Genomic DNA, 144,179 nt, shown 5'->3' on the forward strand with positions numbered 1-144,179 from the left:
ACTCAAACATGCAATGAAGAACCAAGAGGGGCATGAGAACATATTTTGTGCATTTCGTCTTTAAATATTGTGTATTTGTTTTTCATCTGACCCCTGAAAACATTTATTCATTTAGCATATGCTTTTATCCAAAGCGAGGTGCAAATGGAAAGGCACAAAAAAAATCAGATTAGCAACAGTATTAGTTATTAGTTACCAGAATAGTACACAGAAAGAGGTAAGAAAAGAAAAGAGAAAAATGCACAAATTGGATCAATTAGTCAAAAGAGTGCAAAGAAAATTGCATGAAAACCTATGGCAGCTTTTATGGCATTTATGACATGCTTATCCTCATGTCCACAACATGAAGGATTAACTGTTATTAATTCAGGGGGATTTAAACATGTTCAGATGTAGCTCAGTGATTCAGGGCTTTAGTCGCTCTCGCTGCCCTAAATCAGGGCAACTGTGCAAATGTCAGCATCTCTGACCATAGACTACTGCACTGATGAGTCATTAAACAGCCTATTCATGAATTCATTTTGAAAAATTAGGAAATGTATCCTGATTGGCACAAAAATATTAAGTTCTCATCATTGATGATAATCAGAAATATTTCTTGAAATTGCGAGAAACAAAGTCATAGGTTTGGAATGACATGAAAGCAAATAAAAAAGATGACGGACTTATAATTTCTGTGGGATCCATTCCTTTAAATGGGAAGGTTGTAGCTTACATAGACAGTTCATACGACGACAAGATTGTATTCTTTTGTATCCAGCAGACTTCAATAATGGATCTCAATAATGGAAGTCTGCGGTGACCCACATCAGCAGTTCCTGCTTTTTCCTCCTGCGTTTCTCATCGTATTCATCCAATCCCAAGTGAATTAGATCTTGTAAGTCCAGTTCTTGGATCATTCTTTTCCATCCCCTAAAAAGACTCACACAACCATGTTTTTCTTGTTCTGAAACCATCACCTCCACTTCAGTAGAATCCTTCATGTCTTCAGCCCATTTCCTTGGTCACTAGAGCATTGGATTTTGTATATTCAGTACATAGTTCAGATTTGGAGCATGTCTCCGCAGCGTTCACCGGGCTAGTCTTCCAAATAGGGGCCGTCTGTGGTTTTCTGGGGCGGCAAGTAGGAGTTTGAGGTGGGTTTTATTCAGCCAACTCTGACAGGATGATGATTACACAACCCTGCTGGCCACGGGTTGTGAGGAAGGAGGCTCTTTCAGACGGGGGGCCATTTGAAAATGAAACCATTGTTGTTATTCGTGGGACACCTCAGTTTGTAACAGCCATGATTAGATCCATATGTGACCAGTGAAGCTTAGTTTCAGCCCTGGGAACAAGGAAAATCCAGTGACACTCAGTCTGTTGTTACTGTATTTACTGTAAAAGAGAGTTGGTCACTTAAAAAAAAAAATCAAAAGTCATCATGGAAACCACAGACAAAACATTATTAAAATATGACTGCTTTTCTGAGGTGACAAATCGGAAACATGCGTAAGCCTTCAGTTCAACTTTCTCTCTCTTTCCCTTGAAACCATATTATATTGGTTGCATCAGTTCAGGATCTGGAAAAGATCAAGCACAAGCAGGCTATCATCTTTTAAGCTACTTGTTCCAAAGATTGACAGATTGATCTTTCAGGCAAAGCAGCCTGTCTTTCCATAACTCACAGCAGATTCGATAATGCTAGCCTGCTAAAAAGACCAGATTTATGATGGTTGATGCTGGTTTGGTGCTGCTCAAAATGCCGGTCAACAAGCATGGTCTTTTTTTTTGTGGTTAGAACAACATTTTTCGGTGGTAATGTTTTTAATATAATTTTGAGTCATTTTTGACAATTTGTAAATAAAACAATTATAATTGTAATTGTTCATTAAATAAAATCAGTTTACAATTGCATGAACAATCGAACAAGCATTCAAAACTAACTGGTTAAAATGTAAATTTCTAGTACAAACACTGCGACGGTAACAACCCATATATGTTCTCATGAATATGCAAATGTAAATTAAATAGCCAGCATTGATGTTCAGTGAACTTCTTTGGAAACCATGTTGCTGAACTATACCGGTAATCTAAATTGTCCTCAAAACACAACGGCTAATTTGTTTAGAATCAAGCAATCTTTTGTCAGCACCCGGGGATAAAAGCAGCAGGTTCTATAGTTGTTTGGAGGGATATACTGTATTCAGAAGAGGTGTAGAAATTTATAGGAAGTCTACTGAAGTCTCTGCTCTTTGCTGTAGGTATATGACTTGCAGGCAAACACGACTATCTCTTTCTCATTTAAATGCTAATGAACAGTAGGCTGGACTCCTGAGAGTGGTGGCGGAGGCTGTGCATTTTTAATGTCTTATCTCAAAGGTAAAAGGTAGCAGCTCCTGTGCCGTGACTGAGGGGTGAGTACATGATCAGTCATTACATGCACCAGAGCTGATCTGACCTGTGTGTGTGTGTGAGCAAACATGCTTATTCCTGCAGGCATATCTTGAAAGAAATTAGGCAAAACAAAGCACAGGTATTTATGAACATGATTAAGTGTGCGTGCGTGCGTGCGTATGTGTGTGTGTGTGTCTTTTTGTGAACATGCATGAATCAACTCTGTTAGCTTTTAAAAGGTGTGTGTGTGTGTGTGTGTATTTTTGTTTTTTAATAAAATATTTTAATTTAAAGATTTTTTTTATTTTTAAAGCACAAAGTCCACTCTAAAGGGAGTTATTCTCTATATCGGTAAGCTATGTTTCTGAACACCCTGAAACGCCTCTCTGGTAGTCTTGTAGACTTTTTCCATGGAACGTACATGTCACAGTATTCCTCATTTAAATAATTCCTGCCCAATATGCAAACAAAGGGGTTATTATGGTGAGGGGCATGACATGTCTGAAACACGCTTAAAACGGTTGACCAATCACAACACACTGGTGCAGTAGACCAATCAGCGCACATTTGATTTTTCGGAAGGAGGGGCTTCAAAGAGACCGAAACTAAGCATTGTTAGCCAACTATGGTCGCAAGTTCCATAGAATTGTGTTGGTAACAATAACCATAGTTGGCTTTGGGAAACGCACCCCAGGTCGTTACTGACAGATTGGGTAGAGAAGTGCTGCAACAATGTAAAATATGTGGAAAATAATGTATTTTTAAATATAAAAATACCTTTAAATATAAATGTGTTTTTTTTCATCAGTCACTAGCTGCGTTCGAAATGGCATACTGTATAGTAGGTACTACATTTGGTTTTAAACTTGCAAAAAAAAAATGTTCTATATACTATGAATGTGTGTAGTATGAATGAAGTTGGCACCACCATGTGATCTAAACAGTCTATTCACTGCAGCTTCACTTCTATTCACAAATCCTCTCCCTTAGCCTCATGGGAAAGTAAGGTGTGGATGCGCACTTCAGAATCTCGCCGTAAATAGTAGGTCATACTGTTTTATGAATACTGTGAATTCTGACATACTACTTAGCTCACATACTATTTTTCACCTACTATAGGCCTTATGTAGCCCCGCCCCTTTTCCGCGCTGTGCTCGTTGTGTTGTGTCTTCCGGATTGAATTTCCACAGCATGAAAGTAAGATCTTACGGATTTATGAATGAGCCGCTCATTTTAATATCTTCCCGGTCTACTGATACTTTATGACATTTGCAAACATTACAATGCTCATGATAACTTTTGTTAACTCTACAATAAGTAAATCCACTTCAGCTAATTACTCTTCGATAACGATGCCATAGAAATACACAGAACTACCGCAAAAACGGAAGTTCAAACACAGTATCCTAAAGATGGCCGCGCGCTTGTTTCTCTGGCGCATAAGGTCTGCATAGTATGGAAGTAGGCATATTTGGATCCAGGGATTATCTTTGTCATAGGGGAAATACATCCCCAACTCTGTAGACTACTTTCCCCTGACCTCCATCTTTGAAGTCACTACAAAGGAATTATGCCATTTCCTCCAATTCCTCTTCTCCTTGATTTTAAGTGATAAGTGTTTTTCCATTCTACGATAATGCACTTCACAGGATCCATCCATTTCCCCAGAAGTTTTTAACTATTACCAAAGATAATGTTGGAGGAGGCAATGTATCCCACTAATAATATTCCACACGGTCAAATCTGGATACTCCGTACAAATCCCAAGACATCTGCCTCGTTTTGAATGTCATTTTGATTTGATCTAAATTACCCAGCATCTGGTCGTACAATCATGTTAGTTGACGATAATAATAAATGAGATTATGAGGCGTAAAAAGAACTGCAAAAATCATTCAGATAATTAAAAGGTAGGGATAACCATACAGTATGTTAAGGTTACAGGCCTGCAGCTATAAATTACATGGAAATATTTGCATATAGATAATGGAAAATGATATATGAACTTGAGTGGCCAGTTTTGAATACTAAGCAAATATTTTGGGTTTGAGTTTATTAAAGCTTTACAGAACAGACCACACATAAATCACACTTAATCCAGTCATCCAGTGTGTACCGCCATGTCCTTGCTAACTTATGAAATTGATTGGAATATACCCGCACACATGAGCCTGTGCTTTGACTGACTGCTGATGCAGAGATAATGAGATGCTTTACTGAGCTATAGTGGTAATTGCCTTGGCTTGGTGCGTGAAAATCAAGGCCATTCCGTGTCTCTGTGTCATTGTCGTCCTGGATCACACCTGTTATCTGTCTGCTTGAGCCGACTGCAACCAGATACTTACAGTTCACACACTCTCACTTGCAGTACTCTGCTTAATCATTTCTGTTTAAATCTGTCATATTCAATGATATTGGCTTTTAAAATCCAGTCATTTTGGCTATCGAGACTTCAGACTTTCTGTCTGTTTCCTTTAGTGCACAAACACACACTTGCACAGAATGACATGCTTCACTTGAAGACAGTCAGGTGTTGAAAGGATGAAATATGTCAATATCTGTCTATCTTCATCTGTGCTTCTTCGCTGGCCTCATCAGACAGACAAGAAAGATAGCTTGCACACACATTCCAGTTTCAAAGAGAAATCTTGCAGAGATTCATCAGTTATCACAAAAAGAAAAGTATGTGAGTGATCTGAAATCCAGGCCATATATTTCATTGTTTTAAAGAGCAGTTTATTTTTAATATCATATCACTCAAAACACCAATAAAGACAGACTGCATATAAATTGCTATATTGGGTCAGATCATTTCAACACTGACTGCCCTTCCACTATAAATTGCTCTCATTCTCACTTTCTGGTACACACACACACACAGTGATTTTAATGATTTTCACATTTCGCAAGTCATTTTCCCTGCTCTTAAACACAACCCTCAAGAAAGAAACTTTCTGCATTTCTAAATTTACAAAAAAAAACCCATAATTTGGTATGATTTATAAGCTGTTTTCCTCATGGGGACAAAAAAAGGTCCCCACAAAAATGTATGGCATTTCTATGCTAACTATCTTTACTATCCTAAGGTAGGGAATACCTGAACCACACACACACACACACACACACACTCACACACACACACACCACACACACAAAAGCACTAAAACCATAAAAGAAAATAAATAAATGTAATTCACAAATCCGTCATTGAGCATTCTTAATTAAAGGTTTGTGTTGTGGTTTGGATGTTTATTTTGCAATTCAGCCATTTATCTGATGAATAGCCCTTACTGGCATTTCTGTGGTCAGGCAATGGCTGTTTTGCGCAAACTTGGTGCAACATCAGGTTGCGCTTTTTTTGCACGAATACTGAGACACAAGCATGCAAGTCCACACTGCACTATGACCCCATGGTTATACTGTGCCTGTGTGAAACTGCACAGATGAACAAATTTACAACAATCATCATTCTGCAATGCCATTTTTACATAAAAGTCTCAACAAATCTAATAATCCGTGTTCTGCACTAACATGTCATTCTCACTCTACTTCTGTCTCCTTAGGGCAGATTTCATACTTTGTGTAATTTATTCTATGAAATCAAATTGTGAAAAATTGCATTCACTGATTCTCTGCAAAACAGAGAAAGCTATCGTGGATTGAGCCCTCGACTCTTTCACAGCACTGAATAGCAAAATGTAAAAAATGTTGATCCATGAGGTTATCAACGAAATGCTTAAAATGTTGCAGATTTATGTTGCTAATGAGAATCTCTGAACCTATATATATTATGCAACAGAAGACTTATGACTTATATTTTTGTAAAAGGTATTAACATCAATGTTTCTTTCAAATAACGTTTAACGTACATTAACATGGCAGCATACTGCATCCACCGACTGACATTGCTCTTTGACCTGGATGTTTTTTGACGTACCAACAACCGTGAAAATCATTTATTTAACTGAACAACTTTCTCTGTAGCACTTAACATTTTAAAATACTTTTCTGGCTCAGAGTTTTCTTGGCTCCTCGGCTTGTGTGGCCTGATGGGACAGCAATGTTTCCACTGGTTGCACACTTCAGGATCAGGTAGGCTGCTGTTTCATGAATACTCATTTGACTATTGCTTTTTGCATGCTTTATAGTACAGGCACATATAGGGCCCATATGCTCCATGCTGGAGGTGAAACAATCTTTTGTAATTTAGTTTTTCTCCATCAGGATTCACTAAAAATATATTTTTTTATCATCATACACTTTTGCAGAAAATTAATTCTCCATAAGAGTTGCGTTGTATCCTAAGTTTTTAATAAATATAGATATTATTAGCCTAATCGTACACATTGCTTCCTTTCTTTTCAGAACAATGCAATGAAATTGTTGTCTTTTATCTCCAAATAACAGCTACTGTTTTGAACGCGTGTAGCGCGTGGGCGTCGCCCAGGGTGATAGAGAGAGCGCGAGGCGAGCGCACGCGAGAGTCGTTCGCATGTTTACGTGTGATTTAGTGAAGATAAGCGTAGCACCCCCCATTACTAACATGTCTCATGATTTTGTTTGGGTTTCGCCACATGTATTTGCATTGCCTAATTGCGTTCAAAACATAAATGGGTGTTACTTTTAAGGTAAGTCTCCGCCCAGGGGGAGTAGCAGCGCTCCATCCACCTGCCAGACTACTTCAGCAGCAGACAGTCAGTGGACCTGAAGCGCGCGCTGCTGCTGCTGGTGGTGCTGCTGCGTGGACAAAAATACACGAGACGGGTTTAAAAACTCCGGTCGAGAGGGGATACTTGCACTTCATTTGAACTGACACGGAATCAGTATAATAAATTAGTTTAAAGGAGCAACTACTTTGTGGACACGTGTATGCAGTTACTTTTGACTGGACGCATTGCTTTTTGTTTCTGTACGTTTTCTTTGCGCTGGATTGTAAATGGTTTGTACAGTTGGACACACAGGGTCGTTTTTGACGGACGTTTTGTAGGTGAGTTCTGCGTTCATTTCAGTTAATTTTAAGATAAACATGTATTTTATGCTTCACGTCACATACATCAAGTACTTGTTTGTACAGAAGATCAGCAGCACAGTTATCCAAATGTTTTTTATAGGCTACATTATTTTTAAGAGGATCAGTCCATTACACGCTACTGAAATCTGATGGAAACTATCTATTTTGAAAGGTTTATTGAGACATGTTTTTCTGAAAATGGAAATGACAATGCTATTGATCGTTGAAGTTCATTTGCAAGTCATATTATTAGCTCCATAATGGATCTGTTTGGAATGAAAAAAGCTTTAGTTGTGACAGATCAGCTGCTGTAAAACCGATACTTCACTGATTATTTATTTAAAGTAATTAAAAATATATAGCCTATTTATTATTATTATTATTAATCTTTTACTGCTTTTTGGCACAGGTTACTAAATGGTCATTATACCGTTACTACAACAAAAACCATAACGTGCATTATGAATATTTTAATAAGTCATTTATTACAAAGTGAAAGGTTTCCACAAAGAATTTGAAATAATATCTTACCATTTATCAGTAGACTCAATGTTAAGGAACCGATAACCAATTGAGTAGAAATGTGTAAATATCTGGGAATAAAAATCACTCAAACTTATCTCTATTAACAATTTTCATTTGCTACCATTGAATAAGAAAAAATGTCAAATTGAAACCATGAATATATGAGGAACTCTTTCAGCTCATTTATATCTGTCTAATGTTGATCCTCACCCCCTTCCTCCCTCCCCTCTCATGCAGGACCGAATAAATCTCTTGTGGGTCTTTGGATAAAGTGATCATGCAGGGAGTCGGGACTTTGGTGCTGGGGACCCTTCTGGTCTCTGTGTTCTCAGCTGTCTCGGTCCACAGCAGCCCTTTGTCTTCCCTGCCACCCGCCTCTGTTCCACGAGTCTTCCTGTCCTTCAAAGGTAAGATGCATTTCTGTTGTCTTTGCTCTGACTGTCTCACACTGTTGCTCTGTGGATGCTTACAGCCCCTGCTGGAGATGGCATCCACTGCTTTCCTGTTCAAATTAATATAGAAATAAATAAATAAACAAACAACTGCAATTGATATGATATAGATTGCATGGGAAATATGCGTTATTATTTTTGTCCTCAGTGTTTCCAGGAAACCCGAGTCTCATAATGTTAACTTTCAGTGCATTTTTAATGTGCTTCTATTCTATTGTCGTATTAGGCAGTACGTTTTTTTATTTGTGCTTTGTGGGAATCTCTTCAGTTTTGTGCTGAGCAAGCTATTTCCCTTCTTATGTTACATGTCTATTTCACCTTTCTAATTCAAGGAGTTTTCACAGTCTGCTGCCTGAACTAATTTTACTTTCTGTTGCCCGTTATTGTGTTTCTTTAATTGGTTTTTCGAACACTCTTTGGGATTGAGCATGTCTACCAGAAAGGACCTAAATTCAGAATTTGCACAACTGTGAGTTTAACCCTTGCTGGGGGAATTAGATTTCATGTTGGGTTTGTGCACGGCTCTTGGTTGGCTAAGCAATGCAATTAGTTTTTAGTTCTGAAACAGTATTTCCCATGGGATTCTCTGAACTGTTTTTTTTTTCCTGAATATCCATGTTCTTGGTAGCAGCCCATTTTCCAGGACTACGCATCAATGATTTCTTATAATAGTTCAGTTTTATTGTTATTTTATGCTCAGGAATCGCAATTTAAAGGTAATATTTGCTTGTAAGCTTAAACTATATGTTTACAGTCTTTCCTCCAAAATGGAATAATGATACTGTATATGATATTGGTGTGGTTGCTTTCCCAGGACCTTTTGCCTAATCTTAGTGTACTTCTGTCAGTCAACATTGACACTGACCACTCTTGACTGCCAAAATATACACTGGAGACATACTACATGCATGCACAGGATAGGATATTCCAACTTACAATATAAAAAAAAAAAGAAAAAAGGATCTATGAGTGTTCTGGAGATTATCAAAACTCAGTGCAACTAAAGATGAAATTAAAGATCTAGTCTGCTTTATGTAAGACGTAGTGGAGGACCTTTGGATGGATTATAGTTTTTAGTTCTGGCTACTTCTGCTCCCCTTTCCAAAAGCTTTGACCAAACACTTGGATCATGTTCCTCCCCTGAACGTCTTGTGAAGACGGCTACATTTGTTTAGGACTTATACTCACTAAACATTCTGTTCTCTCCCACAAACAGCTTCAAGCTTAGTGGGATCTTGTTTTGGTTTCGTACTTGGGATGTGTCATTAGAAAATCATTATGATGGCTAACCAAAATCCAGGCTTTCTTTGTAATTGCCTGCCTCTGTGCCTGCACTCTTTGAGACACACAAAACATCCTGTTTTATATCCCTCTCAGTTGCTTAAATGTGACTATTTGAGCAATGAGGTCATCATCTGTTCGCTGTTGTAACAGGGTTCTGCGCCATTCATGATTGCATTGAAAATGGCTTAAATTCCATTTCATTCTTGAAACAAACTAAACAGGGTGCAACTGCAGTTTGAATTAAGGAAGTATAAATAAAATGGATTAAAATTCAAGGAAATTAATAGAACTAATTTTATCAAAGTTTTAAAGACAAATTTGAATATTGGCTTTGAAAATGGTTGGTTTGAATGTTAAGAAAAAGCCTTGAAGTTTGAAGGGTTGTAGGTCTTAAGGTGAGATGGATGGATGGAAAGATAGATATATTCTACTGTATACAATGGTTAGATTGAAATATTAATTGAATGGTTGATTTTTCTGAATTAAAAGAATAAATTCTTCAGTTCTGAATTTTGCACAACCCTGTGTTGTAATATGTTGAATGAACACTAAAGTGTTTGATATACAGTAGTATTGGTTTAGAGAATATTTCATTTCATGCATGGAGCATGATGATTCAATTTATCTAGAAGCCTGGTTTAAGGAATTAGTAAAGAAAGAAATTAATACCTTTTATGCAATCCTCCCTTGGGGGATTCAGGTATAATTCACAAGTCCGTCCCTCATACATAAGCGCAAGCTTGAGCACACACATTTACTGCGGTTCACCGAGATCCCCTTCTTTCTTATTCTTATTCTCCAGTATGAGCATGTAGGGAGGGAGGGCAGGGAACTCTGCCAGACAGAGTCAGTTTTCGGCTCTGAGGGAGGACTTGGCTGCCGTTAGCAATGTCGGTGAGTTCAGAGAGCAGATACTGGTGTCTTCTTGTGCCCTTACGCATTACAGACAGTCCGGACCACAGAAACGTCCCTGGAAGCCCAATCATCTGTGAAGTTCGAGGTCTCGGGCTCTGCAGACATGACTTATTACAAGTTCAGACTCTTTTCTATGGCTCTTCTCATATTTTCCCTGTTTTATGGGAGTAACTATGATATATTACGTTTGCCCTTCTCTTTCACATGCACACACTTCTTTTTAAATCCCCTCTTTCCCATGTATCTCTGCAAGCTTGGGATTTACATGCTAAAAGGTATCCCAGAGGACTTACGAAGAGTCACATGACAGCCTAAGTTCATTTCTTTGCATATGTGCCCTCACATAACTCCTAGTTTTTGGACATGACAGTGGATTTATGGCCATGTTTATGCATCTTATATCACTTTACAGTGGTTATGAGAGCCCAGGGATGATTCAAGAAGGAATGCTGTGTGTGAATTGGTATTTTGTGAGTGTGTATGTGTGTTTGAAAATGGTGCCACGGGTGTTGTTTGTGCACATTGTTTTAATTTAAATTCCATTAGTAGATTCTCTGAGGGGCAGAGTGCTTATTGCTCAATTTAGACAAATGTTCTCAGACAGAAAACATTTTAAAGTAAGTATCTCAAGGTGCATCAACTACAATGTGAGGCTGATGGCAGTGCATAAATTATCACAATTATGCAAGGCATTTAAAGTAGTGTGCTTCATTTTCCTTTGCTGTTCAAGTTAACACCTGGGTAGCGTTCTTTATAAACGCTAAAACAGTCCATCTGCTGTAGATGATAGTCTGTGTGGTTTTCTAATGGGAGACTGGAAAAGCTCTTTGTTTGAGAGCTTTAGGAGTTATCATTTAATGCAAAGTGCTAATAAACCCTATCCACCGCACATAGATTCATGACCCAGAAATGTGCTTTTTTATGATGTGGAAATTATGTCACACTTCTGGTCTAGTAAGAAAGCAGTAATATAAAAAAATAAGTTTGTTTTTTTATTTTTATTTTAGTTAAAATATATAGCGGTATTAGCGCAAACTGTGAGTTTCGTCCATGTTAGAGACTCATCAGAGAGGTCAATCTGTGTTGTTTAGATTTTTGATCTATATAAATGACTGAATTGCTCATGACGGCATCAAAAGTGAAGCCACCTGTGCTGCCATATTGGTATTCCCTAGTATTCCCTTCTATTGAATTAATAGGAAATCATCTGATTTTAATAAGAAAACATTACCTAATGAGTTCGCGTTTTTATATCTGAGGTCTCCCTGTACATTCTTACAATGCAAACATTTGAATGGTTATTTGTATAAAGTCGGGAATTTTTTAAAGTTTTATTTGTATTTATAGGTAATTATTAAAGCCATTCATGTTTGGATGTGTGTATGTGTGTGTGAGTATCAGCTATGTCACTGAATGTACTGGCAGAATGACATCAAAGATATATTTATCTCTGACGTACCTTCCTGTGAGCTTGCTTAGTTGCTTTATGTTTGTCATAAAATATCATGGTTCTGTCATGCAGTTGGTAATGAACTGTAGTAAATCAAACATGGCCAATCTGCATTTCTTCATATACTATATTTGCTGATAGACTTACCAGTTCTTGCAAATACCCCAAAAGTTATATGCTCAAGCTCCTGCACCTGCTTCCAGCAGCTTGTTGAGCATGTTGAAAATTATCTAGAGGTTTAAATATATACTTTGACCTGGGCACAATATATGTGTGTGTGCGTTTGTCTGTTCTGGAGGCTTTTTTTTATCTTCAAACAAGCCCTAATAACAGCCTATTTGAGGGTGCCAGAGGCTGAGGTTGTGACCCCAAAAAAACAGAAGCAGGTCATTGTCAGGGTGATCCGTCCTCGCTGTGTGGGAAAAGTGAACAAATTCTTGCTTTAAATGCTTGTAATGCTAATCTGCAGCTCTATTTAAAATCATTTAACTCTGTTCTTGCTGTTTCATTATATCTGAGAAACACCTGGATGCATAATTGGCCGTGCCTGAAAAAAATGAAAAAAATGCAACTAAATGCACCCAATTAGACCATTACAATAATGCAGTGAGAACATTATCTCAAATACGGCTACTGGAACAATTGTCCGTTACAGCTTCCAAGATTATTTAGCTTTTTTGGAACGTGTTTCAATTAACATCTCATCACATTTTTGAATTCGCTGGCTTTCTCTTCTCTAGTTCAGAACATATTGTATTGTGCGGCTGATGGTGATGTTTAGTGGCATATCTTTAAATGTTGTAGAACGTTCTCAATTCCCTTTTAACAATTCTCATTTAGTATTTTTTTATGTAAATGAGTATGGCCTTAAGTGTTACCAAATTATATCCAAGAAAAAAAGGGCAATGAAGACAATCAGAGAAAAGGACAAAGAATGATCTGTCTTCAGTTGCAGCATAGGGAACAAGAAAGAAAAGTAAAAATTGGGGCCGGTGCACAGATTTTTTTCATGTTATGGCTGATTCGATAATTATGAAAGCTTGAAATTGCGACTTTATCTCAAGATTCTGACTTTTTTTCTTTATATGCAATTTTTTTTCTCAGAATTGTGACATATTAATATCTTTCGAGTTTATAATCTCACAATTCAAGTCAGAATTGTGAGATAAAAAGTCGCAATAATTTTTTTATTCTTTGGCTGAAACAAGCTTCCAAATATATTGGATAAACCTAGTAAAATCTACTTAATTATGACTAAATAAAAAAATAACACTAAACATTAAAATCAGTCTTTTTAAATGCAGGATTTTGAATGCAGAAACTCAGAAAGTGAATTTGGGCATCACAACATTTATAATGTACAGAGTGAAAACTGAATATTAATTTTCGGATTTATTTAAAGGGGTAGTATAACGCCCTTTTCACAAGATGTAAAATAAGTATTTGATGTCCCCAGAGTGTGTATGTGAAGTTTTAGCTCAAAATACCCCACATATATTTGTATATAGCATGTTAAAGTTGTCCCTTTTTGAGGGTGAGCAAAAACGCAGCTTTTTTGTGTCTGTCTCTTTAAATGCAAATAAGCTGCTGCTCCAGGCACAGAGGGCGGAGCTACAACAGCTTGTGTCCTTTTTACCTCACACAGACATGCGCTTAAAATTTCAAAAACTTTAAGCCTTTTATGTTCAAACCGAAGTCAGAAAGATGGAGAGACTCAAGAAGAATGTAGACAACATTTCTGAATGGTTAGTTGGTGAATTTATGTAGCTTATATGTAGTTATCTTCTAGTCATTGATTAGCATATTCTGTCTTGATAATATATAAATCGCGTTTCCGGGGGCGGGCTTATGTAAATTTTAGGGTTGATGATGTCACTAACCCGGGAGGAATGTCATTTAGTCCTTACCAGCCGTAAAAAAAAAAAAATCCTTACCAGCCGTTTGTTGTAGTCCTTAAAAAGCAATTTCTTTAAAATAAATTATCTCCCTTTGCTTTGAACTTTGAGCGTTGTAACTTTGCAGATGTTGTTTATGCTCAAAAAGCACCATCACACACTAACTAGAGTTAGAAAAGTGAAATCATATTCAATCACCCCTTTAATATTACATTTAAAAGATTGTTTTTTAAGATGAACTTTGACTGAGCATTAGTAAGAAAGGCCCTGTTTGCACCTGGTATTAAGATGTGTTTTGGTCGATCGGATCACAAGTGGACAACGCTTAATACAGTTGTTAACTGGGTCCAAAGCTTTCTGAGCTTGTCCACTTTTGACCACTTCTAGAGGCAGTCGAAAACGCATTTGACCGGATTGCTTTCGTTGTGTAAATGCTCATGTTGTCATGTGAACTCTCCGCCTACTGACCTAATGCGTTAACATTATGAAGCACGGTAGCCAGACGGGATTTAAACTTTGTTGGCTGGAGACCCAAGTTTGGTTTGAAGACGAAAAACGTACCAAGCACAATGTTCTCTCACCATTCCTGATTTCTAACACACACTCACTGCATTCGGCTTGGTCTTAAGGCTATCAGAGCAGAAACGAAAGCTGATGGTATGTTTTTCCGTCATCTCTGATCGTGTTACTGTTCACATGTAAATTGCGTGAGCCTATTTTGTCCATTAGATCGAAAGATAAACATACATTTATCTGCCCATAGACCCTCTCCTCTAAGAAATCAGGAGGACAGAAGTGGTTGAAAGTGGACAAAAGAGACGGATTAAAACACCAGGTAAAGAAAAAAAGAAAGATCTTTCTAACATTTATTCTACATTCAGTACTTTCCTCTCATGACATGATTAGGTTTATCCATCATGTTGTCTTTACCTGGGTTCTAACTAGGTCAATTGCGACACTAGAGACTTCAGCAAGTGCTTCCCTCTGACAATGCACACGGATACAGAGAGAATGAGAAAGCATATATATATGTGTGCGTGCGTGTGAGAGAGAGAGCCCCGGAGCAATCACTGTCTCTCTGAAAGATGAACCTCCTTCAACCTGCCAAGATATGCCTAGGAGAACTGCTCAGACAGAAGGTGAGACACTGTCTCTCTCAAACCCGCACTAGAGAGACACTAACTAACAGCTGCATTGAGACTGTAGTGCCATTCAGTTACTATCATTACTTCTGCATCCCGCTCACCTGTGGCGTTGATGGGAAAGTATTTGGAAAGGATTGTGTGAGCTGTGTTCATCCATCTTTACTTTTGGCGCGACCCTCAGTCTTTCTCATCTGTGTTTTGTATCAGTTTTCTCGCGATCAACCTAAAAAATGTGTTTGTCTTCAGGTAACACTGAGGTTTTCCATTTTTAGCTGAAACGTGCAGGCTCAGTCAAGCTCTCACTTTATAAGCGAAACCCAAGCGATGTATCAGAACGGTATTAAAAACCAAAAGCGATGGGATTCATCAAAAATGCATTATTCTGAGCTGTTCCCATGAGGCTTTCTCTAATGGAGCTCTTGGCAGAGTAATAAACTTAACCTCTTGACCCTACATTGAGTTTCAGTTTCATAAGAATCACTTAGAAAAGGGTGCATGGGACTCAGACAGGCATGGGCTCAGAAGGGGAGGCCTGTTCTTTGTTCTCTGTTCTTTGTTGTTTTTGTTATTGCCGGGGGTGTGCTGTATTAACTGAATTATGGTGTCTAAGTCTTGCGGATCATTTTTTTCTTCTGAATATCCTGATTATGCTACATTTTGTTGTCTTATTTTAGACCAAACACATTTGTTTGTGATGCCAGGGTGCAGCAGACGCTGTCTCAGTGTGGTTTTTGTCAAGGTGGCGGTGCATCCCTGCATCTTGTGCTGCGGCGCTGGATCTAAACTGTCACAGTGAGAGAAGAGTGGAGGTGACAGCAGCAGGGCTAAATATAGAGACCCTGCACTCCTACACCCCCTCTCCTCTCTTACTTTCTCTTCTCTGTCTTCCTCTTTTTGTCACTAACAAAAATACTACAAAGTACCTTGTTACTATCATGGATTTTTGTACATGTACCGTGGTATTATTTGAAGTACCATGGTAATCATTCAGAACCATGTTAAGTACCACTTATGTATCTGTCACATTAACTTTATGTCTTTTGGACATGTACTAAACCAATACTGTGGATTTTTGGACATGGTATCATGTACCATTCTTTGAAGTACCCATGTAAATACAATAGTACATGAACAGTGTTAATTTCACATTATTTATGCTGTTAGATATTTTTTTAATTGTTAAAATTTTAATTAGCCTTTATTTTTATATTTTCATTTTCATTTTAGTTTTAGTAATTGTCATTTTATTAATATTTGTTTTTTAAAAACAGTTTTATTCAGTTAGTTGGCAAGGCCGTGTAAGTTTTTCATCTTATAGTGTATACGATGTATGTGTGTGTGTGTGTGTGTATATATATATATATATATATATATATATATATATATATAAAATTCTTTTGAGCCTAATTCCTAGTCAAATTAAAATGATATAGGCCTAGTTGTATATATCACTTGTGATGGTATTTTGTATAGATATGGCCAGACGTGCAGTCTACCAATAACATTAGAGCGACAGCACTACGAACGCCCACAAGCGACTCGCAGTATAGAGACTAACGACATACAGCGACAAAGTCGCTGGCGGTGTGAACAGGGCTTAACATGGAAAAGATACCTTTTATCTTTTGTGTCGTCGCGTCGCATGTAGTTAGGACACGGTGTACATCTCTCTGCTTGTCTATCTGTCCATCCTTTTAGTTATTTATTTTTAGTTATACTTCTTGTATTTTGTGCTGTTCTGCATCAATTCCCATATCTCTATTTCATCATCTCTTGGTTCTCTTCCTTTAGCTTCTTTTTTCTGTGCTATATTTTCATTCTCTTCAATCCCAGGGGAGGTGTCTAACATGTCACCCCCTGAAGGAGTGTGGAAACGCTCCCATGAGACGAGAAAGAGAGCAGACATTCATTTTGAGTGAGGTCTGGGTCACGGCTCCTCAGCTGAGTCACACATTGGGTTAGTTGTGGGTGTGTATGTGGCATAAAGAATTTCTCATTTTGAGAAAACCATCCTCTATGCAAGGAGACACTGGGTCATACTTCTCATTTTTAAAATATGTCACGTGTTGGATGTCAGGACCAATCGCGAGAGAAAGATGGCTGCTACGGATGCAATGTTTGGCCTTTTTGTGGTTTAATGAAAAATCAGTTGTATGGCTTAATTACCAAATGATCTTGAGTATTTCAATGATCATCTTAATCTGCATGTTAAGGCCTATCAGAGCGCTGCTCGTATGTGTTTGTGCTTTACAAGTGATTCATTTTGTGATGCACTTTAGAACCAGCTGCTGGTTGCTTTCCTAAAAAAAAAAAAAAAAAAAAAAAAAAAATTATTCTTGTAGACAGCAATGAGATTAAATGAAAGTGACTTTTACTTGGATGTTTCTTGAAACAGACGTTATCTCACATCATGTAGGGTTTCAGAAGATGTCTTAAAATGTTTCAAACTGCTCAGATTTGCTATGATATCAAAGTCTGCAGTCAAAAGAGAAAAAATTAAATTTCTCAGTTATCAAATGTCTTGACTAAGTTATCTGAATTATGCTTTTCCACATATTTTAGAGCTCTACTGTTACTGCATTTCAATAATTCTTTAATTTGCGTCTATTTTAATTTCTCCTATGAAATGGAAGTTGTGATTTAAAAAAACAAAACAAATTATATTGTGACATATATCCAATGACTTCTCGATCAAGAAAAATGTAGACTTCATATATATTATTTCCTTGAGAAATTGATTGGATGGTTGGATTGTTGTGGTTTGCTATTGCTGTGATCTCATATGAGTGTCAGGTTGTCCCGCCCTCCCATTAGTAAACTCTTCATCATAATAAATACTGCAATATTCCATTAAAAAAATAAGAATTGTCTGTTTGATTTCAAGGTGACTTTTAGGAATTTTGGGATGTGGTTGATTATGTAAAGGGAACATCAACAACAATACATTTTTCATCTCAGTTTTCTTTCCATGTGGCTACAAAATACATAATGTTTTATGTTTTTGTCTGTAAAAGACCTAATTTCTCTGGAGGCACAGAGATTTTTGTCTGTCATCATTTTTTTTCTTATCTCTTCTTGTAAAACAGCCATTTTCACAGCACTCAAACACTCATGCTTGTCTTGTAACACTCATCTTCAGCCTGTGTTTTATCATAACCTTTCTCATCGCTAATCGGCTTTCGCATTCACTCGTTTCTGACACTATCACTCCCCTCATGTTCTATTTTCTATCTGTCTGCAGCTCCTCATCTGTAATACACTGTTTCTTTTCAAAGGCATTTAAAAGCGTCAGGAGTGTAGATGGCTGCCTTGTTATAAAACCACCTCAAAACCAAAGGTTATTCGGTCTGGATAAATGGTTGCACTGTCAGCCAGTTTGATGTGTTTCTTTCTGGAGTGTAACACAGGGGTTTCTGTAACCTAATGCAAAAACTCACGCAGAGTATCAAAACATTTTTCTATTGCTGTTGGAGAGCAGCTTTGGGGAAAAAGAGGCAAATCTTCTCACTTGTCACTTTGAGAAACAGGCAGGGTTGGTGTTCTGCACTGATGCAAGACAAGGATGCTCTGTTTCTAAGTTTCTGTGTGTGTGATAGTGTCTCTTATAGCCCTCCCATGCTGATTGTGTTTTGTGAGGACAGATGGAAATGTGTCAGACAGAATGAAAATAACCTGATTTATGTTTCCTGACTTCGCTCCTTTAAAATGTCCCATCACTCTTTAGACTGAAAATAGGAAAGATCAACAGTTTAAATAAGTTTACATTTACATTTTTTGGTTGTAAGATTTTTTTTAATGCTTTGAAAGAAGTCTCACCAAGGCTGCATTTATTTAGTCAAAGATGAAGGAAAAATAGTAACATTGATGTGAAATGAGGCATAACTGGTGCCCGCTACGTTGCCAAATGCACACTAAACTCTGACACTGTGAACTGAGACGCGGAGCTGATCGCGTGAACGAAGCACGCACTTATCTTTGCGCAGCGTAAACAGGCAGTCTTTCGCGATTTGATAAAGACACAAAGCCTTATCAAGCTTTTGATTTTAGTTTGTTTGACAGCAATGGTGCAAAACACGACATTAAAGACATTCATTTTATGTTATTATGAGAAGTTTAACTATATTTTCGGGCCACCACAGTCTAGTTAATAAATGGGAAACACTGAAATGTATTTGTGGCGTGGCGGTCAGTGTTGATATTGTGGCGGGCCGCCACAAATAAATCAATGTATGGGAAACACTGAACAGAAAGTTTAAAAGATCAGTATAAATTTGAAATAGAGGTTTTTTGTAACATTTTAAATGTCTTTATTGTCATTTCTGAATGCTGAATAAAAGTGTTAATTCCTTTAAAAAAATCGTACTGACCCAGACATTTGGACATTAGTGCAAGGAGTAATGTGTGTGGTTTATTTTATTTTAAAGAAATGCATCTTGCATTTTTTCCTAGAGGACACACAAACAGGCATTCTCTGTGCACAATGCAAATACCCAACTAATTTTTAACATTTACTACTTATTTTGAGTGGATTTTACTGAATATAATATTGAGTAGCTGTTGCAGCCCTAAACTAAACTTTAGTTACAGTAAAATGTAGTGACAACCGTTCTGGTGAGAGCGGGTCTCTGTCTTCTCCCAGACCTCAATTGCTCAGAGAGGATCCATGTTGTCTCGTCCTATTGTGGTCTTTCGCCGAAAATGAAGAAAGAGAAAGACTGTGTGGTCCACTGTGAGTTGATTCAGTAAGACAGACCATCATTCAGGTCTGTTTATAATGAGAGGTTACAATAGGTTTTGTCAGCAGGCAGCTTTGCTGAACCCCAGACTTGGACCCCCATGACACCTTCTGTGCAGTTAGGGCAGCTGTTTAACAATGTGAGAAATGTAGACATTGGAGACACATGCAAAGACAGCAACAGATAATGTAATGAAATATTATAGTTTATAGTTTTCAGCAGTCATTACTCTAGTCTTCAGTGTCACATGATCCTTCAGAAAGCATTCTAATATACTGATTTGCTGCTCAAAAAACATTTCTTGTTAAAGGGAAACTTGGCAACTATTTCAACTTAATAAATCAGTTTAGAAATCATTTGGATGGTTAAATAACCTGTTCTGGTGAGAATGGTGACTTTCCCCGTCACCCCCCAGCGTTCCCCGGCGGAAAACCAACCTTGCAACTTGCAACCGGTAAATTGGAAATAGGAAGTCTCGTGAGAAGCGAGAACGAGCGGGAAACACAAACTGCTTTACGGCAATTCAACATAAACACACACGCCATATGATACTGTGTATTATGTATTACCCACCTCGGTAGGCATAGCTCCACACCATAAAGTTGGCTGGCTCCCATAATAACAGATGCACATGAGCAGCGGTAGAAAGGGGGAGGAGGGTGCCGTAAGTGAGATTTTTTTACTACAGTGTTGTGAAATATACGGCCCACAGCTGTAGGGGGAGCTCGTTGAGAAAACACGCAACAACAAAAGGGAAAATCAGCGAAGAAATGGCTAGAGTTGCCATGTTCCCCTTTAATATCAATGTTGAAAACAAGTTGTGCTGCCTAATTTCAATGGTAACATTATACATGTCTTTAATTTAATGGATCCTTGGTGAATATGATTGTTTTTCTTAAAAAAAAAAAAAAAAAAAACCGTACTGACCCCAAACATTAGTGTATACGATAAAATGATAAAAACATTAATTATCATTTACTCACTGTTGTGTGGTTGCAAACCTGTATATTTGTATTTTTTCAGTGGAGCATGAAATGAAAAATGTTGAAGAATTTAGTGTGTGTGACTTTTAAGCTTTAAAAAGGACAAAAAAAAAAACAGTCATAAGGACCACTTTTATGACGATTTTTTATGTGTGTGTTGCATGGAAAAAATATGAACATACAGGCTACATTCACATTGTCAGTTTTTGGGACTGACAACTGCATTTACTTAGAGGTGTGGGTCTCGAAATGTCCCGTTCACACAGCAACTTACGAACAGCGTCTCAAACTGTCTGTATGAACGTGTGCAACAGGAGTCAAGCCTGTATTCTCTTACACTTAACCAGTGACAGTGACCAAAGTGATATCAACGATTGCGAAGGTCCATAAAACTGAAAAGTCGTATCACTTTTGACAAAACAAGAGTCCAATAGAGCCACTAGTTTATCCCTCAAATCTTCATTAACCGACAGCAGCTTTTATATCTGCGCGGAGCATTTGAGTCGTGCGTTGAACAAAAAACTGATGGAAGCAGCTTTGGTGGAGAACAGTGACCTGATCTAAAACCTTCAGATGACACACAGCTCATGTCTCTGTAAGTTACCGAAAACACACATGAAAACCTGCAACACACATGGTAGATAAGTGTTTGTGCTGGGCAGAACGGCTGAACGTGGCCACAGATTCATAATGACATGAAGGTGAATAAATGATTTTTTTCCCATTTTTGGTCAATTATCCATTTAAGGTCAGATTGTTCCCCTTAAGAGCCACAGTGGGCACAAAGAGGAGAGCAGAAAGGCAGGTTTTACTAATAATTTCCCCCCACAAAAAAAGTGTGTGTGCTTTATTACGATGAATGCGTGTGTGTCTGTGTGCACTGCATACACCCTTTCCATCAGCAAAGACAATGCCTTTCCCTTGTGTGTCTACTGGTTTGGTTGCCATGGCAGCATTTATTCTGTTACCTGTCACTGCGTTATGGTACATTTCATCTGTTATTTGATAGCTATGTTTTTGTACATCAAGTTCTTGGAAATTGCTACATTCACCCTTTGATCTCACCGAATAGGGGAGGTCTTATTTTTAAGTATTGCCATGGGAGTGACAACAGATATAAACGTTAATTCTTGGTAGACAACAGTGAGAAGATGAGTTGTTACATTCCCCAACACACACACAAACCAACAGAGAAAGAGATTCTCCCTCCAGATGTGGTCCGGGTGTGGGAGTTACATCTATGAGGTTACCAGACATGCTCGACCTTAGAGGGGTGTGAGGTCAAGGGCGCCTCTCCCTTCATGTTGTTTTAGACTGCCATCATTTATTACCATCTGTCAGTCAGGCACAGACTTTAATACCATGGCAGTACTTAGACTCAGACAATGACCTGTGCTGACACACCAAAGCATCATGACAGAGGAAACAGAGGGAAAGTTAGCCTATCACAGAGTAGGGACGCCACTGGATGGAGGGAACATAATGTGAATTCACAACAGGGGTTATGGGGTGCTAAAAGGAAAAATGTGTCAATCATTGACTGGCTGGCATTTCTCCATCATGTTAGAGGACAGAGAAGGACAGAAAAGAGAATGAGACAACAAAAAAAGCAGCATTTGTTTTTCCTTAACCTGTTAACAGAAATGTATTAATAAAATTTATTTTTATTTTTTTATATAATATACATGCCAGACCAACACAGACCAAGTAAAAAAAGTCTATGGTCACCAAGGCTGCATTTATTTGATTAAAAACAAGTCAGTAATATTGTGAAATTGTATTACAATTTAGATTATCATTGTTATCAATGTTGAAATAAGTTTTTGCTGCTTAATATGTGGACACCGTAATACATTACCATTTAAAAATTTGGGGTAAGAAAAAAAGTTAAGAAGCATTAAATTGATCAAAAGTGACTGTAAATGCAGAGTTCAGACGATTTCTACTTCAAATAAATGCTGTGTTTTTGAACTTTTTTTTAATCAAAGAATCCTGAAAAATGGCTTCACAGTTTCCACATACTACGGGTTGCACAGACTAGTCGACTGTAATGATCTGCCATGGTGCTTTAAGCTTGACGTCGACTAGTTGCTGATCATGCCCTATAGAGGGCGCAACAGGTTGAAATCTTTGAAGTCCACTTTTATGCTCCATTTCCAACCATTAAAATGACAAGTAAATGCATAATCTGTGAGCTCTCCACAATATATGTTTGATTATTCCATCCGGATGCTCAAAACATAACGGGTGAATGCACTTTTTAAACAGCTTATTGTACACATAAGTTAATCACTGTTCTAAACGAATGCACTGCTTCATTGTACACACATTGCTCGCACACCACACACAGATCGCTACACACAGAATCATTCAGTAGCGCAGAAATGTATTGTCAACACTGTTCTGTGATTTATCAATAAAATAGCTAAGTTCTAGCATATATTTCTTAGTAAATAAAACCCACAGCTTCACTATTAATAGAGAGACGCTGCTTATTGAATTTGATTAAATGCAATATCACAAGTAGAAACGCTGTTCTGAACAGTTTGAGATACAAGAAGTTAATATTGAGTAACTTAACATTGCTGTTATCATCACAAAAAGCTTTAAACAAAACAGAACTGCTCTGTGTCTCCAAGCAACACAGTGGTGGTGTTTGAATCAGTGTTTTTGAATGAATTGGTTGAATAAATGATTCAATGACTCGCTCATAAAAGCGATATGTATGATTTCCCCATCAGATTCTCTAAAGAACAAATAATCTGTGCAAATTAATTGACTAGTACTCTGTCACCAGTTGTCTCATTCGCTTATAATTTTTATTTCAGTGGAAGGGATTTTAGAAGAAACATCAGTACCATTAAATACTTTGGAAATTCTTTGATTATACCTTGAAGCACCATGTAAATATCAATGTGTCAGATGAATATGTTAATCAGTATATCAAAGTACCATGGTATTGTCATCTGATACCAGCACTGTTACCTCCACGATACTTGTTTTGTACGGGATATTAGGGGGGAAAAGGCTGCTGGAACCATATTGCTGTTTACTGGCCTTTTGACCGTTTACATAATGAGAGCGAATAGGAAACCTGATTTCACTGTGCTTGCTAAATATTGATGTAGTGCTTTCTAAAGCATTTACAAGTTAGAATGAATTACATACCTGACAATTTAATGATAGTGTGGATAAGAGGTAACAATCATAATCATTGGAAGCACACTGGCAATCTACTCTTATGTTTAATTCAGTGAGAGTATGCATCTGTGCGTGTCTCGGCATCTCTCAGGTAAGTTTTTCCTCCAGATGTTCCTCGTCACTTCAGAGGAATGGCACATGTGGGCTGGAGAGTTAGACGGGTGGGAAAGATGTGCTTGTGGTTCTGAGCCAAATTCAGCTGGAGTCTCAAATGCCTTTACATGGTGAGTAGATTGTGGATGTGTGTTTGTGAGTGTCTGAGATGAGACTGGAATTGTTGGTGTCGTCTGTGGTGGCAGTGAGCTGTCTGCTCATGTTGTTGTGTGATGAACTGATCTCATGCTCGTTAAAGGCAAAGTTTGTTTAGGAGGTAAAAGAGATGATGCCGTTTTCTATTCTTCCTCTATTTTTGTACTTTAAAGTAAAGGGCTGTGAATGTAGACGGCCCTAAGGCTGCGCTGGTTCTTCTAGACTTGGCCGCTGTCTCTGTCTGTTTTTTGGTCTCTTCTCTCTTCTACTTGTCCCGGCTGTCTCTCTCATTCCTCTTTTTTTTCTGTTGCCCATATGGAAATCAATTAATTGTAATTTATTTATTTACATATTATATATTTATATAAATCTAACTGATATATTTTTTATAATGTTTCATAATTTGATGCAATTATGTATTCCATCCAATTAATTAATAGTGAGGTCTAGGTCAGTTCCTGTTCATGGACAGGTGCACGTTTGCAAAATAAATGCAGATGAAACTTTGACTGACATGCTGATATTGCTATATTGAAATATTGCTGGCTACAATTACTCTGGGAATTCATTTTTAATTAAAAAAAAAGATTGTCCCTTTTCTTCTTACACAAGAAGGGAATACTCTTGACTATCTTTCAGTCCCAGACATGAGTTCTTATCTTATGTGGATATAAATTGATGTTGATAAGTGGGGTTTGTATTTGTTAAAAAGAGATTAATAGATTGATAAGGAGCTATAGGATTTAAAACAACACAATGTGTGAGAACAATCAAATAATTCTATTCTGATACTTGTCATTTAACTATTTAAAGCAAGTGTCTCAAACTCAGCAAATAAATATGTTTTATGATCATGAATTTTATCTGTATACAGTTATTTGGTAGACATATACGATGTACAACTTGACGGACGTGTAAATTCAACTTTATGTGTGTGAAAAAATATATATTATGCTACTGTTTAACAGTCCTTTTAAGAAAACTTTGAACTAATATTAAAGGCCAACGCAGACATTGATAATTGGTTTTGAATTATAAGCTATTAACACTTGAGGGGTTGTGCTGTACAAACCTGGCTCACAGTTTGAGACCCCTGATTTAAAATGTTCTTCTCAGATTAGTTTAACATTGCCATATACATATTAGGCATCAAATGAAAGTACTATTTTCTCAGAAGCATGTCAAATATGTCTGCAAGAGGAAGTCTTTTGGGATGGAGCCTGACATGAGATTTCATTAATTGCGCTCTGATTCAGTTCAGTACTTGGACAGGATATTGGATCATATTTTCACCTCTGAAGACTTTTAGAGCCTCACATCATAGTAACGGTAAAGCTATAAAGTCAAAATCATCACTCTTACAGACACATTTAGGTTAAAACCACAAGCCTGAGTATTATCATCCCTCAATAGTTTGAAAAATAGCACAGGGTTTTTTTTTTTTTTTCATTTTATAGCGGTGATTTACAGCTTGAATCTTGAGTCTATCAAACTGGTCCCATTGGAGACTTTGCAAAATAGATAGACTAAATTATACCTTTTGCTGAAAAAAAAAAGACACAAACAGATGTGATATAGGAGAGCAAGATAGATTTTGTGTGTGTGTCCAAATGTTCAAACCATCCCACAATTCATAGTCTTTTTGTGAGTCTCCTGTAAGTTGAGAACGCATTGACTCGATAACAAGATGGAAATGTAGATGGGATGTATTGGGAAAAAGAGCGTAATAGGATAAGAGAGGTGCATGCTGGAGAGACGCCAGGAGGAATGTGTTAGGTGTCTGTCTAGAGTCGGCTAACATCTGTTTCTGCGATTTTTGAACGTGATGTCTGCTCTGCCTGCTGATTTTGTTACAGAGAGAATCAAGTGAAAACATATTTACTGCTCTCAAAGCTGCTTCTCTGACGTGTGTGTGTTGGGAAGTTGCCTTGTGTAGTCATTTATATATAAACTTAAAGTAACTTAAATGATAATTCCGGTATTTAGCACTTCGAGTCTATTTTCTAGTTTGTTTTGGATGAACTAGAGTGGTGGACACAGAAATTTTGACAATGGGTCCTGTCTCGACTTTTTGACTCTTTTAGAATCGCCTTTGACCGCTTCAGAGTGGCTGGCTATGGGCATGCACAAACATGTCCTTAAATCAACCCTTAACGTTCGTTTTCAAAACTGTGCAACTCACCGAGTGGTCAGTGGTGTTCGTTGATGTTCCAAAACAAGTAGCGTAGTGAAATACAGTTTCTGTCGTGTTTTATTTGCCATTTTGTAAAATCCCATTGATTTCTGTTGGAGGACTCATTGCTCGTTGATATTACTGCGCTTCAGACTCAAATATCGAGCGGAAGTTTATACGCGGTTGTGAGGTATCTGAAAAAATTGTTCCACTATAGCAAATAACACGGATTGAAATCATACATTGCGCCGATATATTTGTTTTTAATCATCAACGAACACCACTGACCACTCGGTGAGTTGCACAGTTTTGAAAACGAACGTTAAGGGTTGTTTTAAGGACATGTTCGTGCATGCCCATAGCCAGCCACTCTGAAGCGGTCAAAGGCGATTCTAAACGAGTCAAAAAGTCGAGACAGGACCCATCGTCAAAAATGTCTGTGTCCACCACTCTAGTTCATCCAAAACAAACTAGAAAATAGACTCAAAGTGCTAAATACCGGAATTATCCTTTAATGGTTGACAACAAATGCCGTTGTTGTCCAAGGCACTTAAAGGGATAATTCACCCGTAAATGACCAGTCATCATTTACTCACCCTTATGTTATTCCAAACCAGCATGACTTTCTTTCTTCTACGGAACATGCAAAAAAAAAAAAAAAAAAAAAAAACTTCCAAATCCATACATTGAAAGTCAATGGGGTCCAAAGTAACATTCCACTTTCTTTGTACATTTATTTATCATGTGGAACACAGAATAAAGTTAAGTCATAAAAGTGTAGAGATTGAGTAAATAACAATTTTCATATTCTGCACTCAGTGCATGGTGTGTATTTACATTTTTTGTTGTTTGTTAGCATTTAATCTGCACATTGTTTGAAGTAGAGTGTTGGACAAATTCAAGCCCACACAGAATCTGCACAGACACAGAAAACTCTGCAGATTGCTTCAGATTTGGAACATCCGTTGTTAGTTATACACATTCCCTACCAATAGCGTGTTTGTTTATTAAAATTCTTTGGATAAATTTGTGTATTGTAGTACTCTTAGCTCTGTTTAACACATTTGACCGCACATTTAAACCCATTTCTACAGATTTCCTATCCAAAATAGCTGAGAAAATGTGAAAAAGTCAGCATGCTGTACAAGATTTATTTTCCATCTTTATCTGTTTAGTCAATTGATTAAACCAGTGATCGACAGTTTAACACAATAGCCTATAGTTAAATGATTATCAGATTAGCTGTTAGCTGCAGCAGTTAACGCATACCGACAATACTCGAAAGAAGCATTTTGACTTTTTTCAACAGTCCTGAGAAACCAAACGCAGGAAGAAAGACCTGTGTATTTGAACTTCCTTATCAAAATGTCAATTAAGTCCTCATGTTGAGACTTTGCCTTACAATTTCCCACGTCATAACGTCTGAAGACTGATCATGTTGACTTTGCCAACGAAAGCATACCTTATTTATCCCTATCATTTCATTTTTTTCCTTGTTTTCCTTCACAGGTCGTTTATCACTACACTGTTAGACTTTTCAAGGGTTTTTTACAGTAACTTACTGGCAACACTGTTGCCAGTAAGTTACTGTAATTAAGAGTTACAGTACCAAACCGTATTTCAGTTTTGTGTAATACAGTGCATTACTGTAAAAACGAAGCTAATCAGTACAGTGCATTACTGTAAAAACGAAGCTAATCAGTACACTACTGTAATTATTTTTATTTGTACTAAATATAAATTAGATTTGATAATTTTGATATATGATTAATTTTATTTTTATCCTACATAAGTACTACTTCCATACAAACCAATTAGACAAAGTTATCACAAAATACCATTTTTTTATTTAAAACATTTCATATATATCACAAAATAAACATGCCAATGCTGGAAATGATGTGTGAAATTTTTACACATTAATGGGTGAGTTTAGAGACAACATTTTTTTGTGTTAATTTTAACTCATTCATTGTGTTAATGATTTTAACAAAGTAAATAGGCCTATGTCAGAGAGGTTAGCACAAAGATGTGTAAACGTGTTAAATTAACACATTATGTGCTGTCCTTCACTGCAAACATTTTTGAAAACATACATAAAACCATAAACAAAACATTAGCATTTGACTAAATGAATGTAGAGTCATTGGTTGTTTAGCTTATACAAGTATTATAATGAAATATCAACCATTACATTCATAAAACTGCAGAATATAAATACATTTTTAAGCATTCAAAAAGGAAATGTCCAAAACAGGACAAAACACAGTTCTTTTCACAATACAAGACACATAACCCCACCTTAAAAATAATTTCACTTATTTCCAAAAATGTGTTGGATTCATGTACACTGGTGGCCAAAATAACTATTTAAGTGTCGTAATGTTTTTGAAAGAAGTCTCTTTGATGCTCAAGAAACATTTCTTATTATTATCAATGTCTGACTGTCTACTCCATCTTTTCTACAGCATAGGAGTAAAAGTCATCATCAAAATAATCTTTAAAAAGCCAACACAATGTTTTTGTCCACCTTTGTGAATAAATGAACTTCTCCAAAGATTGGTTCCTGTTCAGAACTTGATTGACAACATCAGAGTGTTCCCTGGTCTGCATGCGTGCCCACAAACACAAATGTACACAGTCCTTCAGAGGAGATCCCGCTTCCAAAACTATATGAGAGAGAGAGAGAGAGAGAGAGAGAGAGAGAGAGAGAGAATATTAGTGTCACATTATTTTTAACCTCCTTTTTTGTTAATTTTTATTATTATTTTCACAAAAACTTAAGAATATATATTTGTAAACAGCTTTTGTCAATAAATAGCATACAAAAGAACTCAATTAAATTATGCCAGATTAAATTTTAATACTTACAAATCCTAAATTCTGTCCAAAAATGCTGAGATCCATAGAAAGAACGACTGAAATAGATGATTTTAGCCCATTTCAGCTTGTCTGCAGTGAAGGAGTACCTGTTTGAGACAAATACACAGTAAGATACATGCAAGAAATCACTGTGTGATGATTGTTCTCCTTCCTACAGTAGTTAACCCACCTGTGCGCTGATATTAGGACCTTCCTAGTCAGGTGGAACTGCAATGGTAGAGTCTTCTGGCTAATAAAATATAAAAATAATGCAAAAATATAAACTTAAGTTGTTTAGAATGCTAGATTTGGTCTGAATGAATTAGCCTAGTGAGAGTTTTACTGCAGTGCTTACCTGGATACATTTAATCTGGTGAGACTGAACAAAGACAATGGTCCATCTTCTGATTGGTTCATTTGCTGTGTAATAAAGTTAGACATAATGCAAAGGTCACTTATTTGATATAAAGTTAGCCAATTTTATAGAGATTTTATAAGATATTGTAAGCTACCTAGTCTGCACCAGTGGTTTAAAAGCCATTTTCACATAGCGTATGCTAATCATTTCAGCAAACTTATCTCAAAATATATCACAAATGGGCTGGCCTACCTCTGGAATCTTGCTAAGTCACTGGCGCGAATTGGCGCTTTGTTGCAGTTGCCTTTAAACACAAAAATGGAAGTAAATATTAAATTCCATAAAAAAAAATAAAAAACTATAATATGGTATAGTTTGCAAACTAATGCTAAAACTATAAAGGTTCTCATCAGTAGGCCAACATTAGGCTGTAAACAGAATTTCACATTAGTTTATTCACATTTATTGTTAATGTAAACGCGTTGCTCGTTGGCATATTTTAACTCGACAATTCAATAATCTAACAAGGTGTGTAAAATGAAACGTTAGCTCAGTTTACCATGGTAAAGTTCGTTACCGCCATGTTAGGCTAACGTAAACGTTATAACATACCTTAAACTGGGCACAATCCTGTCAACAGCCAGTCTATGGTCAACATACACAGAATGTTTTTTTTTACCTTGCTTGCTGATCTCTCTCTCGGTGAAGTGAATTCCGTCTCTTCCCCGGGCCAGACACGAACGTCGCGATCCAACAAAAGACAGACCCCATTACCTTCACTGGATGTCTGTCTGACGCGACACGACAAATCCCAGACAGTGTAGTGATGCGCCGCGGCCGTTATATTTCAGACGTAGTCCGATACGAGTCCAAGCGCTCGCGCTAGTTCTTACAAGGGATAAACAGGTTTGCATTTAAAGGTCCGGTCGCTTCAATGTGTCCAATATAGACAGCCTCTGGCTATTATAGCGTTGTAGACACGTGGTGTAAGGCAAAAATTAGGAAATAAAAAGCACGGTGGAATGGTGCCTGCCAGAGAGGCAGTTATTACGTCAAATACAGTAGTATACAGCAAATTAAAAAAATACAGTAAGTCTCTGTATGTGGTGTTAGACGTCACAGAAAATTCCCATGATGCAATTGGAATCACAGTTATTTACTGTAAAGAGAAATAGCAGTATAATACTGGGGGATTTAAAGTAAATAACTGTAGAAATTACAGAAAAGTCTAACAGTGTAGCTTGTTTCATTTGGCTTGTGATTTCAATTAGTTATCCGAACAAGAGACAATCGCATTAGATAATTTCATGGCTGGTTTGGAGTTAATTGCCTGTAACATGGATTAAATGATTGGTCTTATTAAAACATGTAAGGTGATCCATTTTTATGGGGGCACATCTAACCTCTGGGACTATCTGTTGCAGATGTCAAACCAGCAAATGAAAGAAGATAAATAGGATGTTTTTTCTCCTGCACTGAAGCTTGTTAACTTTTTCTATTCACTGGCTGTGATTTTTAAATGCACTTTATTCTCTCCCTTTTCATGTTAATCTCCATCATGCTAATAATAGGAATTTAGCCACTTTGAGACACTCGCTATTCTGTTTCTTTCATCTGCTCCTTCTGTTTCTGCTGGATATTGTCAGCTAAAGTGCCTCTAGAAGAGCTGGTGTTGGACGGGGGCGCTTAATGCAACAAAGGAAGAGCAGAACTAAAGAGAAGTTCAATGCCACCTCTCTGTGCAAATCACATGATCTTTGTTGTCAGGGCTCAGAGATCATAGGGTCACTGGAAAGAGCTGCCCACTTGTCTGTCAAATGAAAAAGAGGGCTTTAGCCCTAAAGCTCATGGTTGCCTTTAGTGGGCGGGGTTAGCTTGTCTGTCACCATGAACTGCATAGAGGCAGTAATCCATTGGCTTGTCAAGCTGTCAATCAGCTTAGCATAGCATGGGGTATTATGTATTTATGCAGAAGATAAAAGCGAAATAGAGACTGCTCTCTTAATCAGGGAATGTTTTTCAATATGCAATGACTTTTTTTTTAAATTCTTTTTTTATTGAAATTGAGTTGTTGTGGGTTAGTTTTCTCCATAAACTTCTTGTCAGTGTCTAGAGGTGCTGGCCATTTGCATTGCAATTAAGTTTAGCATGTTCAACCTGCCAAAGACCACTTTCATTGCTTATCACAAATTGAACTGGATTTGTGTCATTCAGAGGAGTGAAAATATAGCTGTCTGTTGACTGATAGCTTCTCTATGGAAAATGTGGACAAATGGGATTTGAACTACTTGGATTTTAAAATCCACTTTAAGATTCAAACATTTTTTTAAATTATATTTCTGCTGAAAGCACAATTTAACTATTTTTGTTTAAAAAACTGGTAATTGACTGGTATTGCAGCTTTGCTAATATTACTTTGTTTTTCCACATTTGTTAGTCGTTTTGGTTAAAAAGCTAAATTAATAATTTAAATGAAATACAGTTCATTTTAGGAACTATGAAGTTGGCGTCAACATGTTTGACTTATATATGAAGAGCTCAGATGCAAAAGCCTCTAAGTGCCATCTGAAATTTTCACATTTTTATAAAGCTCGTTTATTTAAGTTCAGTGATTTCACTGAAATGACAATCAATAGGTAATTTGCATTGCCATTTAAGTGAAATTATTGAACTTAAATATACGAGCTTGATAAAAATGATCATTCTAGAAGAAAATTTCAGATGGCACTTAGAGGCTTTTGCATCTGAACTCTTCATATGTTATTTACCAAGTTAAGGAAATAGAGATAAATATGATGTTTAGATGCAGTAGAATTTAACAGATGCACACACATGCACATCTATAAAACACAAAAACACAATAAAATTTTCAGTATGTGTCTAAACCTTTTATATATTCTTCATTTCCACTTGTGAATTTATTCTAATACATTGCCTTTAAGATGATTTGCTGCCGTCGGCATCAGGCCTTATTAAATAGAGTCATTCCTCACAGGTTTTTTTCTCACAGGCATTTGAGTGCCTTAAGTGGTTAATATGCATTTTGACTGACAGCTCCTATATGGGGGGTGGGGCTACGCTTTCCAATTCTTATGGTCTCTCTCCCATGAGACTGAGCTACATATGTTAATGTGTTTCAATTTGCACACGTGGTTGTGTGTGTGTGTGTGTGTGTGTGTGTGTTTGTGCATGCGAGAGCATGAGAAACGGTGAAACGATGAGAGACATTGATGCATATTGGTTGTTTTATTACACTGTATGCTGGGACTGTGATTCATCTCATGCTGTGTCTTTGAAAGCCTCTGTTTTTGAAAACGTATGGCAGGGTGCACCGGAGAATCAGTGCCTTTATACTAAATTAGTTTTGAGAATGTTGTTCTTTAAATTATACTGCACTGACAATTAATAAGGGTGTAAATTTACTCAACCCACATCTTAACACCCACCTACACTGCTGTTCAAAGTTTGGGTTCAGAAAGGTTTTTTGTTTGTTTGTTTGTTTTGTTTTTTTCTTGAAAGAATTTAATAACCTATTCTATTCGGCAAGGGTGCAGTAAATTGATCAAAAGTGACAGTAAAGACATTTATAATGTTATAAATGATTCCTTACTTAATTATCAAAATAATTTTTAACTTTCTGTTCATCCTGAAATAATGTATATTTCACAAAAAATTTATGCAATTAAGCAGCACAACTGTTCCTAACATTTGATAATAATAATAAAAAATGTTTCTTGAGCATTAAGTCAGCATATTACAATGATTTCTGAAGGATCATGTAACACAGAATGCTGAAAATTCAGCTTTGTCATCACAGGAATAAATGACATTAACAAATATTAAAATAGAAAACAGTTATTTTAAATTGTAATAATATTTCACAATATTACTGTTTTACTGTATTTTTGATCAAAAAAATTTAGCATAAGAGACTTTTTTCAAAAACGTAAAAAAATCTTACCAACCTCAAACTTTTGAACGGTAGTGCATTAAGAGTTCTTAAAATGCATATTTTGAAAATTTTAAGCTAAAGATAGTACTTCATTACACTAAAAATATGCAAAAATGTAACCTTTCAAGCTTTCAATGAGGCAGCTTTGTAAAAGCTTTCTTTTTCACACTAAGTGAATAATGGACATTTTTTTTAAAGGAATAGTTTACTTTACACAAAAAAGAAAATGAATAATCCACTTATACTCATTGATATTCCAAACCTGTTTGATTTTCTTCCATGGAACACAAAAGGAGATATTTAGCAGAATAGCCAGGCTTCTTTTATTCTATAGAATGAAAGTGATAGTTTTCTTTGTGAATGTTGCCTTGTAATCATTTAAATCATGATAAAGATAGGAACAGGAAGCAAAGCACGCTTGACACCATTTAAGGAGGACAAGAAATTACTCTCCAACTTCTCATGAACTCACACTTTGTTTGAATATGCGAAAGGGTAAATGAGTTTAGAGCGACATTAAGATATGCAGACCAAGACTTTTTCATTCGTGCATGAACTATCCCTTTAAGACTGTTGTCTGTCACATGTTTTTACAGCTTTCACAATCAAGGCAAAGACAGAAACGAAAGGCACTCAATGAATGAGTGGACCGCAACGGCCAAATCAAAGCTTACAGGCTCTCTCACACACTCTTAATCAGCAGGCGAGCTGCGGCTGCTGCTTTCAGATGCTTGTTTCTCGCCTGTCACATGCCGTTAAGGTCTTCTGCTTGGTTACGGGTCGCTGTGACTATTCACTCCTGGGATGACCTCTTCCTTGTTTCCAAGCAACAGAGGTCAAGTGGATGTGTGTTGAGTATCCAGTAGGCAACCCACTGACCCCACCTTTAATGACCCAGAGGCCTCTGGCTGGAGTGCCCAGTGTGTATGATAACCTTTGTGACCCCTTGACCCTGATCTAACTAACCAGCGTAGTCATTGTGTGTTGAATGGTTTTGTGGTGTCGGAGAGATGGCCACCAAACTAAAGCACAATGGAGTTGTGAAAAGACTGATTTTCACACCCCAGCAGGTTAATTTAAAATGAGAGGATATTGAACAAACAAAAAAAATGCTTTCTTTCTTCCAGTTTTATTGAACATGCTTCTCGAGATTCCTGAGATTAGGACTACACCCTGCTATAAGGAGCAAATCTTCTGTGAATTTGTGATTTGGTAATCAGTATTTCACTTATCCAGATGACGATCTCTTCTTCAGTGAGGTCTCATGTCTTGTGACAGAAATATGCAACATTGCGTGAGTGTGTTGAAATCAGGATAGAAGATTGAATGTCACAGCCTTTTACATGTTATGCAAACTCAAGTGTTGCTAATTCAAAAACACGTCAAGAGAAGACCAAGACAAAAGTAAGGTCCTTCTGTACGGCTGTCTAAAAGATTATACTTTCTGAATGGGTCATTCTCTTCAGAGAGGGATGTTTGTTGCAGTAAATGTAATGGGCATACAGTATGTGAGGCTTATTTCAAATTTGTTCATGCAAAATATTCCTGCATTTAATATAGTTTTTTTTTTTACATATAAAACAATAACAGTAAATCTTTTTGAAAGAAATTAATACTTATGTTCCCTTATGTTCAGTTGCCTGGCTGAATAGGAATGCTGTATTTCTGTCATTGTTCTTTATTTAACACTCTCATCTGACCCAGGAAAAGAAGCAAAAGATAGAAAAATGTAAGTGAGAGTGTGAAAAAAAGCGATTGAGTGAGAAGAATCAGAATTATCTGTCATCTCTCCCCTGGTATGTAGACAGACTCACTGAAGAAAGAGAAAGAAACTAAAGACCAAACTGATGAAATCTGTTTAATACCCCACCATTTTTTTTTTTTTTTTTTTATATCAAAACATCTTTGAAAAGCAAAATTTGCAAGATAATATGTCACGGTTAATTGAATTTGTCTTTAATTCAATTTAATAATAATTTTAAATGTTTTTCACAGACATTACTAAATTCCAGATTATGCTCAAAACAAGTGCAAAATTTTGTTAGTGATGTAACAAATAAAATTCAATAAAATTCAAACTCAAGGTCTTAATATTGTATATCTATTTGTTTTTTTGTTTTTTTTTTCAAATAAATTATTCTTGTTTCAAAGATATTTTTGACATTTTTATGACTTTCGCATTGTCGCTATGATGGTGTGAAACATAGGAGGGAGGACCGATCTGGTGTTGAAACATGTTAAAAAGATTGCAGGAGAGAAGGAAACAACAGATCTCTGATGGCATTTCTTGTTGGAATGCTTATTTGAAAAGATTTGCCGCAACCATCAGATTGACCAATATGATAACGTTAAACAGGAAGAGGAGCTGCGCTTATCAGTGTCTGTTTGTTGACAACCTCGTTTAAGAAGAACCATCCCTGTGACATCAGAAGATGTTGAGATAAACACCTCAAGGTCTTCTGTAGAGTGAAAGCTAATCAGGTTCATCAGGCAGAGCAATGTTGGATGCATGCAGAAGGAAAGTTTTTTTTTTTGGTCACGAGAACTCAGAAAAGTTCTTTATGAATGGACTTGCCTCACATATATTTGACATGCCGTGTAGCATGTGAAATTAATTCGATCGCACGCATCATGCTATGGATTGTTTTTTGCTCACCGTTTCCTACATTTCTTTGGGTTTAACACCTAAGAAGGATTGCTAAAGTTTGTTTAACTGTTCACCAAGGCTAAACCTGATTCTTCAAGCACATTAATCGTTACGAATCAAGAATCTGAGGTGTTGTTTTTGGCTGTGTTCTATACACAAGGCGAAATGAGAAAGGTCAGGGCTTACCAGACATACCATACATGTCACATCAAATTCTGATGTAAAATAAATAGGCCTAACTATAGTGTACTATGAGCTGTGATCTTGTGAAAACACATTTTGACATCTTTAATAAGCTCTTTAAACTAGAGCAAGGACTTTGGGTCATCGCACCAAATGGAGCCGTGGCCTGTTAATTATTACCATGTTTCTGCTGTTAGGCTGCTGTTTGTGAGAAGGGAGGAATGAAGTTTTTCATCCCATTTTCAGAAACAATTCACTGTAGGATCACATGGGTCAGGGTAACACGCGGTGCTCGATTTGTCGTTAAGTGTGTGCCTGTGTCTGTGAGCGTGATCTATGACCCTCACTCTCACTGAAACTGTGGGCCAAAGCAAACAGTGGCTCCCATCACTCCCTGAGGCGAGACTCCCAACCAAAGAGATTCACACACCCCCCTCGCCTCTCTTTCTTCATCTGTGATATTTTGGTTCTCTTATTCCTATTCTGTTCTTTTAATTCATCACTGTTCTCCCCAATTCACTCTTTCTTTTTCTTATTTTTCATATGCTTTATATGTTCTCCTCAGATGATGATTTTTTCCCCATAGGTCCATGGTACTCAACAGACTGCATGGTTATGAGTACAGTGGCTCCAAAAACTTTTTAGACACTTAAGCCACAATTAAACTTAGGCCTATATATATATATACATGTTTTTGAATTATGTATAAGTATATTTTATTTTATTTTAAAGAAATATAGGACTTTTCTATTAAAACATTTCACAAATTGAAGGCTGTTTAAATTATGAAACTAAAAATGTGTTCTTCAAAAAAAAATCTTGGACACTTTTTTTAGTTGTCGAATGTTTATATAATGAACTACACCTGTGAACTTGAGGGGAACTAACTTCATCCTATACAAGGAACTTCATAGACAAGCTAGTTAAATATAATTTTAAAAAGTGGCTCAGGTAAGTGAAGTTGCTTCCAATAAAAACTCTATAATTATTTCTTAGCAGATGCCACTTAGTTTGATATGTGACTTAAATGTCCGAAAGTGTCCAAATACTTTTTAGGGAGACTATATATTTGCGCTGTGCAAATAGCGATATCTATTTACACTAAGTGAACATAGTAGTTAGATACTATTTGCACTCCAGTATTTGAAAAGTATGCAGTAATTACATAGTGTAAAGATTATATTTAATAAATTAATCCCGCCTTATTGGGGACAATAAAGCCCCAAACCCTTTATTATTAAATAACCGTTAAGCACTTTAATTCCACTTTTCACATATTTTCTTCCTATTTATTGAAAAATATATATTTTAATAAATATTCACAGGCATTTTTTGTGCTTTTGTCTGACCAAACCAGACATTTGTACCAACAAGCCAGGCTATTTGCACTTAGTGTAAATAGACACTCCGATATATTTATTAAAATTATCCTCCAAAGTCTTGTGGAAATTAGGCAATGCATTTTTAGTTTTGTGTGCAAAACATTCAATAAAACTAGTGAAACTACTATTTACAGTAGCAAGAAAGAAATGGAAAATGGGTTTGGAGGTCAGTCTTTATTTAACTTTTTTTTATTTACAGGCCCACTTAAAAGATATATATTGTATATATTGTGGCCCTTTCATCTAAATAGTTTGAATGTGTCCCTCATGACTTCTGAGCTGGGAACTTCTACCACAGGTGGCACTCAGCAAGTTGTAAGTTTGTCTGTTTATTTTGCCCTTATTTGTCATAAGATTTTGATGGACAGATGAGAGAGAAGAAAAAAGACATTTTATCTGTGTGGTTTGATTAAATCCTTTACTTTAATCACCCTGCCCTGTCTTCCCAGAAGATAAGGGTAATGCAGTAATCCTCTGTCAGGGATGAGGGCTGTTAAAATCAATGCCTCATACACATGCCGAACGTGACAGGAAAGTTTTCATTCGGTTAGATTGAATCACACACACAACTCAATGATAGCAGGCAGTGCAGGTAAGGTCTCTCTCTCCATTAGATTTGGTCCACCGTCCTTCAACTGGTCACTCAAATCCATGCGAGCTGTCAAGTGACAGCCCTTTGAAGCCAAGAGATAAGACCTAATCTTCTAGTGATCATTTAGGCTGGATAGCTGAAGGTAAAGAATAAAGATCCAAAGACTCCAAAGATAATGTTCTGTGTGTGTGTGTGTGTGTGTGTGTGTGTGTGTGTTTAAATTTAGATCTCACTCATAGTCCTCATAGTACTAAAAACTAGTTGCCTCAGTGTCCAGATGCCTTTGCTGCTCTTATACACTCTTTTAAAGTCACCATGAAATCAAACGGGACAATTATTTTTCTTTTTTTTATGGAATATTGCAGTATTGATAATAAATAATTTATACATTCACATCATTATAATTTAATTCATGTGCTCTCAAAACCTTTAATAATAACTTCCCTTCCCTCTTGTTTTTCTGTGATGATGTGCTTAGTGGCGCAAGGGCGGGACAACCTGTCACTCACATGAGATCGACCAATAGCAAACCACAATAATCCAATCAATTCCTGATGAACAAACTCAAGTCCCATCCTACATTTTTTCTTGTTTGAGAAGCCGTTTCACTCACAATAGGGAAGAAAAGGCTATCGCAACCTCTGTTTCATACCGACATTCAAATAATTAGTTCTTACAATTAAAGCAGGTTATAAAACAGTTAAAAACTAAAACTTTAATAAAAAAATAGAGAAATAAAAGTTTGAAGCCATGGCCTAGCAGTTAGAGCATACTCTGACTCAAGCCAGTTCAAATCTGGCTTTCAACACATTCCCCCCAGCTTCAGGTCTGAGATGTTAAAGATGTTGGGTTAAAGTGTGGCAGTACAAAACTCGCTCTCATTAAAAATAATAACACTTATGTCATGGAAAAATGTTCACTTACCATTGCTATTCTCTTTATAGAGATTGTTACTTAACTGCATTATTAGTGCTGACAAAGACAGAGACATGGCTGAGAACTTGTTGGAACATGGTGGACCTGCCCTTGTGCTTAATTAGAACCCTGAAAAGAGAAAGAGATGAGGAATTCTTGCTATGTGCCAGGAATGCCCACACAGGTAAATGAGATTTTATGTTGTCTGCGGCCCCATGCTAAATCTCTTTGTATAAAGGCAGAGTAGATTGTGTCTTCTGATAGAACGTTCATATACTGGTACTTTGCAGAGACGAGTGCTTCTCTGTGGCTTGTACATTCCTCTAGATTCCCAAACTCAAATGTTTCCAGTGAAACATTTGCCAAGCTTGATTATTGAATCTTGTTGTAGAATAACTTTTTGTTGTTGTTGTTGTTGTTAAAATGTTAAAAAACCTAATTCCTGTGACGATTAAGTCTGATTCCTTTTTATAAGACAGTTGATCCAAAACATAATATGTTTTAGGAAAAGTAAATTCCGAGATATTTTATGTCATTTTGTCTTGTTTGACTTTGTGATTCTTTCTAAAGCAACATTTCATGATTCATCATTGCTATACAAACCACAAACAATTACCAAGTCAAGAAAGTAAGCCGAGGCCGCATTTATACTATTTTAAAAGTGTTTTGTTACATCTGTGTAGACATCATGTATTTGCAGTTAGATTATAGACTATTTCGTACATTTTGAAAGACATTTTGAAGGCACTTTTCCATCCATTAGGCCTTGAGCAATCAGAAATGATGTCTTTTTAAACTCTGATGATGGTGTTACGTGGTCTGGTGTCTCTTTTTATTATGAAGTGGAAAATTTGACCTTGTTTTTTTGGTCAAGACTTTCAGCACAGATCTGTTTCACAACTGAATGGTTGGGGAACTGTTACAGTAAGATTTGAAATTGAAATTTTGGCCATTCTTTGTTTTGTATGCTTTGCCAACTATCTGCAATACATTATTAAGCCATCCAACATTCTGCAGTTGATTCTCAGGTAGACCTTATCAGAGACAGAAGCCAATATGCTGTGTTAAGTCGTGGCATTCCATTCTCCAAAGGTTTCCTTCAATAGTGAAGGTTTCCAAAGGTTTCCTTCTACCTCTGCAACAGTGGAACTTACAACACAGTCCTCCATGGTCATCCAAAGAGAGTGCGCGGTGGACTCCATGAACCATAACATATACCGGTATTGGTTCATGATAACTGGAGGGATGCATTGAGAATTGCATTATGAAAAATGGATATTCATTTAGATATTTGCTAAAGATTACATTATTAAATTATTTGTGTTTTTGAAGATTAACTTGTGAGTGTTAGATTACATTAAAACTAATCTAAATATAAAAATGAGCATGCATAGTTAAATATCCCATATCGCTGCAATGCATGGAGGTCTCAGACCACATACTGTACTCAATTTCCAACAAAAAGGAACTAAGCTTGTTGGAGGAAGAGGAAAATAAAGCACGACACCCCAGTTTTAGTAGTAGTATTTAAATATAAGACTCAGGGAGGCCCCAAGAGAACTCTCTGAGAGACAAAAATTCATAAGAAATCCACCCTGTAAAAACAGGGCTGAAAAAATAATAATAACAAAGGATCTAGGAATGTATCCAGGGCATTGAACCTCAGGGAAACCCTCTAGCCAGCTCAGCAGAGACTGCAGCCTGGTCATATCCATACAGCTGTACAGATGCTGTTTTATTGAGGAACTACTGTGACTTGGCAACACTTACTGTGTTTGGATTTATTGTATGTGAGCCCTTTTAGCGTTTGCGGATTTGGAGCATGGACATGTATCCGGTAAAAAAGCCTACTATATTTAAAAAATCTTCTGAGGTGTTGATAAGTATTCAGGCTTTATCTTATTATCTTCAATAATGTTAATAATCCAACAGAGTTGCATTTCATTTATTGTACTGACAAGTTCTACTGTTCCATTAGAATTCCAGAAACTACTGTAAATAAAACAAATAGGCAATAAAACACTGCGACCAACAGTCCCGGTGGGCTAATGAAAAGGTTCTGGCCTCCTAAGCTTAGAATTGTGGGTTTAAGTCTCATCTGGGATGCGTTTCTGCAGAGTTGTTCAGTTAAAATGCCCAAAACCAAGAGTTTGCAACACAGCTACATTGGCTACTTTTGGTAACCCCACCCCAAACCCATGCAGTCGGTTGAGCCGAATGCAGATGTGGAAACTTGTTTGAAATGGTCATTATTTTTGCAGTGACATTTAGTGCTGCGAGAGGCATAAATGACATTTCAGCATTTCCATAACCATATAAAAGGTTTTTATAAAATAAAAAAAGTGTGTCACTTTCAAGAAAAGCCTCTGCTAAATATATCAATGAAATTGATTTTTGTGCTATTTTTTTTCTATAGAGCTGAAGTCTACTGGAACCGCCCATCACTTTGCCTTCCTGCTCAACTCGACGGACTATAGAATCCTTCGTATGGACGAGGACCATGATCGCATGTACGTGGGCAGCAAGGACTACATCCTGTCTCTTGATCTGAATGACATCAACAAAGAGCCCCTCATTGTAAGATTTCTCAATTACACCAGACAAATTGCAACAAACAAAACTATAAGCAAGGCTTGGCAGTAGTAAATTTGAATCTGTTCCCTGGATTATGATGACCTGGATTAGGATGACTGTTTATTTATCACTGTCTTTCTCCTCAGATTCACTGGCCTGTGGCTCCTCAGAGGAGGACTGAGTGTGTCCTCTCAGGGAAAGACATCAATGTAAGAAATGTACCACAGTATTTGTAAATCCTAAACTATTTATTCCAACATGAGCATGTAAGCATCTGGAAGTATTGTTTTACGATGACAGCATCACTGATATCATTATGTTCTGTGTCATCAGGGCGAGTGTGGTAATTTCATCCGTCTAATCGAGTCATGGAACAGGACTCACCTGTATGTGTGTGGAACGGGAGCTTATAACCCTATCTGTACCTATGTGGACAGAGGTCAAAGGGCACAGGTAAACTATCATTCGCAGGTCACCTGCTACCATTTGCAGGTCAAGGGTTCAAACTGTTGGCTACCTTAGTCAAAAGGTATTATGTCATTAGAGAGGAATGTTTCCCCACCCTAGAACAAACAGGATAATCTTTACCACCTGCATGTCTTTTGACACTGTTACTTAAAAACTCTTCCTAGTGTTTAGGAGGGTAATAGCATTTAAACAGTCCTTATTCCACCTCCCTTCTTTCCCATGACCACGTACCATCATTAACCACTGACCACAGGAAAATTATTCAGAAATTTGTTCATACATACTGTGGTGGAAAAAAAAGTCTGAAATCACAATGCAAATCTGGTTTAATGAAAAATTATTCAAAATCATGTGCTCTTTCTAGGTTACTATTAAAATATTAGCAAATTTGGGACATTAATCATGTGAACCCCTTTTCAGTTTTTTCATTTTTCCATCACATATTGATTTGTAATGAACAAATTTTTTTTTATGAAATTAGAAAAATTAAAAATTAGCATTTTCACTTGTGGTTTCAGGTTTTCGGATCCTGCTGTATTTGTTCATGTTTAATGGGGTTCTGAAATTTGCATATCTGTTTCTTTCATATGCATGCAAAGGGCAGTTCTTGTGCTCACAAGGTTTCCCAGCATGTGCATGTTTTAAACACAACTTAACATCTGCTCATCTTCTTTGTCTTCAATTGATACACCAAACTGCAGCCATCTTTTTTAGCATATCAGCATCTTCCTTGTTTGGACACAGTCTGGGATGTTCTCTTGGGTCCTGAATTCATAGAAACAGGACTTTATTGAGGCACACCCCTTGTTTTATAGGGCTTTCTCCAAGATCAGATGCCTCGCGCAGGAGGCCGAACCAGTCGAGCTGCAGACCCTAGTGCCTCACCAGAACCATACGCACCCAAGGTGGGAAATGAACTCTTCCCTTTGTTGTGAACAATGGGATTGAAGTCCTTTTTTGAACTTTATTTTGGACTTATTTTTTTCTTAAGATGCATTTGGGTTTCTAGATGATTGGGTCTTTTTTTTTTTTTTACTTAGGAGTTTAAGGAAAGGTTCTGTTCTCACAGTATTTGGTTTTTCAACAGCTGGTTTTCTTAGGTGTTGAGAGAAACAGCAGAGGAAATGTTGTCTTTAGAGCTTGTCTTTCTCAAGTTTGCCTACACTTGTCCAAAGCCTGCCTTTGGCGCAGATATCTAGCAGAACGTGCAGAGATTACTCCCACACCCACACTCCATCATGCTAAAAAGTGGTTAGTCAGCTCAGATTTGATCGGTGGCTTATATTACATTTGCGGTGTGCGTGTAAATCTTACAAAGGATCCAAAAAATATTTGTATATTATCCAAAACAAGTCTTTCGTTGAGACTTGAATCTGCTGAATTGCTGATATATTTTTAGCGGCATGTTGTAGACTCTTTAGATGTCCTTCTACACCTCTGCTTAGATTTTAATTAATGTGTTAATTCATGTTAGACATTTCCACTTGCTGTAGGCTACATATTTGGTGCAAACACAGCAGTCACCATACATAATAAAAAAAAAAATTGCATCTTTTTGACTGTAGCTAGCATGCAAACTGCATGGAGTAGAGTGAAGCTTTTAGCATGAAGCAAGATCTTATTTTCCTAAATACCAGAATTGAATAATTGTCACTAACCCAAAGAAGCCATATAGACAGTTTTATATCCAAATGTTGAGAAGCTGATTGTAAGAAACTGTTCATTTTCTTTGGCAACTACCAAGAACCTTGGAAACTTTGGATTATGGCATTAATTTCTTTCTTCTGGGCAGTTTTTCACCAGCTCCCTTTTGTCAAATGGTAAGATATTGGTTTTGGCATTAGACAATATGTAAGACGCCAACATTAAAAAAACACACACGCAATAGGTTACCTAAACATATTTCAGTTTTATTACAGCCCCAACTAGTTATTTTTCCATTTATCCCAGAGAACCTGTCCGCATTTCACTTCCTGGCTATACCTTCGCACACTCTTAAACATTGGAAAGAGAATCAATACTGCTCATCTAATGTGATCAATTGTGCTCTCATTAATGAAACCTTCATGCTTTCCCCATTCCAGGAATACATTTTCCGACTGGAGCCTGGTAAAGTAGATTCTGGGAAAGGGAAATGCCCCTACGACCCCAAACTAAACAGCGTCTCAGCTTTGATAAGTACGTACCTCTCATTGTCATCATACTTATACAAAGCATAATTTCCTTTGTTTCAGACTTGGATGAGCTCATTTTTCTCAATTTATCTGTCTACATCTCTTTATCTCCCTTATGCTCACTCCATTTTGGCAGATGGCCAGCTGTATGCCGGCGTCTACATTGATTTTATGGGAACAGACTCGGCCATCTTTCGCACATTGGGCAAACACACAGCCATGAGGACCGACCAGTATAACTCCCGCTGGCTCCACGGTATGCACAAAATGTTTGAACCATGGCTTACCACCAAGAAAAAGTTCTTTGTTTAGTGGAGAAAGTGCCAGATATGAATATTCAACACTGACCCTTCATCCTACCTCCTGCACACTAACCTCATATTTAATAAACTTGGGGGGGGGGGACTATTTCCCTCAAGCAATTACTGCTTAGTTAAGCTCAATCCTTGACCTTCATTAAAATGCCTGACTGGATCATTGCTGCGAGAATTTCATTTCATATTTATTTATTAATTGATGCTCTATATAGTTAATTTTTATATGTAAAACCACAGATTGTTCCATCTACTGGTGAGTAAACACACTATATGACAGCACCATACTCAAAACAATGTAATTTATTCTGAGTTTTATTTGCCAAATTCACAACAACTGCATGCTGTAGGACTTGCTGATAATGTTCTTTTTCAAATTCATGCTTTTATTTTTATTGTGTTTTTTACAGCTACCTTTCATCTGATAGTTTTCATTAATGGTTCACAAATAGTACACTAATTCTTGAATGTTTTAGACTGGGTTTCTCTTGAATTACGTGTGTCTCTTTGGCCCAGACTTTTTACTTTAGTTTTGCCTTTTTGGTTACTAGTATTTACTGTAATAATCATCACAGGCTTCAAAGAGATTCTTTCAGACTGTTCAGTATAGTGAATGAGAGGGTAGACTAACAGTGAGAGAGGTCATCATGCACTTTGTATTAGTTTTTCTAGTGAATGTTATTTAATATCATCCCTTGGCTCTCCTTTTTTCCCCTCTTTGCTTTTTGCTCCATCTATGATTTATCTCTTTTGCTGGTTTTTCCCTTCCTATCCCTCTTTTTCTTTTTCCTTCAGATCCAACATTCGTCCATGCTCAGCTCATCCCTGATAGTGCAGAAAAGAATGACGACAAGCTGTATTTCTTCTTCCGTGAGAAGGCCTCTGAGATGGGTCAGACTCCCATGGCTCAGTCCAGGATTGGCAGAATTTGTTTGGTGTGACATTTTCTTAACCTTTGTCTTTTATTCCAGTACAACATATCTACATATCCTTAAAGGAATAGTTCACTTATTTGCCTTCAAGTTGCATGACTGTCTTTCTTCAATTATACACTGAGAAATTTTAAAGAATGTGTTTGCGCTTTTCCATGCAGTTACGAAGAATGAGGACTGGAGCTTTTAAGTCTTCAAAAAGAACTATAAAAGCATCATAAAAGTGTCCAGACAACATGTCACATTGCCACGATATGCAATAGCGTTGTATGCATAACAGACTAACATTTAAGTCATTATTCTTTGATAATCATCCCCTCCAGTAAGAGCATCCAAATCAGTCAGTCAGTGAGTTGAGCTCAATAACAGGATTACTCTTCTTCAAGGACAAATCAGTTAGATTGTTTTTTGTTAACTGATTCATTGTAAATAACTGACTCAAGTATGACTCATTCACATTGGAAATTGCTACATCTCTAACACGCCAAAGAGATCTGGGGTGGCTGTCAATTTCTTTATTTATAAGTTTCGGTCCTCCTTGCACAAAGATTTCATGTGGCTTCAGAAGACTCCACATTTGTAACTGCACAGAAAAGTACATTTTTCAACAGAATAAAGTAAGTCACATGAGTTTGGAACAACACAAGGGTGAATAAATGTTGACGTATTCCCATTCAATATTCTTATAATTTACTATGCATTTTTCAATTATTGGATTGTTCCTATGCTGAACATGATGCTAAAGAAATCATGTCCTACAGGACAGAACTGTTGATTGGCAGATTCTCAGTGTCCTCAGATCCATCATTGTCCAATGCCTCCTACATGAGCAACCGCTTGTTTCTTGGTTATTTTTTGCTGTTTTAATGTGAATCAAAGAAGCATGTTTGTAATAAGTGGGTAGCTGCTGGCGGCTGGTCACCGGGCATCGCTGCGTCTCATTATTGAAGTTGGCTGCTGTCCATAGCAGATGGGGCTGCGCAGTGCTCAAAGCCAATGTTTACAACCCAGTCACAGCCAGTTAATGCAAACCCACAGAAATAGCCCTGAGAGAGGGACAGATACTGATGTTAAGAAATGTCTCTATTTCACAGATACGGGTGTCAAGGTGTCCATCATATCAAATTTTACAGCTAGAATCTGTGTGTTGTCTAACAGTGATTCTTTATGGCTAACATGACCTCACTTCCTCTACAGAATGATGATGGAGGACACTGCTGTCTGGTGAATAAGTGGAGTACTTTCCTGAAGGCTCGGCTCATCTGCTCTGTGACCGGCTCTGATGGCATTGAGACACATTTTGATGAGCTCCGTAAGTCTCTCTTTTTGCGAAGTTGTAGTTTATGGATCATTTCCTGAGACTGGTGTTGAATATTTTACATAGTTGATCTTTATTACATGACTTCAGACCAAGCAAATCTGGTTTAATGTTCTAACGACTGCTTGCATTTGATTATTTCTAACAGGATATTTTTAATTAAATACAAGCAGTCCAAGTGGACAATTCGAAGTAGTTGAATTGTCTTTAAATTTCCTTTCCTACAAAAAAAACCCCACAATGGAAATCTATTGGTTTGATCCGATTAAACCATGGTACTTTAAAGTATTTTAAGTAAGTGTAATACCATGGTACCTTGATGTATTCCATGATACTGGCCCTTACAAAACATTCTGTACTGTGATGTTAACATGGTACATGGATCAGATGGTAATACTTATAATATATAATGGAATTGAAATTTATGCATGATTTTTAAAAGGTACCCCATGGCGCTTCCGAGAATACCATGGTACTAACATCTAACATCCAGTTTAACGTGTTGTCATGGTACATCTAAAAAAAAGATGCTTTTTGTTAATGTACTACTGATTATTTGATAAATCTTTCTGTCTAATTAATTTACCTTGAGGACATTTTATGCTGTTTTGTTTCTATGGACAAGTCTTGAATTACAAAATATAGAATAAAACAGCTTTACCATTTGATTGACTCCATATATACAGTGAGGTGTTCACCGAATGCACATTATAATCAGTTCTGTTCTGTTCATTTTCACGGTATACTTGCTGAAATAAGAGGCCTCTTATTTCAGGATAGGGCATGATATAGCTCATTTGTGGAAACCGTTCATGTCTGATGGTTCAATGGATATGTCTCTCCAGAGGGTATAACTTGGAAAAAGTAATTTCCTCTCTTTCCTGTATGTGCAGTGTCTAGCACTTGTACTGTAGCGTGAGGTGCCACGAGGGCCTGTGAGAAATATAAAGTGGCAAGCAGTTCTGAGTAGTTTCTGTAGAGCTTTTTTGTCTTAATATAAAAATGTCTTATATTTGTGGTTTGACATTATGCTACATACATGATTGTGCATTTATGTGCACATGTGTGAAGTAACGCATACATGTAAGCTGCATCTTAACAGGCTTACACAAAATGGAGTCTTTCCCGTTGTGGGAGAGTTTGATTGACAGGACTGAAGAGGATTGGCTGATAAACCAGCTGTAACAGCCTCAGCCACTCTTAAGAGGCAAATGAATGTAAGCGCATGAATGCTGGAATTTTATTGCTTTTGCAACGTGCATAAATTGAGTAAGCGACCGTTCTATGCGCTTCATTTCCCAGCTCCTGTAACAGCGCACAAGGTACCCTCAGGACTCCTTTCCCCGTCTCTGCCCTCTCTTTCTCACTGTGGTTGGGCATTCACCCTCCCTCTGTCACTGTGTTTGAGGAATGAACTTGTCAGTGGAGTTTTTGACTGCATGGATGTTTTCCCTTATCCTCAGAGGGGCAGTGAGGTTTTATGGGTTGTTTTTTGTGGCTTGGCTAGAGCGAGATTTGTTCGCTATAGTGTGGGATTTTCCCTCAGCGCTTGATTACTTAATAGTCCGTTTAGCCGTGACTATCCATCTGAAGTCATCTTCTTTCTGTTTTTGATGGGACATCTGTCTATTCTTTTACCACTCACCCTCCTTACATTTTAAACTATCTGGGTGTCCTTTTGTTTCCTTTTCTTCTGCCCTTTTTTCACCCTTCTTCTACGTACCTCTATCTCTCATCCCCCTTACAGTGTCCCTCAAGAAACTGCTCTTATGGTGAACCCCCCAAAAAATGGCCCCACTCTGCCCATTACACTCTGTTTCTCCCAATAGCCTTGTTCCATCTTTCTCATTTTGGCTAGCATACTATCACTGATCGTTTGTGGACCAGATAATTTGTCTCGAAACAAGCAGGAGAATTTCAGAGACTGAGACAAAGACAGAGGAGAACAGTAAGAGGGAAGGATTGTCTTCTCAATGCAAAGTATTTTGTGTGATGTAATTGAACTGAGATAGATTTGATTGTCTTCCCACATACACTCACAGACATCTGACTTGTTGTGCGCCTTGCTGACATTAAGCTACAGTAATTTCAGTGTCAATTTCAGTGTCACTGGCTGTGCTAAATTGAGCTACAAAAATAATGAATGTTTTCAAACAGGTTTCTCGGACAATTTGCCAATCTTCCATTGTTCAGGAAAAACAAGAAGTTCCGCCCCCAAACTTGTGACATTGGTTTAGCCATTGTTGCCGGACCGTAAATAAAGCAAAAGTATAACTCTAGCAAAAGTATTGCGTTTCCCCAAGAAACGTTGCATTTGTTTGCAAAACCTTTGCATTCTTTCAGAAATTAAATATAAGATTTTTTTTTTTTTTTTTCTCACCTCATATTATTTCAATCACAAAAGGTTTGCAAGTAAGCGCAGTTTCTCAGGTTTGCATAAGAATGCCAAATTCAATCAAATCTTTTTTTTTCTCACATCAAATTTTTTCTACCACCTTTTGAGGCTCCTAGAGAACAGCATGCCAGAGGTGCCTAAACGGCATTCAATTTCCAGTGATTTTCCAGTGTGCTAATATTTCCCACAATGCCTTGTGCAAACAGAGATGAGTTTGTGACTGTTTTTTGTTTTACTTTTTTCTGTACAAAAGTAGTGAGGAAGGCAATAACGAAGCTGCCATAGCAGATTTTAAATTTAAAAACTCAAAGGGGCTGATAGCAATTTTAGCTGTTTTGCTAATTTCTGCTATCAGTTAGCCACTACATTAGACCTCAGCTACTGCATCCCCCATCCCTGTACCACACACCAAAACTCTGCCCTTCAAACACATTTCAGCTAACCAAATATCAGCAATATCAAAACATTCTGTATTTTATGAGTGACTGAAAAATGGCGAGCCACTTCACTATCTCTTTTTTGATGTGAAGCTATAGCTGTCACAGAGACTAATGCAATTTTCTAAGGAAACCTATTTCAGTGATATCAGTCAGGTAGTAAGGCCGTTTTATGTTATATTCCAAAAACAATGCTGACAACACTTAAGTAATAATGAATTAGGCTAGATGCTAAATGTTTCAAGGTGCTATGCAACAAAGGAATCTGTGGTATCTAGATGCAGTCATATGTCCCATCACCTGCTCACTGTCTCACCACATACTCAAAAGAATTAACTTTTTTAATGTCACCACTTCAGAAGTAGGTGAAATAGCTCATTTGTTTTTTAAATCTAGGAACTAAAGTAATTCAATCTTCTTTTCAGGGGACGTGTACATCCAGAAAACCCAAGACATCAAGAATCCTGTCATTTACGGCGTCTTCTCCGTATCTGGGTGCGTAAGTTCACAACGGTCTCTCCCAAAATATGAGATCCAATCCTCACTTCTCCTCGATGCCTCTTACTAATCAGGCCACTTATCAGATTGGCAAGGGAGCTTGAATAGATTTGCTTTCATATTCACACTCCAGTTGCCCGCGGGGCAACACCCCCATTTCTCCACTGCTGAGGACTGTCTCTAACATACTGAATAACAAGTGTTTGGCAGGCTTCACAGACGGTAGTACAAGTCCTCTAACAGCACAAAGGAAGAAGCTTTTCTGTGAATCTGAGATGTGATATTCTCATAAGGACTTATCTACATAATACCACCACTATCAGATGCAGTTATGAGAGGATATTCGTACACGCTAAAATATTATACAATGGCCTCAGAGGAAGCAACATTTTAGATGAGGTTCACATGCTAATCTTCCACTGTAAATACACAAGACTGTGTGTGTTATGACAATTCACAGTCTAGCTGTAGATTAAATCAGCGAAGCCCTCAGGCTCTGTCTGAGCTCTTTAAACCCCAAAGTACCATTCTTGGTGATAATAGTGAAGACTCTCTCCATCAACTGCTAGTGATTTCACAGCTCTATCTGTCCCTCTGTCTCTTGTTCTCTCTCTCAATCTGTATCTGTATTTGTGCTAATTTGTTAAAAGGCATTCCCAACTCATTTTACATCTGCACTATGACATACAGTGCTGTCAAAACTGCTAATTTTGCATTTTTGAGGCCTGTGTGATTTGGTCTAATACTGTGTCTAGATCTTCTCAACACATCAATCTTTCTCTTTATACATCTCTAGGTCTGTATTCAAAGGTTCAGCAGTGTGTGTGTATTCAATGGCTGATGTCCGCATGGTCTTTAATGGCCCTTTCGCTCATAAGGAAGGGCCAAACTACCAGTGGGTTGCCTACCAGGGTAAAATCCCTTACCCCCGACCAGGAACAGTAAGTGTCACAAGTAACGTTTAGAATAATAATCATTAATGTTTGAAATTCTTAGAAGCTGATATACATTTGATGTTATCTTTCTATTCATAGTGTCCAGGAGGGACGTTCACCCCCAACATGAAGTCTACTAAAGATTACCCAGATGAGGTTATCAACTTCATGCGCAACCATCCCACCATGTTCAATTCTGTTTATCCAGTCCACAAGCGCCCTCTAGTGGTCCGTACCAATGTGGATTATGAGTTCACCACCATCACAGTGGACCAAGTGGCTGCTGCTGATGGCAACTATGAAGTTCTTTTCTTAGGAACAGGTGAACTTACTACCCATCTACACATACAGATGGCTTGTTGAGTTAAATAGTTATATTTATTTTATACATAAATAGTATACATACTGTGGAGCCAAAAAGTTGGAGACCACAATGAAAATGTTTCTAATTCTAAATCATTGTTTTTTTCCAAACAACCAGATGTGTGACATAGTTAATATTAACACTTTTGTACACAATAAAGCTTCTCTAGATCTAGAAATGCAGTAGTGAACTACAGTCATTGACACCTTCTGTTTTTGACGGCTTTTCAGAAAATTAAAGAATATTTATTCTTTATTCAGTCCCAAAGAATATTCTGTTTTATAAATATTTCTGACTCCTCTCTTTTGGTCATTTACAGATAGAGGAACCATTCAGAAAGTTATTGTCCTGCCCAGAGATGATTTGCAGACTGAAGAGCTGGTTCTGGAGGAGGTGGAGGTCTTTAGAGTAAGATCCTCTTTCCATTACACTTCCATTTTTGTCACTTTGTGTTTTATATTTATATTTGTTTTTGTTATTATATTTTATAAAATGTAAAATATATAAAATTGTGTTATACAGTGAATTCAGGATGATTTGGAGACTTTTTGCCAATGAGATGATTTAGAAAAAGTGTCCCAATCAACCCGAATTCACCCATATATCTTATACTATTGTATTTGATAAAAATATAATTATTTTCATATTACAGGTTCCAACTCCAATCATTACTATGAAGATTTCCCCAAAACGGGTAAGCTGCACAACAAATTCATTTAGAATTCAAAACTTAAAGAAAACTAATTCTGAAATATTAATAGTAAATTTGTTATTAATATTAAATAGAGTTTAAAACGGAATATTTACACTGCATTGTCATTTAGCAGATGCTTTATTTAAATGAGGAACATTCGTCATCCTGGGATTCTTGGAATCACTAGATGTATTTTAAATGAAAGTAACTTTTATTTTCCTGTCTTTGTGTGTGTGTAGCAACAGCTGTACGTAAGTTCAGCGGCGGGTGTCACTCACCTGGCTCTGCACAGGTGTGATGTGTACGGAGAGGCGTGCGCTGACTGCTGCTTGGCCAGAGACCCTTACTGTGCCTGGGATGGAAAGTCCTGCTCCCGCTATTCTGCAAACCAAAAAAGGTGAGAGCTGCATGTGTGTAAATGTCTTTATCATCACGAGTCAATATAATGGTGCGTTCAAGTCATGTCAGAAAGATCATATTTACAAGTTTAAAGCAGACGAACACCACCACAAAGTCGTAAACATGAGTGGGAAGCTCGGGATTTTCTTTAAGTTTACGAGTTGGGGGGTCAGTGAGAAACATAGCGGAATACCACATACTTATAGGTATTTAGCAGCACATTGTCAAGCTTTTTTATTTACGACAAAATAAGCAAATTGTCTGCACGAAATATAATAGCATTGTAATGTAACGATATTGTATGTAACAAAGTTTTTAGTGGCTTCATAAATGAATTAAAAACATAAAAAAGCAAAGCACACCTGATGCACATTCTTTGTTTTTTAGTAGTAGAGTTTAAAAACCTTAATTAATCTTGCTGATGTGCGAACGTCCCAGGAGGACTTGAACTCACCATGAGATTTGTTTGAATTGATTTCCTCATTTGCTATTGGTGGTTTAAATCTTATAGGAGGAGTCGGAGGCAAGATGTGAAGTATGGCAACCCTATAAGACAATGCAGGGGCTACAATTCCAATGGTGAGGAATGATAGTGATGAGTAAAACTTACTTTGGAAGAAGTAAAAGAAATCTTTGGATTTTGGTTATTGGTTTAGATATTTTGTTTTAATTCCTGCCAGCTAATAAGAACACGTTGGAGACAGTACAGTATGGAGTAGAGGGAAGCACAGCCTTCCTGGAGTGCCAGGCCAGATCTCCTCATGTGTCAATCAAGTGGCATTTCCAGAAAGAGAACAGTGATAGAAGGAGAGAGGTATGTGTGGCATAATGTCTCGTTATACCATAATTGTTAGAATGAATTTGTGTCATTTTAATCTTGCATTTATTTATTGAGATGTTATTTACTGAAGTCAGTAGCGAGCCGTGACTCTCACCCCCTTCCCTCGTCTGGAAAAAAGTCAACTCAGCCTAAAATCAGCCTAGCTTACTGTGTCCTCTTCTATAATACTGCATGCTACCTTTGACAGGAAAAGCCACAAGCAAACACCAGAGAGAGCGTGAGTTATCACCAAAATTGAACAAAAAATAATCGAATGCAAATCATCATTACACATAATTGCATCATCACACAATCGGTGTGTGCATTTCAGTGGACTATGGTGACAACCGGCCACAAAACCTACATCATTTAATGTAAGCCGACGGATCATGACAGCGCTCAGACCAAAGCACATTAGCGACAGACACTTCCTCATCATAGTGAACAGCGATCGTGGCATTTTGAAATCCATCTCCCCAATCAAGCAATGTTGATAACATATATCACAGATATCATATCATCAGACTGGCACAGCAGCCGATTAAATGTATGTAACAGACCCTATTAATCTTATGATTTGAAAAATGTAACTATTATGCAGAATTTCTGCATATGTGCACAATGGTTGCTGAGTTAAATATTATTTTTTACAATAGTTTAGGCCCTGATGGTTCTCCTCTGACTAAAGTAATATAACCAATTTATATTATTTTGCCAATAATCATTTAGTTTCTGTGTGTATATAAGCAGTTACAGCCATGTGGTGATGTGCAGTGTTATACTCTATAAAACAAATATTAAAAACAACATTTAAACAAAATTATTTCAAATTGTTTTTTTAATACAGCAATATTGTGATGTACAGTGTTATGCTCCCTATAAAATACATATATATAAAACATTTATATATATATATATAAATGCATTGTATTATTGAATATTTATGGGCTCATACTAATTGATAGAATTTGACCAGTTATATTAAAAATAATTTTCACATTTTGTCCAAGCAAGCAATTTAATAGGTGATTTATTTGGAAGCGTAAAATCAGCTGGAACTAACTTTAGGGGGCTTGTTTGAGTTTGCATGAACTGTATTTGTCAAATTCTGGATATGTTGCTGAAAGGTCTTTGACAATGAATCTAGAGAATTCCCTTTAATATAGATTTTAACCTAAAATCTTATAGTTCATATTTTTCACCAACCCATGTATTTCAGATCCGCTCTGACGGGCGCGTCGTTCGCACGGAGCAGGGTCTCCTCCTGCGCTCTCTCCAGCTGTCTGACGGAGGGGTGTACCAGTGCACCTCCACCGAGAAGAACTTCAAGCACACGCTGGTCAAGCTTCAGCTAGTGGTTCTTTCCGCCCGCACCATCAACAGCATCCAGACGGAATCCAGCGCTCCCGTCACACCGCCTCTCCAGTCCAGCGCCTGGACGCCCAGCGCAGAGCAGTACAAAGACCTGCTGACCATCCTCAGCCAACCGGAGATGGGCCTCATCAACCAGTACTGCCAAGACTACTGGCAGATGGGGGACGACCAACACAAGAAGAAGGACCTCAAGGAAGTACAGAAGGACCTCCGGAAGCCGAGGAACAGGAGACACCACCAGGAGCAGAGCAGCATGGCTGAGACATGAGAGGGAAAAACAGAGATTTCCCTGCTAGACTTGAGGTTGACCTCAAAGTCTCTGACCGCCATCACACACACAATATTCATCGCATACCCACAACCATTATGGCCGAGGAGAAATTTTTTGAAAATGCATAGTATTTATTGTAGGTTGTACATAGTTAGATTCTGTGGATATCTTTGTATGGAAATAGAGCAAAAAAAAAAAAAAAGTTTTGTGTATAGATCTGTGCAAATATTTTGTTATCATTGTACTTCCCTTCCAATATATTTATTACAACGGTATTCACGTCATAAAACACCGTGCGACTGTTATAAAACGTTGTGTACATACCACTAACCGGATAGTTGGACATTTGAAACTCCCGGTGGACAGTTTGACTGCGCTTGATGTTTCGATACCAGAGCTATGATGGGACTGCGTCAGAAGCCGTTGACTCTTTTAGCTGAGCACGTGTTCTCATTCTGCAGATGTACGGATAAAGGCATTTCCACGTCTATTTGAGTGTTCTGTGACCTCCCTGAAGACTTTGAGAAACACTTTATCACTCATCTTTTAATCTTCTTGATCTTCCATATTTTGCTATGCTAATGTGTGTTAAATATAAAGTCGTTTCTGTGTGTTATATATTTGGTTTATTATTAATTACAGCCTCCTGTACAGTATGTACATCACTTTTTGTTTTGTTCTTTTCATTTATGGAAATATGTACTATTGCACGCAAAGAATCTCAAAAAGTTGGGGGTTCAAAACCTGTCCATCTCTTTGCAGAGCAGAGTTGTTTAAAGCATTTTTTTTTTTAAGCGAATCTTAAATACGTAACTCTCCAGACATTTTATGTAAAAACAAAAACAAAAAAAACTTTAATAGTTGATCATTTGGAAGCGTTAAATCATTTGGAACTAAACTTGTTTGAGTTTGCATGACCTGTATTTGTACTGTACAGATATGTAGTCGATTTCTGGATGTGTTGCTGTATGGTCTTTGACAATGAATCGAGAGAGAGAGAGAGAGATGAAGAGAGAGACTGTTTTCTGAAGGCAGAGGACTTTGCCGAACTAGTGATGGAATCAAGCACAATTACCTGATGTGTGTGTTTCGCCTCTGTTGTGTTTTCTCAAAACACACAGCAAACAGGCTGTGTGAAATGGTTGTTGTAAATGTATTTTTTTTCTTTCATTTGTAAGACATTATTCATCACTGTGGTTTGTCCTATTGTTTTGTCTTTTTTAGAATATTCTAATGTGAAAAAGATCCAGAATTAGATGTTATAAACAGTTAATGTTATCGTAATGTATTTTTTATTTGTTTTATTTTACATCTTTGTCGTTGACTAATTAAAGTTATATATTTTATAACAAATTTAGGTTGGCCATTCTTCAGAAATGTGGCAGGGTATACCTATATGTGAACCTTTCGTTTTCCCTGAAGAGTTTACGGTTGATAAAAAAAGCAATGGCGTCTTCACTTTACACCAAAAGTGGATTAAGGAAACTGTTGATTTGCATATTTTATGAACCGAACTTCACATTAGGGTCATTCACAATATTTGTGCCTGAAAATTGTATTTTCTTTACTATTAATACTAAAAAAACTGTCTTAATTAGCAAATGTCATCACACCATACCATATAATTTTATCAATATTTGTAAACATTGTGCCAAGTAAAAAAAAAAAAAGGTAACCGTGTCCTTGTTACATATGTACTTACTATTGTAATAGCAGTAAATTACGCATAATTAAGCAACTAAACCTATACCAAACTTACTAAACCCTAACCCTAATTATATAGAAAGTACATGCTAATTAATATTACTTAGTACTTAAATGTATAATTGCACTGTAACAAGGACACCTTAAAATAAATTATTAAAGTCATAACTATTCTGATCACTGAGTTGAAAACATTTTTTTTTTTCAAAAAAGCATTTTTTTACTGTAACTTTATGAAGCATAATGTAATTGTGACATGCAAATTCTCAAAGTTGAAAAAAATCCCCACTTTAATTCCAAATGATTTTTGCATTACAAACTAAACCCAGATAAATCTATCAAATAATGTGACGGTTCTGTAAAAATGTTGCACAAATTGCACCAGCTCCTAAGAATGTCCAATTAATACTCAGATTTATGCGAACACATTTTTAACCCAGTGTAGCCAATGAAAAGCTTTCTTGGTAGTCGTTGATCTTTAAGCTAAATGTTTTCTATGATAAATGTGATCATATAATTAAACGTTATGCGCATAAATGGTTCTTTCAGGCATACTCTCAGAACATTGAGACATCAAATGAATCACCTAAAAAAAAAAGTGTTTCTGTTTCTTTGTCTCTGTTACCTGTGATGCCTGAGGATTAAAATGTATCAATCTTCAGATTGGGGTCAATGAGCTGTCAGGTAAAAGACTAAAGCTCTTTAAACGCTGCGCTGCACACTGTACACTATGTGGAAACTGATCCTGATGACTACAGTGGGAAGGTGAGATTAGAATTACTCATGGAGATTTCAGAACACCTTCACATCCAGTCGTTTTATTAAAAATTATTTTGAAAAAGCCAAGCGGACGCACTTTGCTTTCATGATGTCGAGCATAGTTTCAACAGAAAACAAAGATAGAAAACTGAGATGGCAGACAACATATCCAATCATTTATGAGACCCGTTTACTTTTCAGTCTTCTTCTGCCTTTTCTTGAATGGCAAAACAACAATTGTGACATTCGTAGCGTCACATTTTACCACTCACACAGTCCTTTTTAATGTGCTCGTGAAGACACCGACAGCTTATCACCTTTTGCTGAGCACAGCACCTTCTCCTTAAATCTGAGGTTGGATGACCTCTCCACGCTTTGAACGCCTTCTGTCCTTGTTCTTCATTGGCCCCACCAACCCAGGTGGTCAGAGACATCCCCAAAATCCCTCTAAGACTCAAAACAATTCATCAGATCACCAAGATCCAGTTGAGGTGTGAGTTGTATCGTCGACAGCACCTGGAGGCCTCTGGGCAAAGCGAGTGGTCATCCAGAAAGGACTTCTTTTCCCTGATCAAGAGTCAGTATGGGGGCCGGGGCGAGCGCCGAGGAGAAGCACTCCAGGGAGCTAGAGAGGAAGCTGAAAGATGATGCCGACAAAGATGCCAGGACCGTCAAACTTCTGCTGCTAGGTAACAACGCATCAAAACATGAAGAACAGCTAACTTGCTAGATTTGGAAAATGGTATATTGCAGATTTGTTCCCATTTAAAACCTCATAATAAACAGGCAATGACTTCATGTTGTGAGCGTAAAGATTCTGAATGACATTTAATTCATATATTTTTGCGACATGAAAAGAGTATTAGATATCTTAAGCTTAAATACAAGAAAAAAGTCTTGAAAAAAGTCAAACCAAAGTGGAGCTAAATAAACCGAAGACACAAAACTGACCGCACGGTTTATAAAAGTCTCAATATCTAAATGTAATATTTCAAACCATTTTTCAAGTATGCATGTACATTCATAACTGCCTGTGTCTTTGTCCGTGAAGTGATGTGGGTCAGGGTTATGGGACATCAAGCTTGAAGGGGCTTAAGACAATAATAATAAGCCTCAAGCCTCTTAATGTAATCCACCAAAAGATAAACAAAGACAGAGGAGAGAAGGAAGATGTATTCCGGCATTGATTCTCTTATTCATGCCAAAATAAATCAAATATTACTGTGCGACTGTTCTAAAAAAACATCTACAGTTTGACAAATCTCAGTAGTTCACTGAGGGTTTTACCCCTCAAAACACTGGCTCAATGTAGATCTGTGGTTTTTAACCGGGTGTCCGCAGACCTGGAGGTCAGATGTATACTGTAAATGGTTTTATATAATTGCATATATATACACAAGTTATTTTACATTTTGTTTAAATTGTGAATATTTAACAATATTACAGTTTTTACTGTGATTTTTTGATCAAAGAAATGCAGCCTTGGTGAGAGATGTTTTAAAAACGTTTTAAAATCTCACCAACTCCAAACGTTTAAACAGTATACATGTGTACGAGTGAAATAACCTTGATAATCCTTAATCCGTGATGATTTTCCGTTCAGGTGCTGGTGAGTCGGGTAAAAGCACAATCGTCAAACAGATGAAGTAAGTGCTGAGAAAACAAAAAGCATTACATGAGACTATCCTCGTTAATGATTCCTGTTCAGTGCTCTTTTATATCATAACCAACAAATCAACAATCAATTAAATGTCAATTATTTTCCATCACAGAATTATTCACCAAGATGGTTACTCCCTTGAAGAGTCTATGGAGTTCATTGTCATCATCTACAGCAACACCCTGCAGTCTATGCTGGCCGTTGTGAAGGCCATGACCACACTCAACATTTCCTACGGAGACGCTGCTGCACAGGTGCTCTACAGCATTCATTAGTCATTTATAGAAATAAATAGGTTCAAGTATGGAATATACCATTGGTGATACCATGGCACAATTATGATATCAAAAATGGTAATACCAAAGTACTGAATGATGGTACACCTAGGTTATTTCAGGTATTGTATTACCAATGTCCAAAACACCATGGTATTGTTCATCCTCCTTGTGCAAAAATATATCAGTTGTGTTTAACTACTGTATCAAAACAAATACATTGTTTGTAACAATGTACTGTACTTTTTGCATGTTATTTTACACTTTCAACGTACTCACAGTGTACTTACCCTCGAGAGTTGTGTGTAATGTAAGACAACTCCATGGATTAAGGTCAGGTTTAGGTGTAGAACCTAGTTATTACCCAGTTAGTGTCATTACTACAATAAGTACATAGTATGTGCATGCAAAACAGGACTGTAAAATAAAGAGTAGGACCCATGTAAAAATGTGTCCTCAGATTAACCAAATTCACTCTATATAGTACTATAACTCTAAGGAGTTTCATTATTTTGTTTTTATTTTTATTTGATCAAAACCATAATGAAAGCAAATTTGATAGCACATTTGTCAGATTGTACAACAAAAGATAATTGTACAATAATAACTGGAGGATTTATAAAAGTAGATTATTAGGAGAGGTCATGAATGAGAGACATCTGAAAGAGACTATTAAAAGAAAGAGAAATCATGAAGGATTGTACAAATTTTTTGTTTGTTTGTTGCAGGATGATGGAAGGAAGCTGATGCACTTAGCGGACACCATCGAGGAAGGCACCATGCCCAAGGAGCTGTCAGACATCATCCTGAGGTTGTGGAAGGACTCGGGCATCAAGGCGTGCTTTGAAAGAGCCTCCGAATACCAGCTCAACGACTCTGCCGGATAGTACGGACCTCGAATTAGTCTTTTAAAGCATTAAATACCAGTTAGCAAGGCTTTAATGTCCATGATCAAATTATCTTTGAATTAATAAGTATATGGAAATATTGTATTGATTCTCTTACTTCATCTCCAAGCTATCTGAGTGACCTGGAGAGGTTGATCCAGCCTGGCTATGTCCCTACTGAACAGGACGTCCTGCGATCAAGAGTGAAGACCACCGGTATCATCGAGACCATGTTCGGCTTAAAGGATCTCAACTTCAGGTACTCATCTAAAATACAAAGAGCCTTCATAATGATAACAACGGCATGAAGTTCAACTGCCCATTGACCATCATCATCTAGAGCAGTGGTTCTCAACTCCAGTCCTCAGGACCCGCTGCTCTGCACATTTTGTATGTCTCTCTTATCTGACACACTCAGTTCAGTTCATGGAGTCTCTCCTAATGAGCTGATGATCTGATTCAGGTGTGTTAAATAAGGGAGACATACAAAATGTGCAGAGCAGTGGGTCCCGAGGACTGGAGTTGAGAACCACTGATCTAGAGAATCAAAGTTTAACAATGTAGAAGTTTCAAGAACTATTGAATAAGACAAGCTTAAATAGACACCAATGCCATGCTAACTGATGTTGGTCTCCAGGATGTTTGATGTGGGCGGTCAGCGCTCAGAGAGGAAGAAGTGGATCCATTGCTTTGAGGGTGTGACCTGTATCATCTTCATCGCCGCACTGAGCGCATACGACATGGTGCTGGTGGAGGATGATGAAGTGGTAGGTTGCCATTTGTGCTCCAAGAATGAAACCCCAACCACATGAACTACAGTATTACTTTTGTGCATTTTATAGCAACCTGTTTATCTTGTCCTTTCAACCAAAGAACCGAATGCATGAGAGTCTCCACCTGTTCAACAGCATCTGTAACCACCGTTACTTCGCCGCCACATCCATTGTACTCTTCCTCAACAAAAAGGATGTCTTCGTGGAGAAGATCAAGAAAGCTCATCTGAGCATGTGCTTCCCCGATTATGATGGTGAGACCTCAAAATCAGAAACAAAATGGGAAGCTTGATTCTTTAACATAAATGTTCTTAAAATAGGCATTAAACCAGACAATTTAACTCTGAATATCAATACATTTCCAGTGAGGAACTATTTCTGTCATATGATATGCAAAACTACGCTAAAAAACACAATGCATGCCTCTGTCAGGTCCCAACACCTTTGAGGATGCTGGTAACTACATCAAGCTGCAGTTCTTGGATCTGAACTTGCGACGAGATATCAAAGAAATCTACTCCCACATGACCTGTGCCACAGACACAGAGAACGTCAAGTTTGTGTTCGATGCCGTAACGGACATTATCATCAAAGAAAATCTCAAAGACTGCGGTCTCTTCTAAACAAGCCATTCGTGAGAAGAGGTGAACAGTATAGTAAATAATTCATGTATTATTGTTTTAAAGCATATCAAATATCAGTACAATTTCTATACGTGTATAATTCAAATGTCTCTTCTTTTACAGAGTGTCTAAATCAACAAAACCCAATACTGACCCAATGCCCCTCCTTGTTTTCCTCCCTGGGTAATGTGGGATTATCCAATGCATACACACATAAACACACACACACACAAGGGAATTGAATTGATTGCATCTGGAAGAAGAACATTATATTGTTATACATTTGATTAAATATCAAAGCCTAATACATTTCCATTGCAGCAAGTCATATATAACAACACATGCAGCATCACCCTGCTTGAAGAACCGGCCCTTATGAGGGTGTTTGGCCCTATTAGTTTTTCGCAGTGATTTATCCTGTAGATTTGCAACTACATGCAGCTGCAAACCAAACAACTAAACTTCTGAAACACCTGCATATGCACTTCAGCATAATGTTTTGCAAGAGCACACATTATGAAGTCCAGAGAGTATTTCAGTTATACGTTATAGCAGTTACTAGCTGTGTGAAGTTCATACTTTTAAGCTGCAATGTTCTGTGTTATTTACAGAGGAGTTATATCATGTTATGTCCCGTGATCCGAATCGTTATGTAAGATGGATAACTTTGATGAAAAGATAGCTTGTAATACTATTTCAATAAGATGCTTAGCTCAGGAGCACAGTTAGTCAGCTGTGAGACAACGAACGGTTTTTGAGTGCATTGATTAAATTACAACAGCGAATGTTGATTAAAATGGCACAATTGACTGCAAAACCAGAACCAACCATGTAAATGTAAACTGAACGAATAAAGCTTCTGTAGAAAAGACTGAACCTGATGTATGTTTGTCTTTCAAGTGTCTGGCAGAATGCAAACCCATGAACAGCTTAAATCCAGGGGTAAACAGACTACACATTATTATTTACTAGCTTATATAGCCTACATTCTTTTTTTTTTAACAATTACTGATGTCCCCAAAGTGTGTATGTGAAATTTTTACTGAAAATACCCCACAGATAATTTGCGAGCACAACCTGCAAAAGTAAAGCCCATTAACACCACTTTATCCAAGTTTATTAATGGATCTGCTCCAATGGCTTTGCATTACAGTGTTATAAATATTCAAAGCATTTTTACAGTTTCAATTATGTTTAATAGAATGATTGTACAGTACCAAACACACTGATTCTATGTTTGCAGTTTCAACTCAATCAAGTTAGACTATCGAACAGTTTTGCCAAGTCATGGTTTTAATTTTGATTTGATAAAATGCACAGTGTAGACATCCACGTTTGTCTCTTTAATCACAATAAAATCAACAAGCAGAACAACATTAATCTAATAAACTTTAATTAGAATACTTGTTTTTGATAAAAACAAATCGGAATAAATATCAACCCCTAATTACTGAGAGTATCCTCCAAACGTGCCCCAAGGAAATAATCTGTAATACCAAAGAAATTCATTCTTCTCTCATCAGCACAATGATCATTCTCAGAATCCCTTATTTTCGACTTTTGTTCAGAAAACATATGCGACGACATCTAAGCATTAAAAGAGAAAAAGTTAACAATGTTACTGACACATTACATGCATATCACCTCGAGTGACTGCATCATGGCAAACTACTGATCCTGAGGACTGAAGAAAAATGAAAATGACATTTTTTAAAGGCACATGTTTTTGTTAAATGTTGTAATATTTGGTCCAAGAACATTTTTACATTTTTAATGCATGTAATTGTTTTCTTGTCTGTTTAAACACAAAATAGAAGACTGGAGACTAATTACTAGACCTAATTGAGAGCGAATCTACGGCACTTCCTCGACCCGCTGTGCAAAATGTACCAAATTGTATGAGGTTTGCTCTCTTAAAATACACGAATGAGTGGAGATTTCAAACTTACCAAACATGTATGCTACAAAACAAAACCGTTCCAATTTTATCACAATACACTGACAGCAACATCAGAATGGGTATGGTTGGAAATATGGAAACATGCAAATAAACTAAAAATAGGCCACAGTGTTCTACACCTTGCAAACCAAGGCACAAAATTACCAATGAAGAATGTGTCAAATTGCAAAGTGAAAAAGTCATCAGAATGCAGTTTGATTTGTAATAAATGAAGCCCATCTGTTGTGAGTGTTCCTGAAAGACATATACTGGATAAACAACTGTTTTTCTACTATAAAGCTTATTTGAATGCTTGTTCCTTGAGAAGAAAATTGAAACATGCATACCATCTGTCAACTCATTGGAGCCCTTAATAATACTAGGTCAAGTTTCATTATGCATGGCACTGAAGAAAACATGTAACACACTCGTTGCACAGAAGGCGATCAGCCTTAGGAATCAAAAACAGTTTTGTAATTGATTTTTACGATTCTGAACTTCCCTGAATGTGCTTTTTTTTTTTTTTATGCTGTGGACTTTGCTGGCTGGATCTGAATATGTAACCAAACCCAAACACCTGGTCCAGCTTAAGAATGACACTTTCATGTCAAAAAAGAAATAAAAAAAATACAACGCCACAACAAAACGTACTGGTTGATTTGTTGACCAAATACCTTGCCACTCCATGTGCAAAAAGAGACTGCAAAGTTATCTGAAGGGAGAGTTATTGAACCCCTCCAGGGGGTTTGTAGGTGCTGAGACCTCCAGGGAGCAGGACTGATGTCAGGACAGCCCCACCATGTGGTCGATTTGCCTCATGTACATGCTCTTTAGAGGAAGGCCATAACGTCTCTCTTCGGAAATCCTTTCACACTATTGGACAAATGAAAATATGTCATTCTTATTTCTATAACCACTTTTTAGATTTCATACTGTCACTAACAAAATACCCGATTAAACACTTTAATATTGAAATTATATTTTAACATTTGAAAATGTGTCCCAAGAAGCTAAAAAAAACAAACAAAAAAAAAGCTGGTAGTGGCTAATTGTAATTTGTTAATTAAAAAGAAATATAAATTAAAGGGGTCATCATCTTTTGACATATAAGAGGTATTCGTACCATTAAACCATTCTGCCATTTCCAGAGCTTAAAATGTCCTCAGTACAAACAAGGCATATATCAAGCTCCAAAAACATGTTTTGATTTGCTTGTCATGCTTGTTTTGATATTGCGAGATCTGTGACATCACACATACATTTGCATATGACTGCCTCCAGAGCAGGACCTCAACAAATAGATATACATATCGCATGATAGGCCCCGCCCACTGACATTCAGTGTCTTAACGGCTGACATGTGCCGTTCGCATTGACGCGTCTAGTTTAAACAGCTCGTTTGCATCTCTCTACAAGTCTTCAGAAGGATCACAGCATCGGAAACAAGTGGATGTTTTTTAATGGCGTCCCGGATAGCGTCTGAGGAATATATATACAGTGCTATGCATAAGTTTAGACACCCATACTAAAGTTGACTAAAAAGAGGAATAAAAAATCATCTTTTGAAAACTGAACTTAATGCCTTAATTAAAAAAAAAAGGAAAAATTCAACCTTTAAGGACACCAATTTTCTTTGTGAATGAATAATGTATCGTAAATAAATAAATGTTCTTCCTTAAAATACAGGGTGCATAAGTTTGGACACCCCTATGTTAAATTCCCATAGAGCCAGGCAGATTTTTATTTTTAAAGGACAGTTACTTCATGGATCCAGGATACTATGCATCCTGATAAAGTTCCCTTGGCCTTTGGAATTAAAATAGCCCCACATCATCACACACCCTTCACTATACGTAGAGATTGGCATGGTTTTATTTCAGTTAGCCTAATAGCTAGTTTGATTTGCATTGAGAGATGATCTTATGGAAAGTACCCCATGCCAATCTCTAGGTATGGTGAAGGCTATGTGATGATGTGCGGCTATTTTAATTCCAAAGGCCAAGGGAACTTTATCAGGATGCATAGTATCCTGGATCCATGAAGTAACTGGCCTTTAAAAATAAAAATCTGCCTGGCTCTATGGGAATTTAACATAGGGGTGTCCAGACTTATGCACCCTGTATTTTAAGGAAGAACATTTATTTATTTATGATACATTATTCATTCACAAAGAAAATTGGTGTCCTTAAAGGTTGGATTTTTCCTAATTTTTTTAATTAAGGCATTAAGTTCAGTTTCCAAAAGATGATTTTTTATTCCTCTTTTTAGTCAACTTTAGTATGGGTGTCTAAACTTATGCATAGCACTGTATATTAGTTTGGAGCATTTTGTTTTGTAAACGAGGCACAGTGTAATGGAGATTTTAAAAATAAATTTTTGTTGAAAGATGAAGTACCCAACTGTATTGGATCTGACAACAGCTGCATCACAAACCTGAAGTAAATGATTTCAGAATGCTTTGTCTTAGTGGATAATGTTTTCAAAACACTTACTCATGTGCAATAGCAAGTGGGCGTTGATATTGTTTTCTATGCAGTGATATTAGCCAATCATAACAGTTGCCCTTAACTGGCAAGCCTTAAAGGAGCAGCCCCTTAAAAACGGTCAGAATAAGGGTGAAAATATTCATTTTTCTGCATATACATATATATTTTTGTTTGTACTGTTTTGTGTAAACCTCAAGAAACATTAAAATAATAAAAAATATCATGACCCCTTTAATTCACATAATTTCACTATTATTGCAGTTGCTTCACTTCCAAGCACTGAATCCCTCCTTTTATAAATAAGGTGACTGCTTTGTTGTTTTATGCCCGTAGCAAGAGAAAATCAGCATTTAAGTGAATCTCTTTAAAGGGCAGGTTGTGAAGGAGCATATAATTGACTGGACAAGCTGACTGAATTAACTTGCACCTCCTAAACAAATTTAATAAAAGAAAAAAGACTTTCTGATTAAAGACGTTGCATTAATGAATGACTCAAAAGATTCATTGAGATCGCCACTATAATTCATATTCATAAGTGGGATGACTGCTAGTGTCTATTAAACCAATTTCTTACGTTGCTTATGTTGGCTGGGGGCTCTTTCTTGGGCTCTTCACATGGGAATTGCTCTTCCCAACTTTTCTCCCTGAAGCGTTGATCTATCGGCACTATATGTCCTTCTGTAGTGAAGATGTACTTATTCTCAGACTTGTGCAGCGGGTTGTCTTCATCAAAGAGCTGTAAAGGATTGTAAAATATAATTTAGTGATTGACGTGGCAGCAGCATAAAACTTGACTGACCATGTTTATAGTTTATACATTTAAACTATAAGATTTAAGTGAGAATAGAAAATTTTTAAAAGGGAGAGCATATAGAAACAGAAAACTAACCAAAAAAAGGTATTTGCAGGTTTCACTGAGGAAGAAACTCTCCATGCGATCTTCTTTGGACTTATCCACCACATGATGGAGAGTGGCATAACCACACCTGAGAAGCAGTCAAACAAAACATCTGTCTTGAGAACATACCAGCATCCCAATCAAATCACTTCCTCATCCACAAATCCACATTTTTTCCACAAATTTCCTCAAATCCACATACCTGACTTTGGTATTTTTTTCGAGGCTTTCAAGGATGTCCATCCCAACGTGAAGATAAAAAGGATTCTTGGTTGCCTGTAGAAAGTCAAGTTCATCGTCGGTAATTATACTGTAATGCTGCAGTCTACAAATCTGGTCATAATCGAAAAAGAGCAGTTAGAAAAGGTTTGTACCTGATAGAGCAGGTATGTGGATTCCACTAGTTCAGGTCTTAAAGGGTAGAAGAGGACATCTGGGGCCTGAAGCTGCCAGTTGTATCTCTCAGGAAGAGCCCCGAAACGCTTCCAGATTGCATAGTAGAAGGCATGAAGGCAAATGGCATTTTCAACATCTCCATTCAAAACCTGAGCAACAGAAATGTGTGCACCTGGTTAATGAACAATGGAAAAAGGCTATCGGCAGGTCTAGTTTGGTCCATTTTTGTATGCACTTGAGTCAAGTAGATTCCACAGATATAACTGAAACACTGTTCAATTAGTTGAACAACTGGATTTTCATATTAGATCAGAAAGTAGATGTTTATCACCAAGACAATTGCTCTCTTATTCATAGGCAGCTACTTCAGATGAAATAGAAACAAAACCTCTTTAAAGCACTCTAAATAGGGAGCAAATGGTTGCTAAGCTAACGACAAAATATTTTAATAAACATAAAATATATATACACTACTACCACCTGTCAAAAGTTTGATGTCAGTAAGATTTTTTTTATGTTTATCAAAGAAGTCTCACCAAGGCTGCATGTATTTGATCAAAATACAGTGAAAACAATAATATTGTGAAATATTATTAGGATTTAAAAGAACTGTCTTTCTATTTATATATTTTATTATCAATGTTAAAAACATCTGTGCTGCTTAATATTTTTATTGAAAATAAAATAAAATAAAATAAAAATCAGGATACTTTAAAGGGACATTGTGTAGGAATTTCTCCCATCTAGTGGTGAAATTGTATTTTGCATTCAAACGAATACTGCTCTCCAGCGCCTCGCTTTTTCAAATGCGTGTTGCATCTACGGTAGCCGTTACGTACCATAAAGCTATGACAGGATGTCTTTTAATAGCACTTCATCGAGTTATACTGTCTGTCTATATAATAAAGTACACAACCAAGCAATGAAAAAAAGCTTGTAATTAAGACCGTAACATTGACTTACCTGTCGAGAAGAAAGCAGGCAACTTCAGCGTCTCTTTTGAAAGCTTTCTCCTGCATTAGCTCTTTCCACCTGGAAAAAGCTATCCGGACATTAACCCTTGTTTTTTGTAATCTCCGGTCACGTTTCGTTTTTACGGTCTACTTTGGACTTTTTCGACGTACAGTGCAGCCTTTTAAACTTGCCGGGGCAGTGACAAGCGCCTCTCACTGCTCTGCTCCTCCGCTTCTGCTGGTTTCAGTCACGTGACGCTGGCTCTGAACGAAAACGTGTTGTGGAAACGCGTTAGCCTAGTACTTTTTGTCCCTCTCTGCTATTATAGTTTTTCAAGATGGCGGAACTACATGGAAGCCTCCATGGACCTACCCGTCCCATGTATATAAAGATAATAAATTATTCGTTTACGAGGGTAAGTCAGATCATTGGCAGAGGTATTTGTACACCATTGAGGACATATTTAAGAATAAAAATATTGATTTTAGATAATAAAATACCTAAAAAACTACACATTGTCCCTTTAATAAATACAAAGTTCAAAAGAACAGTATTTATTTGCATCCTTTGTGATAAAAATTATAAATAAATAAAAAACATATTGACCCCAAACTTTTGAACGGTAATGTAAGTTATTGCTTATAATAATGACATAATTTAGAACATTTTTGGTAACACTTTACAGTAAGGTTTCATAAGTTAACTGAACAAAGAATTAACAATACTTCTACAGCATTTATTAATCTTACTTAATGTTAATTTCAACATTTACTAATACATTATTAAAATCAAATGTTGTATTTGTTAACATTAGTTAATGCACTGTGAACTAACATGAACAAATAATGCAAAAAAAAAAAAAAACAGCTAGATTTTTATTATTTAAGATGAATAAATATTGGAACAAATGTATTCCTAATTGTTAGTTGATGTTAGTTAATACATTAACTAATGCTAACAAATGAGTCCTTATTGTAAAGTGTTACCACATTTTTTTTATGTGGTAAAAAATGTAGTACTTAAGAACTAAGGCTAGACTGTATTCAGAATGTACTGTACTTAGATTAAATAAAGACAATAGAGAGACTGAACGAGAGAAGCAGGAGACAATTAAGACATGTTTTAGACCTGTAGTCCAGGGAAGAATGCCTGCAGAGAGTCAATCCATGTGTTCATGATCTGCCCATTAAACATGTTCACATTCACATACAGCGGTGGGTCACCCTCTCCTTCATTACACGCCTCTCTTCTGTAAAAGTAAAGAAGAAAAAAAGTGCACAATTAGAACCAGGATGTGTCAACAAAAGCACTACAATAGTTTAATAAGAAATCATTAATGCACACCCTGAGGTGTGAGGTGAAAGCATATCTGTGTAGTTATAGAAAATGAATAAAAACCTTGAAATGTCAGTCTAGACCTAAACCAATCTGAATGACATTCACATCCAAGAATGGTTATAATAAATTAACTTGCAAGCAATACACTCATTGGCTGCAAACCATGCCAAACAACCAAAGATTCCAACTGACACACTTTATCTGCAGGTGGTTAGACACATGCAAACTCCTTTGGTCTTTGTAAGCTCAAACTGCAGCCACAAAAAGCTGTGGTCACATGCACATGTTTATAATCACCCTCTTCTCAGGTGGCTCTGAATGCTCTCGTAAGCTGCAGAGAACATCATGTAATCTTCCTTCTTTCCAAATAAGATGTAAGACTTGAGGAGGTACTCGTAGAATGAGTCCATGCCGGCACCAAGACCGCTCTGCTTCCCCACCCACTGACCAGTCTGAATGTTCACCACATTCCCTGGAAAAGGGACAAAAGGATCATCACTGGTCAGACAAAGACATGTGATCACCAATTTAAAGATACTGGATCCAAAACAAAAGAAAAAGAAAAGTTCTGTAGTTATTGTTTAAGGAAGGACTTCACACTGCAAGCCTTAGTGTTCAATTCAGATTTTTTTGTTTGGCTGGTCACATTATTTTTAAAATGTGGCCAATATCAGATTTGAATAGAAACAGGTCACAATCCTGAACTGACCCGCACACGCAAAAGAACAATAACAAAGATGGCACACAGAATGTCATACAGACGTAAACAGAGGTTACTGAAGTCAGGATTTACACATTCTTTTAAGGCGTTTTGTGCTAAGGAAGCCAGTGAATTTGTGCGCAGGTGAAAAAGAGGACACAGACGAGGAAGAGAGCAAAGTTTTTCTCATATAGTTATAGACTTTGCTGCAGTCTTCCATATTCACTGAGTGACCAAACAAATACCGGTATGTAGAATCATATAAATCATAGTGTTGATCTAGAGTGACATAAATGTTGCATGACTATTCAGACTGAGGTCGCATCGCAAAACATCAGACCCGTATCTGATTTAGGTCCCCATATAGAAGTGACCTAAATCAGAATAAAAAAGGTTAGATTCCATGTGTCTTGTGCTGTTCACACTGTTGTGACAAAAAAAAAGATCTGTCTCACATATAAGCAAAAAACAAACAAACAAAAAATCGAATTTGGGCCACTTTTGCCTGCAGTCTGAATGTACCCTAAAACAGACCAAAAATACAACCACTTACCCAACAGCCCAGTTTCATTGCTTCTCAAGTTCCACAGAGCTTTCACAGCCCGCCGGGCGACCCATTCAAATGTGGAGTCGCCAATCAGACGGCTAAGAATGCCAAACTCCACGAGCAGAGAACCCGCCCCTGCCGTACACGTCTCATTAATGCTGTCAGGAGGAACACCTTTCTTTAAATTCACCTGCACAAAACCATGGTAAGATACAAATGTCAAATGCAGAAAAAACTAGGCCATGTCTATGTACGTGGGCCTGACCCTGGGATAGGGGATGCCTGTGCTAGTGTTCTCAAAGGCAGGTAGCAGTCGAACAGCAAGGTCATGTGCCAGGTGCAGTAGCTCATTGTCATAGTCCTTTAGCCCTATGTCCCCAAAAGGATGCAGTGGGTCAGTCAGCAGAATATGGGATGAGATCAAACTGCCAAGAATTCTGAAAAGGGAACATTTATTTCAGTTACTTCCTGGTTAACAACAAAGATGCTGTTTTGAACACACTTTTCACTTTATTTTAAAGTGTGAATAGAACCGTAGCAGATCAGCCTAATTATTCTATTACAAAAATGGTTTGTTTTGTCAAATGACGATTCTTATTTCCATACAATGATTGAATGGGAATGGATAGGATTCCTTTATCAACTAATCGACGAGGGTGTTGACGGACTGAATAAAAGAGTGAAATACTGCACCTAATGTTGGCCTCAAAGACTTGAACAGTGGAGTCCTTGTCAAAAGACACCGTCTCAATCACCAGCTTAACAGCTCGATGGAACTCGGTCACATTTCCAAGCACCTGCAGAAATGGAAAACAAACATGGGAGTACATTATGTATCTATATACATACTTATGATGACTACTGAATTAAGCTGAGGTGACACGGTCACACGGAAGTGAGGAATTCCTGAGATTTTCTGTAATTAATAGCCACACAGTTTGTTCAGGTGAGGCCATACATCTGTTGATGTGGATTTTTTGTTTTTGTTCACTAGATAACTGAAAGTTAATCATAAGTGCAGATAAATTCAAGGTTGTTTACTGGGACACACATAAAACAGCTAATCCCTCTTTCTCTTCTCATGTAGTAAATAATGGGCCTTTTCATGAAACATGAGCAGAACAAATTTTAGCAACAGTTTAATTAAAAAAATGACTGTAATTTATGTTGTAGAATAAAATGTGAATGTCTCTTTAAGTAATACAAAACGCAGACCTTATTTTACTTATAAATCATAAACCAGCATCTATGGGAGGGAACCCATGGCTCAAAAATGCTAAATCTGTTCTGGATTTTAGGACTATAAACAGAATGGCTCAAATTATTTTATTTTTAGAAGATTATACTATTAGGCAGACAAAACATAATTTACTAATAGTAAGAAAGACAAAAAAAATCTTAAACTAGAAGGCTTGTACAATTATCAGTGTCAACTAATTATTTCTAACTCTTGAGAATTAAATAGAACTGATTTAACCTTAAAGGTAGGGTAGGCAATTTCGGAGAGGCTAGCAATAGCAAGCTAGCTTTGAAAGCATGAGATCCCACTCTCCCTTCAGAGCGTCTCCAAAGCCACGCCTCCTTCAAAACACATGAACGCACAGAGCAGAGTGCAGATTCATTTCGGCATTGATAGTGTTGACAAAGAAAAGCGGAAAATCTGAGTCTGAGATCAGCTCTGGATAGAAAGTCTCAGGTTGCCATCTCGTAATTACAGATATGACATGGCGTGAATGCAGCATGGCTCATCCAAAACTTCCCTACTCTACACTAGGCGAAAAACAGTAAGTGACAAAAGTAGTGTGTCTAAATTCACAGTACTCATACCAAGAGGAGGCAAAAAGTACCCGGATGACCTACTTCTTCCAGCGAGATTCTGAAGTGTGCATATGATGGACACTTTACAATCCCATGAGGCAACGGGAGAGGATTTATGAATGGCAGTGAAGCTACATAACTGATGCTGGTAGGTCACATGATAATGGCAGCATGGCGGATAGACGAAAATTATTTTTTTTTTTCTGAGACTTCCATAGAAAATATATATAACTTCTATTTAGGGGTGGGTCACGATTTATTTTTCGGGAAAATCACAAGTCACAATTTTATCACGATTCTTTTTCATGTTGGTTTTACTATTTTGCAAGTGACTGAGCATTACAGCCAAACTAATGTCCCCATTTGAAAAACAAACCCTTAAAAGGAAACAAAATATAAAACAAAAAAGAATGGCAGACATGTGGTGAATAATAAGTGGCGAAGATAAAAATCTATGTCATTATTTTCTTTGTTATTAAAAAATAAGAACAAAGTTACACATTACATATACACAACTTCATATTCAAATGAAATAAACAGTGCTTTATTTTAAATAAAAGGATAGTTTCGCCAAAAAAGAAAATTGTTGTAAAGTTGTTTTAAACCTGAATAAGCTGTTCTTCTGTTGAAAATAAAAGTTATTTTGAAGAATAAGTAACCAAGTAACCAAACAGATGTAAAGTAACCAAACAGTTGCTGGTCCAGCGTTTAGTTGATCCTGGTAAGCGCTCACTGTCCCAGATGTAAACACAACGGCTTTCTTCTTTCACGAGGGGTTTTGGCGTCAGGCGGACTGATATCGGACCGATAAAGAACGCGATACACACATCCTGTAGAATTCAACAAATTAGATCGCGACTTCGAAACTCCTGAAGTGTTTCCAGAAAAGTGTGCCATATGCATCAGACGTTCAGCCTCCGTCTGAGGCTGAGACTAATGGGGACCAGCAACTGTTTGGAGAGACACTTTCTTTAAAATATCTTCTTTTGTGTTCAGCACAAGAAAGAAATTAATACAGATTTGGAACAACATTAGAGTGAGTAAATAATGACAGAATTTTCATTTTTGGATGAACTATCCCTTTAAGGACAAGCGGTAGCATGTTTACTATTAGGCTACTGTCACTTTAGGACCGGCACACATCTAATAAACACGCATATGACATGCACCCGATTTACTCTCAGATGTTTGCTTTCACTTTAGACATAATCAACTGTGTTTATGTAAACCTTGTGTATTTGACAGTATTAGCGCAATAAGACTCGAAAGATAACTTAGTCCCGTATCCAGGCACTGTTTGACAGCCTTAGTGCCCGTAAGCTTCGTGTATGTGCTCAAAAAAGCGCATGTTACATTTTTAACTGGCAAGGCTTTAAAGCACATGCAAATAATGAACTTTTGTGAATTGCAGTATCCCGTGAGTGTAAGTCTACCTCTGTATTAATATGTGATGTGAATGTACGTTGCGTGTACAGTATGTTGAGACAGAGGCACCAGAACTGCAACTGATAGAATGCACTGTAGCACGATACTATGATATTTCTTCAAAAGCAGATCGTGGAGACATTTTAAACGTCCACGATCAAAAATCGTAATATCGCAAACCCCTACTTATATTATTGATTGCTATCGGGATGTGAAGAGAGTTTCAACCAGTATAACAAAAAGTTTTTATAAAAAAAATTGCCTACCCTACCTTTAAGTTAACCTTAAGTCATCTGTCTGTTTAAGAGGCCGACTTACCAACAGCGTATCAAGAGCATCGATGAGGGTCAAGGAGTAGTTTCCAAGGACATCGTTGATGTTGATATTTGACCTAGTAGAAATACACAAGCAAATGTATCCTTAGGTCTATTCGGTTTTGATATGCTGCCATTACACATTGGGATAAATTAAAGCCAAAAAAATCTGTGGTGCTGGATATGAAAGAGATCTTTCTCCTTTTCCATGCCTTAAAGTTCTCCTATGCACAGACTTTGGGGCTGACTTGAAAAGTTTCTACTTGTTACTCACCTGTTATCAACTGACTAAAGGAAAAAGCTTGATTAGCAACATTTTTGTTACACAGGCATTTGATTCACAGGACACTTCTTTTCCGGAACAATGTATGGAAGAAAAGGGAATAAAGAAAGACTGTACAGTGTAGATGAATATAAATTCATATACACGGGTCATGCCAAGATCTTCTCAGTCAGTTCTTCTTGAGAATTCACAAAAGCAGATAGTTAACATGAAATGAAACATTACAGATGGTCGTTTTGAAGGTTGATATGGATTAGTCAGTAGCCTAACTTACGGGTTGAGCACGTCAGGCCCTCGACCTTCACAAGCTATAGGGTTAAGTTCATCCTTTGGAAAGGCAAACTTCATGTAGTTATCATATCCGAAATAAAACATGTCTCGCGCCATTCCCCTCATTTTCACTTTCAGCTCGTCGGGGAAGGAGCTGTACTTTCTGTCATATTCATCTCTGCCCTCCTGAAAGAAGCTGAGGTAGGATTTCTTTGGTGAATTCCCATTAATCTTGGAGCAGGTCTTTGCTTGAAGGTTTCTGTGGTCGTACACGTGCTGTGGCCACTCGTTAGTTTTGACGGTGGCTCTCTCGCCATCATTGAGAAGTTCAATTTTATGCAAGTTGAACGAGAATTTAATGGGGAAGTCAAAGCCCCAGCTGGGTCCCAGTCCAAACACTAGCCACACCGCGCAATTTAGCACCACTCTCAAAACAAGAAGACCCACGACTATTGACCTCCATTGCATCTTTGCCTGCTGTCGTCCTTAAAAGTCATAATTTACTTCGACGTTGCGACTTACCGAAGCGCAAAAGTCAACAGTTTTCATCCCGCTTTCAGTTCTCACACACTTCCTGTCAACAAACCAGCCCCTCCCTGGTCCTCAACGCTGATTGGTCAGCCACCGGCAACGTCATGACGGAGAGGGCGAATAGTTAATGTAGGCGTTACTCATACACGCAGTGAGCAGCGGAGATGTCGTGGCAGCTAAACTAACTAAACTGCATTTCTAAGCCAATGAGAAAATCACATGTGTTAAGTGACGGAGTACATAAAGTCTTATCTGTATGTTTAGTTGTGACTATAGCTACAGTTAACCATTACCCCCTCCACTACTACTATAACCTAATAATAATACTAACTTACAAGTAAAAAAAATATATTAATTAAATTAAAGTTTTATAAAATTAGTATTACAATAAATAGTTAAATACTTTATACTAAATACATTACAGACAAAAAAAATTACTTATATGATAATATATATATATATATATATATATATATATATATATATATATACAGACCCTTTCCAAAAAATTAGAATATCATGGAAAAGTTTATTTATTTCCATAATTCCATTCAAAACGTTAAACTTCCATAGATTATAGATTCAGGGCCCACAACTTAAACGATTTCAAGTATTTAGTTGTTTATTTGTACATAATTTGGGCTTCCAGCTCATAAAACCCACGAAAACAGGATTTCAAAAATTTTGAATATTACATGAAATCACACAGTAATTACACAGTGATACCATGGTCATTGAACCAGGTTTTGGTTATTTTGGCAGTGTGGGCAGGTGCAAATGTCCTGGAAGACGGCTGCGTTGACTCTGGATTTAATAAAGCACAGTGGACCAAAGTCCTCTTTTCTGATGAGAGCAAATTTTGCATCTCATTTGGAAACCAAGGTCCCAGAGTCTGGAGGAAGAATGGAGAGGCACACAATCCAAGATGCTTGAAGTCCAGTGTGAAGTTTCCACAGTCTGTGTTGGTCATCGGCTGGTGTTGGTCCACTGTGCTGTCCACTCAACGCAGCCGTCTACCAGGACATTTTCAGAGCACTTCATGCTGACTTCATTTTCCAGCAGGATTTGCACCTGCCCACACTGCCAAAATAACCAAAACCTGGTTCAATGACCATGGTATCACTGTGTAATTACTGTGTGATTTCATGTAATATTCAAATTTTTTGAAATCCTGTTTTCGTGGGTTTTATGAGCTGGAAGCCCAAATTATGTACAAATAAACAACTAAATACTTGAAATCGTTTAAGTTGTGGGCCCTGAATCTATAATCTATGGAAGTTTTCCATGATATTCTAATTTTTTGGAAAGGGTCTGTATTTATATAGTAGCAGTATTAGAACGTTGGTTACGTCAACAAATGTTGATATGCATAAACTAGAAACAATGCAAACCCCACAGTATAACGAATAGAACTATAATTATATAATTATAACTATTAAATATAATGATTAAATATTATTGAAATATAATTATAATGAATATAATTCATAATATATATAATTATAATATAATGAATATATTAATTTATAACATTATGAATATAATTATAATCAAATTGAAACAAACTGAATTGAAACTGAAATAAATTTTAAATCAAAATCTTGAGAAGAGGTGGTATGTTGACTTTATATGGAAATAGCAATAGCAAGAAAAATTGCTGCACCTTTATAACTTGAAATTTGAAAAATTGAGATCGCATATTTAGGATTTATAACATTAATGCTCAACTTTAGATATGACTACTTGACTGACCACAACATAAAGAAAAAGAAATCAACCACAACAATGCAAGATTCCTCCTACATGTTGACAATCTATTTATTGGTTCATTGTATTTACAAAAGTGCATTTATAATAGTGGGGTTTCCAACATTTGCCTCTTTTCACAAATATTTAGTTGATAATGACAACAGTACAATAATCTACCTTAAAAAGCATGCCTTCTTCGGTTCTTGCAGTTCAAAGTAAGCTGTCTTGATCCAATCTAGTTCCAGGCAGGCACACCTGGTATACTGTTTAGCTTGAGGGACAGAGACACTGCACAAGGCACTTTAACTTCACCTACTCTTTCTCTCAGCTCATGAACAGGATTCAAGACATCACTGAGCTAAATGAAAACCTTTACCAGCAAAACATTCATCCTCTCTAATATACGTACACTCACTTTTGTAAAAATCTTTCTGGATCATCATTTGTACATTTCTGTTGAGCTGTTTATTTACTAGATTGCTCCCCATTTAGATTTTACAGATTTCTCAAGAGACAAAGGGGGGTGGGGGGGGGGGGGTGGGTGGAGAGAAATAAAAGCAACAGTCCAAATGATATTATACTCTCTCATGAGCATAACCTGACAGACTGGAGAGAACAAAAGGCTTAACACTATATTAAAGTTTAGATTCTTCTCAGTTTTTCAATAGATTTGTCCAGGAAACCCCAAGTGGAGATCACTGGAGCTGCGGGGATTTGCAAAACCATGAATCCATAATGTTCATCCGACAGCAGGCTGTAAGAGGTGGAGGAACTCATTCTGCAGGCTAGCGTCTTTTAGCGACTGATGTATCATTGACATAACTGATGCAGTTGGGAAGAGGAGCTGGTGAAGAATTATGGGATCAGACGAACAGGGTAGTGTAAGGGGAGCGGTACGGAGAACTGTACAGTTTCACAAAGCGAGCAGGATGTGGTGTGAGAGGAACATGGCAGCGGATAGACAGCGGGCCCTCAGAAGACACTTTCAGCTTCTTCTTGACTTTGAGTGCTGGATTAGCCATTGAAGAGTAATGTCTGTGAGAATCAGGGGACAAAACAGTGCCATGTAAGTATAGCAGACTAGAAACACCATACAGCAATCTCAACTCATCCTCATGGAACATTACTTACCAATGTTATCTTTCTCTTTGCAGGAAATCGAGTAGCAGCAGATCTCCCGGTCTTGAATAGCAGCCAAGTTCCTAAAGAAATAGAACATGAGAAAGGATCAATAAAACAATTTATATGGTATGGTATTTCATTTCAGGCCTACTAGTTATTTCAGGAAAAGCTGTAAACAGAGCGAAGTCCAGCAACAGGAAAATATAGAAGCAGATACAACTCTTAGCCAATAGATGGCAGTAATTCTTATAACAACACAAGACCCCAAAACCCCACGACCTTTCCATTTCATGCAGACAGATGGTTAAACTGGTCCAGACATTGTGACTCAACTCATTCTCACACAATTCTTAGAAAACACAAACATTCTCAATCTGATCCAATGTTTTTTTTTTTCTTTTTTTTTTTAATAAAATTAAATGCATAAGATGATTTTAGAGAGAGAATTTAAATTGTGTGTTGTTGTCTTTTAAATAGAGCATTCCTTTATAATGAAGATAAAATAAAATAAATAAACGGGGATGAGCAGAGCCAGTAATGTAATTTCCTAATTATTATAATGATATTAAGTTTTCTATTATGGCAAGGCAATCTTATTAGCATCATATGATCTGGCAGAATATAATCAGAGGCTGTATGAGGCCGAGATAGTCCACTCGTACATGAATGGGAGAAATCGTAACGTTCAATATGGCAGCTTTAGGAATGTATGTCCCACCAAGAACGTTCATGCGAATTAGCTGGATCAGTTATTGAAACAATTTTCACAAAAATTTATGCATCAGTATTTCTCAACTGGTGGGTCACAACCACTGATCTATATAGAATGACTGGATAGCTCATGACGTCATGAACAGTGAAGCCACCGCGCCGCCATATTGGTATTCCCTAGTGAGCTCATGCGTTCTATTGAATCAATAGGAAATTTTATGATTTGACTGAAAAAACATTGCCTAACGAGACACCGTTTTAAAATCTAAAGTCTCCCTGCACATTTTTACAATGCAAACACTCTTAGCATTTAAATGGGTTTTGTTTAAAATCGGAAATTTTTCCTGCTTATTAAAAAACGGCAATTTCTTTGCAAAAGGAATTAAAAGCTGTACGAGAACACTAGTCGGCCTTCACTGAAAAGCTATCTTCACAGGTAAGAAAAACAGTTTGATACTATTAATTAAATAGTGAATGCTAAAGACCTATATTTTTTTGAATTGGTGAATATTCATGTGAATATTGTTTCGTAGCCACGTACGAATTAATAATACCTCAGCACAATACTAATTTGTTCCCTCGTTTTATTATATTGTGGCCACGTTGTAATTCGTTAAATCAAAATGAGGGAGGGAATTAGTTAAACGTGTCCACGATTTATTAAAACGAGGGAACAAGTCGTCGTAACAACGAATTATTTAGATCAGTGCAGAGAGAGCCCCGGCCGCGCGCGCGCACTCTCAGCGCCTTCAAACAACCCGAGCGCTGTATTGCTCTCTCTCCCTCGCGCATATCAACATCAACTGACACAATATTAAAAGGTCGGAAGACCGATTTGTGTTTTATAGATTAGTAGTTTGTTCATATAAAGTGTTTGATTAGCAAGTTACATGTTCAGGAAATGCTTAATACAAATTGTATGGGTTAATGTAACGGTAAACGGACTCTGCACGAAGCTCTTTTGAAGCTGTCAAATGGTGTCGCTATTGGACACTTAATTGTGATTATTGCTGCTCTGAGGTTTCTTATAGGCTACTGTTGACTGTTTTATCGTTGATTTTTGAAGAAGCAGCAGCTCTTGCCTCGGAGAAAACAACACAGGCATAGCGACAATTTTGCAAATAAATTACTACTTATAGGGCTTGAATTACAACCTGTGGGCAGTTGTTCTACATCCCTTTGTGAACGTCGTCTTACACTTGTATGCTGCACATCGGGTCATCTTAAAAGTGCCGTCGGAGCTACCAATCTCTGTATAACGGGCGTTGGATCCCTCTGCTGGTAGGGAATCGTAAGATGGCCGCTCGAACACTTCCGGTGGCTTCACTGCCTAGTGGCAGTTTAGAACGTCATGAGCTATCCAGTCATTATATAGATCAGTGGTCACAACCCAAAAGTGGGTCTCACAAGAAAAAGTAGGTTGTTTTAGTGGGTTGCGGAGAGTGTGGTCAAAGAAACAACAACTAAAACTGAATTGTAAATGTTTTTCTGATGCAAGACTTTTATTTTGAAAGACGTGTGTTAATACTGATGACACTTCTGTCAGACACAGGAAAAATGCATTGTCCTGATTTAGTATCTGCTGTCAGATGAGATGTTGTCAGGCTATATGTCAGTGTGATTATTCTAACATTTTAGTAAATTGTTATGAAAAAGTCTCTAACCTCAGAAAAACGAACTTTCCTGCCCTGTCGGACAGTATCCTGTGCTCACACTGTGCGAGTGCAAATGCAGAGGCGCATGCTGTATATTACTTCACTATATATAATGAAATTACGAGCATACAACGTTGCATTTACTCCATTAGAGTAAACTTAGAGTAAACTTAGAGTAAACTTAAAAACTACCAATAAATTGTGTGTTAGCTAAAAACGATTTTCACACAGATATGATGTTCATTCTATTCATCAGGATCAGTGTCTATATGTTTTATTAACAGTTGATGTTAGTATTGTGTATTTACCATGGTAACTATTATCGTAACCCCAAAATACCACTTAATTTTCTCACTGTGTTTTATTCTGTATTTTTGATGACTGTGGTGGCTCATACCAATTTACTAACTTTAGGGTATTATGAAAAACTAGGACTTCTATTTAACAGCCTTACCTTGTTTATTCATCAGTGTTAGTGATGTTCTAACAATATACTTTAAGTAAAATGGAACAGTTCTTCGGTGTGTGTCAACCATTTCTGGGAAATGAATTTGCTTGGTTCAAATTCCTAAAAATTAAGGTGGAATGGGAGAATGTGGGACCCATGGCCAAACCAGTTAAGAACTACTAGCCTAGAGAGACAGTAATATAAAAAGCTAGGAAACATCTGCATGTGTGGTGTACAGCTCCTTACATTTTTTCAATTAGCTGTTTCTCATCCAGCGCATTGGGTAGATCTCTCTTATTGCCGAGCACCAACACCTAAAAGACAAAGACATCCATAGGAACTCATGCAGTGAAGATGAAGATATGTTTGAGCAATGATGTGGGGAAAAAACAAGGAAATGTCTTACAGGGATTCCTTGTAACTGTGGCTTGTCTAAAAGATTGTGCAGCTCATTTCTGGAAGCTTCAACCTTCTCCCGGTCCGCTGCATCCACCATGTACCTTTGAGAGAAAATGGAGATTTTTTTTATCATTTTGGTAGTGTGAATACTTTCCTCTTTCCCTTATAGAATATGGATGTAGAGATACTTACACTATTGCATTCACCCCACGACAGTATCGCTCCCACATGCTCCTGAACCTCGGCTGACCTCCTATATCCCAGATCTGCACAGTAATCAGACCCACGTTAGTTTCAAGTGTTTATTATTTACAATTAAACTTGCACCTAATTTTTCTCCCGAATCCAAAGAAACCAAGATCATTCATTAAAAAGGACCAAACCTTGATGGTGACGTTGCCTTTTGTGACCTTCCTCATGTTGAACCCAACGGTTGGAATCATGTCTTCGCTGAACTGGCCTGACTGGGGGGGATAATATAGCACATATTAGCAACTGGAATGGAAAATGTTTCCATTATTCTACCTAAAATAACTTCTTTACTTTGTTTTGGTTTTTTTGACGCCCAGTTTATTTTCCTATTGCTGTAAGCGTAGGCCTGCAATGATTGGTAGTTAAGGGCTTCCCATCAGAAACATTTATTTGATCTATGATTCATAATGAAAGTTCAACAAACAAAAAAACCTCAAGACCGCTCTGGGAAATTTTCATGGTATATTGCCATCTACTGTACTAATCTATAGAGATTCTCAAATTCAGGCCATTGCCACAGTCAACTCTAAAAGTTCTGTGCCAATATGGTGATTATTATACATATTATATATGATATATGACATATCATATTATTATATGATTATATTACAATATTTTGCTATTCTAATAAAACTTCTTGCATTCCTAATGTTTATTCAAACAATACACTCAATCTCAATAAGAAATTTGACAACCATTTAGGAATTCATCTTTAGTAGTCCACAATCACAGTATTTTAGTCACATCATTAATAAAAACGTATTAGTATATTACTAACCTGGTTTAGACCTGCCTGACTTATGAGGCAGGTCTAAACCACAAGACCACCTCTCCATTTATGATTCAGTTTTGATGTGGTTTGCCTTAATAAGGGAAAATTCCCTCCCTATAAACACTTTCCCTTATTTGTCACACTGTTGCCAGTAAAACTTTCTTTTTAAACATTAGGACCACCACAAAGTATTCGAACACACTCATTCAGTTCTTGACTGCATAGTCAAATCCGTAGATGTAATTTCTTCCACTGGCTAATATTAGCAATTATATACGTCAACCTGATAATGAAAATTACTCCAATATTGAATATTTAGCAAAGACAATGTCACAATGCTTACTGATACCGTGCTACAAAATTACTCGTATTGAGATAGGATTTTGTTAACTCCCACAACCTAACAAACAGTATACTCATTTTCTAGGGCAGGTACACAAAACAGCCTATTGGATTTGTTTTTGTTGTTGTTTTTTGTCCTTCACGTGACGAAGCAAATGATGCTCAACTTGTGCTGAGGCAAAGTGACAACCATGATAAAATCAAGATAATGCCTTAACGCAGTAATGGCAAAAAAGGAAAGGAAGTCTGAAGTTGCAGCATCCCAAAGTAGTAAGTATCATACCAAAGCAATCACATGCAATGGAACTAACTGCCCTTGACAAATGTAACCCAATCAAGGAAACTAAAAAACTAAAACATGTTTGCAAAGTAGGCTAACTAAGGAAAATAACTGAAGAGAATATACACGTAGTGCTGCTCAAGATTGCGGAGTCAACAGCTCTGGCTGCACGGCTCTTGCAGCTAATAGTGAACAAAGGGTTACTGAGTCAGCACACTATCTCAGACTGTCTGGTAACAGGGAGAAAGATAACCAGCCCAACCAACACATTCAGCCATCATTACTCAGAGAGAGATCCAGACAGATTTTGGAAAGTAAAAAATGAATTCCCACGGCACACTAATGCACAAACATGCATTGCTTTAAATGGCATATTAATCTGGATATTGTATTTTAAAGTAGCACTCACATTTAATGTTAAACTTAAGTCAGGTAGGAGAACACAATACAGTCATGCAAGTAGTTATATGATGTTGTTTGTGATGATAAAACAACAAATTTACATATCGTCGTAATTAAATACTGCGTCATCAAAGTTGGTATTGTGGCTTTATATATGGTCCGACACGTGCACGAGTCATTATAATATTAGCCTAACATTTTATGAAAATCAAGCTCAGATGGAGTTGCGAAGTTTTTAACCAGCGAATGACAGAGATTTGTCTGAGGCAGTATCTCTGTTTAAAACAAAACAAGAATACCCAGAATCGTGCAGCTCTAGTGGGCGCTTAGTTTTTCGTGTTGTTCATTACATATGCAAAGGCTATTTAAAACAGAACTAGACGGCAAATACAAGACTCTTCTCTGCTCTTCGAATATACAAAACATTAGCCCTTTATAGACATAGTGTTTCTTGAGTAAATAAAATGCTGTAGTTAATCAAACATCAGTTCTTTATTTACCCTTGCACTGCAAACAAGCAGAGACTCTCCAAACCGTGTGTGGCACTACATTCACAATAGAGGCGGGTGGAGTTATATAGTATAAAGTTTGACCCTATGGGTTTGACCGACAGTTTGAGGATTCAATGGAGTTACGAGCAGGGCTGCACGATTAATTGGAATTAACACTAAATCGCGCTTAAACCAATCAGTCTTAGTGCGATTATTTTATTATGCGTAGCTTGTCAGTGAAGCACGTCTCTGTGATGAGTAGTAGTAATGCTGCTCCATCTAAAAGCACTGCGTGTTTGAGTCGCTTATAACGTGCCTTTGAAAAAGCAACAAGCGTCAAACATCTTTCCAAAAATGAGAAGCATTTAAAAACCTGTTGTCCAACAAAAGGGAACATTTAATAACTTGTTTTTACTCCAAACTCAAATCGCAGCCTTTGCCAAATCGCATTCGATTTAATATTGATTAATCGTGTAGCCCTACTTAAGAGGTTTAGTCACAAGCTCTTTTTAATACTTTCATTGGTTAAATATTTGTAAAACCAAAATATTTGACCAATAGCATTGATTTTAAAAAATAAAATGAAACAAAAATTATGAAATATAGATACAAGGTGACAGCGACGATATTTTCTTATATCGTAGCATTTATTTATTTGGCATTTGATACTTTTCCACGGCGCACCTGGCAACCTGGTTGGGGAAACAAGCAGGCAGGTGCAAATGGGACACTGAGTGCACAATCTCTCGCATCTCTGTGCCTTGATGAAAACTTAATTGCACTTGTTACTCCATTTAAACAATTAATGAGATGGTCACCTCAGAAGATGTGATTCCCACCTGAAGCGCTGAAATGATTAGCCTACACAGCAGGAGTTTTTATAGAGACGATGGGGCGAAGACAGCAAAAACTGTATTCTCCTGAACGCTGTGAGCCAGCAATTCACTAAATGATGCATAATACAAATTTAGCTGCAGTAGGTCTGCTCAGAAAACACTAAATAAATAAATAAATAAATAATCAAATCGATGTGTGTGCAGAAGTTTTTCTGTACCATACTGGTTTAAATATATAATTAATTACACGAATAAATAGCATCATGATGATCATTACGCATCTTTATCTTGAGGAATTCCTAGTATTTACTACTATAGAAAAACCACATGATCACCTCCTGCAATGACTCAGAGTTAAGGTGGTCTGCCTTGATGAGGGAAAGTCCTATACGTCTGCTTTTCCATGTCTAGTAGTAACAACATTTCTAGCAGTTCTTATCAGAAAACACAGCTTGTTTTTTATTCCATCCTATATTCCGAAAGGAACTCCTTGAACTCTATTATGCTGCACTGACCCAACTCACACCTAATGTCAAATCTATAAATGGTATCTATCTCTCCATATCAAAGTCCTCTTAAGTTGAAATGAATGAAAACAAATATACAACAGAAATATTTCCAATCAATGAATATTCATATTGCATGATGCAAAACACAAAAAAATGGGCTAATGTGACCAATTCATGTGAAGTTTAGGTGACAAATCCGACTTATGTAGTCACGGGATTTGTATTACGCCACAGCTTATGAGGGACTCCAAGATTTACGAATTCCCTTCCTGAAGCTCAAGATCTTCTGCAAGCCTGGCATAAGTGTTGTTCATAAGAACTCTCCCTCAACAATTTCAAAAAAATCTGTTTTGACAATTTGAGGGAAGTGGTTACAGAAGAGAGAACTACAAATATAGGCAACACATGAGGCCAATACTTACACTGAACACTTCAGCCAACAACTAATGCGCCATACGCATTTTGAGCAACACAAATACAATTTGAAAGTTGGTATACCACATTACATTCATAGTGTCTAGTCTTCTACCATGGTAAATAAAAAAAAACAATGAACTACTGTGACCAGCACATTTTGCTTACTCGTGCACCAAATCACATGATGGAGGACGTCACTTGACCAGGAAGAACCGCATTAAATGTTTGTGAGTCTTGTGACTAATGCCAGAAACTAGAAACATACATACAGTGCTTGCAAGAACAGAGAGTGGAACTACTTGTTAGATTAGGATTAGGAATGATCTTGCGGAACAAGTACTACAGTACATGTAGTCTTGATTCAGAGTATGAGGTACATAACACAATGCAATGCAGATAAAAAACAGTATTATTAGGAATTAATTATTAGTCACATATAGGCATATGCAATTAAAGGGATAGTTCACCCAAAAATGAAAATTCTGTCATCATTTAATCACCCCCATATTGTTCCAAACCTGTATGAGTTTCTTTCTTCTGTTGAACACAAAAGAAGACATTTTGAAGAATGCTGGTAACCAGACAGCTGACAGTAGCCATTGACTTCCATAGTAGGAAAAAAATACCATGTCAATGGCTACTGTCAGCTGTCTGGTTACCAGCATTCTTCAAAATGTCTTCTTTTGTGTTCAACAGAAGAAAGAAACTCATACAGGTTTGGAACAACATGAGTGAGTAAATGATGACAGAATTTTCATTTTTGGGTGAACTATCCCTTTAATACAACAAGTATCGAGTTCGAAAGAGTAGGGGTGTAACCCCAGCATCCTGGCCAAATTTGCCCAATGGCCTCTGTCCATCGTGGCCTCCTAATCATCCCCAAATATATATATATATACACACATATATACTAATTGGCTTAATCACTGTCTCCTCTCCACCAATAAGCTGGTGTGTGGTGGACGTTCTGGCGTACTATGGCTGCCGTCGCATCATCCAGGTGGATGCTGCACATTGGTGGTGGTTGAGGAGATTTCCCCTTCTACGTAAAGCGTTTTGAGTGCCGAGAAAAGCGCTATATAAATGTAAAGAATTATTATTATTATTACACTGCCTTGCCTGTATATGAGCAAAGATTTTAATAAGTGACTCACTTTTGATTGATGATACCTGGATTGATGAAAACTGATGTTATGGAGAGAATAAACAAGTGTGATTACTTGTGTGCTTCCTAAATCAAACATCCAGTTTCCCATCAGCAAAAACAAGCTCATCAAGGGAACAACACAATTTTTTAGCATGAAATCCTGCAGTGGGTTTAGACTTTATACTGACGCCTTTCCGTGTTGATGCATAAAGTCTGTTTACTAATTATGGATACTGCTTGACATTTGTCCATTTTTTTGTGCATCAAGTCTCATATAAGGCACTTCCATATGACACATTCTTTGACTCAACCTCAAAGAGTATTTTTTTTTTTTTACATTGTTGGTGCTTTGTACACAGCTGAGTGCTACCATGTACAGTCACTGGCTGTTTGCAGGTCGGCAGTATACTTGGTGTGTGTATGATGATTGTGTTATATTGTGGGTAAAGTGGGTAAATTGCATGGATGATCATTTCATGTCAACATGGCGGCGCCCATGATGGGGTGACCCCCTCCAGGTAAAATAAAATATTTTTCTAGAAGACTGATACATTCTAGAGTCTTCACGTCATCATATTTCTGAAAAGTTTTGTTGATTTCTTGATGTATAACATTTTTTTATCATAATAACGACTGAGTGCACCCTTAAAGCTGAGAATAACACATTGGGTTGTACATTCACATGCATGGGATAGGAATACGTAACAACTAATTCAACCAGTTAGTTTTACAGAAAGGATTTTGATTTCTCTCTATAACTCCGATCACCAAAACAAAAATGTTCCAGGGTTAAATTGAGCTGACATTATAACAAGTTTATAGGGTCGAAAATATGTGGACGTGAAGCACATTTCACAGGATGTATACGGTAAACTGTCAACTGTTGTCAACACAAACCATCGCCTACCTACGCAATCAAATTATTGATGGTCATCTGGGAGCTAACGTTAGCCGGTTAGCTTTCCCAAAAACGTTGATTTAAGTTGGTTTGTTCCAGACGTCTACAGTGAATTTAAGTAAAATTAGCTTCATTATCTGTTAGTAAAGCAATTATGTTAATTGTCTGGTGTACTAGACTGACATTCAGTCTCTTAGATTTGTTAAACTAGCTCATGCTAACCGCAAATACTCACCGCGATTACGTTAACAAACGTCGTTTTGCCGGAATATTGCAGCCCGACGAGGGTTAATTCCATTTCTTCCTTCCAAAAGAGAGCCTTAAACCAGTCCAAGAGGCGGTTAATGAGTGCCAACATTTTGATGTAAGATTTTACAGGTTTGTGTTGTTTGCAATGTTTTTCACCACTAGAAACGTAATGTAGTGTTTGGGAGGAACTGACCGCTGTCATATGACTGACTGTGATACGTTTGCGAACTGAATGTGTGTTCATACGCGTTGAGGCTGCGCCACTTATGCGCAGTCCTGCAGTCCGACTCTTTTCAGCGAATCGGTTCCTTTCGAAAAGTCCGTTACAAAAAAAAAAAAAAAAAAACAAGCCAGTGATTCGTTTGTGTCATGAAGCACATGTGTGGCATTTTACAAGCTCAACAACGTTAAAACAAAACCATATGTAGCCTACTAGGCACATACTGCAGTCTTTCATTGGTTTTATTAAGTTTTATGATAACAGTTTACACTAGTTGCCCATTAGTTAACGTTAATGAAACTAATAGGCCTATTTATTAATATTTGTTAACGTTAGTTAATGAAAAAAACAACTAGGCCTATTTTTTGTTAGTTCAGGACAGGTCCATTAAATAATATTACCTTTTAATTTAAAAAATGTTAACATTAACTAAGATTAATAAATTAGAAGCATTTTTAATTGTTAGTTCATGTTAACTAACATAATTAATGTTAGCAAATGGAACCTTATTGTCAAGTGTTACCACTTTATTTATTAATTTCACATGTCAGATCAATGTATTGTTCCCATTATACAGCTCATAAAACTTATGTAGAACATAACATTTAATTCACAATAAAAAAAATGCTAAAATACAGTTACATTTCTTTTCTAAAAAAAAAAGTATCTGCACATTGTAACTCTAATGGCTAATGACCATAAAATTTAATAACTGCAAATAAAACTACTCACAATTGCGGTGAAATTATTTCACAAAAATACATATGTCTGCAACAAGATGGCTCAAGTGTTGTTTAGCAAAAGTATCCAAGTGATGGATTTTACATATATATTTGTAGAACATGGTGCATATTGATACAATAAATATAATGAATAATAGTTGACAGTCAAATCAAAGTAGATGTGAAAGTGAAACAACTGTCCTTAAAGCAGAAATAGCTGTACAAGCAGACAGAGAGCAAACTATACGTCATATTCACACATGTGATCAGAAGAACATCAATACAATAAGACAAACATGAGCATTAGATGCTGGTAGTTGTGCCTTTTAATCTTTGGTGCTACTGTAATTAAGACATATTTCTCTGTTCATTGCCACATCCCAAAGGTTTTATCTGTTGTAAAAAACAAAACAAAAAAAAAACATTTGCAATGTTTGACTACTTTACTAGCTTGAATATATAATTCACTACCTGTCCTCTGCTCTTTCCGGAAATCTGAAAGGCTGTCCTTTACTGGTTTAACACTTACAAGATACAGTTAAGAGTAAATATCCTCTTGCATGACTCATGCAAAGCAAATGTTCCATCAAGACAAAAACAAACATGTGGTATTTTCCTGTTATCTCAGCTCAAGCTCAGCTCATCAGACCTTTGTCTGATCAATACAGATCCAATTTATTCAAGCAACCAATTCACTGGGTCACAAAGAACATTCAAGGAAAGCTGTTGACATCACACTTTTGCTATATTCTTCTGATACCTCTGACTTGGAGTCAGATCCATCACCCATTTCCTCCTTGGACAGTTTGCAACTGCATGTATCTGAGGGCAATACGCGTGTGCATGGTTTTCTTACTGTGGAAAGGTGCGATTATATCAGACATAGGAATTTCATTTACAAAAAATTATTTCATATTACATACACCAATACATTTTGGATATGGTAACGGTTTAGCTTAGGGTGCAATTCTCATTAGTTGCTTATTAAGATGCATATTACTATTGGCTGCAAGTAAATATTAATGCCTTATTCTGCATGACCATATTCTACATCCATTAGACAACTAGAAATTTGACAAACATGAAAATGTTACTTACATTTTAGGAGCATCTTGTATTTGAAAATTTGGAAAGCAGTATACATGATAAAAACGAAGCAGGTCAACACGGTGACTATTAAACAGGTCACAATGAGCGGATGAGAGTGGATCCCATTTTCTTGTTTTATTGTTGAGGGGGGTGGATCTGTATCATTTCTTACATCTATGGGAAATTTAGAAGAAGTACCAGGGTTGTGTTAGAAATGCCTTGTAAGATAACTATTTCGGATTGATCATAGTAATTTAAGATTCCTCCTCAGAATCATCAACGACTTGTCAATAAATGATGGTAATATATTGAAATATATATATATAATATATAGTATGTTATATAGCCTATATACATATAAACTTTCAGATTTCAATATATGCACACTACATTTCAAAAGTTTGGGTTAAAAAGCTTTTTAACACTTTTATTTGGCAAGAATGCATCAAATTGATCAAAAGTGACAGTACTGTTAAAAGATTTGAATTTCAAATAAATGCTGTTAATTAACTTCCATCAAAGGATCCTGATATTTCAACACAACTGTTTTCAACATTGATAATAAAGAATATTTCTTGAGCGCATATCAGCATTTTAGAATGATTTCAGAAGGATCATGTGACACAGAAGACTGGAGCAATGATGATGCTGAAAATTGATTGTAAAATTTCACAATATTCCTGTCTTTACAGTATTTTTGATCAAATAAATAAGCCTTGATGAGGATGAGAGATTTCTTTCAAAAAACATTACAAATCCTACTGACCCCAAACTTTTAAACACTAGTGTATCATACATTTTTAATTACAAATTTGTTATATGAATGGAAATGGAACCCCATAATGACAGTATGTGTTTCAGTAGTAAAGTGTACAAACCAGAAGAGGCACATCTTGCATTGTGGGTCTTGTTTCCAGGGAAGATCACATCACCAACACACCTGATTGTGAAACTCAGTTATCACCTGATAAACAATCTCAAGGCATTACTATTCATTTAAGAACTCCAATGAAATGTAGCAAATGCAAAGATTTACTTTGTAATGGATTTACACCTGCTGCCCTCAGCATCATTGTAAGTGTTTTTTGGACATTCCTCACAAAAGTAATTGTAAACAAAGTTACCTGTCAAAACAAAAAGGCAATTGAAGGGTTTAAAATGGTATCATGAATCACTTTAATGTCTCTCTGTCCTCATGCCCTTTACACACTATGACCATTAGAAAAAAAGCCCCCAGGAAAGACACAGGAGGAGCTCTAAATATTAATCATTGTTGAGACATGTGTCATTTTGTTTGATTAAATAAAAACAAATGCCTTACCCGTTCTATTCAGTTGATGTCCAGGTTTACAGCTTATTCTTTCCTTACATTTGCTGCAGTCTTCATTTAAGCATAACTGATTATTACAGAAACATTTGACCTTATCCGAAGCATAATTTTGTGGACATTTCTCACATTTCTCTTGACATGAGCCTTTGGGATACTCACCTGTCAAAACAAAGTTTAAAGTAAGTTTGAGCATTTCACATCTTACTTTAATATTATGATTGTATTATGATGAATATAATGATGATATTATGAGTTTCTCCATAAGGTTCTACCAGGGAACTCCATATAATGTCTCAGGTATCAATTATCTAATAATAATTTAATAATAATGCTATTAAATATATAATGCTAATTAGCTGTAACTCAAATTATAGACACATAAGTTCAGCTCAAAACATCACCAACTTTAACACTCTAAATGCAAAAATCATGAACAGAGAATAAATTACAGTCTTGAGAATATCATGGTAATCTTACCCGGAGGGCAGGCTTTACAACACTTCTTTTCAAGTTCATACTCAGTGGTCCAGTCACAGTTTATAGCCAAACTTGAAATCCAGCTGCCGCAAACACAGAGCAGTGTAAACCAGAGCTTAGCAGTGTCCATTGTATCACAGCGGTAGATTGAGGTTTGCTCTCTGTTTTCATTTCTCACACTTTATAGTCTGATGTTACACCCACAAAGCAGAGGCGTGAGCATGACGAGGAAGACAGAGGTCAAAACCAAAGAGCCAATAGAACTGAGAGTGAGAACATGCAAAGACATGCAACAATATGTGAATTTAAATTCTTGTATTCTACTCACTGAAAATCTCTCCAAGAATTTCTTTGGAAAGCATGAGATCTGTGTAATTTGTGGGGGAAAGATTCACTTTATAGGGGTGGAAGAAATAAATACCCCTGAAAGTCTTTCATATTTTCCTTTTAAGGACAATGTATTTGATGCTGTTGGTTGACATGGAAAGTATGGCTGGATGTGGATATCAAAGACATATTTACTATAATTCACAGTTTCATAGAGCATGAGGTTGTGGGTCATAGTCAATCCAAAAATAAACATTCTGCCAACATTTACTCATCCTCATGTTGTTTCCAAACGTTGGAGTTTTCTTTCTTCTGAGGAATACAGTAGAATAAAGTAACTTATTTTTATTCAACTTTCATTACACGCTTACACATAAAGGTTATTCATTGGCATCTGTGGTTCCATGAAGAACCTTAAACATCTATGAAACCTTTCCATTGGACAAAAGGTTCTTTATAATGAAAAAGGTTTGTTAGATCATTCATATTTATGTTCTTCGTAGTGAAAAAAAGGTTCTTTAAAGATCTGTTCACTAAAATGGTTAATCTATGCAAAAAACTCAAATAAATAAAAGTAAATTCAGAATTTCTTCTCTTGTGTTCTTTAAAAAAAAAAAAAAAAAATCATGCGGGTCTTATCACATGAGGCAGCCAATAGGGAAGAGTTACCTATCGTTCTGGTGAAAGTATAACTTCTCTTTTAATGTCAGCAAAAGTCACATGAGTAATAGATGTGTTTTGGGATTTACGTGTGTTAAACCAATCAGAGTCTCATCTCCCATTCCCTTTAAATGCCAGTTGCACTCGCGCCATGGCAGATTCGCTATTTACATGACGGAATTTGATAGTGGAAAGACCGAAGCCATCTGAGGTAAAAGTGCGCAAGCAGACCATACGGGACAAGCCAGATTCCACCATATCTTTATGTTCACAATAATAATCTTTTACATTGTAATCCTTTTATTTTAAATATTTGGCATGTTTGTGTGCTGCTGTGCGTCCCTGTGTGTTTAATAAGCAGAGTGTAGGCGCGTTGTGGACCCGCCACATAAAAAAATATTGCGCCATTGACTTTAGACCAGTTGGTCAATGGCACAGTCTATTTCTGTTGCCTCAAAATAGCAACGTGCCAACAATGCGCCAGAACACACCTTGTTTTCAGACCAGCACGCCCATGAGCGCACAAATGGGCGCAAATGCATTTGCTATTTAAACAACGTAGCGCAGGACGTGAAAATGATGACTGCGTCGGACTGAAATTAGCAAAAAAACACTTGCGTCGCGCTTGGCGCTGCATTGCGCTGGGTGTAAGATAGGGCCCTATAGCAGTAAGTGGCTGATGAAGTGACACTAGTGGCATCTCTATACCCAACATATGGTTCTGTTGTGCAAACTGCACTGTAAAGCAAGTAGAGAATGCAATGATAAGGACATTTGTGTGCCTCTGTGATGGGTTTGGCAACTGATTAATTGCACCCCACTAAAAATTCATAAGTATACAAAGAAATAAAAATTGTTGAGGACTTTGGCTCTTTTTAATTCAGAGAGAAGTCATGGAGAAAGAGAAGAAGAGTGGGATTGATACAGCTGAGCATCACTTCCTTATTGCTGTTGAAGCAGTGGCCTTGTGGTTAGTCTATGTTCTCCATTGGTTGGTGTATATTTCTAGGAAACCTAAGCAAACCACTATCACCAGTTTTGATAGGCATGTCACAGAAACTATTTAATCTTTGTCTGATTTACACTTCTCCACCACCTACAAAATGCTCTGCTATTGGTAATAAAAACATCTCTGTCTCTGATAACACCAGTGTTATCGAGGTAATCTAGACTGCGTAGTATAACAGGAAGTACCACTTCGTCAAAGGATCCCTTCGTTGATTTGATAACTGCTGTACCAGCCTGAGAGTCGTAAACAGTTTTTTTAGTGTCATTTGTAAAATTGCTTGATGTGAAATACCATTCACAGCCCATTTTAATATGGTAATGTGATGTATTTCCATGAGAAAAAAGATATTAATGGGGACACGCCCTTGCAGAACCCGGTGTCTGAGGCACGTGAACAAACACGCCATTCAACGGCTGACGCGTTGCAGTGATGTCGCAAGGTGCGCCCCAGCGTTTAGGGTGCCTAAGAATACGTCATCAACTTTTTTTGTCTTCAGGAAGCTGCTTATTTGTGTGCTGTGTGAAAAATATGAAGGTAAGCCGAATGTGGCAAGCAGACAATTCAAACACTGTGTTCCTCCATGATTTCCCATTGAGGAAACTCCGCTCCCAGCCGCTGAACCCCGCAGCTCTAGTCTTACGTTTGCTGAGGCTGGGCGAGCAGGGTTATGGGTGGATGCCTCAGGTGGAAAGGAATTTAGCGAATTTAGCGAGGACATCCTCATTACTGATGGCTCCTATTTTACCCTCGAAACCATGTCAGATACACATTGAAGTTGGTGGGCAGAGTGTATGCGGCGTGGAGCTTTGCACACTATAATAATTCATTAAAAAAATAATTCATTACATTTATATAGTGCTTTTCTCAGCACTCAAAGTGCTTTACATAGAAGGGGGGGATCTCCTCAACCAACACCAATATGCAGCATCCACCTGGATGGACTGGCATCAGGTAGACTAGCACTTGTGACAATTTTTTAGGACGTGGGCTATCTAAACTGAGATTGGGCCCACTCCTTACCCTGAAAAGTGAGCTGAGCTTGCATTACTACAGCCCAAGAAGCCTGCTGTTTGGCTCCTGGATACCCTGTAGTGCTTGCCAGCTGACACTTTAATGGTTCGGGGCTGAGCCCTCTGAGCGTAGTGCTTAGGTTGTTAGTTTGAGGCATTGGTCAGCAAGGTATTAGTCAGCATGGCGTAGTTAGTATGGCATCCCCAGAACGTTAGCAGCTGACGCAGCGTAGAAGTTTCTTTGAAAGGGAAGGTTTTGGGGTTACATATGTAATCCCGGTTCCCAGAGAAGCGTCAAGCTGCCATGCTTCGGGCATGCCGGCACATCTTCCTTCAGACAATACGAATCTGATGATGTGTTCTCAGACGGTGCTAGGGCGCACCTTGCAACGTCATCGCGCTGCGTCAACCATTGAATGGAGTGTTTGTGCATGTGCCTCAGACACCTGGCTCCGCTACGGTGTGTCCCCATAGTGGCAGCAACTGATGCAGCGTCTTGTTCCCTTCTCAGGGAACAGATACGTAACCCCAAGATGATTTCCGTAACAGAATAACCAGACCGAATTTGCATTTGCTAAAATGTCCAAATAGCTATTTAGCTACTGGTTAACATTAGAATGAAAAAGAAATATGCATAATGTAAAAAAAGAAAGGCATTTCAATTTATTAAATTTTGACTAAAGATTACTAAACATTTTTTCTTTAACTCTATTTCCTTTCTTTTTACAGGTCCTGCTTTACACACTATATTGACCTACGGACAATCATAGTACATCTTTTCTATTTTTATTAAGCCAAAATTCAACATGAAATTGGAAATGGTCCTATTTACTTTCCTAATGCAATTTATGGTATTATTGTGACACTGATGCATTTTATTCAAAAGCAAACATTGTTTTGACATTTGTGTTGGGCATTGTTTATCTTTCATAATCAAAATGACTTGTTTCCTCTTAAATAACTTTCCTTTTCCACTGTCTTTTCCACTGTTCTTCCATTGTCATTTTCTTTCACATCAGTGGAATGATATTATATTCTTTACTTTTTTGCTTTTATATTCTTTGCTTGACCTGTAATTAAAAGTACATTTATTTTTAACAAAAACTATTGGAACAAACATCTTTGCTAACTGAAAGCTAATGGATGCTTAAATATCAATCTGTGTATGTGTGTTTGAGAGAGAATAGGATGAATCGAGCAGATTTGCTTGTGGAGCTATGACCTTTAATAAAAGACGCACATGAACCCGCACAAACATCATATTCACACCTCACACCCCTGTACTGACAGCACTAAATCCAACCATTTTAGCTAAGCTTTGTATCTGCATCTGAGCTTATGTGATTGTAATTGTTTTAATAAGATTTCAAAGGGAAAAGCCTGAGATTTGAAGACCTCACGCCCGTTTCACACGTAGGCCTACTCTGTTTGTAGTGCGTATGCGGTGGTGTTGCAGTGCGTATGCGGTGCAGGAGCAGCACGCGCTATAGTGCTTTCACATATGCTGCGTTTGCAGTGCGTAACTGATCCGCGGCTGTACCACAAACACATACTCACTATTTTTATTTCAAATCCAGTTATCAGCAACTTTTATAAAAGAAAAAAAAAAGAAAGTTTGTCAGCATTGTGATTCTCTTTGTACACATATACACTCTTTAATAGATGTATTCACGTTCATGAATAATACGTTGTTTAACACAATTTAAACAAGGTATTGTTCAATGTATTAGGCTACTTCTATATAGATTTATATATTAAGTTGCCCACGCAAGTGGTAAAATATTTAACCTTGTAGGCTACTTATTTTAAAATCGCAAACATTTTAAATTAAAACTTAAAACTCTCATGCCTTTTCTTTCGCATTTAAATTTTAATGCAATAAATCTTGCATGTCACAAATAACTTGTTTTTCCACCTCCACGAATGAGACGAGTGCTGTTCATTATGTAGCCTTATTGAGGTAAATTATAGTTTTCCTTGCTTTACCCCGGTCTTAAAGTAAAAAAGATGACTGTGAAAAATAGTAGTATTTAATTAAATACATTTATGGTGAGATTACTACATTTGATTTAATTAAATGCATTTATGGTGAGATTATTATATTTTCATTTCAATCTGTGTTCATTTTGTGAGCGACAAAAGAAATTGTATACTGTTGTGTATAGCCTAAGGGATGTAAAATAAAATAAAATAAAATAAAATAAAATAAATGTACACTTGTTTTATGCAGCAAGTTTTTTCATTTAATCCAACCTACAAGATGTCTAAAGGGAACCATCAAAATAAAGTGTTACCCATGCATTATTATCTGATAGAAAATGAGGCTGAGGGTTGAAATGAAAATATCAAACTGATTTTTAAGTGATATTTTCATTTAATGAACATCAACTATCATAAAAGTTATTGCAAAAAAAAAAAAAAAAAAAAAAAACAGATGATGATGTCATAAAGAAGAGGTGGTCTGCGTGTATTGCCGACGTCTTGCAGTGTCATTTGCACATGTCTGGTGGTTTCATTTCGAGCTTCCCCCTGCGTCTTTCTCAAAGGGTAGCCTATAGGCTACACCAGGCAAAGCTGCCGTTTCAGTGCAGCTGACTGTAGTGGTCTAAGTGAAATGTCACAGCATGAGGTTAATCTTACGAAAGCATACATCTAGCAATGACACGTTCACACTGTACTTTTTCATAGGGTGTTTTTTTCTTTTTTCGGTTTAGTATATGCTAAAAAAATTGATGAGCACATGTAGCCTATCTATAATAATTGTGACCACACTGTACATCACAGAGTTCATGTTACCATATATTGCAATACGAATTATACAAGCTGCTCAACACACAAAAAATGAATGCAAGAAGTTCATTAAAGCATGAAAAATGTACTGTGTATTTATTTTTTGAGCTGTTTGTTTAAAATATACAAAATAAACAAAAAATATTATTTATAAAAATGTATTTATAATAGGCTACATATTTTATATAAGTATATGCATTTTACAGGGAGGTATAGCCAGTCTTAAATTTAATAAAAGAAATTGCTGATATTGCTGTATTTTTTTAAATGTTCCTTCCCAAAAAGTTTAAAATCCTGATCTAACAATCAGATTTTCCAAAATGACAAAGGCCATTTTATAGAATGAGTGTTAGTTCTTGTTTGCATCTTTAAGGTTTAGATTTAAAGGGACCGTGCACATTCAAAATGACTCTCTAAACGCATCATTCAGCTCATTTTCGACGGCAGTCTCTGCAGTCAAACGATTAGTTGGTGTCATAAGTTTGCAAAGGCCTACTCTCTGTTACAAGAATTCAACGGAAGAATGGGAAACGCCGATCTCGTGACAATGAGGCTCTTTGACAAGAAGACAAGGGATGTGGTTCATTCTCTTGAACAACAGATGAAGTAAGGAAATGAACAAGTTCCAAGATTACCAAGCTCTCAGACCACGTATGCTACAAGATTGCATCACAAATGTGCTGTTCTTCACGAAAGCATGGCCGAGCAGTTATCTGGGCAGATTAGATCAAATAAAAATAAAAACAAATAGCTCATGCATATCAGGAAGTGAGCTTTTGGTCTGCAGAGCTTGTTCTTGACATCTGCAACCGTGCAGCCCTGCAGATGGTGCTGCTACTTCAAATAAAGAGGAAATTAATATCAGACTAATTTAGCTATGAATATTCTTCTATGAACAACATAAGACAAAATATTTTCAAGTATTTCACATGCTTTCTATAGTCTCACAAAAGGGCTCCATTCTTTCTGAGATTCATCTTGGATTGAGCTTGCACGGCCTGTCTGGAATTTTATGGTTGGTTAACAAATCTGACTTCTCGTTTCAGATCCTTTTACAAAACGTTTTACAAACGTCGCACTCTGATGCAAAAAGAGACATCATTAGGTTTAACTAGTAGCCTATGAGTAGGCCTAAAACCCAGAAAAAATGGAAAACCCTTAGAAATGACCTCCGTGGCATATTACAGAAATAACATATTTATTATAAAATAACTGATTTTCAGTATACATCTCATTGCCACCCGTCCCTTAAAATACGGAATTAATACAGGTAAAATGATGCGTCCGTATCAAATCAATATTTTGGATTGACATTAGGAAAAACATAAGGATTTTGCAGTGTGGAGAATACTAAGAGTAAATATAAAGAAATCAATTTCACAATAAGTAGGCCTAGTAGAGAGAAGCTCATTTTCGCGTGATTGCATTTTAGCGCTTTTGTTTCCATAGCGACGGAGTCTCGTGAACGTGCGCTGTAAACCTGCCGGTTTTTAACCCTCTTGTGCGCTTTTCGGGGTCTTTTTGAACCCAAATGACGTTTTCTGAAATAATAATAATAATAATAAAAATGATCTTTGTCCAAATGGCATGAGACTTTGTAAGGTTGTCAACACTTCCTAAATCTACAAAAAGGATCCACATTTCTAACTTTCATTCATGGGGATAACATAATTTGACATGGTTTAGTGTAAGATTTTTGCCCATCTTTTGGAAAATGCAGTTTTAAAAGTAAAAAAATATAATTTAGCCAGTAGATGGTTTCAGAGCTCCACTATTTGCCTAACAAAAAGACATCTTTACACTATTTTTTTTCTAGTTGACTCATATCTACATATTATGAAATCACAATTATAACAATAAAAAATACTTTTGTCACAGTTTAGCATTTTTTGTACTGATTTCTTTTCCCCCATTTTTTGATTAGAATCAAATTAATTTTGTCCGTTTTTGTCAGATAGGCTACCGCTTAGGAAATGGACAAAATTCATTCATTCAGAAGCAAGGCAGAACACACATAGACAGGAATTTGAAGAATTATATGAAAAACAGATGTTTGAGATAAATGATCAACTTTTCTCTTTGTAATTATGATTAGAATCAAAATTGAACAAGATGTTGTTCAATTTTGATTCTGATCATAATGTAACATTATTGAAAAACCACGAATGGGTGTCCCTTATTTCACAACCCTAACTGTTATTTGTACAAAGAATATTATTGTAGAAGTTGGTAAAGACTCTTAACCAAATAAGCAGATGCAAGGTTTAGAATTAAACTGTTAACAGCCCTCAGTGTAAAGCACCTGCTTGTGGTTTCATAAGTTGAAGGTGCAGAACGCCATTTAGCTTCAGGAACGTGAGTGCTGGTGCGTGGATGGAAATTTTCAAGTGAAAGCTGTCGCCTCCCCAGAACCTCAGTGTGTTTCGCGTTTCTAGAGACGTTGTCGACTATCGGAAAAAAAACATAGCCTACATGTAGGAGGGGACAATACCATCTCTGACGTTGCTAAGTGCACTTCAAATACAAAAATCCAAATTATGAAAATGCATGATCTATTCTAAATGTTAATCCTAGGTTTTATGAAATCAATCAAATATCAACTTTGGGAAGAGTTTTGAGACAAGGGGGGGTTTTTTTCCTTCTTTTTTTTTTTTTTTTTACGTGAACAACAGGAAAAATAACAATACTGGAGAATATAAACAATCTTTTAGATTTAGTCCTTTATTTAAAATTGTACATTAGACACTACATAATCAGACACATTGCACTGAATGACAACTACAAGAAATAGAGAAAAACAAAATACAATACAATACAATAAAAATATTACATGCCACTTGTTTATGTAGCCCATTTATTTCCATTTCACTGAAACATTAAACCTTTATAATAAGGCTACACACACAAAATTAAATAAATAAAGGAAAGATTCTCAGAAGTTGTCCTTAGCCCACTTAAATAGCCTATGGTAAATTCAGCTAATTAGTCATATTTTTCTCAGGAATGCATGAGTCACTTCAGGACATGTCTGTGGTAAACAACTGTAGCGACATGGAAATGACTCTATAAGGTTACAGCATCCAACGATCAACCTACATCAACCGCAGTTCAAGTTCAGGCGATGTGAAACTTGCAATTCAATCAGCAGATTTCAAAGTAATGAATTTAAATCAATTCTCGGCTTAAATTAAATTAGCCATCTGAATTCAAATGGATGAGCGTTTACACTACAAGTGCAATGAGAGCGAAAAGTGACTTTGAACACTTTCACATATTGGTGAATCTCACTTTTATTTTGGACCCCAAATACATCCGTATTTAACATAGTCCTATTTCAAACCTGTTGCCCTAAACAGGTAGCCTGGAAATCCAAACCTAAATCTAAAAGATTAATGGTCTGGCGTCGACTAATGAAAATCGGCAAGCTGGAAGGGCACCAAGCATGCGTCTGAAAATCTAACTGCACACAATTGGATAACACTACGACCAATCACAACAAGTTATCGTTTAGCTACCAGCGGAGCTAACTGGTAGATTAGACCAGAGAATGTCTAATAAGGGGAGAGCTTCCACTCTCAGTAAGCTTCCGGCTTCTGAACTGGTTGCAGTTCCACTCTGGTTCCATATGAGGGCGCTCACGAGTGCAGAATGAATGGAGGTCTATCGTGCTATACCCCTCAAAATCCACTTTTCTCAGGATATAATTTTTTGTCTAGTAATTTGAATGTTGTATTCGAAAGGAGATGCAAAGAAATTACACATTGCTGGGTGTTATTTGACTCACTGGGTGTTAGAGTCACTAATTTGCTTTAAAAAGTCTTTTAAAATGTCAATGACGTCATACACATCGTACGACCAGAGATACTGCTTTACGGCAATCCTTCAGTCACTTTGGTGCTTTCTCGCTCTGCACTTTCTTTTCTCTCGAGGCATCGACAACACAGCTGAGACAGGTAAATACACGTGCTGGAAGAGTTTTTGTTTTGTTGTTTTAAAAGACCACGCTGAAAACACACACACACACACACACACACACACACACATACACACACACACAATGCCATCAAGCGGTATCTCTGGTCGTAATCAGTCCTTCACTGACCAATCAGCGTTCATTAGCAGAATGCTAGCGTGTTATGGGCAACAACAACTCAACTTGTAAGAAATCGAAAGGACATAAGTACTCGTTCATTCAACTTTCGACCTATAACCCATGTTGAACTTGCAAAACCTACAATCAAATCTGAGATTTCTCAACGGCAATCGGGTGAAAGAGACAAATTTAGCCATCTAGCTCCATAGACTCCCATTCATTTTGCACTCATGGGCGATCGCCCCCAGTGGAACTCTGGTGGAACTACAACCAAAATTCGGTACAATAGGACTTAATAGGGAGTGGCCAGGCTCTCCGTAGACAGGCTCTGGTCATACCCTTCACTCGCTAACTTCCCTCCGTCTCGTTCACTCGGATGTACGTCATTGCTTACGTTGCACGAGTGCCCACTACTGGCGGAAACTGCAATGGGCTGAATTGGAACGTCCTAAGCCCTTGATCACTTGGAATCAGTTATGGAGTTGATTTCTTATTTAAAAAAATTTTCCTTTAAGAATTTGCATAATGCAGCATCCAAATGTTTATAGGTGTGTTTGGGTTGTTTTAAATAAAATAAAAAAATTATAATTAATATATCATGGAGTTGTCTGTTGTGGTGGTGATTAGACGAGATATGTGGTGACGTCACAATCGTACTGCATTTTGAAGTAGACTCGCTCCCTCGGTCAAAATCGAGGGAATGAGGGTCTGTCCATATAAACTTTCCTCATTCACTTCACAAAGTGGAACGCACTTCAAAATGGCGGCATTTCCCCAAGGGGAAGTGCTTAGGGAAGTTCGCAAGTGCGTGTCTAAAAGTGGGCTGGAACGCAGCCCTGGTAGATTAGACTCTTACCGTATCCGGTCGGCAAAACAGCAAAAACGCCCTTCTTGCAAAGGAACGATTCAGCATATCGAGGGGCATATTTAATGAGCATCATTACTCGACACCAGAGTAACTCGCTGAGCAAATTCAACTTGTGCATTCGCGAGAACTCTGGATTACCAGGGTACGAAACAGATGTAAATGGTGCTAAACAACCTCTAACATGAGATAGTTTTCTGATTGACTGTATTTACATCATTCTCACAACATCTACTGAAGCCATTAAAAATGTATAAAAAAAAAAAATCTAAAATGTAATACAATTAGGCTACAGCTAGGCACTGATTATTTTTATGTTTTTAAGTGGTGTTATTATACATTTTGTTTTAAGGTGCCCTCGTTACAGTGTAATTATACTGAGTAATACTAGTTAACAACATGTACTTACTTACTATATAATTAGGGTTTGGGTTTGGCTTAGGGTTAGTTGATTGAATTTGTAATTATGCATAATTTACTGTTATTACTATAGTAAGAACAATTAAGATGTGTAACAGTGACACTGTAATGGCTTGCTTCCACTGAGCGGTACGGAACAGCACAGCACAGTACGGTATGCAACGCAATTATTTCCCTTTCGATTGTCAGAAGTTGTGAATAGTACTAAAATACCAAACCGTACCGTATCACTTTTTTGGGACCCTTCCAATGGGGTACCTAGCACAGTAGTCCGGTACATTAAAGGCTTGTTTCCACCGAGTGGTACAGAACAGTATTCGATACAGTATACCCTGATCCGGCTTGCGTTTGTTGGCGGTATCAGGGTTACCACCTCGAATCTTACTGTAATGTACCCCTCGGTGGAAACGAGCCTTAAAATAAAGGGTTACACTTTATTTTAAGGTGACATAGTTACATTATACTCACTCAAATAAGTACTGAGTAATATTCATGAACTACATGTACTTACAATAAAGTTACGGTTAGGGTTTGGTTTAGGTTAGTTACTTGTAATTATGCATAATTTACTGGTATGACTATAGTAAGCAGGCTACATGTCACCTTAAAATAAATTGTTACCAAATAAAGTATTACCTTAAGTAGAAATTTTATGTAGTTAATCGCAGTTAATAGCAATTAAAAACAATTAGCAATAAACTAGTTATATAACAACTATTACTTGCCTTCAAAATATTCCACAAAAAGAAACATTGAGGCCAATGAAAATTGCATTAGACAAGTAAGGACAGGCACTTCTCCCCAGATTCTTCAACAGGCTTTCTGCATACACTGTCTAAAGAGAATAAATGTAAGAAGGATGAATAGAGAGTAGCCACACACACACACACACACAAACATGGTCATATCGTCATCTAGGGGTACTCCACCTTTTCGAGAATCCACTTTCTTGTGGTTAAAATTGCAGTAGGTGTCTTTACACTTGTAGTACAGGAGTCCAGACAGAAGAAGAATGGCAGCGCATAGCATGACCAGCCCTGGAATAAAATATGAATTCATGCTTAGCAAGAAAGATTCAAATTGTAGTTGATTCATAAATCTGGGCTGGAAGCAATGAATAAAGAGTACATAAGCTGTAGAAGCGGTCTTTGGTGGGAGAGGAGGCCGTAGTTCTTGAAGAGACAGCAGAAGAGATGGTGGTTGTCTTCAGTGAGGTTGTCTTCTTCGGTGAGGTTGTCTTCAGTGAGGTTGTAAACACTTCTTCTTCTGATGCATTTTTGCAGACGGCATCAGAAGTTCTGGTGCCTGGGATCTCAATCCCACTTTTGCATCTACAGATGAAAAAATGTTTGCAAATCTCTTCATATGGCAGAAAGAAAGAAAAATCATTTACTCATGCTGATATCGTAACAAACCTGTAGCTACGACTTCCTTTACTCCTTCAAAACACAAAGTGTCATTTTGACGAATGGTATTTTTCTTGTCCATACAATGAAAGTTTAATTTTATGGAAAAGAATAAACATTCTTCAAAATATCTTCTTTTATGTTCCATAGAAAGAAAGAGTCATACAGGTTTGGAATGACGTGAGGGTGAGTAAATGATGGGTGATTTGAAATTTTACTTCTGAACCATCAAAAATGCACAAGAGGGTGGTGATCAGACATTGAAATTAAGCTGCTGAGATGATTAATATGCTTTAGGGTCATCAATGAAATTCATTCAACTTTTTTTACTGGGGAATTTTTATGCTTTAGCTCCCCTTCATACATAGAGTAGGGTCTCCTTGGCATCTCTGAGCTCGGGAACATCGTTCTCGGTTGTCTCCCCTTGACAATAGCACTGGGGTTTTTTGCATGAGGCTATCAAACCATATATCTTTTGACATTCATTTCCTTTTTTTTATCATAAAAACTTACTCTCTCCATTTTTGACAAGTTGAGTCATCTTTGTCTGAGAAGTAGCCTTTGTGACATTCACTGCAAATCTCTCCTAGAAAAGAGACATATATTCCAAGTTTAATAAGATTCACTTTAGTCAGTTGATGTGATTCAGTAAGGTAGGATTTAACGTTTACCTCTTTTATCCACTTCAGAACCTTTTTTACATACGCAATTCTGTTTTTGATGATCGGTGGGTGTAAAACCTTCCTTACATTTGCAGCGAATGTCTGTTGTTAATGTGCATTTATCGACAACCATACTACCTGAGGGGAAAAACAAGTCATGTTGAAAATTTAAATATTGGACTAGAATGGCTTTTTCTCTGTCTTTGCCTTCATTTCCATATATTCAATATAGTGTTAGTTAAACGCCACAGTATCTTATAGAATTACATACATTATACAGTAACATTCTCAGTTACTGAATCTAGGTGCCTGGAACTTACCTTTTCCACATTCACTGCAGTGTTTACAGTGAATGTTTTGTCCACGTTTGGGGTTGTAATGATTTTTTTCACAGGGCACACAATCCTTTATGTTGTAATCAAGCCTCTGACCTACAATTAACAGACATCATTTGTGAGGCGTTTCATGTGACAAATATCAATTTAGACACAACAGTGGATCCCAAATCCCGGTACTCAACCATAATCATACATACCTGCAGGGCAATCTTTAGCGCTTGCATTTTGTTGAAGTAAAAGCAAACACAGGAGAGTTGAGAGGACTTTCATGTAGAAGAACATAACAGCAGTAACACCGTAGTATATTGTTGGAACTGTGCGTAACCCTCAAACAAGAAGAAATAGACTGAAACCTCAGACAAGGTGACATTTAACCAAAAGGAACCTCCCCCACTCTCTATAACGGTGGAAAAAAAAACATGTAGGATTATTATTGTACAGTATGTGTTTCGTGTTTCTTGTGTTAATAATGTCAAAATCCTTAAGTTAGAGCCCTCTTTATATGAAAATATATATTTAAAAATAGCCATTATAAAATAAAATAATTTTATTTATAAAAATAAATAAAATAAAACCTGACATAAAAATGCTTTAAATTAAAACTAAAAATTAAAAGCAGTTTCTGAAGATTTGCCATTGCTACTATACATTTTTTTGCAGATTTACCATCCTTTTAATTATCCATTTCTATAACCACATACAATACCACTTCTTTTCTTTTTTTCTTCTTTTTTTTCACTTCTCTCTGAAATCTCTGGAACTGGAAACTTCCTATTCTATTTTTCTCTGAAACAGAATAGGAAGTAAAATCTACTGTAATTACTTTCATCATGCAGGTTGCTAATCTCTGTCCTGTGTGCCACATTCATAAAATATTCAATGTTCTAACATATAAATGTTCTCATGATAGAATAGACAGGGAACATACTGTAAAATGAAAATTACAAATCGTCAATTTGAATTATTATCTCTGTGGACAGCCATTTAATATTTCTAACATGCCAAATTCAGATAACCTAGACTTATCTAATGGCATTAATTAAGTTTTCAAGTTTTCAAAATGGTTTCAAGATAACTAATTTTTTTCTAAATGTTATTTTCTAAATCTTAGCATCTCTAGTTTTCATTTGATTCTTGAAAACATTAGGTCTGGTATACATTTATTTATTGATCTTGATGAAGCAATCAAATGAAATGACACACTCAGTTGCAATTTGTGAAGGTGCTCTCTATATTCTAATGACTCAGAGATGTTTTGCATAGGAAAAAACTTCTTTAGATTTACTGAAAACAGGTAAGGTCTGACACATTTAGCACAGAGTAGTTGAGGTTCCTTGGTTTCCTGGTCTGCTGTACAAGAAAGAAAAAGAAAAAAAAAGGTTATGTTACACGTGTGTTCTGTTCTACTTTTTATCATCAGTTTAGAAAAAAGTGGGTAATTTAGTACAAAATAATGATAATATTAACAAACAATGGAGTTGACAAGGCGACACCAACATTGAAAACACTGGAAAACTTCAATGTAAAGAGAAAAAAACTGCAACGAACTGCATTTTTGCAGACCAGAGTGCAGAGCTTCCATTTACCATGACATAGTGTAGATTTTATCTTCAGCTTGTTCCGGTCGTCAAACAGAGGAGTCTGTGATCCTCTATTTCAAAAGTCCTTATAAATAGGTAAAGAGTTATGACAGACGCCATAAAGAGATACAAAGGGGGAAAAAACATAACTGAAAAGATACTTTGACTAAACTGGGTGTTTTCCCTATTTAACTGAGCACTGAAAACAAAATGACTGTGCTAATAGGCTTTTTGCTATACAGCTTACTCAGCTCCGAAGATAACAATAAAAAATGAAACAAAAGTGATGATGGGGAATGACACATTGTTTGGAGTATTTACTCTCAGTCAGTGTTGGGGGTAAAAAAAATTACATTATCAGATTACTTTTTACTTACTAACGCATTACTTTTACATTTACAACAATATCCGAGTTACCCCCCCCCCCCCCCCCCCCCCCCCTGCCTTGATTACTCATTCACACTAGTTTTTTCCAATAGTTATTGATTTCATTCACCTGTTGTTTAATTAGAATCATCATCAGTTTTCCTCAGTTCTTTGTCCGTTATTGTTGAAGTTACATGTTTGTGGATTATATTAAAGTCTGTTTTTTCTTCTACTCCCTCGTCGTGCGATTACTCGCAACAACCCAGATGTCGCAACACAAAAGGAGACAGACAGGTGTTAAAGTGCAAACAGTGTTTATTGAAGCAGAGTGGTGGTAACCAGCGGGAACCAGACGTGACGACATACTTCTGCTCACTGACATGGTTTCATTTTTTCAACCAAAATGTTTACCAGCACTTTTACAATTTTCTTCTTAAGGGGACAACAAATTCAGTAGAGTCAGTGCACTGATATTGAATTACTGAAGTTATATGGTAACTTTTTTTTTTTTCGCTATTGGTCAACCAAACATCCATATCTCAAACTACGTTTTAAAGGTCTCTAAAGCCTGATAACACCACCAGCCAAATTTTCACACAGCGTTCTCAACTCCAAAACATGTAAACAATACTAAAAGATTATTACCATGAAGTTTCATTTCATCATGGGTGCATGTGAAATGAAGACTTTCCCCGGTTCAGATGCTTGAATGAAGAGATAAATATCTTATCATATTTCAGTCAAATGTCATACCACTTCAATGGGCCCTATGGGTTCTTGACTCAATTTTAAGGAAACCTTTATGAAAAAAGGTTCTAAGGAGAGATGTCTTAAATGATTGCATAATACCATACTTTCAATACTTTTCAATAGGTTATTTAAATTATTTCGTGTGATAAAGTATTGCAAGCTGTTTAATTCATAAAATTGAATCAAAATTGAATTTAAAAATCAAAAAAACTTTTTTTCTAAGATTGAAAAAATTAATCAACTCTGTTCAGAGAAGTATACAAATCATTGCATGCATAGGTGTTTTTTAAACTATGGGCACATTTAGACCTGTGGGCTTACTCAATCACACTCTCACATGCTTTCATTTTAATTTAAATTAATTTGTCCTCTATCACTATCCGAGTCTGGGACTATATAAATGCATCGTAGAATGTCATTTCCTCTACATCTCAATTTATGTATAGTGTTTATTTAATGTGTTTTATTCCATGGTGGGAATGACTCTACAATTGTGGGGTAGTCATGTTTTTAAATAATTAAATTTAACCCTTATGTGCTGTTGGGGATGTTTTCATCCACTATGCGGTATTTTTGAGTCTTAATTTGGCCATAACTTTCTCTGTGTTTCAGCAAATGGAATGATTTTTGGTGACAAATCTTATTTTGACACATATTTTGGGAAAATGCTTTGAAATTTTTCAAAAACTCAACAGTACACTGTGGGCAAATTCACTACCCTTTCGTTATGTTCGTGGCTGAAAACAGCCACTACTTTGAACTGCTGTAAAAATGTATCAGATAAATATTTTTTTCACATTTTTTTGCATAAATCTATTAATCAACCTCAGTCCTGCTCAAAACTACTAAATGTTTAAAAAAAATTCAGGATTTTAACTCTTTAATTGCCAAATTCGTAAATTATGTCACTGATTTGGGGGAAAAAACACACAAAATGACTGATTTTCAATATAAAATGTGATTGTGGACTGGATTTTTTTTTACCTTTTATCACAGTCTTGGACATGTCAAAGATTAGAAACAACATTGGTTTTGATGCATTGTTAGTTTTTGTGCAGCATCAGATTTTAACTTTTTCTCCCTCATTTACTGTTCGTGGCTGTTTTTGCCCCATTGACTTCCATTATAACCACATTTTTTTATTGCAAAGCCATGACACCATATAATCATGCATTTTTGATTGTTGGTGGTTTTCCCTGTTGGGAAGAGGTAAATTTTTTCATTTTTACTGTTGATAACCAGATGGCACCATTAACCCTTTAGATAGGCCTGTGCAAAAAAAAGCTTAGTCTCTGGCTTTTACATGGAGTTATATGGAGTTTATATGGAGTATAATAGCATAATAAAGTGTGTGTGTGTGTGTGTGTGTGTGTGTGTGTGTGTGTGTGTGTGTGTGTGAAAATCAAAATGCACCTCAGCTCTCAGAACTACATGGAGTAAACAAAAACAAAGTAAGTGTATTTATGCATCTGCTGCCACCACAGACTCAGGAGAGTCAGATCCTAATCGGCACCCTCATCATCCTCTCTAGCTTCCACTGAAGGCGAGGAGGATTCGGAGGATCCTGGATCTGGGTGGATTGGGAGAAACGGCGAAGTGTGGTTTTCCACCAACGTGGAGACAACTCCCTTTCTTCAGCCTGCCAGAGGCGTGACTCCAGGGCCGACGCGCTATGCCTTCGCAAGGCATAGTCATACATGTTTGTATGACTGTACAAACATGTATGTGTTTGACGCAAGTCATGCTGACAATGAGGTCAATCATCTCCTCCGTAAAAAACAGATTGAACATGGAATCCATGTTCTGGACCCTTGCGATGGCATAGCGCGTCGGCCCTGGAGTCACGCCTCTGGCAGGCTGAAGAAAGGGAGTTGTCTCTGTGTTGGTGGAAAACCACACTTCGCCGTTTCTCCCAATCCACCCAGATCCAGGATCCTCCGAATCCTCCTCGCCTTCAGTGGAAGCTAGAGAGGATGATGAGGGTGCCACATCCAAATCAGGATCTGACTCTCCTGAGTCTGTGGTGTCAGAGGGAGAAGACGATCCATCCTGCAGCTCGCTGGAGGGGTCAGGCTGCATAATCATCTCTAAAGCTTCACTACAAGTCAAGCCCTTCTCATGTTGCTTGCTGCTCTTCTCACCATCAAATGACCAGCAGGCTTGCATGCAAGTGTTTTAATCCACTTGCTTTGTTTTGTTTAGTCTGCATTTCTCACCATCAAAAGGCAGCAGATGCATAAATACACCTACTTTGTTTTTGTTTACTCCATGTAGTTCTGAGAGCTGAGGTGCATATTTAGATTTTCTCAGACGCATCAAGGTGAGTTCACACACACACACACACACACACACACACACACACACACATGCGCACACACACACACACACACACACACACACACACACACACACACACACACACACACACACACACACACACACACACACACACACACACACACACACACACACACACACACACACACACACACACTTTATTATGCTATTATACTCCATATAAACTCCATATAATTCCATGTAAAAGCCAGAAACTAAGCTTTTTTTTGCACAGGCCTATCTAAAGGGTTAATGGTGCCATCTGGTTATCAACAGTAAAAATTACAAATTTTACCTCTTCCCAACAGGGAAAACCACCAACAATAAAAAATGCATGATTATATGGTGTCATGGCTTTGCAATCAAAAAATGTGGTTATAATGGAAGTCAATGAGGCAAAAACAGCCACGAACAGTAAATGAGGGAGAAAAAGTTAAAATCTGATGCTGCACAAAAACTAACAATGCATCAAAACCAATGTTGTTTATAATCTTTGACATGTCCAAGACTGTGATTAAAGGTAAAAAAAAATCCAGTCCACAATCACATTTTATATTGAAAATCAGTCATTTTGTGTTTCTTTTTTTCCCAAATCAGTGACATCATTTACGAATTTGGCAATTAAAGAGTTAAAATCCTGATTTTTTTTTTAAACATTTAGTAGTTTTGAGCAGGACTGAGGTTGATTAATAGATTTATGCAAAAAAAATTGAAAAAAATATTTATCTGATACATTTTTACAGCAGTTCAAAGTAGTGGCTGTTTTCAGCCACGAACATAACGAAAGGGTAGTGAATTTGAACAATGCACAAGGGTTAAATAATTGAATTACACAATGTAAATTTAAAAAGATTTTCATCATGGTTTTAAACAAATAATAATAATAATAATGTTATAATGGATATTCCTAGTCTATAAAGTCCGGGTTTTGGACATGGATAAAACAATATCCAACTATATAAAACACATATTTGTAGCAAAAGAAATTAGTAAAACTTTTAATGTCATAAAAAAGGGAAAAAAGACATGTTTGATTTCACAAAAATATGTCGCTTGAACATAAAAGTAACTGAAGTTGAAGAAACTTCATATATCCACTAATTTCTGTGGAGAATCACAGATTTAATTCTTTAAAGCTGCAGTCGCAGTTTTTCCTCTTTGTCGCCATCTCTGTTCGAAATCTGCAATTGCAGTTATTCGCGGAATTATCAACTTTACGTGCGTTGTGCCTCGGCACGGCACAGCGCGGATGAATCCAATGTTTTGAGGAGAATGTGCGGTCGTCAATCACTGCGCTGGTGGTGTGGATACTGTTATTCGCAATCACAGATTATTTTTGGAAGTATGACCAACATAAGAATTTTCACCGGAAAATGTCGTCTGAAAAAGTAAACATCCACTTTTGTTCTGACCAACTAAGGGGAAAAAAGCATTGCAGTAAATCGCGCCGATTAAATCTAACGATCGTTTATCAAATCACATCAAACCGTGCAAATTATACTTTGTTCTCAAATTGTTAATGTTAACAACATCAGCATTGCGTGACTACATTTAATGCCCTTCCGATATTTGTCCTTGTTTTCGCATGGGCCCGGTTGCAGTCTCTTTTTTTTTTCTCCCAAGTCCGAAGTCTTTCGCGGTTTACAACGGGTGAATCTCCAGTTGTCACTCCACCACCAACATCCCACACAACATAGCCTACGAGCCGAGACTCCTTCTTTATGTGTACAGAATAGATGTGACGTAATGACGCAAAGACATTTCCTGCGGAAATCCACCAGTACCACTGGAATTAAAAACATTATTACAAGCTTACAATTTTGAATCGAGCTACGGCAAGCAGATAGTTTTGAACACTGGCTGGTTATGTACTTGCTCAAAAAATTATTTTGGATCATAATTTTTAACCCAAAAAAGCTACGGACTGCAGCTTTAAATATTTTAAATAATTTGAGATTTAAATACTCAACTCCAGGCCGACAGATGGCGATGATGACACAGCAAATATTTTCAAACCTCCATATGATGACGTCATCTCTATGCGAAGAAGACGACTGCCGCTCCGCTTTGTTTACTATTAAAGATGGATGTTCAATCACATTTCTTTTCTGAAAGCACTGACTACCTGATTTAACAACCGACATTAGAATGTAATGTAGAAAAAACACAACATGGAGGAATCGTGGGATTTTGAATTCTTGTCTCGTATGGTTGATAGTCTGGTTTCCTTTCTGTCCGAATTTGTGGACGATTGGCTGGCCAACGACATGAGAGTTGCAGTGTTTAAAATCCTGTTCAGCTGGCTTGTCATCAGTCTCGTTGCTATCCACTTTGCATGGAAAGTGTACGGGAACACTGTCAACGACATGTACTACAGACAGGGTGAGTATTTTCTGAGGTGCTCCGCGTAATCCATAATAATAAGTCCTACTGTATAAAACGTTTTGTGACCATACACTGCCCGGCCAAAAAAAAAAGTCGCCAGTTCTTCTAACACTAATTGATGGAGTGTGTAGCTTTTCAGTTGTTTGAACAACCAACCTTAAACTGATGCGCCACATGATGAAAATAATTGTAGTCAAGATCTTGTATTGACCATGCAAGAGTCCAGCACTCTAAAGTCTCCTCCAGCACATCCCAAAGACTTTCAATGAGTTTAAGGTCTGGACTCAGAGGTTCCAATTCATGTGTGAAAATGATTCTTCATGCTCCCTCCAACCATTCATTCACAGTTTGAGCCTGATGAATCTTGACATTGTCATCCTGGAATATGGCTATGATGTGTCTTCCTACATGGATGTTTAAGAAATGAAAAGCTACACACTCCATCAGTTAGGGTTTGAAGAACTGTTCCCAAACATATAACATGCTAGAAACTTAATAATCACTGCAAGAATGATCCAATCATAGACTATTAAGCATTTGGCTATTTGTTGGGCCTTTCAGTGTATATTGTGTATTTTAAAAAGTAGTACTTGGACTAAAGATGTTTGTGATCATTTCTCAGGGACTGGAGGACAGAATGGCGGGACCCCTGACACGGCGCCTCACCTGAGCGGATGGTAGTTGACCCGCTTTTCTGTTGTTCTCTTCATGAAAGATTTGTTGACCTTAAGTTACAAATGAACTAAAGACTCAGGATTTCATTTATCTTTGGCTGCATTATGATGATTTCCTCATTGTAATTTGGAATATGATCAACAATTTTGCGTGTGGAAAATTTGAAGTCTGACATTTTTGAATATTGAAAAATATAACATTTTAACTCAAATGGACTGAACAATTCACTGACAAGACAAATTGATTCGTTCCGAGCGCTTCATAATGCCGAAGCGTCTCATAATGAGCCCTGAACCGATGAGTGAGCTTCACTGAAACTGTAATAAACAGCACTATTAATAAAACTCTATCAAAAGAAGTAGCTTGATATTAGAAACATCAGTAATTTTGTTTTAGTATGTAGGCTAATTAGTGCATAGCCCTTTTATGAAAACGCCTGTTAAATCCAATGTTTTCCATTTTTCCTAGGGAAAGTGCAGCTGGTGATGCCAAGAAAACCCACCGTGAGTGATGTAACTACAACTGGACTAAGAGCACACACACACACACACACACACGATGGAGAAAAGCAATTGCATTCCTTCAAGAACATTAAATGCATCAGAATTTGTGCTATTAGATAATTTTAACTTGTGAAGATGTCTGTGATGGACTGCCCAAACACATGAATATGTGCTCGAAAACACACGACTGAATGGTGCTGTGCACTGGAAAGGGAGCTCTAAAGGAGGATACTGTGATATCTAGCAGCTCTGGCTCTTTTAGGATGTTTGTTTGGATTGAACTCTTGAAGCTAGTAGATAACAAGACTTAAACAATTCTCACACCATATCATTTGACTAAAAACTGACAGGAATACTAGTCAAAATGCAGGTCCCAGATGTTCACAGTCATTTGGTCTGTTTGTAGAAATCAAACTTGATTGTACAGAAATAAGACATTTAGTACCTCTGTGTCCGAAAGGTTACAGCTGTCTTTTTGCAGTGCAAATAATAAATACAATTTGTACCTAATTTTGTGTATTGGTTTCCTGTAATTTATTTCATGAGCAAATTGTATTTCAATGTATTGCAGTACACATTAAAAAGCACCTTAATTTGTTTCAGGACTCATTAATGGGGGGGAAAGAAGTGGTTAAAATAAGTGATATTGTGAAAAATCTTTAAAAAAGTGCACTTCCGGTAGACTACCTTAGAGGAAAGAAATATTCCCCCATAATTTTGTTGCTTCCAAACACAAATCAACCTAAAGTCAAATTACTGGAAGTGTCTGGGGTGATGGTGGCAGCAGCATAACATGCACGTCCATCACATTGGTTCCTGTCAGTCCAGGCATGAGTAACCGTCGTCCTTCAGAGAGCTGTGAGAAAAATGTGAACGAATCATTATTGGTGAGAAAGCCATCAATGTCCAGACCTTGAGACATGGCCTCTTCCATCAGGTCCCCATCTGTGACGGCACCAGCTGCCTCAGTGGGGCCGTCCTGTCCATCGGTTCCTCCACTGAGAAACACTGCACCACTCTGCACTTCACCACCACTGAGCTCAAGCCCCACCCGCAGAGCCAACTCCTGGTTCCTCCCTCCCCTGCCCTTTCCTGTCAGTTGCACAGTGGGTTCTCCTCCAGCTAGCAGACAGGTCGCACCCCATCCTTCCTTCCTCTCCTCTACAAGCACGTTCATGGTGCGACACAAATCCCAGCTTTCTATCCCAACATCTGGCCCTAGCTGAAGGATCTCTGCAGCAAGCTCTGGAGGAGGTTCCTTTCCTGGGGAGCATGCAAAACTTGAGAGCAGCCCGTACAGTCGTGCAACGGAGCGAACGTCACCACACACTCCTGGAGCTAGAATGACAGGTCGAAGTCCTAATTCAATGGCCTTACGGCTTGCACATTCAAGAGCAATGGTGTTTGAGCCAATTACAACGTTTGAAACATGGTCTTTGACTTCATGTGGCTGTTCTTGCACCTGCAATTCACAAGGCCTAGCTTTGCTAAGCACCTCTTTTACAGAGGAAGGAAGAGAGTCGGAGAGCTTATAACGATCCAAGATAGCCCAGACCTCCTCTGGCCGGGAGTCACTCCTGACTGTTGGACCGCTGGCTATCAAATCCAGAGGATCTCCAATAACATCTGACAGAATCAGCGCCACCACCTTCAAGACAATGTGATGTCAGAGAGAGTAAATATTATGCTTTACTAACATCGTGGGGTATTGCTTAATATTCATTTTTCTCTGATGAACAAGGGGAAATCTAATCAAAAAAACAATAATTTGCTATTAAATGAGTACAAGCAATGTGCAATTCTGCTGAATGAATTCTTTTAAAAATGTTCTATGTCTTTGTTATGTAAGTGTGTTGTGTTTTTATGTAATAGTGCTGTTTTACTAATACATTTTCTGGAGCTGAAGTTCAGTGTGTGTTTTTTTCTTCTTTTGTCCTCACATAAGCCCAATTCTGGGATTTGGGAGTGTACACCTATTTTTTGATAATGTAATTGTGTTACCTTGGCTGGGTTGGCACATTGGGCAAGGCCTCCACCCTTTAACAATGACAGGGCTCGTCTCACTGTATTTAACTCCTGAATTGTTGCACCAGCTGCTGCGAGTTTTCGTGTCACATTATGTTTCTCCTGCAAGGACATGGGTGGTGCTGGAGCAGGTAAAAGAGCAGAACCACCACCTGTGCATAGATGCGTGTAAAAACATGAACATTTCAACAAATACAACTTTATAAAAGCTTGGGGTGAGCAAGATTTTTTTTTTTTTTTTTTGAAAGAAATTAATACTTTTTTTGAGCAAGGATGCATTAAATTGATCAAAACTGACAGTAAAGACATTTATAATATTACACAATATTTATATTTCAAATAAAGGCAGATTTTGGACCTTTCCATTTGTCAAAGAATTCTGAAGAAAAAAATGTAATCACAGTGTCCACAAAAATATTAACCAGCACAACTGTTTTCAACTTTGATAATAATAAAAAAAAAGTCTCTTGAGCACCAAATTGACTTATTAGAATGATCATGTGACACTGATGCCTGGAGTAATAATTTCACAATATTACTGTTTGTACTGTATTTTGGATCAAATAAATGCAGCCTTGGTGAGACTGCTTTAAAAATATTAAATAAAATTATACTGACCCCAAACCTTTGAACGGTAGTGCATGTTGTAAAGGAAAACTGATTATACAGGAAGAAAATAAGTCACAGTACCAGAGATGAGCACAAGCAGCACATCTTTCTCAGTCAGACCGCTGGCCAGTTCTCGTATACACTCTGCTGACTTCAGGGCATCTCTATCTGGTAAATTGTGCTTTGCTCCTTCCATCACTGTAATTCTGCTGTGACTTTCAAGCAGCATCTTCCTGAGCAGACATACAAACAAGAGTTTCTCAGTGAAAGACCTAGCTGAAAACTGGAAGCCAGTTTGATGTCAAGGCTATATGGGTGAATCTCATGAAGAGTCCACATCATATTTCATTCCTTTTTCACAAACAGTCTACTTTTATTAAATGTATCCTTCAGTTTTAAAATTAAATATAATATCTGGGCATTTCTGGCTAACCACTAAGCATTTTGATGGTAAGTTAAAAATCCCATTTTATTGCTATATAAACTACTTATAAAGCTCATTTAACAGAACTCAGGCACATTAAAATATGTTGCTGTTTTTTTTAAACACTAAAATACTTACGCTTTCCCATGTTTTAGCAGTGTATTCTGGATACCATGAGGCACACTGACCACCCCTTTAATTAGATGGTCCCCTACAATCCTCTCTGCTTCTGCTGCCATGCCCAGCACCGCCTTACCAAACCCCACCAAATAAAGGTTATTGGTAAGCGTGAAACACTGTCCACCCACAAGTAGTTTGTTTCCATTTCGCTCCAGACTCCTGCGAACCACTGTGTCTGGCTGCACAGCTTCAACCGCAGCAGAAAACACAGCCCGGGCTCGCGTGTCTAATGACGACATACTGCGAGAGTACAATGATGCTAAGCCCACCCGCAGTGGGTGCTGCAGGTGAAGAGAACGTGAGAGAGCAAGAATCTGAGCCATGTACCACTCAAACTATCCACATCAGATAAAGAGAGCCACTTAACACCTGAGGAGAGAAAGAGATTAAAACCAGGCTGATTATTAATAACCAATTACACAGATTTTAATTAGCATTGATTTATATCTTATTTATTACCCCCTCTATTTCACTCACAATTACTTTACTGTTATCGAGATTCACTTTGTTGATGTCTAAAGGTAGCATTAGAGGTTACCGAAATCTGTTACCCTCTTTTATTTCACACACAATGTCTTTAATGTTACCCAAATTCACTCTGGTGATGTCGAATCTCCTGTTTCATAACCCAAAAACCATTTTAGTTGGATGTGAACCACTGTGGTTACCAAAACTGATAAGGTAGCATTAGAGGTTAGCATTTAGCATTAAACTTATTTCAGATCCTAAAAAGTATCTCTTATGTGAACAGACAGGTCACCAATCAAGCATTAGAGATTACTGAAATCTATCCCCCTCTATTTAAAACATACATTGAAACAATATTAGAAAGCATATGCTCTGATGTGAATAGCTGCATTTATACAGTATACAGTAGGGCCATCAAATCTAATGCTACCTTGTCGGATTTGGTGGCCCTGCTGTCTGCAGCTGTTCACAGCAGAGCAACATGCTTTCTAAGAAAAATAAATGCAAATTTGCATAACATTAAAGCCATTGTGTTTGAAATAATAGAGGGGGTAACAGATTTTGGAAACCTCTAATTGTGCCTTGTCAGATTTGGAAACCCTAAAATATTTAATATTTTCAGTAGGCTATACATACTTTCCCCCCAATACTTAGGCCTACTCATTTACAAAATTTTACCAAGCAGGAACAGTTATCAGCTAATGCAGATAATTCTCTCAATAACAAAAACGTCTAAACTACAACTAGCCTAAATTACCAATTGTAGGCCTAGTCAACTAGAAACAGTGTGAATTCATAATATACATTTTCTGTCCCTTTTCAAACACCATTCTATCATAGTGACAGGTCGTGATTTTAGGAAAACGTACCTGCACACTGTTCCTGGGAATTCTGAAGCTCTGAATCTTTTTTATGAACTGACAAAACTTTTGAGAACTGCATTACACTGACGAGCCTGTGTACTGAACGAGTAATGATTGACTACAGTTGACCATAGGGCAGAGAGTAGTTTCAGAGCTAGTCAGTAACAAGAGGTTTATGGATTCATCAAGGGTCAATCCAAAAACAGTAGAGGGGGAGGTACGACAATAGCCTTTGACACTTGTTGACTTAAGTTTTAGGCTAAGTCCAGTTAAAGTGCAGAGGGGTCAGTGTGGATGCACCACCCTTACAGGCATTGAAAACATACGCATTTCCCCACAAATAACAACAAAGGATCATTTTTACCTCAGTTATTTTTCCATACTCCAACTTCTGATCACTTCAGCTATAGAAAACAACATAAAATAAAAAATACAACAGGAGTAAATAACCTACGTCTTGACGTCATTTTAATTTCCGTATTAGTCAGACACACATGTTTACACATTCATAGTTCCTCCGCCCCTTTTCTTTCCTTGTTGTGTACAAGATTGACTCACATGACGAACGAGTTACCAAAATAAAATACCCTCTCCATCGGTCGGCCAACAGACCCTCGTTCACGAACGGAAATGTCTTGTTCAGTGCCGCTCCAAATCGGTGTTTTGAACGAATCTTTTGTGAGCAAATCGTTAAAAACGCTGACTCGTTCTGTGAAGGGGGAGAGTTCGTTCGGTGGGTCTCTATCCAAATGTAAAACAGAACCAAATGCTCCTTCACAGCCCACGCTGGAATGCCATTGGCTGGATCTTGAGGCAGTCTAAGACAGGGTCAGCAGAGAATAAGAACGATTCGTTTGCACAATTATTCGTTTACCAACAAACACGATAACATAAACATTGCGACACACAGCGGAGGTCAACTGACCTTCTATTACACACTTATAAAGTTGGAAATTCAAGTTGAATCATGAAACACATAATGCTACTTCAGCACTTCAATGTCGTGATCTGTTTTGAAGAAGCAATGACATTTTTTCTTCAGAAGGTGGCAGTATTCAATAAGTAAGCTAAAACCATGACAACAAACACTTGGAACATATATAACACGTTAAATTTAACACCAAAGTGCACAAACGTAGTCATACTTCACAAAGCCTGCAGTTTAGCAGTTAGCCTATTTTATGTCACCAAACAAGCAGAGGTGACCGAATCATACTGTGTATGACATCATCCTTCCTGTTATCAGAGTCTCCCAGCTCCATCTGTTACTCACACCCATGGGGAGAAGAGTACAAACAAGCCCTCATTACTGTACCAAACAGGACTCTCAGGGCCTATTTTTATGACTATAAACCTACATTCTTGTTCATTGTCCCTCTAATTTTCATGGATGAGCCAGGGAAAATATGTTCTCCATGGGCCAGAAATGATAGCCATAAAGTCAACATGAAATCAAAATGGACAATTCTTTTTTTCAACCTGTCACTCACATGAGACCACAGCGATAGGTTAGCAAACCACAACCATCCAATCAATTGCTAATGGACAAGATCAAATCCAGCCCTACATTTTTTTCGTGTTCGAGAAGCCATTTCACTCAGATATGTCACAATATGGAAGACAAGACAATCGCAACTTCCGTTTCATGCAGACTTTAAGAGAAATGAACAGTCATGATTTCAGGTATTTATATAAAAGTATGTAAAGTATAATATAAATATAAGTTTTAATTGTTTAAGCTAATTTGCCATATTTATCACGTCATAATTTGTCATTTTATAATATTTTATTTGTTTTTTAAATACGCAACTAAATTTAATGGACATATTTAAAGCCTTAACAAAGCTAGTCAAAAGGGCAGTTCTTGTTCGTTTGCGTTGCAGTTCTGTCATGTTTGTTTGTTGTACTATCTATTGCAGCACTTTTTTGTGTTGTCATGGATAATTGATGTGCAGAAGGCTATGTAATTCTCAGGTGGCTGCAGATAGCAGATGGGAAGAGGTCACTGTGCTGGCTGATATTTCCATTCTGCAGCACCAGTGACCCTTTGTCATCCTCTATGCGTACACTCCCTTCGCATCCCCTTCGTCTCTTCCGTCCTTGTGGCAATCATATGCTCCGTTATTTTATAAAGGGCTCAGATTTGGCTAATGTGTTGGGTAGAATGTATCAAGCCATTGGAAGTTTTCCATCAGTGATCACTTATTCACCTGAGGCCTGGTGTGAGCGGATGATGGAACGACAACTGTACAGATGGCAAAGAGTTGGCAGGTGACTTTCAGCGGATACTAAGAGAGTCTGCGATTTATGAATACTCAGCAATAAGCAGCATAATTTGCATGACCACAGGGTATCTGGCATCAGTGCAGGGGACAAGCTTAACTCTCTGAGGTGGCTGAACTCTCACTTCCAGTAAGTGACTAAGATGAATCACTTTACTGTGTGCAATTAGATCTTCTCACTTTTTCATTAAAGCCAATATAGGGAATAATGGTAAATGGAGAAGATGGAAACAGAATTAGCAGGCCCGAATACTTTATCATATTCCATTGCACATTCATCGCCAAGGTTTTTCCCCGATTGCACCATCGCTCTTGTTATTCAATTACAGCAAAAACAAAGAGAAATCACTCTTTCTTATAACTTATAACTGTATTTGGCTTGTGAGTGGCCATCTTATTGCTTTTGTGCTTTAAATATCATGCAGTCTCTGGCTGTGATCTACATTCATATATTATGCAGAATATGCATGAAGCAAAGTTCTTTGATGCTTTGTATCTGGGGTTCAGAATGTGGAATATGTTCATTTGAATAACAGCCCATAAAGTCATATGCTCAACACAATCATCATGCATGCACTGAGGATTATGTAGAGATTTCACCATGACAAAGATAAAATAAATAAACCTTGGGGTGAGAGCAAGGGCACCATGCACCCATTTTAATCAATATTGTAATTAAACAAACCAAATTGTGACTGAACTTTACAGACAGAGATTCATGCATTTCAATTGTTGAATGAAAAAGAGTTTTCATATTTTCGCTTTAATAGCTAAAATATTTTAGCTTTAATATTTATTTAAATTAGCTTTAACTAATTTTGTGTTAGGGTTAAAAAAAGGTATAATATTTTAACATTATAGTGTGTTGATGATGACAGAATTTTCAGATTTAAAGCAAATGATCTGCAGGAAATGCAACTCAATTATACCTACCAAATTTAGACATCCCTGAAATAAATAAATAAGCAGTGTTGGGGAAAGTTACTTTTAAAAGTAATGCGTTACAATATTGCGCTACTTCCTAAAAAATGTAACTAATTGCATTACTTAGTTACTTTTCATGGAAAGTAATGTGTTACTTTTGCGTTACTTTTTCTTACCTGGGCTGAGCTTGCTTGTTTGTTTGTTTTATTTGAAAAAAGTCCTATTTTTGGCTAATAGACCCTTTTACACCTGAAATGAAATGAATTAGCCTCAGTCTAAAGGAAATACAAATGCACACCTGTAGAGGGCGCAGCGCAAACAAACTTTTCAGCTGTGTTTCCATTCTGGATCGCGGAAGAATAGGACGCAGGAGAAGAAAGGTCAACCAAAGCCTCCAAGGTTAGCAAAAAAATATATATATAGCGTAACACTGCGGTACACAGGGGAAGAGACCAGAGGTCTTATTTTTAAATGGTTGTCAATGTAAGAGGCTTCACTACGCTAAAAAACAATGCTTTTTGTGGAAAAACAGCTTATCATGAATCGCCAATCAGCTAATCTTCAACATGTTTGCTCTTAAACATTAGTTTTGAAATTGATCTATTTTTAAAGTTTACACTGAAAAATTAAATAAAAAAATGCTGTTTTACAAGAGAAGTCATGGACTGCGCATTTAGTTTACGCACTTCTCTCAGTCTCATATATGGTATCTATCCGCAAATTGTGATTGACTGTCGCACAACTCTGAGCGAAATCCAATGATGTCAAGGCTGCGATGTGATTGGTTATTAAGGCACATATGATCCAAGTTGGCTGTTACACTTTCTTCGATGTTTGAATCACGGACCCTTATCTCCCAATAATAAGACCATCTCTGGTTCAACACTCAGCAATAAAAACAAAAAAATTGACAAATGTGATGTTTATCTAAAGTCTTTTTTGCTTACTAATATAGTTGATTTGGATCATCGAAGGTCAGCAGCAAAGTCATTGGTTAATCAAGTGAGATTAAATACATAAAGTATATTTGTGTAACTTAACATATTTAATTATTGCAGGTTTGCATTTCACTGTTTTTATTCATTTTGAGGAATACTGATTGTTTGTGCAAGATGAATAAATACATTTAGTCAAGAACTACAATAACCATCATGCCTCTGCACTTACTCCTAATTTCTCTCTACATGGGGACAGGGCATCAGTCAATACATGGAAAAAACATTTTATTTAAAAATAAAGGTAACTCAGATACATTGTTTTAAATGTAAAAGTAATGCGTTACTTTACTAGTTACTTGAAAAGTAATCTGATTACATAACTTGCGTTACTTGTAATGTGTTACCCCTAAAACTGTAAATAAATAAACACTTTTTCATTATATTTTTCTTTTCTTTTTTTGAAGTTGCTTTCAACATCCACATGGCTCAAAAAGTTTGAGGCTTCACATATTGCTGGGGTGTCTGGACGAGAGGATATGTCAACATATTACACATGAACCCGCGAATAATAAAAGAAATAAAACAAACCACGTCATGCTGTTCCCTGTCAGTTAGCTGTTTTTGCAGGGCCTCACAGAACAAAAGAGATTTCACAGACTTCCTGTCTCTCTTCATTACCTTAAAAGGCTGATTATTAGTGTGACTGTGCCTTTGCAAACTTCTCAGAAAGGCCACCTACAGTGACTCTCCTAAAGCTCCTCAAAAGGTCTCAGGTCTTCTGACAGCTTAGAGTTTTTACAATAAATAGACTGAATAGAAGAATTCATGTGTCACGTAATGAAAGAGACAGATGGACAGAGACAAAAGAGAAATATGTGGATAATTTGGAAACGGGAGAAGCTGAAGGAAGAAGGAATGAAAACAAACACAATGATCTAATTTTAGTTACATAAATAATCTTTAAATGGTATGGTAAAGATGAATCTTTATGAAGGAAATATAATGAATATATTGGGCAACAGGATGCAGGTAAATCTCCATGGGGCAGCTTCCAGTGCTCTGCTGCTAGGCAACTGCTTGGGCACTATGTGACTCTTCACATGACTACATTTCCTCTGAAGCAATTAGGACAAATTCAGAACGTTCAGCTTTTTTCCTAAGTGCCCAGTATATATATATTTTTAGCTTAAATCTGCTAATGCAGACAAAAGGAATCCCAATGAGCTCATTTCCTTTCAGCCTTGGTTCTGCAATTCCGTACATCCAAATTGATAGCCTACATTAAAAATTACAGGCACTGATCTGTTATGATCTGTGTTAATAGCAGTGAACAAAATTTGAAAAATTGGTTTGAAAACCACATCTGCACAAGAGCAGGTTTCTGTATTGCACCATGCCAGAAATGCTTAAAAATCATTTTGGACTGTCATTTTGTAAATTATTATCATTATATTTATGATGATTAAGGCATAAATAAAATACACCACCAATCAAAAGTATGGGATCTGTTCGAATTAAAATATATATATATATTTTTTAAAGTTCTTATGCTCTTTACTTATGCTCAAAAATACAGTAAAAAGACCAATATTATGTAATGTGAATAATCCTGTGATGGATGAATTTTCAGCATCATTACTCCAGTTTTCAGTGTCACGTGATCCTACAGAAATCATTCTAATATGCTGAATTGGAGCTCAAGAAACATTTCTTATTATTATCAATGTTGGAAACATTTGTGCTGCTTAATATTTTTGTGGAAGCCATGATACATTCTTTCACGATTATTTGATGAGTAAATTTTTTTACTGTCACTTTTGATCAATTTAATGTATCCTTGCTGAATATTAGTATTATTTTCCAACAAAATCTTGAACAGTATTGTACACTAATATATATAGCCTATTAAATATACTGAATTCAAGCTTTGTTCTTTTCGTGACTTGTTGGGCAAGTTTAGAAAACCTGCCTAGACAATTCAAATCAATTAAGGTTTTTACAGTTTTTTTTACTGTAAATGCAGGAACTTTGTTTTAGCATGCATGATTTTGAAAGAGAAGTGACCTTTCAGTCATGACGATATAGCGTAGTTCCTCTGAGCACCAACCACATCCTGCTTCCTGTTCAGTTAGTTTGCTTAACAGAACCCTTGGTATCTTCTAAGAATGGACAATTCCATTACTCTGCACATTTGAGTAAAAGAAACAGAGATATGTAGAGATTATGATGCCAGTGCAGGAAGAGTGTTGCCCATTTATGGACCTTCATAAGCAAAGTGCTGAAAGCAGCAAGTGTTGAATGATTAAATTTGCTGCTACAAAACTGTCAGTCAGTTTCAAGGTAAACAAACAAAAAAAATGGATGCTAAAATGCTATTTATTGAATGACTCCTGAGACAGTGCTTCGACCTGTAAAAGATGCTTTTGTGAGGAATCTGTTTCAGTGATTCCAGCCTTTTTAAGCAAAGAGAAGATGAACGTGAGCTACCTTTGACCAAGGCAGATAGAAAATCAGTCCACATACACTCCCCATGGGTTGAAACCAATCACATGCACCAAAAAAGAAAAGTTGACTTAACTTAAAATTATAAGGCAACTTGCTGCACAGATTTTTTTGAGTTGACTCAACTAATAGAGTTTACTCAACTAGAGATGTTATAGTTGAGTCAACTCAAAAAATCTGTGCAGCAAGTTGCCTTATAATTTTAAGTTAAGTCAACTTTTCTTTTTTTACTGTGCCCATGTCTTCAGAGATTGTCTCCTCTTTGACAGTTTTACTGTCTTTTAAAAATTAAATGGGACCTAAATCATGTCTAGGCAAACAGAAACTGAAATAACTCAGGCCATTAGGATGTTTAGCATCCCCTTCACTCTGGAAGTATCCCCTGAGCGCCCAACTGTATTTACAAATAATGTAAATTATGTCAGTGTGAATATATTGTGACAGCAGTATCAAGTGAATGTAAATCTAACTATACCATAACACTGTAAAACATACAATCGCAATATCAAACGATTAACTTTGTTTTCTGTTTCAGTCAAATAAATAAAATGGTTTTCATTTATCTCTTGAGACAAGACATAAAATATAGCAAGTATAAAATATATTTCTCTGAAATATGACCTACTGTATGGGTCAATTGAGGTTTTTAAGGATGTTTCCTGCAGACACATGTAATAATTCAACATCATCTTCACATGAGGGGTCCAATGCTGTGGCAGCATAATTACTGTTATCAGGGACCCCTCTCTGGGTCGAGTGCGAAACAAACCCGGGGGTGCACAATCAGCCAGAAAACAAAGATTAAATCTGCAGCGCACACACACACACACACACTTTGCTCTTAAGGGTATATATTTAGCAAATCATTGGTTAAAACATTCACTGCTAAATCTCGTTCCTTATTCTGAACATCTCAAGGATTCCACAGCTTTATCCCCCTTCCATCTTTGAATAACACTGCAGGATTAACCGTGATAAAACTACAAAGAACTTGAAACATTTCTTCCCTTCTTTTTCTTTCACAAGAATGATGGCTTAATCCACTGAAGGAAGCGAGTGAATCCTAAAGATTTTTCTGTCAACATAACACATTTTTGGTTTTTAGAAAATGTTTTTTAAAAAAGCACTTTGTTTTTTAGTGCTTGTGCATTAGAATATTTTCTGGATCTTATTTACCAGACCACTTCATTAAGCTAAGGTACATTACAGAAAATGGTTATGGAAAACAGAATGGATTGCCATATGAGCAACAGTTTCCAGATTCCTTTGCAGGCATTTTTTCCCTTGGAATAAAAAAAAAAAAAAAAGTATTCTAGCAGTCTTTTCAAAATGAGTGTAAAAATACAGGACAGCAAAGTTATTTTTCCCTCACCGTTGTGTATTTACTCAGCTGTGGTTCCTCCATTAATGTGATGCCATTAATGAGAACAGCAGGACACAGCTGCAAAATTCCAGAGCATTCCATGCCTGCCTTATTTCATCATCTATCATCCTGTTCCGACCAAATAGTCTAATTGGCAAACCAATATTTGTATAATATAACAATATAGCACAATGTAACTATGAATAAATGCTTAATTTGCTCGTACACATCATCTGCCTAAAGTATTTACCCATTTCACACAGTATACTCAGTTATTTCATAAGAATATTCACTAATTACATTCATTATATATAATCAGATTATAGATTTTTATCAGTGTTATTTTAGTAATATTTATATTGTCTAGTATCATTAGTTTGTATTCATATTTTGAATTAGCTTTTACTAATTTTGCAATGTGCTTTTGTCGTTTTGTATTTTTAAATATTGCTATTTTGTAAATATCGCAGATTTTTATTATTTTGTTTTAGTTTTTATTTATTTCCAGTTAGTAATCTGCTTCAATCTAAGCTTATTTTTAGTGCTGTCAATCGATTAAAAAAATTAACTAGATTAATCAATTTTGATAAAAAAAATAAACAAGTTTTTAATATATTTTATAATATAATAATTTCGCAGTTAATCTCCAAATTAATGTAGAAACAACATAAAGACAGTATATTATTTTCCACCCAACAGCGCATTCTCTTTGTCTTGTCGCGCTTGAATGGTTTAAAACCATTTGCATGAATAAGAGCGTGATCATAATGTAGCGCTAACCAAAGGATGGCAGAAAATACAGATGCTGCGTTAATTGCGTTAAATACTATTTTAACGTGTTAAACTGGACAAAAATTAATCGCATGTGTTAACAGCACTAGGCCTAGCCTACTTATTTTACATAATTTTCAAGGCAACATTTCTAATTTTCATATAATTTTGGACAATGTGAATCGTACAAAAACAAAGGATTTAGGTTTCAGAAGGGGTGCTCGCAATTTTTTTTTATTCCATTCTTTGCGGTCGATATGCGCCCTCCATTCGCACTTTTGCCGATCCCGCACTGAAGCGATCTCCGCAGTGTCAAAGCGGCGTTACTTCACGAAAATGTCAAAGCGACAGTCAAAGCGGCGTTACGTCACGAAAATGCGCACTCAGAAAAAGACCGCGAGTGTTCAGGATGCCATTTGGGACATGCCCAGAGTCAAAAGGCTTGTTCGACTTGAACCGGCGCTGCACAGACCGATCGGTGAATGACATCAAAGTACCGCGAGAGCGAATAGAAAGTAGACTGCTCCTTATGCTTTTGAATTGCTCTCGCGGTACTTTGATGTCATAAACCGATCGGTCTGTGCAGCGCCGGTTGAAGTCGAACAAGCCTAAAGTCAACATAAGGTCACACATTAATGCTTACAGTGATGTCTGGAATTGCTGATTCTGCAAATGTTTCCTCCTCTGAAGCATGCACTACAACACAGGTATGGACAGCTGCATTCACTCTTTGTCTGTAAAACAAAAACAATTTTCATACTCAGACACAGGCACACAAAAGGTAAAGGAAGCCAGAGATGTTTAAAGAGAAGAAGCAAACCCTTAAGAGAACCCTTTCTCCATCACATTATAGATGGCTTTAAACCGTCACAGAAATTAGGTCAACAGAAAAATGATGGAGTGGGGCTGCCTTTGATGCTGTCCTTTAACCCATAAATTCTGCATTGAGGGTGGGAACAGATACAGCTACTCGTGGTGGAGAGGGGCGACTGGAAAGCAAGAGGTAAGGATTGATGGCTTTTCTCTGTACCGTGGCACTTTTATTGTCCAGGGACACCTGATAAGGGCCGGAGGTTCCCCTCATCCCATAATCAAGCTGTCCCACCACAGATACCACATCATTGTCCCATCTGAGCAGGAAGTGAGAATCTGCCATGGTCAAATCATCTCTGCTTTTACAGGCTGCATCTATTCATCAGAGCTGTCTTCAAATGTCAGCACTGAGGGAAAGTGATGAAGCATCTGTTCAAGCTAAGTAACTCACTTAATGCTCATTATGTGCAGATCTGGAGGTAAAAATGAAATATTTTGCTTAAAGGGATAGGTCACCCAATGAAAATTCTGTTATCATTTACTCACCCAGAATTTTCATTTTGGGGTAAACTTTCCCTTTAAATATGGCTTTAGTGACATGATTAAATTCAACAAAAATACATCAAATAAACATGGTTAAAAAAAAATCTAAAATGCTTATTTTTTCTCATTCGAAATGTAAAAATGGGCTTGACGTAGCATGGTAGAGTACAGACAAATGCCTGATTAATCTCAGAGAACTGGCTGCCTGGGAAACTAAAAACACTCTGCAAGCCAATTGAAACTAATTAGGTCCTAAGAGAAATCTCCTCCAGTGGAAAATCACAGCACACAATTCATACATTTATCAGTTAATTAACAATGCTGGAATATTTTTAATATCTGTGAAACTTCGCTTCTCCTATTTATTTGTAACCCATAAATAAAATATCAAATAAAATGTTCGCCTCGCTATGATTGGTTATGATGGGATATGATTGGTTAGTGCGATAAGTGCCACCTCTTGTTTTCATGCCCGCGTTTGCGAATCAGTCTTTTTTTTGTTTAGTTTTTTTGTTAAATCTTTTATTTTGGTTTTTACTTGTGTGCTAACATTAAGTTCCAAAGTTTGTGCTGTAATGCTAATTCTGAAATAAATAAATAAAATTAAGGCTTGAAGTTTTCGTTTGTTGAACGTTGTTAAACATGTACTTGCAATAACAAAATTACAGTTCAGTTATTATTAGACCTTCTGTATTATTAGTAGATTGTAAAGGTTTGTGAATTAGAAACATGTGATGCCCGAGTTCGCGAATCAGTCAGAAATCCGAATTTGAAGCCCGATTGCGTCACAGCGATGTGACGAAGACTTTTCCAATAGAGAGCCTAAGTCCCTCCCCTTCCGGTGGAACACCATGGGACCTTATTTCGGAAAAATATTGTATGGTAGTCAATGGCGAGTGACAACAAATATTCTGATCTCGTTTGAATTGTGCCCTGAATTACACATATGATGTTTGTCAATTTAAAAGATACATTTTAAAGTCAAGAAAGTCGCAGTTTGATGTAAAACTGTTGAGGTATAAGACTGTGAAAATACGTAATTACAAAGACTACAAACCCAAAAGGCGCACATGTGACGTCATACCTTTTCTCTCAATGAATGAAGCTAACTTTACTGAAGCTAACGTCTGTCATTTTTTCTATAGTCTTACATTATAATCGTAACGTTACGCCGTCATGCCTGAGTGTTTTGTACCAGACTGCACACAGACTGTTGGTGACGTACATAGTGCGAGACGAGAGATGTAGTTCATTTTCACATAAAACTAAATGTTACTCTTCTGTTTTATGACAAACTGCGACTTTCTTGACTTTCATAATTATCTTTTAAATTGACAAACATATGTGTAATTCAGGGCACAGTTCAGATGGAATAAAAAGATAAGTTGTCTCTCGCCATAGAGGGTTTGCACCTACGTCACGATTTGGTCAGTTACCCGGATGCACGGCCATATTGGAGGTACTCAGATGCAAACAACGGCATGGATTGCACTGTTTATGTACTACTGAACACATTGTTACACTAATTTATGATGTCTAAACCACGGAAAAAAACACATGGAAGCCGCGAAATCATATAGAGAAGGACTTAGTAAGTAGGAAAGAGCGCGAAATTTTGACAAACTTAAGTTAATATGTGGTAAAGATCCGCACGAGCTAGCTTCTCTAGTCCTTACTGCAATTCTTCCTTCTATTTCTAATCTAATTTTTTGCACTCTTCTCTTTAACTTTCGGCAGTCTATAGAACTCGAAATGTTTTTTCTCGGTGCGACCGATTAGCACAGACCAAAACACGACCATTTTTCAGCAGCAATAATCAGCCAAATTTGCAAGTCCGTTCAGTTCAGTGCCTCCAAAATGGCCGACTTCCGGATTGATGACGTGTAGTGAAAACCCTCTATTGACACACCATACATATTTTTTCCGAAATAAGGTCCCATGAGCCGGAAGCGGAGGGGAGGGGCTTAGGCTCTCTATTCGAAGGATCCTTCGAATGCGGCCTACCGTTGGTGTTGCCCAGAGCCATTGCCAAGTCCGAGGTTTTCCCAAGGAATTGGGCTACTTTTAAGTTGTTGCCGCGGGTTTAGTTTTTTTCCCGCGGGTTGATTTCCACCCCCGTAATAAGTACACTGTAAAAAAAAATCCCGTAAAAAAACGGTAAATCTCTGGCAGCAAAGTTTCCAGACGGGTTCCGTTAAATTACAGCAAATAACCATTTCACAAAATTACAGGCAAAAACCGTAAAAATACAGAATTGACTTTACGGTCAAAATTAATTAAATTACAGTACATTACTGTTAATAATGGCTTATTAAACCGTGGAAAAACAGATAAATTATGTCAAATTACTTAAAAAGAACATTTAACTTTAAGGTTAAACTGTCAATTTAGGGTTTTATAAATTTATTTTATAATAATGCTCTGTCTATCTACAGTAATTATCTTTTAATATATAGTTTTTCTGTGTAAAATAACTATGAAGTTATGTATAAAAATGTAATAAGTACATAAATTCAAGTACAAAGTTTGTATATTTACAATTTTATTTTTTTGCAGATCCAGTTTCACAACTTTGACCAATCTCTAATTAAGTACTTAATAATAGCAAATGTACAGTCAATTTCTGTTAAATTAACTAAACATACAAGTACGGAATACCTGCACATTTACAGTATTACTCATTAAACAAACACTGAACATCAAGATACGTGAATGATAGGAAATACAGGCTTAGTATATCATTTAGAACATGTAAAAATATCCACATTAAAAGACAATTGCTGTATGCCTTTATACTCTAATATAACTTATTTCAAATATTTACAATTACATTTTATCCAAAGTGACTTAAAATTAAGAGAACAATAGAAGCAACAAGTGTAGCGACAAGTCCCAGTTAGTGTAGCACAGTACACAAGTTCATTTATATATTATTAAAACAAAGATTTAGTATTATTGGGTCAAGTGTTTATGAAAAGATGGATCTTTAGCAGTTTCTTGAAAATGTGTTGAGTTGGGCAGGTCATCCCACCAGCAGGGAACAGTCCAGGGAAAGGTCAGTGAAAGTGATTTTGTGTCTCTTTGGGATGATGGCACCACAAGGCGCCGTTCACTTGCAGAACACAAGCTTCTGGAGACACATAGATCTGAAGCAGTGAGTTTAGGTCTTGCTGCAGCATCTGGATCAGTTGCAGAGGTCTGACTGATGCTGGAAGGCCTGCCAGGAGAGCATTACAATAGTCCAGTCTGGATAGAACAAGAGCTTAGACAAGGAGTTGTGTGGCTCCGATAGGAAGGGCCAGATCTTTCTGATGTTGTATAAGGCAAATCAGCAGGATCGCATGGTTTGGCTGAAACCATAAGCAGTTCTGTCTTGGCAAGGTTGAGTTGAAGGTGAAGGAAGAATTTTCCATCAGGCAGGCTGAGATGCGAGCAGCAACCGTCAGATCCTCTGGCTGGAATGAAAGGTAGAGATATGTGTCATTAAGTGATAGGAAAAGTCATGTTTCTAAATGACAGAGCCTAGTTACACTACAAAAAATAAATAAAAAAATAATAATAAATAAATAGATGGGTGGAATCTATTCAATCGTGGTCTTACTGTAGTAAAACCAAACCTTGTGCAGCTCCAGTGGCCTCACAAGGATCAAATGAATATTCACATGGGAAAATACAGTATAAAACAAATTAAATGTTCTGCCACTTTTAGTGCAATCATATGGAATCAGAAGACTCGGCCATTGTAGACTTCCCATACCTTGTTTGCCATGATCATTCTGCTTTCCACTTGACCTGAAATCACAAAAGAACAAAAACAATTTTTTACAACTCAGTATTACATTTACACATGTCAGAATATGTTCCACTGGGACAATGCAAAACCTCAACTGACTATGATCTGGAAGCTGAGCAGGAAAGGCTAACAGTGATGTTTTGAGCTGAGACACCTAACGTTAGGGGTGTAACTGTCTGTTCATCTGGATCAATGCAATTTTCATAACCAATGATCAAAAGTATCCTATGAAAAAGGCTACTATGATGACCCCAGGTCATCCAAAATGTAGATAAGTTCATTTCTTCATCAGAACACAAACATTCTATCAACTTTTATTTTATAAGCCTAATATGCACATGTATGCATTCTATAGCTAACGTTAAGTTACGTGTTGGCAAGCAGATGCAGCCAGAATATGCAATTTATCATGTTGTGCTCATATTCTAGTCTCATGTGCTTTCCTGTATCAAGTACAGTATTTACTGAATTCGTTTTCTTCAATAGGGTCTGGCTGCAGACCTGCACTTGCACTCTCAGACTTTTATATGTATATAGGCTACTTACAGAAACGATTTTTGAACGACATTGGGAGCTGTTCTCAATCCGACACAAACCACACTATGCGTCGATTGCAAGTGACGTCACTTGCAGAGGAAGCGCTGGTGTCTGAGCGTGCAGGTCTGAGAGTGCAAGTCTGAGAGTGCAAGTGCAGGTCTGCAGCCAGACCCTTCTCGTTTTCTTAACAGTCTTGATAGCCACGTTAACCCTTACGAAAATTAACTATGGTTTAACCACAAAGAAAAACTAAAAAACAAACAAACATGGTAGGCCTATTTGTAGTATAACTGTGGTTATTAAAAATGGTAACAAAAATCCGCCAATTAAAACCAAGGATATTTTTAAGAGAAGAGTTTTCAGCTTCCAGACAGTGTTTCAAAATGTCCCGCCATTTAAGAGATTGATTTACTGACAGATAGGCCTACTATCGCGTATTAACGAAGATTTTATAGACAATTAAACGGACTTTGATATGTAGCCTATATAACATGTCTACGAAAGCTCGTTTTAGGTCTTTTGAGATGTGGGTTCAACTGATCTTTCTTAAAACAGATGGAAATGTAAAGACGCATGCTAACGTTACATTTTCAGTGTTTTGGCCTCCAGCTCTCGCCAGTTAACTGAACATCATTTAAGAATGCTAACGTTAGCTTGAAACCTGTAAACTTAACACAAATGTAATATAAAATATCGTTCACATGTAACTTAGTATAATGAGACTCTTACCTCAGCCGGTGATCGGTTGGCATGATGTCCGCTGTGACGAACAAGGCTCACTGAAAAGGGCGTTATCTCCGAAGAATCCAAACGGACTGACTGAGCTCCTGCTCACGGCTGTTCTTGATGAATACGATTGCTTTGAACCACTGTTGATCTCACAATCCACTTCACGAGAGTAGACTGAATTCAAATCTCCCGCTTGCCCAAACTCGACGGATCAGCTAACGTTAACCGTTGTGGGCGGGAGTAAACAGCGGAAATGAATTTGAATCTGCGTCATCGCGCGCGCGCACTCAAACACACACACACACACACACACACACACACACACACACACACACACACAAAGCCCTGAATGTGAAGCAACAGAGATTTGGAAAAATATTTATAAAATATACATGAAATTATGGGAGAATAAGACTGTTTATTATTATACTTTACTATACTAGATTATTATACTGAGAATAATAATGATCAAAATGAGTATAAAATAAAATGTGAAATAAAAAATAATTCAGGCCTACTGTAGTCTATGTAGGGTACTGTATGTACAAATCACAGTCTATGGTACAAATACTTTTATTTAACCTTAAAAAAAACCTCACTTTAACCCCCACATGCTTAATAATCTGTCTGTAAGGAAAACATATTGAATAGATGCTGATTTCCGCAGTTATACCTTCTTTTCTTTGTTTTCTAATTTCACAGAAAAAATCTGTAAAATATTACTTAATTTCTGTAAAATTACACATAACTCTGTAAAAATACAGACAAGTTCCTTTTAAAAAACATAAAATTGCTGTAAAACTAAAATACAAGCAATTACCTGTAAATTTAACAATGGACCTTTAAATTACAGCAAATGCCTTTTATTTTACAGATATTTGCTGTATAATGACAAAACGGTAAAATTCTGTAAAAAAATACAGACAATTACCTGTAAAATTACACTTTTTTTTTACAGTGTATGATTTCGGAAAGAAAACGAGACCGAGAGGATGAGCTGATCGAGATATTAAGGGAGGACATGAAGTTTCAGAGAGACAGATGAGAGGAGATCACAGGAGAGCAGGGAGAGAATGGACAGATTGGTAGAAAAGTCAACTTTTGTGAATTAAAATTTGTAAATGAAACAATTGTATAATTGTATAACTTTTAAAAGTTGTGTTTGTAAATGAAACAAAAAATATTTCGTTGCATTTTTTTTTTTTAATGCAAGTTATAACTTGTAAATGTAATAAATAAATTATTCTGTACATTTTTACTTATAACATTTTACTTACATTTTCTTTTATTAAGTATTTGTCCTGTTTACTACTAAGCTTGAATCCGAAAATAAGTTGACTATTATTTACAAGAACAGCTGAACATAAGTTTTACAAATAAAATAGATTGTTTAAAAGGATTATTGCCTTTAGTTATTATTTTGGAATGAGTATAAAAATGCTTAAAACACTAACTTGATGAGATTTATAACATTTTAATAAATAGAACATTGATAACATTGGTAATGTAAAATTACAAAATAGAATTGCATTGATTTATTTATCTTTTTTTTTTTTTATATAGCCTGTAATGTAATGTTTAGCCTATTTAACCAGGAAAATGCAAACATTTTAGCAGTCATTAGGCTACTCCAGTCGTTAGTGTAATATGATCCCTCAGAAATCATTCTAATATGACGATTTAGCGCTCAAGAATTTATTTGAGAAATATTTTTATGTAACATAAATGCCTTTTCTGTCACTTTGATCAATTTAATGCATCCTTGCTGAATAGAAGTAGGCTATTAATTTCTTGCAAAAAATAAACTTTTTTGAATGGTAGTGTAAATATATTTAAATAAATAATATATAATAATAATTAAATAGCTTTTTAGATATATTTAAAAAAATAAAAAAATAAACATTGGCTTATTATTATTAAATACCTGTATACGTATAAATAACTTAGATAGCGATGACGAAGCACAGATGGACTGTCATAAGACAGAAAGACAGAGAGGGAGGGACAGGTGCACTCTCTGCAGGAAGTCATGGAGGTTCACAGTATGAGTGTGAAGTCCCACTGCAACAGAATAAACATCACTCTGTAAAGATGAAACTCTCTCAGTCAGTGTCCGCTGTTGAGTAATACCAAACCCACCCTTTCATCCTCACCCTTTCATCGTAGCAGAGGTTATGTTGACACATGGGTCAGAGAACTCCCTCGCTTCATCTCTCTGTCACTGTCTCCATCTGTCTCTTCTCAGTCTCTCTTTCAAAAAAGATGAATTAAACAAAAAAAAATAGAAAGGTCAAGATCCTGAAAAATACTCAGATGCTGAAAGTGAAGCTCTCAGATAAAAAGCGAAATATATTTTAATCAAAGATTGCTTGGCTGGAACAAATATTAAATTTACGAAAAGTAACAACACTAGGCATTGTCTAAAATGAGGTTAATTTTTAGGAATACACAGTCTTCAGTCTCACATGATCCTTCAGAAATAATAATAATAAAAAAAATATATATATACACTGCTCAAAAAAATTAAGGGAACACTTAAACAACACAATGTAACTCCAAGTCAATCACACTTCTGTGAAATCAAACTGTCCACTTAGGAAGCAACACTGATTGACAATCAATTTCACATGCTGTTGTGCGAATGGAATAGACGACCGGTGGAAATTATAGGCAATTAGCAAGACACCCCCAATAAAGGAGTGGTTCTGCAGGTGGTGACCACAGACCACTTCTCAGTTCCTATGCTTTCTGGCTGATGTTTTGGTCACTTTTGAATGCTGGCGGTGCTTTCACTCTAGTGGTAGCATGAGACGGAGTCTACAACCCACACAAGTGGCTCAGGTAGTGCAGCTCATCCAGGATGGCACATCAATGCGAGCTGTGGCAAGAAGGTTTGCTGTGTCTGTCAGCGTAGTGTCCAGAGCATGGAGGCGCTACCAGGAGACAGGCCAGTACATCAGGAGACGTGGAGGAAGCCGTAGGAGCGCAACAACCCAGCAGCAGGACCGCTACCTCCGCCTTTGTGCAAGGAGGAGCAGGAGGAACACTGCCAGAGCCCTGCAAAATTACCTCCAGTAGGCCACAAATGTGCATGTGTCTGCTCAAACGGTCAGAAACAGACTCCATGAGGGTGGTATGAGGGCCCGACGTCCACAGGTGGGGGTTGTGCTTACAGCCCAACACCGTGCAGGACGTTTGGCATTTGCCAGAGAACACCAAGATTGGCAAATTCGCCACTGGCGCCCTGTGCTCTTCACAGATGAAAGCAGGTACACACTGAGCACATGTGACAGACGTGACAGAGTCTGGAGACGCCATGGACAACGTTCTGCTGCCTGCTTTCATCTGTGAAGAGCACAGGGCGCCAGTGGCGAATTTGCCAATCTTGGTGTTCTCTGGCAAATGCCAAACGTCCTGCACGGTATTGGGCTGTAAGCACAACCCCCACCTGTGGACGTTGGGCCCTCATACCACCCTCATGGAGTCTGTTTCTGACCGTTTGAGCAGACACATGCACATTTGTGGCCTACTGGAGGTCATTTTGCAGGGCTCTGACAGTGTTCCTCCTGCTCCTCCTTGCACAAAGGCGGAGGTAGCGGTCCTGCTGCTGGGTTGTTGCCCTCCTACGGCCTCCTCCACGTCTCCTGATGTACTGGCCTGTCTCCTGGTAGCGCCTCCATGCTCTGGACACTACGCTGACAGACACAGCAAACCTTCTTGCCACAGCTCGCATTGATGTGCCATCCTGGATGAGCTGCACTACCTGAGCCACTTGTGTGGGTTGTAGACTCCGTCTCATGCTACCACTAGAGTGAAAGCACCGCCAGCATTCAAAAGTGACCAAAACATCAGCCAGAAAGCATAGGAACTGAGAAGTGGTCTGTGGTCACCACCTGCAGAACCACTCCTTTATTGGGGGTGTCTTGCTAATTGCCTATAATTTCCACCGGTCGTCTATTCCATTCGCACAACAGCATGTGAAATTGATTGTCAATCAGTGTTGCTTCCTAAGTGGACAGTTTGATTTCACAGAAGTGTGATTGACTTGGAGTTACATTGTGTTGTTTAAGTGTTCCCTTAATTTTTTTGAGCAGTGTATATAAGATATCATTTTGCAGGACATCTCACTATACTGCAAACGTTTCTTTCAAGTGCACAAAGATTCTGTACTTTATTATGCACAATATTTCTGTCATGCAAAGAGACATACTAGCTCACAGCTGTTTAATAGGCCACAAAAAATTAAACCACTTACAGTTTATCTTTATGGCACTTAACACTAATAACCCATTTAAAGGGTTTACAATGCAGGAGCTGCTGTACCTGTAAACTTAAAAGGGAATTGAAAGTGCACTATTTTTCCCAACCCTCAGAAGCCCACAGAAAAGATTAATCGAGGTCTAAAAATGGCTGCTGTGACCGTGTGGGTGATTGGCTTGGTAAACATGTTTTTTCAAAGTAGGCCAGTTTCATCATTTGGAAAAAAGACAGATTCTATTTAAAACATCTCTCCCAAATTCCGAAGACATAGCTCGAGATAATTTAAACAAATAAACTGAACAAAACAAAGTATATTATCAGATTAAACATGTTTCCACAGATCATTGTGTTCCAACTGCATTTATTATGCTACAGCATTTTTACCAGGTCTAAAGTGGATTCAGGGCTGCTTTCAAGCGTATTTTATTTTTATTTCCGTAAGCCAAACTGAAGATGTCAGGCAATGCTCAGGCTTGGCTTCCCACACACTGTGAGGGGAGATTAAATTTTGATTAATTTCTCACAGCTAGCGGTGGCGGCTATGGGCTAGTTTGATGAGCAGTGTTGGTGATCCATGGCACAAGGGAGGTCACTAAAGATTCACTCGACTCTAATCTGACCTGGGTTAACTCTTGCGTTTTATTCAACAGTACCGTTAATAACTGACTTTAAAGAGTTAGTTCAACCAAAAATGGAAATTCTGTCATTAATTCTGTCCCTCGTGTCGAGAAAGGTAGGAAAGACATTGTTAAAGTAATCCATATGACTCCAGTGGTTTAACCTCAATTTTTATGAAGTGACGCGAGTAATATGTGCAAAAAAAATAACATAATTTACCACTTTATTTACAAAATAATATTATCCAAAGCGTGTTCACGGCAGGCAACAATGTCAGCTCTCGCGTGAACACCTGCGGCGCATGTGCACGAGTCTGAAGATAACACGCATGCGTCATGATGCTCTCATGAAAGCGTGTTGCAGATCTTAAATAAAGTGGTAAATTGTGTGTGTTTTTTTGCGCAAACAAAGCACTCGCGTCAGGTTAAACCACTGGAGTCACATGGATTACTTTAACGATGTCTTTCCTATTGTTCTGGACCATTAAAGTGGTAGTTGTGTTGGATCTCTATGGAGGGACAGAAACTTCTCGGATTTCATTAAAAATATCTTAATTTGTGTTTCGAAGATGAACAAAGGTCTTACGGATGTGGAACGACACAAGGGTGAGTAATTAATGACAGAATTTTCATTTTTGGGTGAACTAACCCTTTAAGTTGTGCATGATGGGAACCGTAATGTGATTTCAACTATAGCCTACTTAAGTTTTTTTTATTAATTTTTTTATCTCTATATTCTCAAGGTGATAATTGGCTGTTGATTAGAAACTTTTAGGGGATAAAAGAAATGACAAATCGACATTTTGGAATATGGTGGTACAAGACCTGTCTGCAACATTTTTAATGTAGTAAAACACATCACAGTACCTGTCAGATTCTTCTTCGGGATGCATGCAGAAAGGATTACGCAGATGCTATATGGTTAATTTGCCATCAATATTCAGTCGCTTCACACTGAAGTCTTTTTTTTTTTTACACCTCTGAGAGGCTACAAGGTGTTTTTTGCAGCTCTTTCTCTGCAGGGAGTTGACCTTGTCAGTGATATTTCTGTCTGAGTGCCTAGAGGCATCTCACAGACGCCACTGCCAGTTTTGGCAGGTAGAGAAATGGCGGGTTGCCGCAGAAACAGGACCGCCGGGAGGGGACATACAGCAGATTCATGCAGACTGGATTTCAGCACGTCTGCAGAATAAAGATTGACTGTAAAAAGCAACTGCAGCCATCACTGTAGGATATTGGTCTTTTAATGTTGATCTGATAATCTGATTAAAATATGCTTCAAACATTTCGATTAAATTTATTCAGTAAGCTAGTTATAACCAGAATTTAAAATGTGACGAAAAAGTAAAAAATACAATTATACCTCATACTGTACCTCAGGTTACGAGCAGATGCCTGTGATAGCAGCAATTACATTTATTATGACCGGCGCTAGCGTAGCTAGCGAAAGCGGTCATATAGGGATTGTCAAAGTTTTTTTTTTTTTTTTTTTTTTTGTCATCTACTGAATTTTTCGTCAATGATACCAGGGACACCGAAACACCGGGGAACATGAAATTTGGTGGGCATGTAGCCCCACTAGACGTTTACGGAAAAATTTCCTTTGGTCCCCGGGGGCCACTCCCCCCCCCCCGCGCTGGGCCCCCCCAAACCCAAAAAATTCAGTTTTTCCTAAATAACTACCTGAACCGTGGCACCGAGGATGAAGAAATTTGTATGGTATGTTGGTCTTAAGGGCCCACATCAACCTAGCCCATAATCGATTGTCAAAGTTTTTTTTTTTTTTTTCGTCATCTACTGAATTTTTTCGTCAACGATACCAGGGACACCGAAACACCGGGGAACATGAAATTTGGTGGGCATGTAGCCCCACTAGACTTTTACGGAAAAATTTCGTTTGGTCCCCAGGGGCCACTCCCCCCCCACCGCACTGGGCCCCCCCCAAACCCCAAAAATGCAGTTTTTCCTAAATAACTACCTGAACCGTGGCACCGAGGATGAAGAAATTTGTATGGTATGTTGCTCTTAAGGGCCCACATCAACCTAGCCCATAATCACTCATTTGTGATTTGCGCCCCTCCCATAAAAAATGAAAATGCAATATTATTCTGCTTTAATCGCCCCTATCTTCAGTTGAGATGTTCAGAACTGCACCATATTTCATGTGTATGATTAACTTGACATCCTCTGGGGGTATGCTAAGTTTCGTAGAATTTCATCCATGGGGGGGTATAAAATAAATTCATTTATGTGCACATTTAGTGACTACACTCATCGGCCTGTAGATGGTGGTGTTGAGCGAAGGGTTGCTGGTTTAGGATGATACTGTCACTAAGGTTGCCAACTGTCCCAAATTAGGCGGGACGTCCCGTATTTTGGGCCTAATTTATTTGTCCCGTGCGTGACCTCCCGTGTCCCGTTTTTTGACAAGCTGATAAACCACTGACTGATACAACAGCAACAGCAGCAGTGCTGACCACGACACTTGAGAATGATCACCGACAGTCCTGTCATCATCCAATCACAGCTTTTTTTAATCACTGTTTTGAGACAAATCATTGTTTGATTTGCGAACATCCTCTGCCGTCTGGTCGCTTCCGCTTCAAGCCGGACTCGTCTCGCGCTAACGGTAATTTCCTTTCACTGTCCAGTGTCCACGTTTTGATTTCGGCTAATCAATTTTGGCGAATGCAAACAACGTGATTATTGTTCATGAGTCTAACATCCAGCCACGCAACATGTAATCTACCTGAGGGAATAATATGCTCAAAAAACATTTCTGATTATTATTAATGTTTTAAAGCTTTTAGAAAGTACATAGAAAGCTTTTGTAACATTATCTTAACTGTCACTTTTGATAAATGTAATGCATCCTTGCTGAATAAAAGTAGGCAAATACTTTCTTTATTTTTTTTCCCAAAAAATAATCTTACTAACCCCAAACTTTTGAACTGTAAGCCTAGTGTATAATGTTAAAAAAGCTTTCTATTTTAGATAAATGCTGTTATTTTGAACTATGGTTTGTTTGTAATGTGACTTTTTTCATGTATGACATTACAATTATTTTTAGAATTAAATACATAAATAGGTTAAGCAATACAAATGTGTTTATGTCTGATAACCTTTTAAACACAAACTTAACTGCAGACACTGAAATGTACACTGTGTGATACAGTACAAATATTTTGAGTGTCCCTCATTTTCCTATAAATAACCACGATTGTCCCGCATTTTCCTTTTCTGAAGTTGGCAACCCTAACTGTCACACACACACATGCAGGAATACAAACAAACGCAAGCATGCACACACACTGACATCCACACGCACAGACACACACCCATACACACACATACAAATCCACATGCACAGACACACACGCACACAAACACACACGCGCACACACATGTACGCACGCATACATACACGCACAGACACACACACACACACACACACACACACACACACACACACACACACACACACATACACAAACACACACACATACACACACACACACACACAGACAGACATGCACATACTACTACTTTTTTTAGGTATATACATAAACACGCAATACAGCCAAATTGCTCCACGTCATTTATTTTTGTGGAAAGCCAGTGCAGGCCTGAGCGGCGGTCATATTTTGTACTGCCATGCGGTAGGCCTACATCTAGTTATTTTTTACTTAATACGCTTTATTATTTTATTATGAATATTAACTATTTCAAAACAAAAAAATCTTCTAAAAAATCCACATAAATTATAAACAATAAAAAATGTATACAGAGTAAATGAAAAGCAATCGTGCAGTAAACAATGAATTTATGTTTTAAAGTCACCATGAATTTTTTTTTATAGAATATTTCAGTATTTATTATTATTTATATAATAAATAAATATAATAATATTTATTATTATTTATTTATTACTTGTGAGAGGGTGGGGAAACCTGTCACTCACATGAGATCACAGCAATAGCAAACCACAACCAACCAATCAATTCCTGATGGACAAAATCAAGTCCCGCCCTAAAAATGTTCTTGTCCGAGAAGCTGTTTCACTCGAGCCACTTTCACACAGCGCATTGATCCCAGAAAATTGCCATCGAATTGCTAGAGTGCCTTCTATTTGAACGCAAACACGTCCCAGGGTGGGGACCTAGTAAAATTCCTGGGATCACATTATCAGTGTATTTTCCAGAATCTCTGTGTGAAAGGGGCTTCGGATATGTGTCTCAATAGAGAAGAGAAGACTATTGCAACTTCTTTTTTATGTTGACTTTAAAAAGAACTAGACCAAAACACCAAGAACAGTATGCAGTCAAGATCAAGACTTGAACACTGCTAGAACAAGCCATGACATTCAGTGACATTTAAAGTATATTTCCTACCCTTTCAAAAGTCGACAACATCAATGGCAGGATGGACACTCTTTTAATATTTACAAAGTAATATTACATGCTTCCAGCTCATAACCGGCCCCTATTCTAGTCGTTTAGAATCTCAAAGCAGTGGCTACAATCTCAAGTCAACAGGTCAAGTACACTTGCTTGTAGCTCCACCTCAAGCAAATAGATATCTTCATCTATATGAGCCAATTTACTTAAGAGATCCCTCCAGTCAGCTGGCTGGGCATAAGAAATGGATCTGTCCTAATGGAAAAATCTTGTTGGAGGAGCATGAAAGGTCATTTAATTTATTCCAGCTCCAGTGAACCATCTCTTATGCTCTTTAACCAACAGCTGTGACTGTGATGACCTATATCTACAGCTATATAAGCGTGATGCTGGTGCAGATTCAACGGCACACCTCATCCATTCCATAAGGCCATGCTTGTGATATCATCATTATAATAATTATATATTGTATATAATATTGTGAGTGCAATGACTGCAATCATAGAAGAGATAAGTAAACTGAAATTCAATTGAAAAATTCAAGCTAAAACAAAAAAGGGGTAATCAGAAAAATCAATTCAGCTACAGTCTTTTTGGGTTCAGGTAAAATAATGC

The 144,179-nt window shown here is 37.2% G+C and overlaps 8 protein-coding genes and 2 long non-coding RNA genes across 15 annotated transcripts; 3 read left to right on the forward strand and 7 right to left on the reverse strand.

Moving 5' to 3' along the window:
* Positions 1–7,059: 7,059 nt before the first annotated feature.
* Positions 7,060–56,600, forward strand: sema3fa (sema domain, immunoglobulin domain (Ig), short basic domain, secreted, (semaphorin) 3Fa). 2 transcript variants are annotated; one of them, XM_084425832.1, is made up of 19 exons: positions 7,060–7,363; positions 8,150–8,319; positions 41,703–41,863; positions 42,007–42,069; positions 42,194–42,313; positions 43,144–43,233; positions 44,413–44,506; positions 44,639–44,758; positions 45,612–45,751; positions 46,946–47,060; positions 50,324–50,393; positions 51,193–51,337; positions 51,431–51,653; positions 52,015–52,103; positions 52,348–52,389; positions 52,629–52,786; positions 53,300–53,367; positions 53,469–53,602; positions 54,828–56,600. In XM_084425832.1, exons 2-19 carry the CDS (start codon positions 8,190–8,192, stop codon positions 55,248–55,250), a joined length of 2,385 nt encoding a protein of 794 aa, XP_084281958.1. In that variant the 5' UTR covers positions 7,060–7,363; positions 8,150–8,189; the 3' UTR covers positions 55,251–56,600. The 2 variants fall into 2 exon arrangements, with proteins under 2 accessions (XP_084281958.1, XP_084281959.1); XM_084425833.1 differs by lacking the exon at positions 43,144–43,233.
* On the reverse strand, positions 29,266–30,411 carry LOC311301589. Its single transcript, XR_014629477.1, has 5 exons — positions 30,295–30,411; positions 29,868–29,919; positions 29,613–29,677; positions 29,448–29,507; positions 29,266–29,364 (listed from the first exon to the last, which is right to left on the reverse strand). It is a non-coding gene; the product is annotated as an uncharacterized lncRNA (long non-coding RNA).
* A 1,077-nt stretch (positions 56,601–57,677) lies between the features above and the next one.
* gnat1 (guanine nucleotide binding protein (G protein), alpha transducing activity polypeptide 1) lies at positions 57,678–63,038 on the forward strand. The gene is made up of 9 exons (XM_084426910.1): positions 57,678–58,405; positions 59,320–59,362; positions 59,489–59,630; positions 60,380–60,537; positions 60,669–60,797; positions 61,176–61,305; positions 61,412–61,565; positions 61,744–61,955; positions 62,058–63,038. The coding sequence occupies exons 1-8, from the start codon at positions 58,300–58,302 to the stop codon at positions 61,932–61,934; spliced, it is 1,053 nt and encodes a 350-aa protein (XP_084283036.1). The 5' UTR covers positions 57,678–58,299; the 3' UTR covers positions 61,935–61,955; positions 62,058–63,038.
* A 69-nt stretch (positions 63,039–63,107) lies between these two features.
* Positions 63,108–75,934, reverse strand: edem1 (ER degradation enhancer, mannosidase alpha-like 1). Its single transcript, XM_084426909.1, has 12 exons — positions 75,307–75,934; positions 74,754–74,826; positions 71,886–71,989; positions 71,458–71,629; positions 71,199–71,382; positions 70,243–70,417; positions 69,736–69,856; positions 67,632–67,802; positions 67,460–67,533; positions 67,249–67,345; positions 66,934–67,095; positions 63,108–64,746 (listed from the first exon to the last, which is right to left on the reverse strand). Exons 1-12 carry the CDS (start codon positions 75,768–75,770, stop codon positions 64,657–64,659), a joined length of 1,887 nt encoding a protein of 628 aa, XP_084283035.1. The 5' UTR covers positions 75,771–75,934; the 3' UTR covers positions 63,108–64,656.
* A 1,703-nt stretch (positions 75,935–77,637) lies between these two features.
* arl8ba (ADP-ribosylation factor-like 8Ba) lies at positions 77,638–88,745 on the reverse strand. The gene is made up of 7 exons (XM_084426500.1): positions 88,499–88,745; positions 82,301–82,381; positions 82,110–82,183; positions 81,925–82,018; positions 81,765–81,832; positions 78,714–78,784; positions 77,638–78,617 (listed from the first exon to the last, which is right to left on the reverse strand). Exons 1-7 carry the CDS (start codon positions 88,712–88,714, stop codon positions 78,568–78,570), a joined length of 654 nt encoding a protein of 217 aa, XP_084282626.1. The 5' UTR covers positions 88,715–88,745; the 3' UTR covers positions 77,638–78,567.
* Positions 88,746–89,762: 1,017 nt separating this feature from the next.
* On the reverse strand, positions 89,763–92,540 carry tnfrsf18 (tumor necrosis factor receptor superfamily, member 18). Its single transcript, XM_084425550.1, has 6 exons — positions 92,351–92,540; positions 91,865–92,032; positions 91,580–91,667; positions 91,422–91,483; positions 90,553–90,717; positions 89,763–90,309 (listed from the first exon to the last, which is right to left on the reverse strand). Exons 1-6 carry the CDS (start codon positions 92,478–92,480, stop codon positions 90,155–90,157), a joined length of 768 nt encoding a protein of 255 aa, XP_084281676.1. The 5' UTR covers positions 92,481–92,540; the 3' UTR covers positions 89,763–90,154.
* Positions 92,541–100,533: 7,993 nt separating this feature from the next.
* LOC311301741 (tumor necrosis factor receptor superfamily member 9) lies at positions 100,534–106,309 on the reverse strand. Its single transcript, XM_084427052.1, has 7 exons — positions 106,128–106,309; positions 105,913–106,023; positions 105,602–105,730; positions 105,444–105,516; positions 104,653–104,855; positions 104,454–104,561; positions 100,534–104,359 (listed from the first exon to the last, which is right to left on the reverse strand). Exons 1-7 carry the CDS (start codon positions 106,210–106,212, stop codon positions 104,298–104,300), a joined length of 771 nt encoding a protein of 256 aa, XP_084283178.1. The 5' UTR covers positions 106,213–106,309; the 3' UTR covers positions 100,534–104,297.
* A 256-nt stretch (positions 106,310–106,565) lies between these two features.
* LOC311301436 lies at positions 106,566–108,168 on the reverse strand. 2 transcript variants are annotated; one of them, XR_014629461.1, is made up of 4 exons: positions 108,007–108,058; positions 107,517–107,595; positions 107,216–107,280; positions 106,566–106,716 (listed from the first exon to the last, which is right to left on the reverse strand). It is a non-coding gene; the product is annotated as an uncharacterized lncRNA (long non-coding RNA). The 2 variants fall into 2 exon arrangements; XR_014629460.1 differs by having other exon boundaries at positions 106,566–107,280; positions 108,007–108,168.
* Positions 108,169–112,951: 4,783 nt separating this feature from the next.
* tcta (T cell leukemia translocation altered) lies at positions 112,952–115,036 on the forward strand. Its single transcript, XM_084425263.1, has 3 exons — positions 112,952–113,345; positions 113,971–114,025; positions 114,492–115,036. Exons 1-3 carry the CDS (start codon positions 113,135–113,137, stop codon positions 114,532–114,534), a joined length of 309 nt encoding a protein of 102 aa, XP_084281389.1. The 5' UTR covers positions 112,952–113,134; the 3' UTR covers positions 114,535–115,036.
* Positions 115,037–115,039: 3 nt separating this feature from the next.
* glyctk (glycerate kinase) lies at positions 115,040–120,116 on the reverse strand. 4 transcript variants are annotated; one of them, XM_084425259.1, is made up of 7 exons: positions 120,021–120,100; positions 119,654–119,913; positions 119,460–119,499; positions 117,723–118,133; positions 117,242–117,393; positions 116,528–116,703; positions 115,040–116,174 (listed from the first exon to the last, which is right to left on the reverse strand). In XM_084425259.1, exons 4-7 carry the CDS (start codon positions 118,085–118,087, stop codon positions 115,275–115,277), a joined length of 1,593 nt encoding a protein of 530 aa, XP_084281385.1. In that variant the 5' UTR covers positions 118,088–118,133; positions 119,460–119,499; positions 119,654–119,913; positions 120,021–120,100; the 3' UTR covers positions 115,040–115,274. The 4 variants fall into 4 exon arrangements, with proteins under 4 accessions (XP_084281385.1, XP_084281384.1, XP_084281387.1 ...); XM_084425258.1 differs by having other exon boundaries at positions 119,654–120,116; XM_084425261.1 differs by lacking the exon at positions 120,021–120,100 and having other exon boundaries at positions 119,683–119,888.
* Between the last annotated feature and the right edge of the window lie 24,063 nt (positions 120,117–144,179).

The sequence above is a fragment of the Rutilus rutilus genome, assembly GCF_951802725.1.
Source record: "Rutilus rutilus genome assembly, chromosome: 12".
NCBI classification, from domain to species: Eukaryota; Metazoa; Chordata; class Actinopteri; order Cypriniformes; family Leuciscidae; genus Rutilus; species Rutilus rutilus.

Coding starts and splice junctions, on each gene's coding strand:
- arl8ba (XM_084426500.1), bottom strand. CDS start 88,714: ATGACAGCGGTCAGTTCCTCCCAAACACTACATTACGTTTCTAGTGGT. Junction 81,833..81,924: donor CACAGTTACAAGGAATCCCT/GTAAGACATTTC, acceptor TTTGTCTTTTAG/GTGTTGGTGCTCGGCAATAA. Junction 78,618..78,713: donor CAAAGAGAAAGATAACATTG/GTAAGTAATGTT, acceptor TGATTCTCACAG/ACATTACTCTTCAATGGCTA.
- tcta (XM_084425263.1), top strand. CDS start 113,135: ATGGAGGAATCGTGGGATTTTGAATTCTTGTCTCGTATGGTTGATAGT. Junction 113,346..113,970: donor CGACATGTACTACAGACAGG/GTGAGTATTTTC, acceptor ATCATTTCTCAG/GGACTGGAGGACAGAATGGC. Junction 114,026..114,491: donor GCGCCTCACCTGAGCGGATG/GTAGTTGACCCG, acceptor CATTTTTCCTAG/GGAAAGTGCAGCTGGTGATG.
- glyctk (XM_084425258.1), bottom strand. CDS start 118,087: ATGGCTCAGATTCTTGCTCTCTCACGTTCTCTTCACCTGCAGCACCCA. Junction 116,704..117,241: donor GCTGCTTGTGCTCATCTCTG/GTACTGTGACTT, acceptor ATCTATGCACAG/GTGGTGGTTCTGCTCTTTTA. Junction 116,175..116,527: donor AATGTGCCAACCCAGCCAAG/GTAACACAATTA, acceptor ATTGTCTTGAAG/GTGGTGGCGCTGATTCTGTC.
- sema3fa (XM_084425832.1), top strand. CDS start 8,190: ATGCAGGGAGTCGGGACTTTGGTGCTGGGGACCCTTCTGGTCTCTGTG. Junction 45,752..46,945: donor GGATTGGCAGAATTTGTTTG/GTGTGACATTTT, acceptor CTTCCTCTACAG/AATGATGATGGAGGACACTG. Junction 47,061..50,323: donor GACACATTTTGATGAGCTCC/GTAAGTCTCTCT, acceptor TCTTCTTTTCAG/GGGACGTGTACATCCAGAAA.
- tnfrsf18 (XM_084425550.1), bottom strand. CDS start 92,480: ATGGACACTGCTAAGCTCTGGTTTACACTGCTCTGTGTTTGCGGCAGC. Junction 91,668..91,864: donor ACATCAACTGAATAGAACGG/GTAAGGCATTTG, acceptor TTGTTTTGACAG/GTAACTTTGTTTACAATTAC. Junction 90,718..91,421: donor TGCAAGATGTGCCTCTTCTG/GTTTGTACACTT, acceptor AATTTCCCATAG/ATGTAAGAAATGATACAGAT.
- edem1 (XM_084426909.1), bottom strand. CDS start 75,770: ATGCAATGGAGGTCAATAGTCGTGGGTCTTCTTGTTTTGAGAGTGGTG. Junction 74,827..75,306: donor GGGCCTGACGTGCTCAACCC/GTAAGTTAGGCT, acceptor TATTTCTACTAG/GTCAAATATCAACATCAACG. Junction 64,747..66,933: donor CCCCAGCCAACATAAGCAAC/GTAAGAAATTGG, acceptor TTTGTCCAATAG/TGTGAAAGGATTTCCGAAGA.
- LOC311301741 (XM_084427052.1), bottom strand. CDS start 106,212: ATGTTCTTCTACATGAAAGTCCTCTCAACTCTCCTGTGTTTGCTTTTA. Junction 106,024..106,127: donor CGCTAAAGATTGCCCTGCAG/GTATGTATGATT, acceptor TGTTAATTGTAG/GTCAGAGGCTTGATTACAAC. Junction 104,856..105,443: donor ACTTGTCAAAAATGGAGAGA/GTAAGTTTTTAT, acceptor TTTCATCTGTAG/ATGCAAAAGTGGGATTGAGA.
- gnat1 (XM_084426910.1), top strand. CDS start 58,300: ATGGGGGCCGGGGCGAGCGCCGAGGAGAAGCACTCCAGGGAGCTAGAG. Junction 60,538..60,668: donor CTCAACGACTCTGCCGGATA/GTACGGACCTCG, acceptor TTCATCTCCAAG/CTATCTGAGTGACCTGGAGA. Junction 60,798..61,175: donor TTAAAGGATCTCAACTTCAG/GTACTCATCTAA, acceptor GTTGGTCTCCAG/GATGTTTGATGTGGGCGGTC.